This window comes from Schistocerca cancellata, chromosome 4 (assembly GCF_023864275.1).
Source record: "Schistocerca cancellata isolate TAMUIC-IGC-003103 chromosome 4, iqSchCanc2.1, whole genome shotgun sequence".
Lineage (NCBI taxonomy): Eukaryota > Metazoa > Arthropoda > Insecta > Orthoptera > Acrididae > Schistocerca > Schistocerca cancellata.
In genome coordinates this window covers 762,893,118-763,037,296 of record NC_064629.1, presented here as the reverse complement: position 1 = coordinate 763,037,296, position 144,179 = coordinate 762,893,118, and positions in this window count along the sequence as shown.

The following is a 144,179-nucleotide window of genomic DNA, read 5'->3' as shown; positions in this document are numbered from 1 at the left end:
GTCAGTGATAATACATGTTTAGTTCCGAAGATACGCATGAAACAACCTCCGAAATTGTGCTAAACGCATTCTCTGAAAATTATTTCGAGCAGTTAGATAATGAGCCCACGCGAATAGTAGAAGTTTGTGAAAACACACTTGACCTCTCAGCAACAAATAATCCTGAGTTAATAACGAGTATCAGAATGGATACAGGAATTAGTGAACACAGGGCTGTCGTAACGAGACTGAATACTGTAACACCCAAATCCTCCAAAAATGAATGGAAAATATACCTGTTCAAAAAACAGATAAAAGTTCACTTGACGCCTTCCTGAGAGATAATCTCCACTCCTTCCAAATTAATAATAAAAGTGAAGACCAGATGTGACTTGAATTCAGAGAAATAGTATCGGCAGCAATTGAAAGATTTATACCAAGTAAATTAACAAACGACGAATCTGATCGTCCTTGGTACACAAAACTGGTCAGAACACTTTTTCAGAAACAATGAAACAAACATGCCAAATTTAAACACACGCAAATTCCCCAAGATTTGCCATATTTTACAGAAGCTCGAAACGTAGCGCGGACTTCAATGCGAAATGCCTATAACAGTTTCCACAGCGAAACTTTGTCTCGAAACCTGGCAGAAAATCCAAAGAGATTCTGATCGTATGTGAAGTATGTTAGCTGCAAAAAACAATCAATGCCTTCTCTGCACGATAGCAATGGAGCTACCATCGAAGACAGTGCTGACAGAGCATAGTTACTAACCACAGCTTTCCGAAATGCTTTCACAAAAAAACACGAAGTAAGTATTCCAGAATTCGAATCAAGAACAGTTGCCAACACGAGTAACGTAGAAGCATATATCCTCAGAGCAGTGAAGCAACTGAAATCACTTACAAAAGAAAGTCTTCTGGTGCAGACTGTATACCAATTAGGTTCCTTTCAGAGTATGCTTATACATTAGCTCCATAAAAACAACCATCCGCTCGACGAAAGGTCCGTACCCAACGACTCGTAAGTTGCACAGGTCACACCAATATTCAAGAAAGGTAGTAGGAGTAATGCACTTAATTACAGACCCATATCATTAACGTCGACATGCTGCAGGATTCTGGAACATAAATTGTGTTCGAACATTATAAATGACCTCGAAGGAAACGGTCTTTTGACACACAGTCAACATGAGTTTACAAAACATCGTTCTTATGAAACTCAACTAGCTCTTTATTCGCATGAATTGTTGAGTGTTATTGACAAGGAAATTCAGATCGATTCCGTATTTCTGGATTTCCGGAAGGCTTTTGACACATCACCACACAAGCGGTTTCTAGTGAAATTGCGTGCTTATGGAATATCGTCTCAGTTATGTCAGTGGATTTCTGACTTCCCGTCAGAGGGGTCACGGTTCGTAGTAATTGACGGAAAGTCATCGAGTACAACTGAAGTGGTATCTGGCGTTCCCCAAGGTAGTGTTATACGCCGTTTGCTGTTCCTTTTCAATATATGCGATTTGGGAGACAATATGAGCAGCCATCTTAGGTTGTTTGCAAATGACGCTGTCGGTAATCGACTAATACAGTCACTAGAAGATCAAAAAATTTTTGCAAAACGATTTAGGAAATATATGTGAATGCTGCAAAAATTGGCAGTTGACGAAAAGTGTGAGGTCATCCACATGAGTGCTACTAGGAATTCTTTAAACTTCGGTTACACGATTAATCAGTTAAATCTAAAGGCCGTAAATTCAACTAAATACGTAGGAATTAAAATTACGAACAACTTAAATTGCAAAGAACACAGAAATTGTTGTGGGGAAGGCTAACAAAAGACTGCGTTTTATTGGCAGGACACTTAGAAAAAGTAACAGATCTTCTAAGGAGACTGCCTACACTACGCCTGTCCGCCCTCATTAAGAATACTGCTGATCAGTGAGGGATCCTTAACAGATAGGACTGACGGAGGTCCGCAGCTCGTGGTCGTGCGGTAGCGTTCTCGCTTCCCACGCCCGGGTTCCCGGGTTCGATTCCCGGCGGGGTCAGGGATTTTCTCTGCCTCGTGATGACTGGGTGTTGTGTGCTGTCCTTAGGTTAATTAGGTTTAAGTAGTTCTAAGTTCTAGGGGACTGATGACCATAGATGTTAAGTCCCATAGTGCTCAGAGCCATTTGAACCATTTTGACTGACGGGGTATATAGGAAAAGTTCAAAGCAGGGCAGCACGTTTTGTACTATCGCGGAATGTGGGAGAGTGTGTCACTGAAATGATACAGGATTTGGGCTGGACGTCATTAAAAAAAAGGCGTTTTTCATTGCGACGGAATATTTACAGGAAATTGAAATGCCCAACTTTCTCCTCCGAATGGGAAAATATTTTGTTGACACCGACCTACATAGGGAGAAACGATAACCACCATAAAATATGGAAAATCAAAGCTCGTTCGGAAAGATATTGGTGTCCGTTCTTTCAGCGCGCTATACGAGATTGGAATAATAGAGAATTGTGAAGGTGGTTCGATGAACACTCTGACAGGCACTTAAATGTGATTTGCAGAGCATCCATGTAGATGTACATTTAGATGTAAATGTAGAATCCATCTCTTCAGTATAGACAATGCCTAATACAAGTGAAATGACGTAGTTGCTTAGTCGCTGCTATAGAGTTCTTCGAATGGCTACTCATCAACTGGGGTGTGGCCAGGGGGCGCGGCACTTATGTTCCCTTCGGCTAGAGGCCGCTGCTGTGTCGGTGTCGTCCTAGAGAGAGGTCGGTCAGCGTACTAATGGCTGACGTCATCTTCACAGCTCTGTAAGGTTCCTGGCCGACGTGCCCACGCTTGACTTTACGCCGGAAGAGGTATACTCCTCTGTAATCATGACAATGGGGAGATTTAGTCAATAATTAAATAGCTGAAGGCTAAGGACTCTCATGGATATGTTGCACTACCTAGCAGACCTTTAAAATACTGTGCTGCACTTGTTAGCCCTGTGATAAGCCAAATTTGTAATTTATTCTTTAAGGGTGGTCAGTTTCATGAATGATTAAAGTACTCAGTGGTAAAGCCGCTTAATAAAGTATTATAATTGGATCTATCTGTTAAATACTGGACTCACACCCAGATGTAAACGAAGATGCTCCCTGTTCATACCATCATCAATGGAGAAGAATCTAATCATACAGATACCAAAAGGAATAATTAAAAATTGTAAGCGTTGGTCATAGTAACACACCTCGCAAAACATTGCTAAAAGTCTATTGAATAAAGTACTTAGTATAGATAGTTTGGAAGACCGCTCGTGATGGAGATGTATTGTATCCAACGGAAATAAATGGACTACACCTGTCTGAGGAAGTTCATACTTGAAATGGTTTCGTAATGTCATTATTGGAGATAATCTGAATAATACACAGATCGATAGGAATAGTTTAACATTCATAAGTGTTGGTCATGGTATGAAACCTCGCTAATCATTACTAAAGGCCTTTTCTAAAAAGTACAAACTTTAGATAGTTCGGAAGTCCACTCGTGATGAAAATATATTGGATCTAATAGCAATAAATAGACTAGTCTTGTCTGAGGATGTTCATACTCGAAATGGTAACAGTGATTTTGAGGTGGTGCTTTAAGAGCCCTTTTAAACAAAACAGTTGGGAAAAACGTAAGTAAACTGTTTATTATATAAAGAGTTATCCCAGAACTGTTAAAAATTTTACCCTGCTGTGGGACAAAACTTACGGAAAATCGTTTGCAGTTTGGTGTACTACGGCGTACCACTCTTTCCCCAAAGCAAATCGATAGCCACGAATGTCCTTCTTCAGCCTTCCAGAAACATGGAAATCACATGGGGACATATAGGAATCGTATTGAGGATGTGTAAGGACGTCCAGCGAAACTTCTTCGGCTTACTCAAAACCAGCTTAGCAATTTGTGAATGGATATTTTATTGTCAAGATTAATTCGACTACGCTGAAAAAGACTCTCGGTAAGCCCTCCATGCAGCTCTGTACTCTTCCGTTGCGATTTCCATATATGAGGAGCACTGAAGAAAGATATTCGTGGCCGTGGATTTGCACCAGACGTAGAGATAGAGGCCTTGCTGCAGACTGGATTTTGAGACAAATCTGTGCAAATTCTTATTACAAGGTAAGTGATAAATGAGGCAGTTGGAAAGTGGTAGCTTAAAGCCGAGCAGAGACGTGTCGGTTTATTAGCGAAGATAGTGATAAATTTGCAGAAATGAGGTACTTAGTGCCCTGAAAAGGGCTCATCGAACCACCTTCACAATATTTCTTTATTATTCCACTCTCCAAGAGCGCGCGGAATAAACGAACACCTATATCTTTCCGTGCTATCTCTGATTTCCCTTATTTTAGGCCGGCCGGAGAGGCCGAGCGGTTATAGACGCTACAGTCCGGAACCGCGCGACCGCTACGGTCGCAGGTTCGAATCCTGCCTTGGGCATGGATGTGTGTGATGTCCTTAGGTTAGTTAGGTTTAAGTCGTTCTACGTTCTAGGGGACTTATGACCTCAGCAGTTGAGTCCCATAGTGCTCAGAGCCATTTGAACCTTTTGAACCTTATTTTATTATGATGATCGTTTCTCCGTGTGTTGATTTGCGTCAGCAAAATATTTTCGGATGAGAAAGCTGGTGGTTCAAATTTCATGGCAAAATTCTGCTGCAACGAATAACGCCATTTTTTTGTCTCTCTCCCAAATCCCGTATCATGTTCGTGTCCCTATTTCTCGATCACACAGAACGTGCGGCTGTTTTTTTATCTTTCTCCATATACTCCATTAATCCTATCTGGTAAGGATCCCAGACCGCGAAGCAGCATTGAGAGAGAGAACGGCAAATATATTGTAGGCAGGCTCTTTAACAAGTCTGCTACTTTCTTTAAGCGTTCTGCAATAAAACGCAGCCTGTAGTTTGCCTTCTCAAAATTTTCTATATATTCTTTGTAAATTAAATCGTTCGTAATTTTTATTCATAGTTTTTTAAGTGAATTTACGGCGTTCAGATTAGACTGTTTTATCGTGTGACCGAACTTTAACGGATTCCGGTTAGCACTCTTGTGAAGACCCCGCACTTTGCATTATTTCGAGTCAATTTCCAATTTTCGCACCATTCGAATATCTTTTCTACATAGATTTGCAGTTTGCTTTGATCTTCTTCCGAGTTTACTAGATGATAAACGACAGCATCTTCTGAAGCAAACTAAGGCTGCTATTCAGATTATCTCCTAAGTCGTTTATAGAGAGAAGGAACAGCAGGAGCAATACAAGACTACCTAGGGGAACGAGAGAAATCACTTCTGTTTTACTCGATGACGTTATGACTTACCACGATCAGTGATCTGAAAGGGAAACATGAATCCAATCACATAATTGAGACGATATTCCATAAGCACGCAGTTCCACCACTAGCCCCTTTACTGAATTAATTTATTCGTTGCCCATACGACGCATCGTCAACCTATCATCCTGCCGTGGACATCTGATTTACTATGTCCCCTACTAGATTCACCTGCTGCAGAAGATTCATGTCAGGCGAGGGAGCAAATCTCAGGCGAGGGAGCAACGACATTTACCAACTGGCAGCCAATATTTTCGACACATCAGAGGCTGTTTACATTAGAGGAAAACAATAGGTATCAGATTTCATGTAGAGATTAAGAGAATGAAGAATAATGAAACTGAATGAGTTACTTGACAACAAGCAAAAAACACAAATATATTCAAATAATTAACTATGACGCATAATTTTCTTGCACTCAAATGCTTTAACTCACTATTTAAGTGAAAGAATAAATCATGCTTTCTTGAGAGCAAAGTGTAAAATGAAGCGTTACTGTTTCCATCAACTGCCATAATCAGTTTGGAAATTTAAGTTTGCTGTTGAAAATTCAAATTGTGTTATGAGAACTACGCAGTCAAAAACACTTGATAACATTTCATGTCGGAAATTTAATTCCGACTGTCATTTTAATCAGAGTGCTCAATAGTTTTCAATAATTCGTATTAATTTATAAATTCTTAGGTCTCCTTATGGAAAATTAAGCATACTGGGATGACACACGACACCTCAATTTTCGGAACAGAGAAATTATATATATATATATATATATATATATATATATATATATATATATATATATATATATACACTCCTGGAAATTGAAATAAGAACACCGTGAATTCATTGTCCCAGGAAGGGGAAACTTTATTGACACATTCCTGGGGTCAGATACATCACATGATCACACTGGCAGAACCACAGGCAACAGAGCATGCACAATGTCGGCCCTAGTACAGTGTATATCCACCTTTCGCAGCAATGCAGGCTGCTATTCTCCCATGGAGACGATCGTAGAGATGCTGGATGTAGTCCTGTGGAACGGCTTGCCATGCCATTTCCACCTGGCGCCTCAGTTGGACCAGCGTTCGTGCTGGACGTGCAGACCGCGTGAGACGACGCTTCATCCAGTCCCAAACATGCTCAATGGGGGACAGATCCGGAGATCTTGCTGGCCAGGGTAGTTGACTTACACCTTCTAGAGCACGTTGGGTGGCACGGGATGCATGCGGACGTGCATTGTCCTGTTGGAACAGCAAGTTCCCTTGCCGGTCTAGGAATGGTAGAACGATGGGTTCGATGACGTTTTGGATGTACCGTGCACTATTCAGTGTCCCCTCGACGATCACCAGTGGTGTACGGCCAGTGTAGGAGATCGCTCCCCACACCATGATGCCGGGTGTTGGCCCTGTGTGCCTCGGTCGTATGCAGTCCTGATTGTGGCGCTCACCTGCACGGCGCCAAACACGCATACGACCATCATTGGCACCAAGGCAGAAGCGACTCTCATCGCTGAAGACGACACGTCTCCATTCGTCCCTCCATTCACGCCTGTCGCGACACCACTGGAGGCGGGCTGCACGATGTTGGGGCGTGAGCGGAAGACGGCGTAACGGTGTGCGGGACCGTAGCCCAGCTTCATGGAGACGGTTGCGAATGGTCCTCGCCGATACCCCAGGAGCAACAGTGTCCCTAATTTGCTGGGAAGTGGCGGTGCGGTCCCCTACGGCACTGCGTAGGATCCTACGGTCTTGGCGTGCATCCGTGCGTCGCTGCGGTTCGGTCCCAGGTCGACGGGCACGTGCACCTTCCGCCGACCACTGGCGACAACATCGATGTACTGTGGAGACCTCACGCCCCACGTGTTGAGCAATTCGGCGGTACGTCCACCCGGCCTCCCGCATGCCCACTATACGCCCTCGCTCAAAGTCCGTCAACTGCACATACGGTTCACGTCCACGCTGTCGCGGCATGCTACCAGTGTTAAAGACTGCGATGGAGCTCCGTATGCCACGGCAAACTGGCTGACACTGACGGCGGCGGTGCACAAATGCTGCGCAGCTAGCGCCATTCGACGGCCAACACCGCGGTTCCTGGTGTGTCCGCTGTGCCGTGCGTGTGATCATTGCTTGTACAGCCCTCTCGCAGTGTCCGGAGCAAGTATGGTGGGTTTGACACACCGGTGTCAATGTGTTCTTTTTTCCATTTCCAGGAGTATATATATATATATATATATATATATATATATATATATATATATATATATATATATATATATATATATACTAGACTGATTCTACATCTGTACCAGCTTTATGTGATTAAGTTTGTTTGTGCGTGTTTGTAAGGAAGTCATGTATCGTTGTCGACAGCAGAAGTGAGGGCAGCCAAGAGTAGTTTAGGGTGAAAGTATATGTGTAGTGCTGAATTACTTTAGTGAGACAGTGGCAGGTTTTGAGGTAGTATTTCGTGAGTATTCGTTGACAGTAACCGGTATCCTGTGATACTGAAGTGTACTTTAGTATTACTACAGCGATTATTCTAGTATTAATAATTTTATCAGTGTTATTTAGTCCGTCACGTACATTTAATTATGAATGTTTTAAGATATGGGCCACTTTTTGTGTTGAGAGCAGTCTATATTACGTGGTGATGACGTCCATTGTTCGCAGCTTATCGACCAATTAATGCTGTCAGGTATCTGTCACTCCATATATGTCGTTTTGAGTTTGTGATGGAATCCAGAATTTAATGTCCTATCTATCTAACTCATGGTGTGTAGGACACTCACGAGCCTCAGATATCTTAGCCCCCAAAACTATCTCAGGGACACCAACGTCCTCTAAGACACAGGTTTCAAATGTGTGGAAGAACATAATTTTCGGCAGCACCCGCATTTTGCAAAAGCCGTTTTTTTTATACTACGTCTTGTTTCTCTGAATGTTAGATGAGAACGACTGTATCCTCAGGCAAACATTTTTCTAATGAGAAGCAAAATTAGGTTTTCCACTAGCCCCACTTTTTGAAAATTGTTTATTTCTTCAACTTGCTCCAGTTACGATGACTGTTGCTTCGTATCAACTTGCTAGTAGTCTAGAATTGGTAACCAAAATATGTTTTTTGCCCTAGACCATTTAAAGGGTGCTTTTAGCTAATCTACGTATTCCAAACATTGGTCCAGAACGACTACGCCGACAAACAAATAGTTTTGAAGTAGAAATCAAACCATTTTTTTCATCAACTTTCCTTTTCACACTTGCTGTGTGTCGCTGTAGTTCTTCCGAACTTAACATCTTCACATGAAACAGTGTCGAACTAGATACTATTCATGTGGGAACTATAACTATTTTCTCATTAGCCTTACTTTCTAAGAACAAATACAGTTTCTAAGATCATTCTAATTTCCTCTAGTTCTCAACAATATTCTGAACGACAATTTTAAAAATTAATAATAATACTAATAATAATAATATGGAAGCGATGTCAAAGACTGCTTCGCAATTTAGTCTCTCCAATTTAAAATAACAATTTAGCTTTCGTTAGAAAATTTCAGTCTTCCCCTGTGTTGCTGCAAAATAGTATTTTAAAAAACACAACTTATCACTTTCGGAAAGGAAATTTTTGTAAGGAAGTGCTGAGCAGATTTATCTGAGCTTACACGTACGTCTGGCTTGTTCCCTTTAGAATTCCTGAGAATTAGTACCGATTGTCGCTAGTCCAAAATTTCGAAAAGTTCGTTGTGCCTTACAAATGCAGCCATCCTATGCAATCGAACAGCTGACGAGCCGTAGTGATGATCCCGCTGCGCAAGCTATGAAGACAAAGAAGGGGCAGTATCTCTTCAAGATTGTAATACACTTTAATAGAACTTTGATACTTCTGTGTTTTGTTTCAGCCACAGTAACAGTTCGGTACAATGCATACGATTTCCCAAGTTATTAATTATTTCTCGCAGATTTGCAGTACGGTTCACTGGTACCTAATGCCAATAAGTAACATGCAAATTATTGTGCATGTGATTCTACTGGCATGTACCAGACTGCGTTGACTTATAATTTACAAAACTTTTGATAGCTCATGATTTATCCGTCTTTGGGTCTAGTTAATATATGTGTATTCTGAATTTATTAACATAAAAGGCGTGTGGAAATAGACGCTGTACGTTCCATGACTTTAAGTGTAGCAGTATCATCCGATTACAAGGCTCTCTTGTGTCCTTCTGGTAGACCAGAGGTGCCACACTCAGAAATTTACAAGACGATCAGTGCAGTAATCAGAGATTGTGATAATAATGTATTTGGAAACCATAAGACTTATTACATGATTCTGCCGAAAAATAAGTGTAACATGTAGTCCAAAATTCTTGAATTCAGTGACATCAAAATTAACAGTGATACATTCGATGAACTCGAGAGTAGTGTAATTTCGTTTCAACTGACTCTGCCACATAAAACCTGGGTCTTCATGTATCCGGTGGCAGAGTAATCGGAAAAATAGCAATCGAAAAGTGCGTCCAATGTTCCATTGCTAAAAGTCAGGACAGACACCCTGTCTGAGGAACTGTGGAAGCAAGCGTCGATATAATGACATAACTCATTTAACCTCTTCAGTCCCGAAGATAAACAAAGAATGGAAAAATGTTTCAGTTGCTTTTTTTGGTGCATCTGATGTCAAAGTAACACAAAAAAACTAATTTTGAAATTTTATTTTATATAATGTTTGAGTAATTGAATGTACACATGTGTGTACATTGGGTCTCAACAGAGAAAAAAATGCCGATCTCATAGTATTTTCATATTTTTATTACCAATGAAAAATGTCACATTACTTCTCATTTTTATGTACACATTACGTTTTATGAACACATTACTTCTCATGTTTATGGAATTTAGCAAAACAATTGTTTTTTAATACGCACAAATAAACTGTGCACTTTTTACACATTATGCGGGAGCGTGACTTGCACCCTGGTAACCGACACCTTGATGCAAAACTACTCTCAATATATTCAGGAAGGTGGTCAACCCTGTCATATTTGCTTTCTCTAGTTGGCTTTGGTACAATTCGTCTTCGTTTTGTGGGCTGATGCTGCTCATCTTCATCAGAAACTGCTGACATACTCCTTTGTCACACTCGGAGAAATTTCTTTCGACAGTTCCAGTGAGTCTACAATTTTTGAAGACTTTTCCAAGTCGTGGGACAAGTGAATTCTGAAGTTTATGAGATACATCCACTTTTGTTTTGGTATCCCTTCTTTTTGACAACACCTTTTGTACATAATCCATGAATTAATTATGGCTAAATCAGTGAAGTGGTTGAATACTCTGACAGTCCACTTTTTTGTTCTGATGTTTGACCTACAGTATGCCATGTATCTATCACAAAGATCAATGCCACCCATATTGCGATTATAGTTTCGATGATGGCTGGTTGTTTGACACTAACGTTTGCTTTTTCTGTATTACACCATCGTTTGCAGGTACCCTCTGGTAAATCTTACAGACGTTGCTCCAGAACAACAACGCCCTCAGTCAAACATTTTGCAAATGGGAAACAAAAACATATCACCCAGCGAGATCCCACATTTTGAAATGTCGGAATTGTTATGTATACTCTGAGTAGCTATAGTTGCTCTAAACCTTGTTTGAAAATAAGAATACTTCCGGAAAAATAGTGTCTAAATGGGAACCAAAACCAATTTTGAATGGTCCCTCAATTTTTGGGAAAATTCTCAAAAATAATACATGTCTAGATTTGCTTCAATTGCTCTGAACATTAATTTCCGCAAATAAATGATGCTCTGTTTAGAGGAAACAACAGTAAGGGAATTAATGTTGGGGTTGAAAGGAAATAATACTAAAAAACCTACAACCCTGCTTTCCACTATTCCAAAGAGGCAAAGTTCTGAATTAAATCGTAAACGAAAAGTACTTGGGAGATATCATTAACTTTCATTCAACTGACACTGGTTACTCTCTCGCTGACATTGGAAAATTATAAGTGGTAGAGCATGCAGGAAAGACCACTGGCAGGTCGTTAATAAGATTTCCTTCTTTTTAATTTTTCACTGATTTATATGATTTTCAATATACTTATTTCTCGAAATTTCTATGTTTGCTTTAATTTTTATAAGTGAAATATATGTTAAACGAAAAGTGAAACGTTTCCAATTTATGCCTTTTCTCCTTTTAGAGAACTATTCAAATGACTCCAAGAAAAATGTAATGACTGATATGTGTTATTTATATTAACCTACATTTAATTTTCTATAACTATTTACTTACAGCGTCACTGCTAATTTTCTTATTTTTTCTGTTTTTGGTAATGTTTTCTGAAAGACGTATTACTTTCTTACTGTGTCAGTTTTAGTAAACAAGACTTCTCGCATCAAGTTGGTGTTATACTGTATTTGGGTCCTGACGTAAAGACAAACGACCCGGACTGGTTAAGTGGTCTTCAGTAACGCGTGTCGGTTTCACATTGTTATCGCTAGTTTCAAGCTATTCATCACCAAACTTTGTGATGGGCTATTATGTGCTATTGACGTTACAGTACACCTTCCGTATCAATTAAGGATACCTTCCAAAGTGCACGTAGATCCGCTGAAGTTCATAGAGTACCACAAATGCGGGCGGTATTTGACTTTGAACTGTCCATTATAACTGGGACATACTTTCTGCCCCTCTGTAGTATTGATGAGTTTTTCATAATCGTGTTTCCTAACGCTGTCAAGGACTAATGAGACAAGTAGTTTTCCTCAATACTCTCTCTCTCTCTCACACACACACACACACACACACACACACACACACACACATTCCCTCGCTCCCCCTCTTACATCTCAAAATTTTTCTCTCAGGTCCCCACTGCACTCATATTAAAAAAGCCATTCAAAGAAATTACAAATAAATGAATTGGCGCCATTGGTAGTCATCCTTGCTTAACTAGGCTTGAAATGTTAGCCAAGAGTCGTTCTCGTTTAATGTAAACCTATTTACATTATCCCATTTCCAGAGAAAGCTTTACAAGCTTGAAAGCATCTGACGAAGGGGTTTGAACTGTCTTCTGAAACCTATCATAAGTACACGCGGTGGCCAGTAACTGCACAATACTGTCCAATCCAGAAGTATTAGTCACAAAAACTCATCGGTCTTTGCCCATAAATGAGTCAAAAATATTATCATTCAGTACAACACTGGAACCGAACTTTCTAGATTTACAACATGAGGCCATCCGTAATTCAGGACACGGACGTCATAAAGTACGCTTAATGTTTTGGGGGCCATTTTTATTGAGCAGTTGTGTTCAAGTGAGACGTCATGGGAGTATTCTATCGTTGATTCTACTCCATCTTTAGTAACACAGTTTCCTGGGTGTTCTCCTATCACCTTCGATTTCTTCCCTTCAGTGTCCGCTCATTTTATCCACGGATTCTGCAACATCAAACGTTTGACAGTTGTGTACATTCGATAAAACACTGTGTGATGTATCATGCTGTTTATGGTAACCAGTAGCGGACTGGTCAGCGTTTATCGAATCATTTTTGTTCCATTGGAACGTCCTGAGTAAGATTTTAAACGATTGGTTACGAATTTGTCAACTCGCATTGGCCGAATCTTGTTTCATAACAAGTGCTGTTTCAAATAATTAAAGTCCCTCTCTTTTGCGAATGAGGTGGAATTTCAAGTCCCAAATCCTAATATTTGTATCATAACACCTGAATAGAGGGGAAAATATTGCAGGTTTGTTTGATGCTCCGCCCTATAGCTCGTACATAATAAGGATTGATATCATCTCCCGTCTAAGCTAAGTGCCCACATTCAGCTTCTCTTAAGGACACATTAGCTAAAGAAGTTGCCCATGCAACAATTCCGTATTTGTAATCTCCTTTTTCATTGTCATCGAAACACTCGAGTGTTTCAATCCCTTCATCATTTTTCGTGGCACATTCTTCGGTTTCCACCATTATGAAGATGTCCCGTTCTCCTCGCGTTGCCTGGCGCGGTATCGTAAATGCATTCCATGCAAAACAGTGATAGTCGTCTTTGAGCCTACCATACTTTTGGCTGTTAGACACTATGACGGCCGATTCATAGTCACTGAAATCGTAGACCTTAGCCGTTAACAGTATTCAAAATGTGCGCACAAGAGGGCGGAAAGTTTTGAGCTCCTTCCACCTACAAATCATATGAACGTAATGAAACACATTCCGGCGTAGAATACATGATGGCAGTGCATTCGACGAGCCGACCAAGCAACTAAAATTTAGCGATAAATAATCTCCAGATCTCGACGGAGTCCAGACGCCATTAGATTAACACTCATGCCTGATTTGTTGAAATCGCCAACCGCTTGTTTTAGTACGGGAAATTTTCTAATGTGCTTGCTACCCATGCGAATAATTTCATTAAGCGAGTACTGTATGAAATTCGTATTTTGAGACTTGCTCAACATTTGAAAATCCGGCAGTCTGGAAACTGGGGTTTCTGTAACTATTTGATAAAAACACAAGTGCGAATCAGTCTCCCGTTAGTTTCTTCAATTTATTTACTAATAAACCTGTTCCATTTATACAAATGCATTGCGAATATTGCCTGAACACAGCAATTAGTTGTTGCATCCAATAGAGGACGTGAAACGCATCTAGAGCGATAGAATGAACTTCACTGGAATGATATTCATACTTAAGGAGTGAGATTTTCACGCGGATTGCATTCAGTCAATCCAAAAATTGCGTTTTGGCGCTCTTGTTCTGCCTTACGTAGGAATGAGTAATTGCTGAGGTTCGAGGTTTTTCAAATTAGTTTATTTGCCTCGTTTCTGCGCCACATGCGAGATAAGATTTGCAGTCTACCATTCATGTTGAAACGTCAATTCTTCGTTCTCCTCTTAAAAGACTCTTCTTACTATGCATAAAAGAACCATCCACATTATCCAACACACACCCCCATCATGACGTCACGTCCTTGTGCCGGGTTGTTCACTACCATTACTGAAAAATTGCTTCCACATTCTTTGCATCTACCCATTATCGTAAGGGACATTCCAAACTCAGAATCTCTTAACCTCTTCACTCCCGACGTACACATATGTGCACATCAGGTCTTTGTAGTGCCATCCTGCCAAGTGGCGTTTTCCTGAATTGAGACCTGATGTGCACGACTGTAAACATCATGCGGTTTCTGTTTCTGCCACTAGGTCGTGCGCAAGTCAGTTTTGGCGGGTTTTCTTGCATCCTGAAACTTCCGATCTGAAGGATGGCGTCATCTGCGACACGCGAGAAAGGTAAATTCAGCTTCAATAATCCTTTGTAAATTGTATTACTGTTTTTATCGTGTCTTACTCCAAACAAGACATCAAGAAAGTGATATGTGTATGCAATGAAAACGATAGTTTCGTAGTTTTACAAACATCGACTGTTGAATTTGAAGTACACATTTGTGTACATCAGGTCTTAGCTCACAGAATGTAGTGGTACTAGCGCTAAGACTGATCTCATTGTGAAATCGTAATTTAAAACGTAATCTAATTCAAAGTTGAAAGTTTAGCTACTGACACTGCAGGAGAGCAAATGTAGTGTAATGGGTAGCGTGTTGGATTCGGAACGTATAGGTCTTGGGTTCTAGTCTTAGTGAAAACTCAGAAATTTTTAATTTTGTTATTAGGTTCAATTTCATTTCTTTATTCCATTACATCAACAGTTACTTTCGCTTTATTTCATTTTCGCTTCTCAGTTCCAACAGACGATGAAATTATAAAACTGCTCGAGACGAGTGACTTGAGCTCCTTGTCAGACGAAGATGATCCTGTTGATGAACCTCCGACTCCACCTGAACGAATTGGTGTGCTTGAAGTTGAAGGATGCAATGTGGATGTTACTTGTGCAGGATGTGTAATCGACAGTCTTCTGACGACAACTTTGAATAACAGACTGATGGTGATCTGAGAAACCCTTCACAATTTTTCTTCGAGTACTTCGATAAAAATTTCTGGAAAAATGTTGCAGGACAAACTAATTTATATCATTGCCAAAAGAACTCAAACAGTCTGGATACAAATAGTAATGAAATTTTGTCCCTTGTCGGAATTGGGATATTGATGGGTACATTGAAATTGCCCCAGGCAAGACTTTACTGGAATATGCAACTGTATATTCCACTTGTATCATCAACCATGACAAGAGATAGATACTACAAATTACGAAATAATCTACATTTTGTAAATAATTTGGAAGATCATGACGTAAATGACATACTTTGGAAGGTTAGACCTTTAATTGATGCTTTTAGAAATAAATGTATTAGTTTACCCACGTCTCAACACCTTTCTGTGGATGAACAGATGATTCTATTCACGGGGAGGTGTAAGATGCGAACATATGTACCTTCCAAACCTAATCCACTTGGCCTCAAAAATTTTATTTTAGCGTCATCAGATGGACTTGTCCTTGATTTTGCTATATACACTGCCAAAGGAACAATTCTTGACAGCGATCGAAAAGAACATGACCTGGGAGCGGGTATACTCAAACTACTGGCTAGAACTATACCCAATGATTACAATCATGTAATTTATAGTAACAGATTTTTCACCAGTTCAATATTTGTTCAGCTTTTACTAGACAGGAATATATTTCAGACAGGAACTGTGATGGCCAATAGAATAAAAGAAGTAGCTTCTAAGTTCAAGAGAGATCAGGAGCTGCAGCGGGGGTAATGGGATGAGTACGTAAGGGACGACCAGGAAATTTGTGCCCTCAAATGGAAGGACAATAAATCCTTCACTTTGTTATCCTCGTGCATAGGGAGCCTGAATTTAGATTTACAAACATGTGCTCTTGGAGTAATGTACAGCAAGCCCATAGAAACCGAAAGAAGCAAAATAACTTCAAAAACTTTTCAAATTTGGTGCCCTAGGGTACTCAGGAGGGTTTTTATCCTAGGCGAATTTCTTTCCACATCACCCTGATCAGAGGCCGAAGCATTCACAACAACGTACAGGGACTGGAGGCTCTCGCAAACAGATATGGAGTTCACACAATACAATGCAGAGAATTTTAGTTAAAAACCGAAATTGACAGCGGTAGGAGTTTTGTGGTAAATGAAAGTGTATCTCGAAAACATAAGCGTATGGGAAATGGAAGTCGTGTATTTATCGCAAGAGACAACAAACTCGGATCAGCTGAGATAAAAATTGAAGTTGCATGCAAAATTATTTGAGCAAGACTCAGTATCAAGTGTAGGCATAATCTTCGAACTTGAACTACCTATTAACCACCGGACTCACGCTTTCATTTAACCGAAATACTAGAAAACAGACTCATCTCGCTAAAATGTATGTTCCCCATTCATACTGTCATCGTTGGAGAAGATTTGAATCATGTAGATATCGACAGGAATAATTAAACAATTTTATGTGTTGGTAATGGTAAGACACCTAACTAAACATTGGTAAATGGTTCAAATGGCTCTGAGCACTATGGGACTTAACTTTTGAGATCATCAGTCCCCTAGAACTTAGAACTACTTAAACCTAACTAACCTAAGGACATCACACACATCCATGCCCGAGGCAGGATTCGAACCTGCGACCGTAGCGTTCGCGCGGTTCCAGACTGTAGCGCCTAGAACAGATCGGCCACCTCGGCCGGCCCGGTTGCTTTATCTGTTTATAAGTCTCCTAATTTGTTTATTCATTTCGATTTCGTCAGGTTCTTTAGAGTTAGGCTTAATGTTATAAGTTTGCTTAGGTTGGAAATTATGCGCTGGTTTGGAAAGTCTAATAATTTTTCGAAAAAGTAGCTAGTACCTTACAATTTTCCCGCTTGTCACAGCAAAAAAAACCTGCCGTTTTCATTTAAAAAAAAACACTTTTAAGTAGGAAACCGCTTAGTTCTCTTTTGAATGTTTTATAAGAATTTCTTTCATTGTTCTTTGGAAGACTTTTTCGATTTCTAAAAGTCAGATATTTACGTAGTTTCGTTTATTCTGTCGGATTAATTTAGATATTCCTTCTGTTACAGTTAGAAATGTTTTGAGCGTATTGTCAGTTTTGTTACTATTCAAATTTTGGATGTCTCCTTCCTAGATTTGAGTGCTGTTTCACAGTCCGCGTTCCACCAAGAGCGTTTTTGTTTCTTTCGAAATGGAATAAGAATTTATGCTGTTTTAATGAATTTTTCTTTTAGGCTTTGCCAATGGTAGGATTGTATTTTGTCAAGTTCGCTTGTTAGAGTGGGGTTATTTTAGCAGCATCAAATTTTCGGATAACTTTTTTTGAAGAGTTTTAGGTTGAAGTTTTACTTTTATTCACGTGAAATAATTGTTAGAAACAATAATAGCCCCTTTCCTGAGTTGGACATTAAAGTTTTTTTGTGGTTAGGAGATGAAAACGCTGCATGATCGATTTTAAATTCCCCAATACATGTATTCGGTGACCGCCAAGTTCTTCTTAAGAATTGTTCGTTTTAAAATGTGTTGTCATGATATTAAGGCTAAAATTGTAGCTCATCTCAACATGTCTTCGGCCATTTTGATTTGTCCGTTCATGCGCAGGTAATCTAACCACCATTTTCATATATTTTTTCTCTTTACCTACTATAACATTAAAATCACCCATTAAAATTTTAACATGGTTTGAGGAAATATTCGAGTGATGTTTTCGAATATTCTCAAGCTTTATCATTTTCTTCAGATTTCTTACGGTTACCTTCGTTGACTGTCATATGGACAATAATTTATGATATGCGTTATTAATGCATTTAACAGAAATCGTCATTAGTCTATTGTTCATAGGTTTCACCTCCGTTATTGAATTTAAAATATTTTAGGAGACTGCAAAAGCAGCTCCCATATGTGGTGTTCCATAACAATTTTACTTTTAAAAAGACAACAAATGCCGAAATCCATGGAGTTAGTATTCCACTGTTAAATGCAGAGGAGAGAGCAGACAGGTGGAAAGAATACACTGAAAGCCTCTATGAGGGTGAAGATTTGTCTGATGTGATAGAAGAAGAAGCAGGAGTCGATTTAGAAGAGATAGGGGATCCAGTATTAGAATCGGAATTTAAAAGAGCTTTGGAGGACTGACGGTCAAATAAGGCAGAAGGGATAGATAACATTCCATCAGAATTTCTAAAATCATTGGGAGAAATGGCAACAAAACGACTATTCACGTTGGTGTGTAGAATATATGAGTCTGGCGATATACCATCTGACTTTCGGAAAAGCATCATCCACACAATTCCGAAGACGGCAAGAGCTGACAAGTGCGAGGATTATCGCACAATCAGCTTAACAGCTCATGCATCGAAGCTGCTTACAAGAATAATATACAAAAGAATGGAAAAGAAAATTGAGAATGCGCTAGGTGACGATCAGTTTGGCTTTAGGAAAAGTAAAGGGACGAGAGAGGCAATTCTGACGCTACGGCTAATAATGGAAGCAAGGCTAAAGAAAAATCAAGACACTTTAATAGGATTTGTCGATCTGGAAAAAGCGTTCGACAATATAAAATGGTGCAAGCTGTTCGAGATTCTGAAAAAAGGAGGGGTAAGCTATAGGGAGAGACGGGTCATATACAATATGTACAACAACCAAGAGGGAATAATAAGAGTGGACGATCAAGAACGAAGTGCTCATATTAAGAAGGGTGTAAGACAAGGCTGTAGCCTTTCGCCCCTACTCTTCAATCTGTACATCGAGGAAGCAATGATGGAAATAAAAGAAAGGTTCAGGAGTGGAATTAAAATACAAGGTGAAAGGATATCAATGATACGATTCGCTGATGACATTGCTATCCTGAGTGAAAGTGAAGAAGAATTAAATGATCTGCTGAACGGAATGAACAGTCTAATGAGTACACAGTATGGTTTGAGAGTAAATCGGAAAAAGACGAAGGTAATGAGAAGTAGTAGAAATGAGAACAGCGAGAAACTTAACATCAGGATTGATGGTCACGAAGTCAATGAAGTTAAGGAATTCTGCTACCTAGGCAGTAAAATAACCAATGACGGACGGAGCTAGGAGGACATCAAAAGCAGACTCGCTATGGCAAAAAAAGGCATTTCTGGCCAAGAGAAGTCTACTAATATCAAATACCAGCCTAAATTTGAGGAAGAAATTTCTGAGGATGTACGTCTGGAGTACAGCATAGTATGGTAGTGAAACATGGACTGTGGGAAAACCGGAACAGAAGAGCATCGAAGCATTTGAGATGTGGTGCTACAGACGAATGTTGAAAAAGGTGGACTGGTAAGGTAAGGAATGAGGAGGTTCTACGCAGAATCGGAGAGGAAAGGAGTAAGTGGAAAACACTGATAAGGAGAACGGACAGGATGATAGGACATCTGCTAAGACATGAGGGAATGACTTCCATGGTACTAGAGGGAGCGGTAGAGGGCAAAAACTGTAGAGGAAGACAGAGATTGGAATACGTCAAGCAAATAATTGAGGACGTAGGTTGCAAGTGCTACTCTGAGGTGAAGAAGTTAGCACTGGAAAGGAATTCGTGGCGGGCCGCATCAAACCAGTCAGTAGACTGATGACCAAAAAAAAAAAAAAAAAAAAAAAAAAAGTATTGGTCTATCGTGTTGAGATTTTCAAAATGCTCCATGATGATTGTATCTGGAATCAAACGTTGTTGAATAGACTCATTCAGTGACCTCGGAGTGTTACGACGGGAAGGTTTAGATTCAGAATATAAATTTTAGGCCACCACTGGTGAACGGACGCTGACCACTTTGTCGTTTGTTGCAAGACACATGAAAAGTGTATTTGATTTTGTTTTGCTTCGATCCGAGACTGCTTATTCAGCATTCGCAGCTATCTGTCCTATCTGATGGAACGGTCACTATCCGCCACCTTTGACCCGTCCAATACCCTATGCAGGTTCGGCTTCTTCAACTTTTAGTCACAAAGTTACTGAGACGATAGTCTGTAAGGACACCATTTCACCAAACGCCGATTTTGTGAAATAATTTAATTGTTTTCAATAGGGACCATCGTCAACTTGACGTCCTCCCGAGGCCGTCTAATTTATTATGGCTGCTAAGATATTCTGCTGCTGCAGAAGATACATCTGAGGTTAGGGAGCAACTACATTTCCCTACTGGAAGCCTATGTTCGACACATCAGTAGCTATTTACATTCGAGGAAACATTATGTAACAGACTTCACATAGAGATAAATGACAGTGAAGAATAATGAAAGTGAATGAGTTATTTCAGAACAAAATCGAGAAATGTAAATACATACAATTTTTCACAAAGACGCATAATTTTCTCGCAGTAAAATGCTTAATTATACTCTTCAAGTCAAGCAGTGGAATCGTGCTTCCTTGAGAGCAAAATGTGAGATGAAATCGCTACTGTTTCCATCATGTGCCACAGCCAATTTAGAAATTTAAGTTTGTTTCGCAAAATTTGTTTATTTTATCACTTCACATCAAACTGCATTGTCAAAACTGAAATTAGCTACCTTCATTCAATACTCTGCAGCCGTTAACTTTCGATAAATATTTCATGTCGGAAGTTTAATTATGATCGTTATTTTGAATCAGAATGCTGGTTATTTTTCGGTAATTCGTATTAATTTACAAATTCTTAGCTTACATTTTGGAAAATGAAGCAAACTGGGTTGTCACATAGCGCTTAAGTCGCCGAAACAGAGAAATTGTTTATCTGTTTAGATAGCCACATAAATACCACTACGATTCTATAACTGTACCTGCTTTACGTGAATGTGTGTGAATATGTGTGTGTCGAATCAAGTAATATGTCATAGTCCAGAGCAGAAGGGATTCTAGTCACGTGTAAGTTAGGCGAAAGTATTTGTGTAGTACTGGAATATTTTCGCGAAACAGTAGCCGGGTTGGTTCATTGACGGTAGCCTCTATCCAGTAATATGAAAATGCCAGTGTTCCAGTATTAATATTTTTATGAGTGTAATGAATGCCGATAGCATATTAAATTAGTACTATTTTAAGATATGCACCACTTCGTTGTGTCGAGACGATATATGCTCAGTGATGTTAATGATCGTGGATCACATCGTATCGCATTATCTCTGAGTTAAACGCTTTGAATATGTTTCTGCTTTCACACATAGCGATCACTGCTGTGTATTTGTCGTTATCAGTTTGTGACGGGAACTAAACCGGATTCGTAATTACTGTGGGGTGTGAACGAAGTGAAAGGTGAAAAGAAGTACTATTACTTCGCACGGGAATTTGATGGCATAGTATTCTACTACGGTATAGCCAACGGCAGTGTTGTCGACAATCACTTGTCATGTACGCCATACGACAGTGTATCCCCTAAAGTCCATCTCAGCAAGTTCATACAGCGATCTGCAGCACTGATTAAGTCGTAAGCAATAAATACATGTGATAACGGGTAACTTCGCTGAATGCATATGTCGTTTATGGAGCAGTGAGTGTTGTGCGGAGTAGAGGGCGAGACTGAAAAAAAAAACTTGACGAATAGATGCTGCAGAAGCCTTACTCCACGCCCTTGTGTACGGATTTTCGACGAATCTTGCAGTATTCAGCATTCTCCAAAGAACTGATCGCGGACCACTTGTTCTGAGACGAGTGGGTGGGGTCAAGCAAAGACTTCGACGATTATGTGATAAGCTGGGCAGGGCTGAGAGTTCCTAGATTAGCGGTGTAGACAGGACAACAGCGGGGTCTCCGTGAAAAGGGTCAGTGGGGCACTAGAAATTGAGACCAGACCAGCTAGCTGAATGCATGAATCATCTAGGTGAATCTATGGAGTTTACAAACTACAAGGAACGGAAATTTAAGTAAAAATCGAAATTTTCAACTGTGAGTTTGGTGGTAAATGCAAGTATACATCAAAAGAGACTACAAACTGTGATCACCTGAGATACAAATTGATACTGGATGAAATATTCTTTGGGTAAGTGAAAGCATAATCTTATAACTAGATATACCTATTGACAACGGGACTGACGCCCAGATGTAAACAAAAACTTTAAAGACGATCTCATCTCGCTTCAATGTATGTTCCATATTCATACTGTCATCATTGGAGACGATTTTAATCATACGGGTAATGACTGGAGTTATTAAATATTTGTACATATTGGTCATGGTAAGACACCTCGCTAAACATTGCTGAATGCAATATATGTATATTATATATTTGGAAAGCAGTAAATGAGTCAGAACTCTCTGAAAACGTTCTTCCTCATAATGGTACCAGTGACTATGTCGGTTGTGTAAGGGCAGCCCGTGGAGAGAAGATCTTTCGGGAAAACGTAAACTGTTTAATAAGTCAAGAATAATCCCCATATCTATTAAAACATTTATTCTGTTGTGTGACAAGTTTGTCAATGCCTTATTGAAAAATGTTTGTGGTTGCTATGGTGCTATAGTTCTACAAAGATGGGCTCGTCTTGGTCCGAAGCAACCGATGGCCACGAGTTTTTTCTTCAGTCTTCCAAAAGCGTGGTAATCGCATGTGGAGAGTTCACGTTCGTATGGAGGATATGTAAGGGCTTCCAGAGAAACTTCTGCAGCGTATTCAAAACTAGCTTAGCAATATGTGGACAGGCATTTTGTTGCCATGTTTACTTAGACTACGCTGCTGGCGTTTCTTGGTAATCCCTAGCACATCCCACACACAGTCCCTAACTCTTCCCTTGTGTTTTTCATATTTTGGGCGTTCCGGCGAAAGATATTCATGGTCGTCGGTCTGCCCATCTCTGGGTACAAACGTGTTTCCTTAGGCAAATATATGCACATTTTTATTAAGAGGCAAGTAATAAATGAAAAATTCAGTTGAAGATGGGAAGTGACAGATAGTAGGCGGGCAGAGTGTCGTATCGGTTTAATGACGAAGAAAGTTAAATTTTCGGAAATGAGGCGGTATACTGTGTAGCAATAGTTTGAATGTGTAACGTGGAGAAGAGAATGGCCGAACGGTGACAATGGAACCAGGTAAAGCATACAGAGGTGGGTGATTCGAAGGACTCCGTAGCCGCTAATTATATTTGGTGAATGATGCAACAAGTGCTGGTTTCGTCAATCACCAGCTGCATAAATATAATTTTGACTGTATATATGTAGCTGATTTATGCGATGATTGTAGGTTAGGCGAAAGCATTTGCATAGTGCTGAATTACTTTCGTGAAACAGTGGTAGGCTTTTGGTATTACACTCCTGGAAATGGAAAAAAGAACACATTGACACCGGTGTGTCAGACCCACCATACTTGCTCCGGACACTGCGAGAGGGCTGTACAAGCAATGATCACACGCACGGCACAGCGGACACACCAGGAACCGCGGTGTTGGCCGTCGAATGGCGCTAGCTGCGCAGCATTTGTGCACCGCCCGCCGTCTGTGTCAGCCGGTTTGCCGTGGCATACGGAGCTCCATCGCAGTCTTTAACACTGGTAGCATGCCGCGACAGCGTGGACGTGAACCGTATGTGCAGTTGACGGACTTTGAGCGAGGGCGTATAGTGGGCATGCGGGAGGCCGAGTGGACGTACCGCCGAATTGCTCAACACGTGGGGCGTGAGGTCTCCACAGTACATCGATGTTGTCGCCAGTGGTCGGCGGAAGGTGCACGTGCCCGTCGACCTGGGACCGGACCGCAGCGACGCACGGATACACGCCAAGACCGTAGGATCCTACGCAGTGCCGTAGGGGACCGCACCGCCACTTCCCAGCAAATTAGGGACACTGTTGCTCCTGGGGTATCGGCGAGGACCATTCGCAACCATCTCCATGAAGCTGGGCTACGGTCCCGCACACCGTTAGGCCGTCTTCCGCTCACGCCCCAACATCGTGCAGCCCGCCTCCAGTGGTGTCGCGACAGGCGTGAATGGAGGGACGGATGGAGACGTGTCGTCTTCAGCGATGAGAGTCGCTTGTGCCTTGGTGCCAATGATGGTCGTATGCGTGTTTGGCGCCGTGCAGGTGAGCGCCACAATCAGGACTGCATACGACCGAGGCACACAGGGCCAACACCCGGCATCATGGCGTGGGGAGCGATCTCCTACACTGGCCGTACACCACTGGTGATCGTCGAGGGGACACTGAATAGTGCATGGTACATCCAAACCGTCATCGAACCCATCGTTCTACCATTCCTAGACCGGTAAGGGAACTTGCTGTCCAACAGGACAATGCACGTCCGCATTTATCCCGTGCCACCCAACGTGCTCTAGAAGGTGTAAGTCAACTACCCTGGCCAGCAAGATCTCCGGATCTGTCCGCCATTGAGCATGTTTGGGACTGGATGAAGCGTCGTCTCACGCGGTCTGCACGTCCAGCAAGAACGCTGGTTCAACTGAGGCGCCAGGTGGAAATGGCATGGCAAGCCGTTCCACAGGACTACATCCAGCATCTCTACGATCGTCTCCATGGGAGAATAGCAGCCTGCATTGCTGCGAAAGGTGGATATACACTGTACTAGTGCCGACATTGTGCATGCTCTGTTGCCTGTGTCTATGTGCCTGTGGTTCTGTCAGTGTGATCATGTGATGTATCTGACCCCAGGAATGTGTCAATAAAGTTTCCCCTTCCTGGGACAATGAATTCACGGTGTTCTTATTTCAATTTCCAGGAGTGTATTTCGTAATTATTCGGTGACAGTGATATCTTTTCAGTGATACTGAATTGTGCTTCAGTGGTACTACCCCGAATATTCCTGAATTAATAATTTTATCAGCATTATCTAGTCCCTCAGATATATTTCACTATTAATTTATTATGGAGAAGTTTTGTTGTATCGAGAACGGTGTGTACTCAGTGGTGTTGACGTTAATTGGTTCTCCTTATCGACTTATCTCTGCGTTTAGTGCTCTGAACATGTTGCTGTTTTCATACATAGCGATTACTGCTGTCTCCTACGTAAGTCTTTCCGTATTTGTCGTATTGAATCTGTGATGGAATCTACAATCAGAAGTCCTATCCTTCTAGCTTATGGTGCGTGGGAAACGCACGAGCCTCAGCTAAGTTAGCTCCCTTTGCTTCTCAAAGACATCAATGTCCTCAGATAAACAGTTTTCAAATGGAAGGCAAAAACAGATTTTCTCTCAGCAACTACATTTTGCAATATCGGGTGTTTTTATGCTTTCTATGCGTTGCTCTAGCTGTTATGATTGTTCCTTCAGTACAACAATGTCCTCACACAGACAGTTTGATGACGGGAAGCTAAAACAGACTCTCCACAAGCCGAAATATTTCGAAAATTGGTTGTTTATATGGTTCACTCTCGTCACGCTGAATGTTACTCTTGTCAACATGCTAGTAGTTTAGAATTGGTAACCAAGAGAAATTTTTTTTACCATCGATCTCTCTCACTGAAAATCTGATGTTTTAAAGTTTGCTTGTAATTGTTCTACGTATTCCGAACGTTACTACAGAACTACTATGTCGACAAAGAAATAGTAATGAAATAGAAATTAAACTCTTCTTTCATCAGCTGCCCTTTCCACACTTTTGTCTTTATTTTCCTTGCCGTGTGTCTCTGTAGATGTTCTTTACGTATTATCTTCAGATCCACATCGCCGGAAAGGAAATTGTATTAAACTGGGAACTATACGATTTTCTTACTAGCCTCAATTTTTATGAAGAAATATAGTTTCTAAGATTATTCTGGCTTGCTCAATTCCCCAACATTTTTCAAAAATTAATGATAATAATAATAATTTCTATTATATGGAAACGAGGTCAAAGTCTGCTTCGAAATTTGGGCCCACCCCAATTACAAATTACACTTTCACGTTCGTTAGAAAGTTTAAGTCTTCCTCTGTATTGCTCCAAAATAGTAGTTAAAGAATAACAAACGTTGGAAATGAGTTACGGCATTTCTTTCAACTTATTAGTTTCAAAAAGGAAACTCATGCAAAGAAGTGCTCAGCAAATTTATCTGAGTTTATTGGAATGTCTGGTTTGTTCCCTTTGGATTTACTGCGAGTTAGTACTGATTGTAGCTCGTAATAAAGTTTCGAAAACTTCATTGTGGATTATAAGTGCACCGAACCTATGCGATCAAACATCCCATGAGCCCCAATAATCATGACGCCGCACACGCTACGGAGACAAAGAATTGGGAGCGTCTCTTCAAGGTTGAAGTACGCCGTAATAAAACTTGGATAATTCTATGAGTTATGTTAAAGACTTCGGTAAAAAACACTGTTTTCTATGTTATTAAATATTTCTCGCATCTCTTTTTACGTCTTACTCATACTTAACGCCAATCAGTAGCATGAAAATTACCGTGTGTGTGATTGTACTGGTACTTGGAAAGTTGTTTGAGGACAAACAAATTAGAAAATTGTTGATAGACCGTTATTTATGCGTTTTTCAGCAGTAATTGATCTACGTGAATTATTACAATACTAACATAATATGCATGAAGGGAAATTCCGCGTTACGTACGTTCACGACATTAAGGGAAGTGCTGTCATTCGATCACAATGCTGCCGTCGTCTTCACAGCCCTCTCTGATATAAAGTTCCTGGCCAACGTGCCGGCGCTTGACTTTACGCCGCAAGAGATATCCTCCTCTGTGATCTTGACCAGGGGAACATTGAGTCGATAATTAAATAACTGAAGGCTAAGGACCATTATGGATATGTTGGAGTACCTAGCAGACCTTTAAAGTACTGTGGTACACTTGTTAACCCTATAATTAGCCAAATTTGTAATTTTTCCTTTAAGGGTGGTCAGTTTCATGAACGATAAACTTACTGAGTAGTAAAGCCGCTTAATAAAGTCTTATAATTGGAGATATCTGCTAATTACTGGACTCACGCCAATATGTAACCGAAAACTTTAAAGCAAACCTTTCTAGCTAAAATGTATGTTCCCTATTCATAACGTCATCAATGGAGAAGATTCTAATCATACAGATACGGAAAGGAATAATTAAACATTAATAAGTGTTGGTAATAGTAAGACAACTCGCTAAACACTGCTAAAACTCAATTCTAAAAAGTACTTAGTTTAGATGGTTCGGATGACCGCTCGTGATGGATCGATCTAACAGCAATAAATGGACTATACTTGTCTGAGGATGTTCATACTCAAAATGGTTCATTATAGGGGATGATTTGAATCATACAGATATTGATAGGAATAGTTTAATATTCGTGAGTGTTGTTCATGGTATGACACCTTGCTAATCATTGCTAATTGCCATTTCTAAAATGTAACTAATTTAGATAGTTCGGAAGTCCTCTCGTGATGAAAATATATTGGATCTAATGGCTATCAATAGACTAGTCTTGTCTGAGGATGTTCATACTCGAAATGGTAACAGTGATTTTTTGGCGATGGTTTAAGAGCTCTTTTAAACAAAACAGTTGGGGGAAAAGTAAGTTAACTGTTTATTATATCAAGAGGAATCCCATAACTGTTAAAGCATTTACCCTGCTGTGGGACAAGACTGTCAACGTACTTACGGAAAAATATTTGCGGTTACCTTTGGTGCCATTATTGTAACAAGGCGTACTACTCTTCCCCCAAAGCAAATCGATGCCCATGAATTTCTTTCTTCAGTCTTCCAGAAATATGGAAATCACATGGGGAGAGATAGGGATCGTATGGGCGAAATATAAGGGCGTACAGCGAAACTTCTTCGGCGTACTGATAACAAGCTTAGCAATATACGGACGGATATTTTATTGCCAAGATTATTTCGACTACAATGAAGGAGAATCTCGGTAAGCCCTTAAACATCCTGCGTGGAGCGCCGTATTCTCACCTTGCCATTTCCATGATTTCGGAGCACTGAAGGAAGATATTAGTGGCCGTGGATTTGCACCAGACGTAGAGATAGAGGCCTGCGTGCAGATTGGATTTTGAGGCAAATCTGTGCTAATTTTTATTACAAGGTATGTGATAAAGGAAAAGGGCAGTTTAAGCTGGAAAGCGCCAGTTGGAACCGAGCAGAGAGACGTGTAGGTTTATTAGCGAAAACAGTGATAAATTTCCTGAAATGAGGTAGTACTGTGTGTAATAAATAGCTGGAACGTGTAACATGGAGAAGAGAATTGCAGTACGGTGACAATGGAAGCAGTTCAAGCGTGCAGAGAAGGGTGAAACGAAGAAGTTCCCAACTAATCATCATAGCAGCATCGTTGCCGTGAAATAGCAAATGTGAAGAGGAGACAATTTTTAATCAAGATAACCAACACAGAAGAGATGAAAAAAGATAAAGCAGAAGTAAGAGTTAAGATTCCAGAACTGAAGCTTCAGCACATCATCGTCTCGATGATCTTCGGTGTCCTGCGTCGAAGATTCCAGAAATCGACAGTGTGACAAGGGGCCAATGGTCAAAACAGGAGGTTGACTGAACTAAGATTCTTACCAGCGAACTTTGTAAAGCAAGGCGATGCAAAAGAGTAACGGTATGAATTAATAGTATCTTTCCACATCTACATCTACATGAATAATCTGTCCGCTGCTCGTGGTCTAGTGGCTAGCGTTGCTCCTCAGGATCACAGGGTCCCGGGTTCGATTCCCGGCCGGGTTGGGGATTTTATCTGCCCGTGGACTGGGTGTTCGTGTTGTCCTGATCATTTCATCATCATCATTCGTGGCAGTGGCTAGATCGGACTGTGAAAAAATTGTAGTGTGTCAAATTTCAGAATTCGTACGGACGCTGATGACGGCAGTAGTAGCCCTTGGGCGGCCTGAGCGAGGCCTGTCATCGACAGTTCCTGTCTCTCTGTATCTCCTCCACGTCCGAACATCACCCCGTGGTTCACTGCGAGATGCCTGAACACTTCAATTGTTGACAGCCCTTCCTGGCACAAAGTAACAATCAGGACACGATCGAACAGTGGTACTGACTGTGTAGCCATTGTTCAACTACAGACAACACGAGCCGTGTACCTCCTTCCTGGTGGAATGACTGGAACTGATCGGCTGTCGGATCCCTGCGTCTAATAGGCGCTCCTCGTGCATGGTTGTTCACATCTTTGCGCGGGTTTAGTGACATCTCTGAACAGTCAGAGGGACTGTGTCTGTGATACTATATCCACAGGAAACGTCTGTCTTCAGGACTTTTGGGAAGCGGGGTGATGCAATACTTTTCTATGTGTGTATTTAAACGACTTGACTGTGTCAAGCTAGACACTTGTAATACTGTATCTGAACATTACAAGTTTGTTCTTCCTACTCATCCGCATGAATTTAGATTTTTCCACATTTAGAGCTAGCTGCCATTCATCAACTGGAAATTTTGCCTAAGTCGTCTTCTGTCTGCCTACTGTCTCTGAACTTCGACACCTTACCGTAAACCTAAGCATCATCAGCTAACAACCGTAGACTGCTGCCCACCATGTCCGCCAAATTCTTTACGTATATAGAGAACCACAGCGATGATATCACACTTCCCTGGGCCACTCCTGACGATACCCTTTTCTCTGATGATCATTCGTCGTCGAGGACAACATACCGGATTTCCATTATTTAAGAAGTCTTCGAGTCACTCACATGTCTGTGCATTTATTCCATATGTTCGTACCTTCGTGAACAGCTTTCAATATGGCACAGTGTCAAATACTTTTCGAATATGTAGAAATATGGAATCTGTGTGCTGTCCTTCATCCGTAGTTCTCAGGATATCATGTGAGAAAAGGGTAAGCTGAGTTTCATATGAGCGATGCTTTCAAAAACTATACTGCTTCGTGAACATAAGCTTCTTAGACTCAAGTAAGTTTATTATATTCGAACTGAAAATGTGTTCAAGGATCCTGCAGCATACACAAGTTAGGGATCTTGGTCTGTAATTCTGGGGGTCCGTTCATTTACCTTTTTCCATATTGAAGTCACCGGCCCTTTTTTCCAGTCACTTGGGACTTAGTGCTGGGCGAAATATTCCCGATAAGTGCAAGCTAGGTAAGAGGCCACTGTCGTTGGGTACTCTTTATAAAATCGAACTGGGATTCCATCCGGACCTGGTGATTTATTTGTTTTCAGATCTTTAAGTTGCTTCTTTACACCAGGTACGCTCATTTCTATGTCGTCCATATGGGAGTCTGTTCGATGGTCAAATGACGGTATGTTTCTACGGTTCTCCTGAGTGAACGACCCTTGAACATGAAATTTAATGTTTTGGCTTTCATTTTCTTATCTTCATCTGCCAGACCAGACTGGTCACCAAAGGACTGAATGGAAGTCTTAGACCCGCTTAGCGATTGTACATGAGACCAGAATTTTCTCGTGTTCTCTGCCTGATCTTTTGCTAAGGTGTGACGATGGTAGCTGTCGTATGCTTCACGAATAGCTCTTTTCACAGACGCATATCGCTGCTAACCTTAGCTTGTCGTCGTTTGTGCGTCTCCTTTTGAACCTAGAGTTTAACAACCTCTGCTTCCTCAGCATCTTACGAATTTCTTTATTAAACCACGGTGGGTCTTTTCCATCCTTTATCCACTTACTATGCATATAACTCTCCAGACCACGATTTGCAATCCGCTTAAACTTTTGCCATAACACCTCTACATCCAGTTTACTGGTACTAAGTGATGACAATTCACTGCCTAAGAAATATGCTAATAACTGCTTATCTGCTCCACCTAGCAGGAACACTCTCCTAACCTTCTTGACTAATTTATTAACTTTCGCAACCATACTTGCAATTATGACATCATGTTCGCTAATACCCGTTTCCGTACTGACATTGTCGATAAAGTCTGGACTATTTGCAACTACAAGGTCTAAGATATTTTTATATTGTGTGGGCTGCCGAGCTTGCCGGTCAAGACAATTTTCAGAAAAGCAGGAACACTCTCCTAACCTTCTTGACTAATTTATTAACTTTCGCAACCATACTTGCAATTATGACATCATGTTCGCTAATACCCGTTTCCGTACTGACATTATCGATAAAGTCTGGACTATTTGCAACTACAAGGTCTAAGATATTTTTATTTCGTGTGGGCTGCCGAGCTTGCCGCTCAAGACAATTTTCAGAAAACGTGTTCAAATGTGTTTCGCATGACTGTGTGCAACGCCCACAGTGAATCTATAGACATTCCAGTTTATACTCGGCAGGTTAAAGTCGCCTCCAATTAATATTGCATGACCGGAGTATTTACGCGCTATTGACCGTATACTTTCTTTGAATGACTCTAGAACTGCCCCTGCGGAATCGTGTGGCTGGTAAAAACACTCAACAATTAACATAGTTTCTTCTATACTTGTTCGCTGTCACACTCAACTTCGACCTCAGTAGGGACAATATTTTTGTCAATTACAGTGAAAACATGCCCTCCTACGGCCTCTAATCTCTCTTTCCGATATACGTTCCACGACTCGATAAATGTCTCAGAGCTTTACACTTTGGGTTTCAGCCATCTCTTAGTCCAAAGAATAAATTGAGTGAGAGAATTTTCCTGGAGGGCAATAAAATTTGGGACGAATACTTCGACAGTTAACTGATAAAATTGTGACAGTCGAATTGTGTTTATTCTGAATGCCGTTTTACTGCCCTTGCTGTGAAACGACTGGCGAGTGATCATCAGAGCACCTCAAACTACCTTCTATCCTAGTAAATCCTGATGTGCACTCCACAAGTACTTTGCTTCGCGAGTAGCTGCTTCCTTTGTTCAGTTCACGCCTGACCTATTAAGTGGAATCAACAAATCACCACACGATAGCGCAGGTCCAGAAATCTGCAGCCAAGACCGTCACAGCGTCGACGAAGCCTTTAGTTGAGACCATCCATTCGGCTCCAAACCAAAGGACCCCGATCAAATCTTGGAACGATGCTGCAAATTGTGTGCTCTGCTTGCACCCCAAGGGCTAGGCCAGCAGCCTTCACCACCTCCACCAGCCACCCATACGAGCTGAGGATCGCGTCAGAACCCATACGATAGGCGTCGTTGGTGCCGACGTAAGCCACAACTTGCAGACGACTACACCATGCACACTTGATAGCCACCGGCAAGGCCGTCTCCACATCTCGGATAAGGCCCCCCCGGCAGACATACCAAGTGCACTTTGTCTTTCTTTCCAGCCTGAACGCTATCTGCCGAAGAAGCTCCATAACGCGCCTAACATTGGAGCTTCCAGTAACCGGTAAAACCATCCCCCGGTGTTCCTGGCAGGACCCTGCTGAAGGAGCGGCCACCTGTCAACTAACATGGTGAATGGACGTGGCCAGTCGTCCAGTCTCCACATTCCAGAATGAGAGTTTCGCTCTGCAGCGGAGTGTGCGCTGATATGAAACTTCCTGACAGATTAAAACTGTGTGCACCGACCGAGACTCGAACTCGGGACCTTTGCCTTTCGCGGGCAAGTGCCCTACCAAAAAATGGTTCAAATGGATCTGAGCACTATGGGACTCAACTTCTGTGGTTATAAGTCCCCTAGAACTTAGAACTACTTAAACCTAACTAACCTAAGGACATTACACACATCCATGCCCGAGGCAGGATTCGAACCTGCGACCGTAGCGGTCGTGCGGTTCCAGACTGTAGTGCCTTTAACCGCTCGGCCACTCCGACCGGCAACAAGTGCTCTACCATCTGAGCTACCGAACCACGACTCACGCCCGGTTCTCACAGCTTTACTTCTGCCAGTATCTCGTCTCCTACCTTCCAAAGTTTACAGAAGCTCTCCTGCGAAACATGCAGAACTGAGAAAATATGCCAAGCGTTCGATATCTTTTGTTTAGTCCATTCTGTACTTCACAGAGAAAAGTGAATATCGCATTTTTAGTTGTTAACGGACGTCTACAGCTGAACTGTACATTTGATAGCAAATCGTGTGATATAAACTAATCAATTATCCTTATACACAGCCTTTTCAACAACTTTTGCAAACACTGATGGCATAGAAATGGGTCTAAAATTATTTAAATTATCCCTTTCTCCCTTTTTATAAACCGGTTTTAATACTGAGTACTTTAGTCGCTCAGGAAACTGACCATTCCTAAAGGACTAATTACAAATATGGCTAAATACAGGGCTAACATGTGCAGCATAGTACTTTAATATTCTGCTGGACAATCTGTCATAGCCATGAGAGTCCTTAGTCTTCAGTGATTTAATTGTTGATTCAATCTCTCTCTTGTCTGTATCACGGAGGAGTATTGCAGACATCAATCTCGGAAAGGCATTTACCAAGAAAGTTATATGACGTCCTGTAGAAACTGAATTTTTATTTAATTCGCCAGCGTTGCTCAGAAAATGCTTGTTAAATACTGTACATATATGTGATTTATCGGTAACGGAAATATTTTTACTGCGAACTGACTTTATATTATCGACCTTGTGCTGCTGAACAGACACTTCCTTCACAACTAACCATATGGTTTTAAGTTTATCCTGTGAATTAACTATTCTATTTGCATACCACACACTCTTTGCCTTGCTAATAACATGTTTAAGCACCTTACAATACTGTTTGTAATGGGCTACTGTAGCCTGATTGTGACTACTTCTAACATTTTGAAATCATTCCCGCTTTGTTCTACAAGATATCCTTATCCTACAAGTTAGCCACCCGGGCTGCCTATTACTGCTAGTACCCCGTTTAGAACGTCCTAATGCAAAGCAATTCTCAAAGAACATGAGAAATGTGTTAAGGAAAGCATTGTATTCACCATCTATGTTTCGCAACTATAAACATCTTGCCACTCTTGTTCCTTGCCAAGGTTCAAAAAACTCTCTATTGCTGCTGGATTAACTTTCCTACATAGTTTGTAATGAAATATGAGATTGGTTTGAGTAGAAAAGACTTTTAGTGTTAAAATTTGTGCGTCATGGTCTGAAATGCATTTTTCTGCTTTTACTAACAGAATGCCCACCTAGTAATGAAGAATGAATAAAAATAGTGTCTATGGCTGTGCTACTGCACCCTAGTTGAAAAAAACACAAACTACATCAGATCATATGATTTTAGGAGATCTCCAACATCCTTTCTCTTGCACCATCATATTCAAAATTAATATTGAAGTCACCACATATAACTAATTTCTGGTACTTCCTACAAAATGAATTAAGAACCCTCTCTAGCTTGAGCAGAAATGCTCTGAAGTCGGAGTTATGGGACCTATAAAAAACAACAATTAGAAGTTAAGTTTCACCAAATTCAATTGCCCCTGCACAACATTCAAATATCTATTCAGTGCAGTGTCGTGATACATCTATGGACTCAAATGGAATACTGTGTTTTACGTACATAGCCACTCCCCCAAACCGCAAGGAACGTCTTGAGAAAAAACCAGCTAATCTGTATCCTGGAAAAGGAAGCCTCTAAATTGTCAAATTATTTAAGTGGTGCTCTGGTATACCAATAATTTCAGAGTCAACACCTATAAGCAGTTCACTGACTTTATCTGTAAGATATCTTTTAAGAACTCCATTCCTTATTTGTCATCTTGTGTTTGTGATGCATTCAGATCAGGATGGGTGCTGTGGAGTGTGGACCAAGTGAACGGTGAAATGATGTCCCATTACTTCACCGGAATTTGAAGACATAGTTTTTTTACCATGTACGACGAACGACAGTTAAACCACGCATTCCATCTCAAAGTAAAATTCAGCAGGTTCATCCAGCAACTCTGAGACGCTGACGGAATCGTAAGCAAAAACACAAGTTATAGCGGCTTACCTTGCAGATTGAGCTTGTTGTTTATGGAGCAGTGTGTGTTTTGCCGAGTAGAAGGCTAAATTGAAAACGATATTTGATGAACAGGAGCTGCAGAAGTCTTAATCCACGCTCTTACTCACGGAATTTCAGCGAATATTACAAAATGCAGTATTCTCTGCAGAACTGATCACAGAACACTTGTTCTGAGACGCGTGAGCGGAGTGAACTGGATACTTCGAAGATTTTGTGATAAACTAGAAGACGTGGTAGTTCCTAGATTGGCGCTGTAGGTTAGATCCGCTTTACTGTGATCTGCGCCGGCCGGAGTGCCCGTGCGGTTCTAGGCGCTACCGTCTGGAGCCGAGCGACAGCTACGGTCGCAGGTTCGAATCCTTCCTTGGGCATGGATGTGTGTGATGTCCTTAGGTTAGTTAGGTTTAATTAGTTCTAAGTTCTAGGCGACTGATGACCCCAGAAGTTAAGTCGCATAGTGCTCAGAGCCAATTGAACCATTTGAACTGTGATCTGATGCCGAAGCATTCACAACAATGTACAAAGAGTGGTTCAAATGGTTCAAATGGCTCTGAGCAGTATGAGACTTAACATCTCAGGTCATCAGTCCCCTAGAACTTAGAACTATTTAAACCCGACTAACCTAAGGACATCACACACATCCATGCCCGAGGCAGGATTCGAAGCTGCAACCGTAGCTGTCGCGTGGTTCCAGACTGAAGCGCCTAGAACCGCTCAGCCACAGCGGCCGGCTGCAAAGACTGGAAGCACTAGCAAAAATTGGAATTCACACAATACAAGGTAAAGAGAGTTGGTAAATATGGAACCTGAAAAGTGGCGAGAATTTTTGTGGTAAATGGCAGTGTATAACGATGCATAAGCGTACAGGAAATGGAATTAGCATAATTATCGCAAGAGACAACAAACTCGGATCAGCTGAAATACAAATTGAATCTGCATGCCAGGTTATTTGGGTAAGACTCAGACTCAATGGTAGGCATAATCATCGTACAAGTTCTTAAAATTAACCAACGGACTCACGCCCAGATGTAACCGAAAGCTTTAAAGAAAAACTCATCTCTCTAAAATCTATGTTCCCCAGCCGTTGTGTCATCATTGGACATGATTTTGAAATGGCTCTGAGCACTATGGGACTTAACATCTTAGTTCATCAGTCCCCTAGAACTTAGAACTACTTAAACCTAACTAACCTAAAGACATCACACACATCCATGCCCGAGGCAGGATTCGAACCAGCGACCGTAGCAGTCCCGCTGTTCCGGACTGCTCTTCTTACGAAAAATTAATCAAACTGTGATGACACGCCGCATTTAAGTCGTCGAAAACCAGAAATTATTCATCTATATAAATAGCTACATAAAAATCACTACGATTCTACATCTGTACCTGCTTTATGTGATTATGTGTGTATATGTGTGTGTCGTATTAAGTCGTATGTCATACACAAGAGGAGAAGCGAAGCTAAATCCGCATAGGTAGGCGAAAATAAGTAGTACTGAATTATTCTGGTGAAAGAGTGGTTGGTTTTTGGTACTTCTTAGTAAGTATTCGTTGACAGTGATATCTGTTCAGTGCTACTGAAGTGTGTTTCAGTGGTACTACCGTGTATATTCCAGTATTAAAAATTTTATCCGTGTTATTTAGACAGGCAACATATTAAATTATCACTGATTTAAGATATTCACCATTTTAGCTGTGTAGAGAACGGTCTGTACTGAGTGGTGTTGACCTTCATTGCTCAACTCTTATCGGCTTACCTCTGAGTATATTCCTCTGAACATGTTTTTGCTTTCATACACAGCAGCTACTGCTGCCTCCTACGTAGGCCCCTCCGTATTTGTCGTTTTGAGTTTATAATTGAATCAGAACAGCATTTGCGATTGCTGTGGAGTGCGAACCGCGTGAACCTTGAAATGAAGTAATATTATTTCACCGGGAATTTGCTGATATAGTATTCTTCTACGGTTAGTCAACGGCAGTTATTAATAAGAACTTGTCATGTGCGGCGAACGACATCTTACGCACACATTCCATCACAAAGTAAAGTTCAGCAGGTTCATTCAGTGACTTGCTGTCACTGAAGGATCATTAGCAACAAAAACAAGAGATGGTGGTGTACCTCGCCTATCCACATGTCATATATGGAGCAGTGAGTGTTGTGCCGAGTAGAAGACGAAATAGTGGATAAAAGTCTGATGAATAGGAGCTGTAGAAGTGTTAAACCACGTCATTCCTCACGGAATTTCAACGAAGCTTTCAATATATAGTTACAGAGAGCTGGCTAAAGCCGGAATTTATTTCAGCCGAAATTTTTTCAAACGATGTAACAGTGTTCACAAAGGACAGATTAAATACAGTTGGTGATGGAGTATTTATCGCTGTCAGAAGTAATTTTGCTTGTAGCGAAATTGAAATAAATAGTTAGTGTGAAATAGTATTGGTAGAGGTTATACCTGACAATCGGATTAAACTAATAATTGTATCGTTTTACCGACCCCCGACTCAGAAGATATAGTTGCTGAACAGTTCAAAGAAAACTTGAGTCTCATTTCAAGTAAGTACCCCGCTCATACAATTATAGTCGGTGGTGACTTTAATCTACCCTCGAAATGCTGGAAAAGATATACTTTTAAAACCGGCGGCAGGCATAAAACGTCATGCGAAATTATACTGAATGCTTTCTCAGAAAATTATTTTGAACAATTAGCTCATGAGCCCACTCGAAGCGTAAATGATTGCGAAAGCATACTTGGCCTTTTAGCAACCAACAATCCTGGTCAAATAGTGAGTATTGTGAGGAATACAGGGATTAGCGACAACAAAGCATTTGCTGCTAGGCTGAATACCGTAACACCTACAACCACCAAAAAGAAGCGGAAAGTATATCTATTTAAAAAAGCTGATAAAAATGCTCTTAACGCCTTTTTAAGAGACAGTCTTCACTCCATCCGATCTGATCACGTAAGTGTATAAAAGTTGTGGAATGTCTTCAAAGAGATAGTATCGACAGCAATTGAGAGATATGTACCTCATAAATTAATAGGTGATGGTACTGATCCCCCATGGTACACAAAACGGGACAGAGCGCTGTTGCAGAAGCAGCGAAAAAAGCATGCCAAATTTAAAAGAACACAAAATCCCCAAGATTGGCAAAGTTTTACAGAAGTTCGAAATATGGCGCGTACTTCAATGCGAGATGCTTTTAATGATTTCCACAACGAAATTCTGTCTCGAAATCTGGCAGAAACCCCAAAGAGATTCTGGTCATACATAAAGTACAACAGTAGCAAGACGCAAGCAATACCTTCACTGCGCGATAACAACGTCGAAGTCACTGATGACAGTGCCACTAAAGCAGAGTTATTAAACACGGTTTTCCTAAACTCATTCACCAAAGAAGACGAAGTAAATATTCCTGAATTCCAATCAAGAACAACTGTCAAGATGAGAAACATAGAAGTACATATCTTATGAGCAACGAAGCAGCTTAAATCACTTAATAAAGATAATGCCTCCGGTCCAAACCGCATAGCAGTCAGGTTCCTCTCAGAGTATGCTGATAAAATAGCTCCATATTTAGCGATTATATTCAAGCACTCGCTCACAGCAAGATCCGTACCTAAAGACTGGAAAATTGCTCAAGTCACACCAATACCCAAAAAGGGAAGTAGGAATAATCTGCTGAATTACAGGCTCTATATCACTAATGTCGATTTGCAGTAGGGGTTTTGATCATATACTGTATTCGAACATTATGAAGTACCTCCAAGAAAGCGATTTATTGACGCATAGCCAGCACGGTTTCAGAAAATAACGTTCTTGTGAAACACAACTAACTCTTTATACTCATGAAGTATTAAGTGCTATCGACAGGGAATGTCAAATTGATTCCATATTGTTTGATTTCCAGAAGGCTTTTGTCACCGTTCTTCACAAGTGTCTTCTAACCAAACTGCGTGCCTACGGAGTATCGCCTCAGTTGTGTGATTTCCTGTCAGAAAGTTCACGGTTCGTAGTAATAGACAGAAAGTCATCGAATAAATCGGAAATAATAGCAGGCGTTCCCCAAGGAAGTGTTATAGGCCCTCTATTGTTCCTGATCTATATTAACGACATAGGAGACAATCTGAGTAGCCGTCTTAGATTGTTTGCCGATGATGCTGTCATTTACCGTCTTGTAAAGTCATCAGATTATCAAAACAACATCGAAAATTATTTAAATAATATATCTGTATGGTGCGAAAAGTGGCAGTTGATACTGAATAAGGAGAAGTGTGAATTTATTCACATGAGTACTAAAAGAAATCAGCTAAATTTTGATTACGCGGTAAGTCACACATTCTGGAGTATTGCTGATCGATGTGGGATCCGCATCAGGTGCGACTGACAGATGACATCGAAAAAGTACAAAGAAGGGCAGCTCGTTTTGTAATATCGCGAAACAGAGGAGATAGTGTCACAGACATGATACGTGAATTGGAGTGGCAATCATTAAAACAAAGGAGTTTTTCGTTGCGACGGGATAGTCTCATGAAATTTCAATCACCAGTTTTCTGCTTCGATTGCGAAAACATTCTGTTGGCACCCACTTACATAGGGAGGAATGATCATCACGATAAAATAAGAGAAATCAGGGCTCGCACGGAAAAATTTAAGTGCTCGTTTTTCCCTCGTGCGTTCCAGAGTGGAACGGTAGAGAGACAGTTTGAAAGTGGTTCATTGAACTGCCAGGCACTTTATTGTGAATAGCCGAGTAATCACGTAGATGTAGATGTAGATGTGGTATTCTCCGCAGAAATGATCACGGACCCCTTCTTCTGAGAAGAGTGGGCCGCGTGAACCAGGAACTGCAATGACTGTCTGACAAGCTGGACAAAGCGGGGAGTTCGTAGATTAGCGCTGTAATTTCAAAAACTGTGGGATCTCAGTAAATGTCCTAGCGCCGCACTACAATTGGAAGTCCTATCCGTCTCGCTGATTGTGTGTGGGACACTCAGGAGGGTTGAGTAGCGTGTTGGACTTCCAATCCAATTCAGTCTTACCAGTTGCCGAAGCATTCGCGACAACCTACAGGGAATGGCAGCACTCGTTCAAATGGTTCAAATGGCTCTCAGCACTATGGGACTTAACTTCTGAGGTCATCAGTCAACTAGAACTTAGAACTACTTTAACCTAATGAACCTAAGGACATCAAACACATCCATGCCCGAGGCAGGATTCGAACCTGCGATCTTAACCGTCGCGCGGTTTCAGACTGTAGCGCCTAGAACCGCTCGGACACTCCGGCCGGCGTAGCAGTCGTATAAAGGTGTGGAGTTCACAGAATACGAGGTACTGAAATTTAGGTAAAAATCGATGTTGGCAGCAATGGGAATTTTGGAGTAAATAATAGTGTATATCGGAGACATAAGCCTATAGAATCAGATGAAATACATATTGAAGGTGCATGCAAGATTATTTGGGCAAGACTTAGTTTCAGGTGTGGGCATAGTTTTACAAGTGGATCCATCTATTACCTCATTCATACTGTCATCATTAGAGAAGATTTTCATCATAAAGATATCGATAGGAATAATTAAACATTTGTAAGTGTTGGTGTGGTAATACACGTTGTTGAACACTGCCAAGTTACTTTCCTAAAGAGTACGTTGTTCTGTTAGTTCGGAAGCCCACTCGTGATGGAAATATATTGAATCTATTGGGTGTAAGTGGACTAGACCTGTCTGAGGATGTTCATACTCAAAAAGGTATTAGTGACTTTGAGGTGTTTGTATCAGAGGCAGCCCGTGAAAGTAGGACAGTATGGGATACCGTAAGGAAACTGTTCATTATTTCAAAAGTGATTGCTATAACTGTTCAAACACATTGTTGCTGTGAGAAAAATCTGTCAATTCCCTTATGACGAAACGTTTGCGGTGGAATGCGGAATCTGAGCTTCCGTTGTTACCAACAAATTCAGTTTTGCGCAAGGCAAAACAAGAGCGGCAAAATGCAGTTTTTTGGTTGACTGGATGCAATCAGTCAAAATGTGTCATGAAGTATGAACGTTACGCCGGCGAAATTCACTCGATTGGTCTAGATAAGTTTCATGTCCATTATTGGATGCAAGAACAAATTGTTGTCTTCATATATTATTCGCAATACATCTATATAGGCGTAACAGGTTGATTAGTAACAAAATTAAAGAAAATAACGGTAGAACTGAGTTCACACATTTATCTTTATCAGATCCTGACGGAAACCCCAGTTTCCAGACTGCTGGTTTTTCAAATGTTGAGCGAGTCTCTAAACAGTAATTCCATACAATACTAGCTTAATGAAATTATTCGCCTAGGTGGGAAGCACATTACAAAATTTCCAGTACTAAAACAAGTTGTCTGCGATTTCGACAAAGCACTCATGTGTGCTACGCTGTTGGCGTCTGGAGACCGTCGAGATCTGAAAGATTATTTTTCGCTTTGTTTTAGTTGTTTCGTAGGCTCGTCGAATGCACGGCCATAATGTACGCCTGAATGTGTCTCATTAAGTTCATATCATTTGTAGGTGGGAGAAGCTCAAAACTCTCCATCCTCTTGTGCACACAATTTGGGTAATGTAATTGCTTTTCTCACTAAGGTAAGGGGTTCCAGTCAATTTCACGAAACAGTGAAATCTGCCGCATAGTTTTTAACTCGCAAATGTGTTGTGGACACAAAGACAACTTTCCATGTTTGGCTCAGGAAGCATTTAAAATACTGCGCTGCATAACGACAGGAAAAAAGGACATTTCCAGAATAGTTGAAACCGATGACCGACCACGAAAAATAAAAGAGATTGAAACACTTAAGTGTTTCGATGATAACGACGACAGCGATTGCGAATCCGTAATTGTTGCATGGGCGACAACTTGAGTTAATGAGTCCTTAAGAAAGCTGAATGGGGGCACATAGGGTAGCCGGGGGATGATCTCAATCCTTATTATGCACCAGCAATAGGGCGCACCATCAAAGAAATCTTGCATTATTTTTTGCTTCATCCAGGTGATATGATGCACAAATTTAGATTTGGGACTTGAAATGCCGTCTCATCCGCAGTACAGGAGGATTTTAACGATTTAAAACATCGCTTTTTACGAAATGAGATTCGTGCAAAGCTAGTTGACAACTTCGTAACTAATCATTTGAAACAGTTTTCAGGACGTTGGAAGTTATTTTGGACCAAAGGCGTCAACAATGATTCAACAAACACTAACCAGTCCGCTACTGGTTACAATAAATAGTATGCAATGGAATCGTCGGACAGCATTCTATCGAATGTCAGAACTGTCAGACGTTTAATGTTGCAGAATCCGTGGAAAAAGTGAAGGACACTAAAGTGAAGAAATCGGCGGTGATCTCTCAGGAAACAGCGTTATAGGGGGTAGAGTCGACTTATCGGTATGAGACTCGCTCGAGTTAACACTTGAACACAACTGGCACAACAAAAGTGGCGGCAAAGATATCAAGCTTACTTTTTTATATCCACTTCCTGAGTTAGGGATGGTCACATCTTGTAAAACTAGAGAGATCGATATCATTGTTCTACTGAATGATAATATTTCGGAGTCTATTAGGGACAAAGCCCGATGACTTGTTGCGACTAATACTTATGGATTAGAAGTATTGTGCTGTTACTGGCCACCGAATGTACTTACGATAGGTTTCAGAAAACAGTTCAAACCATATCGTTTGATGCTTTCAAGCTGGTAAAGCTTTTTTGTGAAAATCATGAAAACAGGTTTACACTGAACGAGTACGTCTCTTGGCTACCACATCAAGCCTAGTTAAGTAAGGAAATACATCAAGGCTGACTACCACTGACGCCAGTTCAAATATGTGTAACTTGTTCGAATGGATTATTGAGGATTAATGCAGTGGGGATCTGATTGACTATTGTGTCAGATTTAAGAGAGAGAGAGAGAGAGAGAGAGATAGTGTACTACGGGCAAACAACAAGTCTCATTAGACTTGATAAGATTAGCAAGCACGAATAAGAAAAACTGGCAGAACCTATAGATACCAGCAATACTTCAGAGAGGAACAAGTACGTCGCAGTTATAATGGACAGTTCGAAGTAAGCGTCAAATACCACCCGCATCTGTTTGTCGAGTGCATAGGAGACGCTAACGTCACGGTGAGAATCAAAACATTTCCTTATTTTACGACTGTCAGCGTATCTACATACAACATAATGTTGGGTCAGTAGCGCATTAAATCAACATTACTAAATTTGGTGACGAGTGGTTTGAAATTAACGATAAGAGTGTGAAACCGACATTTATAGTTGAAGACCACTTGATCAGTCCGATCATTTGTCTTAACATCACGACGCAAATACAGCATAACACCAACATGATTCGGTAATTCTTGTCTTCGTAAACCCGAAACATTAAGAACGCGATACACCTATCAGAAAACATAATCAATAACTGCAAAAATATGGAGGTTAACAATGACAGTGTAAGTAAATAATAACAGAAACATTAAATGCAGGTTATAATATAGCAACTGAAGTCAGTCATTACATTTATCTTAAACTCATTTGAATTGTTCTTCCAAACGGTAAAAGGCATAAAAGGGAAACGCTTCAACTTTTCCTTTAACATGAAAGATATGGTGATTCTTTTCCAGTGAAACATAAAAAAGTTGAAAATGTCCAGCATTCGAAAAAATATGAAAATATATGTAAAAACATGTGGAATAACTTAAGGAACGAAACAAACAGAAACATAGAACGAAGGAGGGCATAATAATTTCGTAAACACCTCAAGTATACATAATTAATTGCAGCAAGTAAAAAACAAATAAAAAAATTGTTCACTTATAAAAACTGAAACAAACGTAGAAGAAACATAAAAAATTCAAAAATAGGTGTATCAAAAATGACATAAATCTATAAAATATTAAGAACAGGAAAAGATAATAGACAGCCTGCACATGGTCCTTCCTGCACGCGCTTTCACTGACATTTTTCACATGTTGATGAGAGAGTGACCTTTGCCAAGTATGATTTGGTTCAGAAGGTTGGCTTTTTGGAATGATCAAAACCAGGATTGTAGCTTTCTAAACCATTTATTCCTTTTTACTCCTACATTAATTCCATAACTTATGTTGGCTCCCAATTGAGTACCATATATTTGCCGACAACGTTATTTGGAGCAACTAAAGCAAATCTGAACAAGTTTAAGTTTGGGTTATATTTCCAAAAATTGATGGCTGGTGCTAAATATGATTATGATTCCCAGAACAGTATTTGCCCGGAAATGTTGTTCTGAAGCAAGGTTCCGAGCAACTGCAGCAACTCAGGGCATGCACAAGAATTTCTGTTTCAGCCTCCCTTCTGGAAACTGTTTGTCTGACGACATTGTTGTTCTGGAGAAACTTAATTATTATTGATTGCTTGCACTCAGATTTAGAGACGTTTGCTTCTGGAGCGACGTAGATCAAGCCAAGAGAAACCCAAAGAAACAAAAGAAATTCAAAAAAAATTTCAAATTTGTGGCCCAACTTTTCTGAGACACTCAGGAAAGTGTCTCAAGCGTAGGCGACTTTCCATCCACGTCACCCTGATCAGTTGCCGCCCGGAAGATTCGCAACAACGTACAACGATTGGAAGTACTCGTAAAATGATGTATAGTTCACACAATACAAGGTACAGAAATTAAGGTAAATACCGATTCTGATAGCGGTGAGAATTTTTGTGGTAAATAAAAGTGTATATCGAAAGCATAAGCGAATGGGAAATGGAAGTTGTGTATTTATCACAGGAGACAACAAACTTGGATTAGCTGGGATACAAATTGAAGAAGCATGCCATATTATTTGCACAAGGCTCAGTATCAAGTATGGGCGTAGTCTTATAACTGGATCTGTCTATTAACCACCGGACACACGCCCAGTCGTAACCGAAAATCTTAAAGACAAGCTCACCTTGCTAAAATGTAACTTCCTCATTGATACTGTCTTTGCGATTTCCTTATTTCGGTCCTTCAAAGAAAGATATTCGTGGCCGTCGATATACTCCTGACATAGACAAAGCTGACAAATTTCTATTACGGGGCTAATTATAATTATAAAGGCAAAACGCAGTTGCATCTGGGAGTTTCAATTTGAAGACGGGCACAGGGGTGTGCCAGTTTATTAGTGAAGAGAGAGATAATTCTTTCGGAAATAAAGTATCATTCAAGAAAAGAAGTACACAAAGGAGGTAATGGAAGCAGTTTGAGGGTACAGAAATGGTTGAAACGAATTGAAATACCACATTTTTAGAGGGAAAAGGATTTTTAGAAATTCTCCACACAGAACAGAAGACAAAAGAGAAAGCAGATGTGAGAGACAAGTTTCCAGAACTCAAGATTCTGCAGAACATCGTATCCATAATCTTCTACTTCCAGAAATCGACAATGTGAGAATTGCCCAATCGTCATCACAAAGCGGGAATATACGCTTCACCAACAAAGACGGTGTACGAAACAGGTAAAAACGTTATTTTAACTATGGTAACAGAAAGATGACTGAACTATGATTCTTGTCAGCGAAATTCACAAAGAAAATCTATGCACAAGAGCAACAGTGTGAATTAATAGCATTATTCTGAATTAATTTATTCATTTTCCATGCGTGCATCGTCAGTTTAGCGTATTCGTGGCAACCGTTGTTTCGACATATCAGTGGCTATTCACAATCAAGCCAAATATCATGCAGAAGACTTCATGTAGAGGTAAATGAAAATGAGGAATAATGAAACTGATGAGTTATTTCATAACTCAAACTGAATCGGTTTTTCACAAAGACGCATAATATTCTCGCAGCCAAATTATTTATCCCACTATTTATATGAAGCAGTAAAATCATGCTTACTTGAAAGCGAAGTGTAAAATAAACCATTACTGTTGCCATCATCTGCCATAAGCAATTTGTAAATATAAGTTTGTTTTGTAAAATTCGTTTATTGTGTTATTTCACATCACATTGCATTACGAAAACTGAACGTAACTAACATGATTCCATACTCACAGCCATAAACTTTCGATAAGCATTTCATGTAGCAAGTGTCATTCTGATTGTCACTTTAAATCAGACTGCTGACTATGTTTCAATAATTCGTGTTAATGTATAAATTCTTAGCTCTCCTTATGGAAAATGAAGCAAATTATATTGAGACACAACACTTCAGTCGTCGAAACAGGGTAGTTATTTGTCCATCTAAATAACTACATAAATACTACTGGGATACTATGTCTATCTACTTTATGTAATTATGTGTGTATATGCGTGTTTGTTAGATGTCGCAGTCAACAGCAGAAGGGAGACTAGCCACGTGTGGGTTAGTCGACAGTACTAGTACAGTAATGAATTGTTTTGGCGAAACTGTAGCCGGTTTGGTGGTGGCATTTCGTAAGTGTTCATTGAGAGTGACCTGTTACCAATAATATTAAAGTGTGGTTCTTTTTTATTTTATTTTACACATCTCTATCCGTAGGGCCAAACTGACGAGCAAATCTTCTACGTGTTAGAGCATGTCAGTATATTAAATTACAACTTACAAGTAGTAACAGACGAAATAAAAGGTTTATGAACCCAAAAAAAGACGAGCCATAAGTTTGTGTTAACGTAATTTACAATATAGCACACGAATCAACTTAATTTTTCAAGGAACTACTCGACGGAATAGACGGAGTGACCCATGAGGAAGCTCTTCATTTTTTATTTGAAAGCGCGTGCGTTACTTGTATGATTTTTATATTCTTCCGGTAGCTTATTGAAAATGAATACAGCAGTGTACTGCACAAGAGTCAAGGAAGTGTGATCCAAATGCAGATTGCGCTTCTGCCTAGTATTAACTGAGTGTAAGCTGCTGATTCTTGGAAATAAGGTGATATTGTTAACAAGAAACGGCAGTAAAGACTATGTACATTAGGAGCCCAGTATCAGAATACCCAGACTAATGAACAGGGTTTGAAAGGAGGTTCGCGAACGTACACCACTTATTGCCCGAACCGCCCGTTTCTGAGCCAAAATTTTCCTTTGAGAATGGGAAGAGTTCCCACAAAGTATAATACCATACATCATAAGCGAATGCAAATAAGCAAAGTGAACAACATCCTGAACGTGGGCTTTCCGCGATAGTTTACGATCTATCTGAACACCTAGGAATTTGAGCTACTCAGTTTCACTGATCATCCGCCCATTCTGTGAAATTAAAACGTCGGGCTTTGGTGAAGTGTGCGTTAGAAACTGTAACAACTGAGTCTTAATGTTAATTAGCGCCTATTTATTTTCTACCAGCCATGAAGTTATATCATGAACTGCACTATTTGAAACAGAACCAATGTTGCACACAACATACTATACTGCCAAGCTAGTGCCATCAGCAAACGGAAATATTTAAAAATCACCTGCAATACTAAAGGGCATATCAGTTATATAAATAAGGCAGAGGAATGCTCCAGTCCTTATCCATGTGGCACCCCCGATTTGACCGTGTTCTACTCAGAACTCACATCATAGCCGTTCCCAAAACTGTGTATAATGACCGTTTCCTGTCTGTTGTTAAAGTATGAGGTGAACCAATTGTGAGCTACTCTCCGTATTCGATAGTGGTCCAGCTTATGGGGCAATATTTTGTGATAAACACAGTCAAACGCCTTAGATAGATCAAAAAAGACGCCTAGCGTTGGAAACATTCTGTTTAACCCATCTAGTACCTCATACAGAAAAGAGAATATAGCATTTTCAGTTGTTAAACCACTTCTAAAACCGAGCTGTACATTCGATAGCAAATTATGTGAAATAAAGTGATTAATTATCCTTACATTGACAGCGTTTTCAATAACTTTTGCAAACACTGATGCATGGAAATGGGTCTAAAATCGTCTACATTATATCGTTTTCCCCTTTTTACCGAGTGGCTTCAACACTGAGCACTGGTTCTTAAAGGACAAATAACAAATTTGGATAAGTAAAAGGCCAACATTTGTGAGCGCAGTACTTTAATGTTGTGCTAGGTACTCCATCATATCCAAGAGTGCCCTTGGCCTTCAGTAATTTAATTATTGAGTCAATCTCTCCCTTGTCAGTACCACAGCGAAGTATTTCAGACATCAGTCTCGGAAAGGCATTTTCCGAGAGAGTTATATGATTTCCTTAGGGACTGAGATTTTATTTAATTCACTAACAATGCTCAGAAAATGATTGTTAAGGCGTGACAGTTATTGAACTATGTGAAAAGGGACGTAAATTAGTTACAAACTACGGCGTTCACGCACTTTATTCAAAATTTAAACGTTACTACAAATATTCTGATTTTGGTTATTACAGGTTCGACGTCCCTGCCATCATTTGCGATGACGTAGCACAGACATACAGCGAAATTCTGCATGACCCGCTGAAGTGTCGGAAAACCGATGCCATCGATGACCTCCTGTAAGGCTATTTTCATCTCTGCAATGATTTTTGTGTTACTCCTGTACACCTTGTCTTTAATATAGCCGGACAAAAAGGACTCGTATGTGTACTGCTGCGGAGAATATGGCGGCCAATCGAGGCCCACGCCAGTGAAATGTGGGTACCCCAGAACCAGAATGAGGTCCCCAAAGTGCTCCTACAGGACATCAAACACTCTCCTGCTTCGATGGCGTAGAGTTCCGTCTTGCATGAACCACATTTTACAGAAATCGGGGTCACTTTGGATAATGGGGATGAAATGATCTACCAAAACATTCACGTACCATTCAGTAATCACTGTGCCATCAAGGAATATCGCACCGATTATTCCATAACAGGACATTCCTCACCACACGCTCGCCTGTTGGAGATGAAGAGACTTCTGGATCACGAAACGCAGATTCTCAGTCCCCCAAATGCTCCAGTTTTGCTTCTTGACTAACCCATCCAAACGAAAGTGGGATTCGTAACTAAACCAGATCAAACACCGGATACTAATTCCCATCATGCCCCGCAGCCAACGGTACAGTTTGAACATCCTAACGTTAACCGTTCAGAAATTATGATGGTTTTATTTTTTACAGTTCAATAATTGTCACTCTGTAAATACTGCGCATATATCTGACTTATCAGTAACAGAAATGTGATCACTACGAGCTGCCTCTATACAGTTGACTTGTGCTGCTGATCAGACACATCCTTCACGGCTGATTATATGACTTTAATTTTATCCTGTGAATTAGCTTTTCTGTTTGCGTACCACATACTCTTTGCCTTCCAAATAACATTCAGTAGTACTACAGCAAGTATTCCAGTATTAATAATTTGATCAGTGTTATCTAGTCCAACAGCATATTAAATTATTACTGTTTTAAGATACTACTTCAGCTGCGTCGAGAACGGTCTGTACTCTGTGGTGTTGACGTTCATTGCACACATCTTATCGGCTTATCTCTGAGTTCATTGCTCTGAAAATGTTTCGTCCTTCATACATAAACTCATTCGTGCCTCCTGCGTAAGCCATTGCGTATTTATAGTTTTGAGTTTGTGACGGAACCAGAGCAAGACTCGTGATTGCTGTGGAGTGTGAACCAAGAGAACGGAATATCAACGAAGCTTTATCCGCAGAACTGATCGCGAACGCCTTGTTCTGAGACGAGTGTGCCGCATGAACCAGTGACCTCTTTTCCTGCGAAGTGTGAGCGGCGTGAACGAGAGACTCGTGTGACTAGCTGGACAGGGCTGGGTGTTCATAGATTAGCGCTCTAGGTTAGAAAACTGTACTGTCTCCATAAATGTGTCAGTGACGCAGAACAAACCGAGGTGAGAGTCATCTAGCTGATGGTGGGTGGGATGCTCAAGAGGGTTTTTTGGTATAGGCGACTTTCCAACCACTTCGCCCAGGTCAGCTTGTAACCTCCTCCTTCTTAATCCGCCTACTGGAGTGCGATGTAATTGACCGTGATAGCATATGCCTAAAGAAATATTCCAGTGAGTAAGGTTATCGTTCCCGGAGGATAATAACATCGGTTAATTGGAGGAAAGTGCGCACCAGACCCCTCTGAAGGAAGAATCTGTCCTAAACTTAAGCCGAATACTGATGATAATTTTTAAATGAGTGGAACATGATGCAATCGCTCACGAACCGCATAGGGGGAAAAAGCGTCCCACTAATTTTTACTATAAAAATTACAGACAGTCTAAAGAAAGCACTGATTAGCGGGAAAGCGTACAATTAAACGGTCACCAGCCCGATAGGTCTGAAGAATTTTAAGAAAGGCTTCTTAAGAAATGTAATGGCAAAGAAATTTAAGCAATAATTACTCGTGTGCTAACGTAAGGATGCCACGCTTTTCCATAGAACAACAGTTCACGAGAAAATAAATTACCCAGAAAGCACTGAATTTGCAGTTATTCTGAGATACTATATCTTGAAAGGAAAATTAAATGAAGTTACTGGTTGAATATATGATTAGTTTGACTAAATCTATGTTATGTCAAAAAATGACTTTCAGTAACCTCAGTGTAACGTAATGCAAAATTTAGAAGAAGGCAAGCAATTTATCTTTCATTATTGAAGATTAAATTGAATTTATTTACTTCAAGCAAACGAGCAACTGATTTTACTTTTAAAATGACAAGGATAAAATACATACCAAGCCATCAGAAGTCTCCCGCTATGCTAAATACGGAATAAATGAAATGGCGCGCTCGTAATTTGTGCTGTATCCTTAGTTATTAGTTTTGGCAGTGAAATTTTACGTTATTTTAAGTGAATGAAGTTAATAGTCAAAATAACAAATTATTTACGCCTCTGTTACGCAAAACAAGAATGAACAGCTACTGACGCCCAAAATGTAGACTGAAACTGGTCATTAGCGAAGTCACAAAACTGGCAGTAAATAGTTAATACATTTTCATATTCTTATGACAGTCGGTGATTGCATGGAAAGGAAAATGACCCTGTCTGGTAATAATGTCTGAGGACAATGACAACACAGGTGCTCTACAAGTTTTAATAACTGCAAGTTATCATTCAAGTTAGTCATACTTTGTGAAAGAAATGTAACTGATTAAAGCGTCTACGGTACTATATCCGTCATTTAACATTCTTACGATGATGCAGCCGTGCGGACGACGAAGAATGTAGCCGACGACAATGGTGAGCTGCCGCTGTTGCTGCTGCTGTTTGTGAACCCTGAGTCGTCTCCAGAGCCACGGTTAATGACGGGACAGGTAATAGATAGAATTGCCGCTACCCCCGTCTGTACACTCCTACCGTGCTCTTAATACTCTCGGGTTAACGAACCAGACGCGTCTACACTGGCGCGAGAATAGCTGCACACCGTGTCAGCGGGAGCGCCCAACAAACACTTTCACACTATTTCATCACTCAAGCTGCTCTGCCTCCTCCCTGGTCGCAACGCAGCAGAGGGTCACCATACGCGAAGATAAACAACGGCACAGCTATTGCCATTTCGTCGTTGTTAACAATATATTTAAATAAAGTTCCCTTGGCTATTACCCAGCAATTTACAGTATTTCCGTTATAAATACAATCAATCATATACAGGGAGAAATAGATATACTATTACGTCGATTACGTATTAAATATAGTTACTGTAACACAGATTACAGATACAGAACCAGATTTACAGCACAAGTTATAAACGGATATTGAACAGCAAAATGTTGGGATGGTGGAGAAGGTATTTTATCTGCATTTTAGGTGTTACATGTGTCCCACATTCCATGAGTTTTTTCGTGAGGGGAAACAATATAACTGAATGTCCGAACAAACACAAACGGAAATGCAGATGCGCAAATGCATTTAGTTTTGTCTCCATACATTTTTTTAATCACTCATTAAGCTTCTCATTGATTATCATACTAACGTGTGGCCACGTAACAGCATGACAACACGGTGTCATTATAACTCAAATCATCATAGTGTACCATAACATATTTTCAACAATAAAATAACATCTTTCAAGAAACCATTACATTTGAAACGAAATCTGTTGTCCGTTCTGTACACGAAAACGTAAGTAACATTGTTAAAGGTATACAAAAATGAGTAAAAGGATAAGAAGAGAGATGAGAAATCACTAGTTACAATGTTTACTGTAGATAGTATTTCATAAATTTCATAATCGTCAACAAATTGCATTTCTTGTTATGAGAGTTTGTGTGTTTCAAGCAAGCGTCCCGATAAATCTTAAATGTACGCAACAAAGCATTACACTGGCTGCGCTGAAAATAAAAACGCAGCGTTCCACACGCCGATTTACTAAGGACCCCGTAGCGTTATAACAGCCCGCAGCGGCGTATTCCCGACGTGGCATTATTGCGTGTGCCACAGGGGCACAGTTGATCTGTTTGTGCAGGGCGTACCAGAGGCTCCACCTGCTTACATGCTGCTAATACTAACTCCCGAGTAATCTAAAGGAGTCCCTATGTTTCAATCACAGTGGATAACTCAACACTGCCTATATCCATAAGTATACACAAACCTGAAGCTTCTACATTGTCTGACTGCATCAGTATTCACTTACATAAAACATGGTATAAAAATTACAAATGAGACAGAAAACAGAGCGACTTTTTTTATCATTTCAGTTATTTCCAGAACATTTACTCTTTAAGCTAAATTTCTCGTTACACTTTCTGCAAATTCGTTGATGAGTCTGGTCCAAGAAATAAATTTGGAATAAATTTTGGAAATTACACTAACAATTAAGTCTTTACTGGAAGTTCTTTCTCAAATTAATCAGTTCTTCACTGGTACAACTTTAAGTCAACAATTTTACGTACAGCTAAGAACTTGCCAAAAATAGGAAAAGCTAAGCAGTAAGCGTAAGTGTGAGCTATAATGACAATCTTAAATGGTCTATCACAAATGAATTTACATTTAGAAGTCTCACTACCAATCTCGCGTGATTTCGCGTTCGCTTTAACGAGAACGAGGTCACCAATTCCAAATTTAGCAAACCGCACTTCCGCGTCATGACGCCGTATTGGCGCCGCGGCTTTCTTTTTCATTAACTGTCGTAAACGTTCTTTCTTCACCTCGATGTCAGTACTAACTCGCGGAGAGAAATCAATTATCTCTTCCACCAAACTCTTAGGCTTATGGTCTAATAGGATTCCCTCCAGAGTCAAAGTATTCATGATCTTTTCAAAATCGTTTATGTATTTTTCCCGTGCTCTGTGATTGTGTTGACAAAACGTTCGGCAAAGTTGGCCCACCTCACGCGTGTATCGTTACGCTGTATTTATGGATGGGCAATGTGTCGAGATGTGTATCACTTCAACCCCATTGCTTTCCATAAGTTCATTCCATAATTTGGAAGTAAACTGTGTCGCTTTTTCGGACAAAATCGCTTTTGGTCGCTGATATGCACAAAGTAATCGTTTGCATGTTTGCTACAAACGGCTTTAGCTATTGCTTTTCTGATCGGATGTAACTTAATGAACTTCAAAAAAGCTTCCAGCACTACTAATATGTAGGCAAAATTACCTGAGGTTTTCGGCAGGGAACCATATGGATTCGTACACACTATGAAACGTCCCCTTAGAACAATTGTACAAGCCTGTGCTTAACCTGACACACAATATTATTTAGCGCAACGCAATCTGACTTTCAATAACCCCTACAAAACAATGGCCCTGACTAACTTTAACCTATACCTTTTACAAATCACTTACCTCACAAAAATCTTCGCTACTCAAGCTACTGCAAAACAGCGAGCGCCACTACTGCCAGCTAAATAAAAGATTCAAACTACTGAAGGTACTAACTACTGATAGGGATAGTTAGCAAATGAAAGATATTAATAGAGAACAAACAATGTATTTACCTTAATATTCATAATTGACATTCAGTCTTACAGATTATCAAAACTCCGCCATCTCTCTCCCCACGTCCACCACTGCTGGCGGCTCACCTCCAACTGCCCAGCGCTACGCGCTGTTCGCATCCAGCTATAGCAGTTCATGACAACAATGGCAGACAACAATTTAAACTTTTCATATAGAGAGTGCTACGTAACGTTGCCAATAAAAAAACATAAACAGCAAACTTACATAAAGACATAAACAGCCTACTTACATAGCCCCCATGCTCCCCACAAAAAATTTTACAAAATGTTTTTGGCCAGTGGCCAATACAGATTTGAAAAATTTTTTCATAATTACAATAACAAAGATATCAAATGCACACACTTATTGATACAATGTTGGTCAACAGCTAATATTTTTTCACAGTCAATAAAGACAGTCCTGATCATTCATCATAAGAGTAAACCTGCACTTTGTTTGCTCAAAGTCTGAGCAGTAAAATACAATGCACACGGAAGTAGTGGATTTCCATGCAGTCGTGAAGAAGTAGTATTGTCCTTCCAACGGTAAGATAGTGCTGACTCTTGACATGCTGACAGGTAATGGGCCACAACAGAGCAAACCCACAGCAGAGTCATTCGAAGTTTCGACGAATATTGGTAGGTAGGTCATCACAGAGTAGACCCACTGTAGTCCTGGTAGAGATTGTGGTATTGGTGGGCCACCAGAGGAGCAGACCCACTGTTGTCCTTGTAGAAATAATGGTATTGGTGGGTCATCAGAGATGCAGACCCACTGTAGTCCTTGTAGAGATGGCCAGCAGCCATCTGTTGCGACTGTGCAGGTGCACAATCACCATTGAAGAGTCTTGCGGATAATAGAGCAAGTCCATAACCACCACTTGTGCACTCACAAAGTTTTTGGAATTGTCCTTAGAACCAGCAATGCTGTTATCCAGTCCCTTGCTGAATTAGTAACACACGTGCAAACACTATCAGTCCCTACTTCTCACATATTGTCCATATACTATGACCAACAGAAATGTGTGCAGTGAGATGGAAGTTACAAGTTACTTAATTTGATGAACTGTTGTCAATTACAATTTTATAACATAAGAATACAATGACAAAGGTACAAAATACATAATTAAAAACATAACAATACAGATAATATTTGTAGTAATAGGGGCTTTACAAAAGAATAGAAATAAACATATACATCAGTGTTACAGGAATGATGACATGAGTACATACATAAAAGATCAGAATAACTTTTGAAACGTCAACTTCACACATGAGCATTAAAACAAAGCAGAATAAATAAAGTCTAAGCATCTTTACAAAGAAAATAACAGAGTATTAGAAAAATTCTACAACATAGCTCTCATCAGCTAAACACATAAAGACAGGAAAAACACAAATACACAAGGGTACACAAACACATAGCGGAATAACACCAAAAAGAAAGGACAACACACAATTACATATTGGGAAAAAGCAGCAAAGAGGAAAGGACAGGGTTTGTTTTACTGCAGTATTTTGCTTGGAGATCTCCCTTCATTCCATAGATCGTTCGTCTTATTTCAACCTTTGCTTCCACCAAAAAATCCTATCTAAGCATGCTTTCTGTATTTATATGTTCACACATTGCTTACCTCATCATTTATTTCCAAGAAAATCCTACCTATACCTCGTTCCTGTATTCTATTCATATTTCTTTCAAAATAATTATTTCTGATTGTACAATACTCATTGGGGCCCAAATCTTTCTTCGCAATGCATTCTTTACCTATTCTCCATAGTCAGTTTCTTATATAGTCTACCCCCTCTTAAGCTAACTTAAATCTACTGAGTTCAGATATATATACCAAGGGACGAGGCAATGCAGCAAAAAAAAATAATTAACACAAACATCAATGACAAAAAATAGAAATGACAAAGCAAGCAGCATAAATTAGCAAAGCAAGTGCAATATTACAACTAATATAAGGCAATGCAGGAAACAAGAAAAACTAGCTTAGAAGAGTAACACAAAGTCAAATTCAGTAACACTATGCCTGGCAAACAGCAGCAACTTATACCTAAACATGACATAGCTCAAGCAGAAAAAATATTACAGTAAAAACAACAATGCAGACAAGGGAAAAGCATATTCACATCTTAATGTCTATGTAATTAAAGTGGTGCACCATAACAACTTATTGTAAAAAAAATATTACCATGTACTTGAAAAGAAAATTATGTGTTACTGTTATTAGTTCCTTCTTATTGTTCTTTCCTTTCCAAGTGCTCCTTTTTTAAAGAATGTGGATCATAAAATAATTATTTAATAGATCTGTTGACAGAAAGAGTTCACATTAGCAAATGCATTTCATTTTATAAAAGCAATGCTGCAACACAGCTGGAAACCAGATATCAAATGAAATAAGCAATTACGCAAACCAAAGCATAAAAATATCATTCAATAGTCATGTGGCATTTCGTTTCATAAGTTAATGGCTCTCAACTCTCGTAGAAAGACACTTGTCATGATCAGGTGAGCAGATGTACGAATATTTCCCATCAATTCATAAGCATTTCAATAATTAGCACAAAGTGCGAGTAATCATATGTTTTTAAGTAACGAGGGTGTCGCATTAGCGATGAAAGGCACATCCTAATGGCTTATTCTCCAGGTGTTTGACACAGCTGTGTGCCCACAACGCATTACAAAAATCATATGTTTTCAAGTAACGAGCGTGTCGCATTAGCGATGCCCTCTACAAAGGTATGTCAACAGCGAGTTTAATGGCCTCTCTTTGTCCTTTTCTTCCACCTGTGCCTCTGGCACACCCTAATGGCTTTCTTTTCTACCTGAGCGTCTGAAAAGGCTTGTTCTCCAGGTGTCTGACACACCTGGGTGCCCACGTCACATTATGTGCAGGTGGTCACTTAACTTTCTTACGGAAATATTTACGACAGTAGTTTCCGCTACAGTGACAGTCTCATATAAAAACATTTCACAGGTCAAGAATTTTATTGACATAAACATACCTCAACAGCATAATACACATCGTCGTCGTAAAAATAACATCATAACACCTCAGTCAAATGTCAAAAACGTCGTAGCTTCTTCCAATGATTTCAAAACCTAAAGAAAATTCTCTGCTCATTTCGGTAGTGTCATCTACCTCAAACGTACTTTAAAAATCATGATCTCATACCAAATACATCATTCAAAGCTCTCATAGTATCACAATGGTACCAAAAAAAATATGAACAGTTCACAAAGTACAGACAAAGTACAATTTCTTAAGTGTGAAGTAATCCAACTCTGTAATTGCGTAAACATGTGTCACTGACGTAGTAAAAGGATGTTTGTTTCTCTGTTAAATGATCAGATAGCTGTGTAATTTATGTGTTAGAGAAATATGGTACCGATGTGTTAAATTGTATAAGCAAATACCATATTAGCTAGGGCTCCTTGTGCTTGCCAAACACATGGTACACAAAGTAGGCGTGTACCCCCCTGAGGTTTATTGTAATTATACCCTCAGGTGTTACAGATTACAGCAATGGAATGAAATGTATCACGAAAAACTTTCTTTGTAATTCAAAACTCTTTAAAAATAAATGTTTTAAGTACAAAATTAATCACTCAAATACGTGTCCTGTAGCGCTAAATATGCGTCTTGCTGTAAGATAATCTCTGGGAAGTGTCGTAGTTATTGTCCTCCGAAAGCTAAGTTCTGCAGAAGTCAATGTACTTACCTCATGATACACAAAAGTGAAATGCTTTGCGTATAGATTTCTTAGTTATTACGCTTATTGCCGTGATGAGGAAAGTACTGTGCTGTAACGTATTGTTGTCCTACGGAAAAGGCTGTCTCCTTGTAGCAATAGCACAAAAGTCACCACTAAAACATGTCTCACTTTATAGAAGAATTCAGAAAAAACTGTGCAGATATAAAACAGATACACCGCAAAAGCGACATTGTAAATTGTCACTCATTAGTAACATCGTGATATAATCGTGTAGCTGTCACATAAACTAACCACTGTGTCATCTGGCATTTCACATAAAGCACCTCAAATCCAGAATCCACTCGTAAGCAAACCAAAATGTTGCGTGTTAACAGTTTCTCAGTGTGACAAATTGTACAAGTAGCGTGAAGTGAAAATTGCAAAGACTAAGTTAAAAAGCAGATTATCTGTCAATAAATGGTTTTACATGAGAAATGTGGTGTAAACCTTTACTCTTCCTAGTACGCAGAGTTTCAACTTGAATGCAATTATCATGCGGTATTCGTCCGTAAAGAATACGGGAATTTTGCTCAAGGTTAGCGTCAATGTTATTTTTCTCGGAGCCAGCCGGCGCACGCGGCAGCCTGCGGTGCAAGTCATTGTCTGTTTCTTTGTTGGCGCGCGCCGTTACTGGGATTAGGAGGCCGAACTTCTACAAATTCGCCTTGCCGAGAGGGCCCAGCTCTGTTAGAAACCCGCCAGTTCTGATGCAATTCAGGTCTGTCGTTGCGATCATATCGTCTGTCGTCATGTCGGTAGTTTCCATAGTTTCTTTCTTGTCGGTCACATGGTGGAGAATTTCTCCTTGAATCGTAACTACGCGCTGGACCGTTGCGTCTAAAGTTATTCTGTCTCCCTTGATAATAGTTATTTTGGGTCCCATATTGTCTGTTTCTCTGATTGTCTCTGTGATAGTCATTACCGCGGAAAGGTGATCTTTCCTTGTAACTATTACTCTGCCAGTGGTTATCATATGGGTGGTGTCTGTTTTGGTCACGATTTACGTTATAAGAATAGGTTTGTCGTGGCCATTTATTGTTTCTGTCGTCACGGAATTGTGACGGATGTGACCTGTAGTGATTGTTTTCCTGTCTTCGCATCCCGCGACTGTCTGTGTCAATTTCCAGTTCTTGTAACAATCCCTGAAAAGCTTCAATGTCGTCTTTGCAACGTCCTGCCAAAATGATATGTCGTAAATGTTCAGGCAGTTTGATTAAGCAAATGCGGATGAGTTCTGAGGGGCTGTATGGGTTTGATAGGTACTGATTCTTGTGCAACATGTCTTCAAAATATTTGACAAGACTGGAAAATTCAGATTGTTCAAAGTGTTTCATCATCATGATGCTATGTTTTACGCGGTCTTGTGTGGCTTGAGACCAATATGCTGAGAGGAAGGCATGATAAAAATCTCCTTCACTGTGACAATCGTGAATGACCGATCGCATTCTTACAGCTGGTTCATTCTCCAAATAGCCACACATAAATTCTAATCTGTGTTCTAATGACCAGTTGGGAGGAAAACAATGAGAGAATTGATGGAGCCATGCTTGTGGATGAATGTCGTTGCCAGAATTCTTAAATGTTTTGAATTTACGTGTAGTAATGAACAGCTTATAATCAAAATCATCGTGTCGGCGAGTAGCATATCGGTCATTGTTACGTCGTGTCGGCGGTTCCATCTCAAAATTCGGTGCACCTTGCCAATTTCTTTCATAATTACCGAAATGCTCTGTGTTATTATTTTGTGGCTTTTCCGTATTTATATGTCCCTCTTCCCTTATTGGGGCGCGAGTGTCCTCTGAAATACGTAATTCTTGTATTACCTGTGTCAGCTGATCTTGTACTTCCCGCATTTCTCTTTTGTATTGCGTATTAATTTGATTCTGATTTTGTTTGAATTTTCTTATTTGTTCATACTCTTCTGTGTCCGTGAAGGCTACGGGTCTTGTGTCATTCAGATCATCATCTACCTTTGTAGATAAGTTAGTGACCTGATCCGAAAGTTCAGCTACTTTCTCCGATAGTGAACACATTTCCTCAGTGTGTTTTTCTGAACCAAGTTTCAGAGTGTCCATTTGTGTTGAAATCGAATCTACTGTGTTCTTTAAGTTGTCCTGAGTTTTTGCCAGTTGCGTAACCGAATCGGTAGATGCAACTGAGTCAATTTTAGCCCACAAGGTCTCATGATTTTCATGAACAATGGTTTGCAGCTCTTTTATGGCTGCTTCGTGATTCTGTAATGCATTTTCATGCCGCGAAAAAATAGGCTGAAAATGCTCACAAATTTGTGTTTTTACGTCATTACAGACTTTTTGACATTTCGATTCAATGTTATGTAATTCAGTAGTTAAATCTTCACGTGTTTGTTCAAGTGTGGTGTCTAACTTCCGAAGATTTTGTTCCATTGTGTCTAACTTTTGCTGTGTTTGTCTCTGGTGTTGTTCCATTGTGTCTAACTTTTGAAGATTTTGTTCCACTGTGTCTAATTTTTTAAGATTTTGTTCCATTGTGTCTAACTTTTGAAGATTTTGTTCCACTGTGTCTAATTTTTTAAGATTTTGTTCCATTGTGTCTAACTTTTGAAGATTTTGTCCCATCTGTCTCTGATTTTGTTCCATTTGTTGCATTAATTGCAATAATAATGTATTAGTGTCTGGAATCTGTTTCTCTATGCTTTTTAGCAGTGCATTTTGACCGGCAACATTCACATTTTGACAAGCAGAAAATGTGTCTTGACTCATTTGAGAAAAAGGTGAGGACCCAAAACCTGAATCTACAGTATTTGCAAAATTGTGTCCTATCATTTCGGATTCCTGAGGCGAGCTGTTGCCGACCGATCGATCGATAATGCTTCCCTGTTCACTACCTGTTTGACTGTCTACGCCATTGTTTGACGCCCGCTCCATTTCCCTATGCACAGTTACCAAATTACTACTTTGAACATTAGTTAACTCATTACACAGTGGCGCTAACACATTGCTTTCGTCTTCACTGTCGTTTCTTAGTTTACTTTGGAGCCGAGTGTTACGTTTTTCACACGCCATTATTGAGACAATATTTCACACGATAACACACGAAAACACAATTTGAAGAGCAAAAATAAGAGAACACATTAACATAGCACTGAAAATAATATGTAGTTAATTACAAGCGCAGCTGCGAAATACTTGTTGCAAATCTACATGCATGCCACAACTGTTTTACTTTACAACAATGAAAGACTGCAACTACAAAGGAGATTCTCTCTACAATTACGCGCTAGCAATAAACAAAAGCTACACTAAATACACAAACTACAAGAAAAAAATCAGAAGATTCCAGGTTCGAATCCTGGCAGGGTCGCCATATGAAACGTCCCCTTAGAACAATTGTACAAGCCTGTGCTTAACCTGACACACAATATTATTTAGCGCAACGCAATCTGACTTTCAATAACCCCTACAAAACAATGGCCCTGACTAACTTTAACCTATACCTTTTACAAATCACTTACCTCACAAAAATCTTCGCTACTCAAGCTACTGCAAAACAGCGAGCGCCACTACTGCCAGCTAAATAAAAGATTCAAACTACTGAAGGTACTAACTACTGATAGGGATAGTTAGCAAATGAAAGATATTAATAGAGAACAAACAATGTATTTACCTTAATATTCATAATTGACATTCAGTCTTACAGATTATCAAAACTCCGCCATCTCTCTCCCCACGTCCACCACTGCTGGCGGCTCACCTCCAACTGCCCAGCGCTACGCGCTGTTCGCATCCAGCTATAGCAGTTCATGACAACAATGGCAGACAACAATTTAAACTTTTCATATAGAGAGTGCTACGTAACGTTGCCAATAAAAAAACATAAACAGCAAACTTACATAAAGACATAAACAGCCTACTTACAACTAGCTCAGGTACATCGTCAGGTCTCATGCTCTGCAAAGGGCAACGATTTGTGCATTTGGTCACTTTCACCCTCTAACACTTATCACAAGTCTGTATCCTATCTGTTATTCTCTTTAAGACGCTGTTCAGCCATTCTCTCTGTACATTTCTTTGGTGCGCAATGATCATAGCCTAAATGATAAGAACCTACTACTTCGCTGATGTACTTGGTGGACCAACACACGTGCTAAGTGATTTTTCTCCGTTTTCATTCTTTTCGTCATACAAGGTCTTCACAAAAAACTCACACTAATTTCGGTCTTATCTTTTGAAATGCCCATCATTGTTTTTTTGTTGCAGTTAATTACTGCGTGGAGTTTCAATAACCAGTCTAAATCTATTACTGTCTCGCTGCTCAAATCTGGCACGACAATAAATTAATGTTCAAATTGTTCCCCTTGAATTTCGAAACAGGCAATTATTTGACGGGGCATAGGTTTGCTACTCTTTCCGGTAGCACCGATTATTTTAACTCCCATTACAGGCATTACCACTGCTCCGGGTCTTTCCCTTAACAATCGAAATTTTTCCGGGAATAGCGCTTAGCTCTGCCCCGGTATCTATGAAAACGTGCATTTGTAGGCCGCGTATATCGACGGGCAGTATTATTTGTTTACTCCTATATGTATCTAGTTCTTGGTTTTCCCATAAAAAGTCTTCATCCATATCAAGGTCATTCCAGCGGTTTGTCTGGTGATTTTATTAATTTTCTGTTTTTGGATATTCTTAATATCTATCTGCCTGTCCTGCGGTTGTTGAAATCGTTTTGACCCCAACATTGAAACTTTTTTATCATTTTCTTTGAGTAACGAACCTTGTATCACCAACAATTCGCTGTCAAGTCACACAACTTTCCTTCGGAAAGATGACCATCTCCTGTCTGACAGTATGACGTCAGTAATAACCTTATAGTTGTCGTTATCTATGTGACCGTCATTTTGGCGTTCCCAGTCATCATCAGCAAACTCGTCCTGCCCCTCTTCAGAAATTTCGCCTCGTTTTTCTTTAGTATCAGCGTCGTTAGTATTGGCTAATTCAATTATTACAACATTTGAACAAGCCTGCCTCTTCGGTACAGACATTTCCATTTCTTCATAAACGCTAATTTCATGCGGTTTGAGAAACGTCAAATATTGTCTGCTCTTCCCAGTAGCACACCTCCCATACAATCCTCTGTAATTCTTCAGTTCGTCGTATATCCGACGGAACTGACCTACCCACACCTCCCCACGTTCCGCGTTGCCCTGCTCGATAGCGGAAATTTTATCCAATATCGTCTTTTTTAATTCCTCCAGCGAATCACACTGTACTGGAATCGGCCAGGCTTGGTGGCCGAGCGGTTCTAGGCGCTACAGTCTGGAACCGCGCGACCGCTACGGTGGCAGGTTCGAGTCCTGCCTCTGGCATACATCTGTGTGATGTCCTTCGGTTAGTTAAGTTTAAGTAGTTCTACGTACTAGGAGACTGATGACCTCAAAAGTTAGGTCCCATAGTGATCAGAGCCATTTGAACCATTTTGTACTGGAGACTGAGGCACCATTGTTGTCTTAACAGTGGCCGCCAATTCCTCTCGACCGATACTCTACGTTCACCGTCATTACAGACAGCGATCGCTCTGTCGATTTCCTTTTCATCTTCAATTACTGTTATTGCGGGTGCGTTACTCGCTCTGTCTTCTTGCACATTCTCCCATCGCCGATTTATCCATCCGGATCGATCACAGTGACGTTGCCCAAGCTTTCTTCTGGGCCGTCTAGGTCTTCCCACGCCCGATGGGCTCCAAACAGGCGCGGTTAATGTTTCCCTGATAAAGAACCAGAGGCCCGTTTCTACCCCGGTGTCGCAATTGCTCCTGCATGCAACCAATCTGCTGAGAACCACATACCACATTGACATGATACTAGCCTCTGCCATTTCTACTACTGTTGTTCCTACGATGACTGTTGCATGCCGGCTGGGATGGCCGAGCAGTTCTAGGCGCTACAGTCTGGTACCGCGCGACCGCTACGGTCGCAGATTCGAATCCTGCCTCGGGCATGGATGTGAGTGGTGTCCTTAGGTTAGTTAGATTTAAGTAGTTCTAAGTTCTAGGAGACTGATGACCTCAGAAGTTAAATCCCATAGTGATAACAGCCATTTTTAAGTGTTGCTCATGGTAAGACACTTCGCTAAACATTGCTAAATGCCTTTTCTAAAAATAGTCTCCTTTAAGAAGTTCGGAAGTCCTCTCGTGACGAAACTATATTGTATTTAAAGGCAATCAATGGACTAGTGTTACCTGAGGATGCTCATACTCGAAATGGTAACACTGACTTTGAGGCAGTGGTATAAGAGACAGACCTTGAAAAAAAAAATAGTTGGGGAAAACGTAAGTAAACTGTTTGTTATACCAAGAGTAATCCCATAACTATTAAAACATTTACATTGCTGTGGGACAAAACTGTCAAAGCCGTTACGGAAAAATGTTTCCGGTTATCTTTGGCGCCATGACTGTACAAAGGCGTACTACTCTTCCAGCAAAGCAAATCGATCGCCACGAGCGTCTTTCTTCAGTACTCCAAAAACATGGAAATCAAATGGAGAGGGATAAGGATCGTAAGGAGTGTGTATAAGTACGTCCAGCGAAACTCCTTCAGTATACTCAAAACAAGCTTAGCAATATGTGGACGGATATTTTATTGCCAAGATTATTTCGACTAGGCTGAAGAAGACTCTCGGTAAGCCCTCCATGCAGCTTCGTACTCTCCCGTTGCGATTTCCATATTTTTGGAGTTCTGTAGAAAGGTATTCGTCGCTGTGGATTTGCACCAGACGTCGAGACACAGGCCACCTGCAGACTGGATTTTGAGGTAAATCTGTGCAAATTTTTATTACGAGGTAAGTGATAAATGAAAAAGGTAGTTGATGCCGGGAAGTGGGAGTTTATAGCCGGGCAGACGGTCGTGTCGATTTATTAGCGAAGACAGTGATAATTTAGCAGAAATGAGGCAGTATTGTGTGTAATAAAGAGTTGGAATGAGTAACGTGTAGAAGAAAATTGCAGTATGGAGACAATGAAAGCAGTTTAAGCGTACAGCGACGGGTGAAACGAAGAAGTTTCCAACATATTTTCATACCAATGCCGTTGCAGTCAAACAGCAAATTTTTAGAGGAGACACGATTTTTTCAAAATTATCAGCAGAGCAGACAAGACAAAAGAGAAAACAAAAGTAAGAGGCAAGATTCAAAGAGTGAAGATTCAGCAGACACATTGTCTCAATAGTCTTATGTTTCCTGCCTCTAAAATTCCAGAAATCGTCAGTGTAAGAGGGGACCAATCGTCATCACCAAACGAGAATATACGCTGCACCATCAGACACGGTGTGCGTAACAGATAAACCACGTTATGTTAACTATGGAAACAGTAGGTTGACGGAACTACAATTCTTATCAGCGAACTTTGCAGAGCAAGAGCGACTCAGAAGAGTAACGGCATGAATCAATAGTATTTTTCCTCCTCTACATCTACATCAATACTTTGGAAATCACACTTAAGTGCCTGGCAGAGGTCTCACCGAACCACCTTCACAATAATTCTCTATTATTCCACTCTCGAACAGCGAGCGGAATGAACGAACACCTATATCTCTTCGTGCAAACTCTGATTTCCCTTATTTTATTGTTATGATCACTTCTCCTTATGTTGTTTGAGTCAGCAAAATATTTTCACATTCGAAGGAGAAAGTTGGTGACTGAAATTTTTTTGAGAAGATTCCACCGCAACGAGAAACGCCTTTGTTTTTATTGTCTCCATCCCAAAGCCGGCCGATGTGGGCGAGCGGTTCTAGGCACTTCAGTCTGGAACCGCGCGACCGCTACTGTCGCAAGTTCGATTCCTGCCTCGGGCATGGATGTGTGTGATGTCCTTAGGTTAGTTGGGTTTAAGTAGTTCTAAGTTCTAGGGGACTGATGACCTTAGATGTTAAGTCCCATAGTGCTCAGAGCCATTTGAACCATTTTTTCCGTCCCAAATCCTGTATCATGCCAGTGGCAACCTCTCCTTATTTCTCGATAATACAAAACGTCCTGCTCTTCTTTGATCATTATAGATGTACCCCATTAATCCTATCTGGTAAGGATCCCAGATCGCACAGTAGTACTAAGAACGAGGATGGACAAATGCCTCGCTCAGTGACAGCTGGGTTAGAGTCGCCATGTCAAGGATTGCGCGGCCCCGCCTGCCGGAGGTTCGAGTCCTCCCTCGGGCATGGGTGTGTATATTGTTCAAAGCATAAGTTACACTCCTGGAAATTGAAATAAGAACACCGTGAATTCATTGTCCCAGGAAGGGGAAACCTTATTGACACATTCCTGGGGTCAGATACATCACATGATCACATTGACAGAACCACAGGCACATAGACACAGGCAACAGAGCATGCACAATGTCGGTACTAGTACAGTGTATATCCACCTTTCGCAGCAATGCAGGCTGCTATTCTCCCATGGAGACGATCGTAGAGATGCTGGATGTAGTCCTGTGGAACGGCTTGCCATGCCATTTCCACCTGGCGGCTCAGTTGGACCAGCGTTCGTGCTGGACGTGCAGACCGCGTGAGACGACGCTTCATCCAGTCCCAAACATGCTCAATGGGGGACAGATCCGGAGATCTTGCTGGCCAGGGTAGTTGACTTACACCTTCTAGAGCACGTTGGGTGGCACGGGATACATGCGGACGTGCATTGTCCTGTTGGATCAGCAAGTTCCCTTGCCGGTCTAGGAATGGTAGAACGATGGGTTCGATGTCGGTTTGGATGTACCGTGCACTATTCAGTGTCCCCTCGACGATCACCAGTGGTGTACGGCCAGTGTAGGAGATCGCTCCCCACACCATGATGTGGTGTTGGCCCTGTGTGCCTCGGTCGTATGCAGTCCTGATTGTGGCGCTCACCTGCACGGCGTCAAACACGCATACGACCATCATTGGCACCAAGGCAGAAGCGACTCTCATCGCTGAAGACGACACGTCTCCATTCGTCCCTCCATTCACGCCTGTCGCGACACCACTGGAGGCGGGCTGCACGATGTTGGGGCGTGAGCGGAAGACGGCCTAACGGTGTGCGGGACCGTAGCCCAGCTTCATGGAGACGGTTGCGAATGGTCCTCGCCGATACCCCAGGAGCAACAGTGTCCCTAAATTGCTGGGAAGTGGCGGTGCGGTCCCCTACGGCACTGCGTAGGATCCTACGGTCTTGGCGTGCATCCGTGCGTCGCTGCGGTCCGGTCCCAGGTCGACGGGCACGTGCACCTTCCGCCGACCACTGGCGACAACATCGATGTACTGTGGAGACCTCACGCCCCACGTGTTGAGCAATTCGGCGGTACGTCCACCCTGCCTCCCGCATGCCCACTATATGCCCTCGCTCAAAGTCCGTCAACTGCACATACGGTTCACGTCCACGCTGTCGCGGCATGCTACCAGTGTTAAAGACTGCGATGGAACTCCGTATGCCACGGCAAACTGGCTGACACTGACGGCGGCGGTGCACAAATGCTGCGCAGCTAGCGCCATTCGACGGCTAACACCGCGGTTCCTGGTGTGTCCGCTGTGCCGTGCATGTGATCATTGCTTGTACAGCCCTCTCGCAGTGTCCGGAGCAAGTATGGTGGGTCTGACACACCGGTGTAAATGTGTTCATTTTTCCATTTCCAGGAGTATACTTTAATTAATGTGTAAGTCTAGGGACTGATGACCTAAGCAGTTTGGACCCTTAGGAATTCCCTTACATTTGAACATTTTTGGATTTATAGCACTCGTGATATTACCCAACAGTTTAATTATTTAGGGTCAACTGCCAACTCTCGCACTATTCAGATATCTTTTCTAGATCGTTTTGCAAATTGTATTGATCTTCTCATATTTCCTAGATGATAAACGGCAGCATCTTCTGAAGCAAACCAAGACTGCCGTTCAGATTGTCTTCTAAATCATTTACACTGATAAGGTACAGCAGAGGCAATACAAAAACACCTCGGGGAACGACAGAAATCACTTATGTTTCACTCGATTACTTTGTCACTTACCACGATCAGTGACCCGACAGGAGACCACGAATCCTGTCTCATTAGTGAGATGATATTCCTTAAGCACGCAATTCCTCCACAAGCCGCTTTTCTGAATTAATTTATTCGTTTCCCATACGACGCATTGTCAACTTACAGTTCACCCGTGGACACATGATTTAGTATGCTTACTGCGATGATCAGCTGCTGCAGTAGATACATCTCAGTTGAGGGAGCAACAACATTTCCCTACTGGGAGCCATTATGTTCGACACTTCTTTTGCTATTTAGATTCGAGGAGAAATTATTTAGTAGTCTTCACGTAGAGATCAATGACGATGAAGAACAGTGAAACGGAATAAGATAACAAAGACGCACAATTTTCTGGCACTCAAGAATCTGTATCCCACTATTTACGTGAAACAGTGAAATCATACTAACTTTAGAGTAGAGAGTAAAATGCTTTAGTACTGTTTCCAGCAGCTGTCATAAGCCATTTGGAAATTTTAGTTTGCCTTGAAATAATCGTTTATTTTATCTTTCACATCATATTGTATTATCTAAAGTGAACTTAACTAAAGTGATTCCATACTCTGCAGCCATAAACTTTCGGTAATCAATTCATGTCGCAAGTTTCATTCTGATTGTCATTTTAAATCAGATTGTACATTTATCAAGTAGGTGGTGTTAATTTTTCAAATTCTTAGCACACCCTATGAAAAGTGAAGCAAACTGTATTGACACACATAAATTCAGTAGTCGTAACAGAGAAATTTTGAATGTATCTAAATACAATTGTGACCAACATTAAAGCAACGAACTGAATTTCTGCAAGTTGGTGCTTATTTTTCCCCGAAACAGGAAAAGAAAGTAAAAACAATGTAAAGAACATAGAACGTCAACAACTGCAACATGCACAAAGTATACGATATTGTTCTTCGTTTTTTCCTACTCAAAAGATTATTACACATATTCGGAGAACTGGTTAATGTGCTCACTATGGGGTGCGACCACCTCTGGCAACAATACAGGCCTGCCAACGACAGAGCATGATGTGAATAACGTCATCAGTGTCATTATGAGACAATAACGACCATTTTTCCTGCATGCTGTTGTGATGCAAACTGTCTCTCAATGCATCCCAGATATGCTCTATGGGACTGAAATAGAGAGTGGGAGGGGCCACACTATGCGTTCTTCCGTTTCCAAGAAAACATAAATACTCGTGCCCTTTGAGGTTGAGCATTATCGTTCATCCGTACGAAGTCTGGATGCACTGTACCTCGCAACAACCGCACATGAGGTACTAAGACCTCGGCACTTAAACCTTCTTGATTCACCCACGTAAGCTCATTAAGAGATGTTCGAGTGATGAACATAATTCTTGCTGACATCATTAGCAATCCTCCTCGATATCGATCTCTTCCCACAATGTTCGGATCTCGAAATTATGTTCCACATTCGCTTCAGATGCGAATCCGTCGCGACCATTCTCCAGGGCAAATCGGATTCGTCTGTGAAAAGAACATTGGCCCAATGTTCCACATTCCAGGTGGCATGTTGACGACTCTGATCTAGACGTTCCCTTCTCTGAAGACGCGTCAGAGGCACGTATACAACATGTCTCTGACAATAAAGGCTACTCTGTCCATGAACCAAGGAACTTGCCGTTGGTGGGGATGCTTGCGCGCCTCAGTGATACAGATAGCCGTACCGTAGGTGCAAACACAACGGATGGGTATCTGTTGAGAGGCCAAACAAACGTGTAGTTCCGGAAGAGGGACAGCAGCCTTTGTAATAGTTGCAGGGGCAACAGTCTGGATGATTGACTGATCTGGCCTAACCAAAACGGCCTTCCTTTGCTGGTACTGCGAACGGCTGAAAGCAAGGGAAAACTACAGCCTTAGTTATTCCCAAGGGCATACAGCTTTACAGTATGGTTAAATGATGATGGCGTCCTCTTGGGTAAAGTATTCCGGAGGTCAAATGGTCCCCCATTTGGACCTCCGGGCGGGGACTATTCAGGAAGACGTCCTTATAAGGGGAAAGAAAACTGGCGTTCTACGGATCGGATCGTGGAATATCAGACCCCTTAATCGGGCACGTAGGTTAGAAAATTTAAAAAGGGAAATAGATAGGTTAAAGTTGGATATGGTGGGAATTAGTGAAGTTCGGGGACAGGAGGAACAAGACTTCTGGTCAGGTGAATACAGGGTTATAAATACAAAATCAAATAGGGGTAATGCAGGAGTAGGCTTAATAATGAATAAAAAAATAGGAATGCGCGTAAGTTATTACAAGCAGCATAGTAAACGCATTATTGTGGCCAAGATAGATGCGAAGCCCAATCCCATCACGGTAGTACAAGTTTATATGACATCTAGCACAGCAGATGACGAATAGATTGATGAAATGTATGATGAGATAAGAGAAATTATTCAGATAGTGAAGGGAGACGAAAATTTAATAGTCATGGGTGACTGGAATTCGGTAGTAGGAAAAAGAAAAGAAGGACACGTAGTAGGTGAATATGGAATGGGGGTAAGGAATGAAAGAGGAAGCCGCCTGGTAGACTTTTGCACAGAGCATAACTTAATCATAGCTAACACTTGGTTCAAGAACCAGAATAGAAGGTTGTATACATGGAAGAGGCCTGGAGAAACTGGAAGTTTTCAGATAGATTATATAATGGTAAGAGAGAGATTTAGGAACCAGGTTTTAAATTGTAAGACATTTCCAGGGGCAGATGTGGACTCCGACCACAACCTATTAGTCATGAACTGCAGATTAAAACTGAAGAAACTGCAAAAATGTGGGAATTTAAGGGGATGGGATCTGGATAAACTGACAGAACCAGAGGTTGTAGAGAGTTTCAGAGAGAGCATTAGGGAACGATGGACAAGTATGGGGGCAAGAAATACAATAGAAGAAGAATGAGTAACTTTGAGAGATGAAGTAGAGAAGGCAGCAGAGGATCAAGTAGGTAAATAGACTAGGGCTAGTAGAAATCCTTGGGTAAGAGAGGATACATTGAATTTAATCGATGAAAGAAGATAATATAAAAATGCAGTAAATGAAGCAGGCAAAAAGGAATACAAACGTCTCAAAAATGAAATCCACAGGAAGTGCAAAATGGCTAAGCAGGGATGGCTAGATGACAAATGTAAGGCTGTAGAAGCATATATCATTAGGGGGAAGATAGATACTGCCTACCGTAAAATTAAAGAGACCTTTGGAGAATAGAAAACCACTTGTATGAATATCAAGAGCTCAGATGGAAAAATATTTCTAAGCAAAGAAGGAAAAGCCGAAAGATTGAGTCTATGCAAGGGCGATGAACTTGAGGACAACATTATAGAAATGGGAGAGAATGTAGATGAAGATGAAATGGGAAATATGATTCTGAGTGAAGATTTTGGCAGAGCACTGAAAGACATAAGTCAAAACAAGGCCCGGGGAGTAGACAACATTCCATTAGAACTACTGATAGCCTTAGGAGAGCCAGCCATGACAAAACTCTACCATCTGGTGAGCAAGATGTATGAGATAGGCGAAATACCCTCAGACTTCAGGAAGAATATAATTATTCCAATCACAAAGAATGAAGGTGTTGACAGATGTGAAAATTACCGAACTATCAGTTTAATAAGACACGGCTGCAAAATACTAACAGGAATTATTTACAGACGAATGGCAAAACTGGTAGAAGCCGACCTCGGGGAAGACCAGTTTGGATTCCGTAGAAATGTTGGAACACGTGAAGTAATACTCACCCTACAACTTATCTTAGAAAATAGAATAAGGAGCGGCAAACGTACGTCTGTAAATCTTTTGATAATGTTGGCAGAAGTAGTCTCTTTAAAATTCTGAAGGTGGCAGCGGTAAAATACAGGGAGCGAAAGGCTACTTACTATTTGTACAGACACCAGATGGCAGTTATAAGTCGTGCGACCGCTACGGTCGCAGGTTCGATTCCTGCCCCGGGCATGGATGTGTGTGATGTCCTTAGGTTAGTTAGGTTTAAGTAGTTCTAAGTTCTAGGGGACTGATGACCTCAGATGTTAAGTCCCATAGTGCTCACAGCCATTTGAACCATTTGAGCAATTATAAGAGTAGAGGGACATCAGAGGGAAGTAGTGGTTGGGAAGGGAGTGAGGCAGGGTTGTAGCCTCTCCCCGATATTATTCAATCTGTATACTGAGCAGCAAAGGAAACATAAGAAAAATTCGGAGTAGGAATTAAAATCCATGGAGAAGAAATAAAAACTTTGATGTTCGCCGATGACATTGTAATTCTGTCAGAGACAGCAAAGGACCTGGAAGAGCAATTAAAGGGAATGGACAGTGTCTTGAAAGGAGGATATAAAATGAACATCAACAAAAGCAAAACGAGGATAATGGAATGTTGTCGAGTTAACTCGGGTGATGCTGAGAGAATTAGATTAGGAAATGAGAAACTTAAAGTAATAAATGAGTTTTGATATTTGGGGAGCAAAATAACTAATGATGATCGAAGTAGAGAGGATATAAAATGTAGACTGGCAATGGCAAGGAAAGCGTTTCTGAAGAAAATAAATTTGTTAACATCGGGTATAGATTTAAGTGTCAGGAAGTCCGTTCTGAAAGTATTTGTACGGCGTGTCGACATGTATGGAAGTGAAACATGGACGATAAATAGTTTGGACAAGAAGAGAATAGAAGCTTTCGAAATGTGGTGCTACAGAAGAATGCTTAAGATTAGATGGGTAGATCACATAACTAATGAGAAGGTATTGAACAGAATTAAGGGGAAGAGAAATTTGTATTTCAACTTGACTAGAAGATGGGATCGGTTGGTAGGACATGTTCTGAGGCGTCAAGGGATCACCAATTTAGTACTGGAGGCTAAAAATTGTTAGAGGGAGCCCAAGAGGTGAATACACTTAGCAGATTCAATAGAGAGAGATTCTTCGATAATTATTAACATAAGTTCTATTCCCTTTTTTATGCAATGGATGAATAACGGCAGTTATCCAGTCCTCAGTTATTTTCTCAGTTTCCCAGGAATGTCCTATTAGTTGAGTGATCTATTTTATAGTTTTAGGGCCAGCTAGTTTCAGTAGTTCTGCAATTATACCGTCTTCTTCGGACCCTTTATTGTTTTTAAGTCTCTCAATTTTATTAGTTATTTCCATTTCGTCAAGCACTTTTAGAGTTAGGTTTGATGTTATTAGTTGGCTGTGGTTGGAATTTGTCCGCTGGTTCTGGACTGTTTATTAGTTTTTCAAAATTAGTAGCAAGTACCTTACAATTATCCAGCTTGTTGAAAATCAAACTGCCATTTTCATTTTTGAAGCAAAGACTTTGACGTAGGTAACAGGTTATTTTTGTTTTTAATGTTTTATAAAAGTTTGTTTTAGTGTTCTTTTGGAAGACTCTTTCATTTTTCTAAAAGTTACACCATTTTCGTAGTTTCTTTCATTCTGTCGGATTAATTAAGATATTTCTTTTGTTGCAGTTAGAAAGGTGTTTAACGTATTTTTAGTTTTGTTACTATTCTAATTTCTGGATGCCTCACGCCTAGACGTAACTGTTGTTTCACAATCCGTATTCCACCAAGGGTGTTTTTGTTTATTTCGAAGCGGAATTAAATTTTTTGCTGTTTTGATGAACTTTTCTTTTAGGCTTTGCCAATTGTTGGATTGTTTCTGTCACTTGTTAGAGTTGTGGTTATTTTAGCAGCTTTCAATTTAGGGATAGTGTCTCTTTGGAAGGAATTTTTAGGTTGAAGTATTACTTTGATTTGCGTTAAATAATGGTCAGAATCAATATTAGTTCCTTTTCTAACTCGGCGATTTAAAATTTCTTTGTGGTTAGGATACGAAAATGCTACATGATCGATTTGAAATTTCCCAATAAATGTAATGGGTGCACGCCAAGTTATTTGTTTAGAAGGGTTCTTACGTAAATGTGTTGACATGTTTTAAAATTAAAGTCTTTGTACGTTTCAACAAGTCTCTGGCCAGTTTGGTTTGTCCATTTATGCGCAAGAAATTCCATCCATTTTGTTCTTGTATTTTTTTCCTTACTTAATTGAACATTAAAATCACCCATTACAATTTTAACTTGGTTAGAGGGAATATTCAAGGGAATGCTTTCTAACGGTCATCAAACTTCATGAAGGTTTGAAGGAATGTTCGAGGTGATGTTTTCTAACTGTTATCAAGCTTCATTAACTTCAATTTTTGTACTGATATCATCATTGACTGGCATTTGGGCGTTAATTTGTGTGTATGCTTTATTTGTGCATTTAATAGAATTTGTTGTACGTCTATTATTAATGGGTTTTACCTTTGTTCTTAAATTTAAAATATTTTTGGAGACATTAGAATCGACTCCCGTGTGTGGTCTATTATTAAGTATTCTTTTATCAGTTTTACCTTTAAAAAGACAATAACTGCCGAAAATCATGAAGTTATAGTCCATCACTCGTGTAATGACAAAACTTTCATCTTGTGTTCTTTTGATGTATCTCGCAATTGATGAAGTACACTTGATTGCAGAGATATTTGTATGTAAAGCGTTGCAAAAAACGTAGTTGTTACGCTGACCACTTTTCCGCTTGCTACAAGGCAGATGCAAAGTGAATTTGAATTTGTTTTGTTTTGGTCCGGGACTGTTTATTCAGTTTGCGCAGGTGTCCGCCATATCTGATGGAACGTTCAGTATCCGCCACCTGTGACCCGTCCAATAACCTAAGCACGTTCGGCTTCTTAGACTTTTAGTTACAAAGTTACTGAGACGATAATCCACAAGCACGCAACTTCCCCAAAAGCCTATTTTGTGAATTAATCGCTAACTTGTCGTCCTCCCGAGGACACCTGATTTATTATGCCTCCTAAGATATTCAGCTGCTACAGAAGATACATCTAAGGTGAGGGAGCAACTACATTTCCCTACTGGAAGCCATTACTTCTGCGCATCAGTAGCTATTTACATTCGAGGAAACATTATTTAGCTGACTTCACGTAGAGATAAATGACACTGGCGAATAATGAAAGTGAGTAAGTTATTTGAGAACAAAAACAATAAATGGGAATAGATTCGATTTCTCATAAGGATGCATAATTTTGTCGCAGGCGAATGCTTTATTATACTAGTTAAGTCAAGCAGTGGAATGATACTGCCTTGAGAGCAAAATGTAAAATGGAATCGTTACTATTACCATCAACTGCCACAATCAATTTGGAAATTTAAGTTTGTTTTGCAGACTTCGTCTATTTCATCACTTCACTTCAAATTCCATTATCAAAAGTGATACTAACTACCTTGATTCAAAACTCTGCGGCCATAAACTCTCGATAAATATTTCATGTCGGAGGTTTAATTATGATCGACATTTAAATTCAGATTGCTTGTTATTTCTCGGTTATTCGTATTAATTGATAATTTCTTAGTTACCTTATGGAAAATGAATCAAACTGTGGTGATACAATGCACTTCGTTCGAGGAAACAGAGAATTTATTTATTTATCTAGATAGTCACATAAATTATACTACGATTCTCCATCTGTACCTGCTCTATGTGATTACCTGTATACATGCGAGTGTCGAATCAAGTCATATGTCATAAGAGTAGATGGGAGGCTAGCCACGTTTAGGTTAGGCGAAAGTATTTGTGTAATACTGTGTTATTTTCGTGAAATTGTAGCTGGTTTGTTGGTTTGTATTCCGTGAACTTTCACTGAAATTGACCTCTATTTGGTAATATTAAAGTGTGCTTCAGTAGTACTACAGCGAGTATTCCGGTATTAATAATTTATCAGTGTTATGTATTTCAACAGAACGGTACATTATTAAGTTTTAAATTATGCACCACTGTTGTATCGAGAACGGTCTGTACGCAGTGGTGCTGACTTTCATTGCTCACACCTTTTCAGATAATATTCTGAGTTTATTCCTCTGAATATGTTCATGCCTTCGTACAAAGCAGTTACTGCTGATTTCTACATAACTTATTCCGTATTCTTCTTTTGAGTTTGTGATGGAATCTGAACATGATTCGCGTTTGGTGTGGAGTGTGCACAAAGTGAACTGTGAAATGAAGTCCAATTACTTCACACGGGAATTTAGTGGCATACTAAACTACTACAGTTTAGCTAACGGTTGTTATCGACAAGCGTATGTCATGTGCAACGAACGTCATTTTAATCGCAGATTCCATCTCACATTAATGTTCAGCAGGTTCATAAAGCGACCAACACTGATGGAATCCTAAGCAACAGACACAAGAGACAGCGGATTACCGCGCAGAACGCACACGTCGTTTATGGAGTAGTGAGTGTTGTGCCGAGTAAAAGATGAAATTGAAAAAGAATCATGAATATTACAATAGCTGCAGAAGTCTTAATCCACGCCCCTGTTCATGGAATTTCAACGAAGCTTACAGTGTGCAACATTCTCCACAGAACTGATCTCAGACCCCCTGTTCTGAATCGAGTAGGCGGCGTCAACAAGAGCCTTCGAAGATTGTGTGAAAAGCTGGACAGGGATGGGAGTTCCTAGATTGGCGATGTAGGTTCCAAAACTGTAGGGCCTCCGTAAACTGGTCAGTTGCGTCCTACAAACCGAGATCAGAGTCATGTAGCTGATGGTGTGTAGAATACTCACAATGGTTCTTTAGCCTAGGCGACTTCATACCCATTTCACCCTGATCAGCTGCCGAGGCATTCACAACAGCGTACAGTGACTGGAAGCGCTCCCAAAAAGATGTGGAGTTCACACAGTACAATGCAGAGAATCGTAGCTAAACCCGAAACCACGGCAGTTAATTTTCGTGGTAAATGGAAGTGAATATCGAAAGAATATGTGTGTAGGAAATAGAAGAAGTGCACTTATCGCAAAATACGACAGACTCGGATCAGCTGAGATAGAAATTGAAACTGCAAGCCAGATTACATATGTAAGACTCATAATCAAGTGTGGCCGTAATCTTATACCTGGATCCATCTGTTAGCCATCGGTCTCACGCCCAGCTTTAACCGAAATCTTTAAATAAAAGCTCATCTTGCTAAAATGTGTGGTGCCCATTCATATTGCTACCACTGAAGTTTTAAACATATTGATATCGATGTTAATAAGTGAACACTTGTATGTGTTGGCCATGGGATGACACGTCACTAAACATTGCTAAATGCCTTTTTCAAAAGTACCTACTTTAGATAGTTTGGAAGACCACTCGCGATGGAAATATTATGAATCTAAAGGAAATAAATTGACCAGATCTGTTTGAGGATGTTCTTACTCAGAATGGTATCAGTGATGCAGCCCGTGAAAATAAGGCAGTTGGGGCAAACGTAAGAATTTCAAGAGTGATCTCTATAACTGCTAAAACATATATCTTCCTGTGAGACGGGTCTGTCATGCGCTTATCGAAAAATGTTTGAGGCTGCCTATGGTACAACGACAGGCGTCCAGCTCTTCCAGCGAAACAAATCGATGGCCATTAATGTCTTTCTTAAGTCCTCCAAAAACGTCGGAATCTCATGGGGAGAGATCGGAATTGTATGGAGGCCGCGTAAGGGCTTCCAGCGAAGCCTTTGCAGCGTACTCAAAATAAAATTAGCTACAGAACTGTGTGTAGTAAATAGCTGGAAAGTATCATGTGGAGAAGAGAATTGCAGTGCGGTGACAACTGAATCAGTCTGAGCACGTAAAGTCAGGTGAACGAAGAAGTTTCCAGATAACTATCACAGCAGAATCGTTCCGGTGAAACAGCAAATTTTAAGTGGAGACATATTTTTCGAAATTATCATCACAGAAGAGAAGACAAAAGAGAAAGCATACTTAAAATACAAGATTAAAGATCTGAAAATTCAGGAGAACATTGTCCCGATGATCTTCTGTTTCCTACGTCGGAGATTCCAGAAAACCATCGCCATCATAAAACAAGAATATACGCTGCACCAACGGAGACGGTGTACGAAATATATAAACACGTTATTTTAACTATAGAAGTAGGAGGTTGACTGAATTGCAATTATTTGCAACTTACTTTACAAAGCAAGACGAGGCACAAGAGCAGCAGTGTAGATTAATACCATTTTTCTGAATTAATTTAATCGTTTTCGATACGACCCATCGTCAACGTATGTCCTGCTGTGGACATCTTATTTACTACAGCTCCTGCTACGTTCTGCTGCTGCCGAAGATTCATCTCAAGCAAGGAAGCAATTACATTTCCCAACTGGCAGCCATTATTTTCGGCACATCTGTGGCTGTTTACATTCGACGAAAACATTAGGTATCAGACTTTATGTAGAGATTAAGGTCAATGAAAAATAATGGATCTTAATGAGTTACTTCACAACAAGAGCAAGAAACACAAATATATTCGATTATTCACTATAACGCACTATTTTCTCTCAGTCAAATGCTGTAACTCACTATTTAACTGAAGGAAGAAAGTCATGCTTTCTTGAGAGAAAAGTGTAAATGAATCGTTACTGTTTCCATCAACTGCCATAAGCAATTTGGAAATTTAAGTTGGTATTGCAAAATTCAAATTGTATTATGAGAGATATGCAGCCATAAACATTCGATAAACGATTTCATGTAAATTCTGATGGTTATTTTAAATCAGATTGCTCAATATTTTTCAATAATTCTTACTAATTTATAAATTCTTAGATCTCCTTATGAATGATTAAGTATACTTGGTTTACACCCAACTCTTCAATCTTCGAAACAGAGAAAGTATTTATACATCTAAACAGCTACATAAACACCACAATGACTCTACATGTGTACCTGCCTTATGTAATTATGTTTGTGTGTGCGTGTTTATATAAGGAAGTTATGTGTCGTAGTCGAGAGCAGAAGTGGGGCAAGCCACGTGTAGGTTAGGTTGAAAGTATTTGTGCAACGCTGAATTACTTCGGGGAAACAAAGGCAGATCTCGAGGTAGCATTTTGTGAGTATTCGTTGACTGTGACCTGTATCCAGTGATACTGAAGTGTGTTTCAGCATATTCAGGGGCGGTGACGTTCATTGCTCGCACCTTATCGACCAGTTAGGGCTGTCTCGTACGTAAGTCATTCCGCGTAAGTCGTTTTGAGTTTGTGGTGGAATCCACAATCTAAAGTCCTATCCATCTAACTGATGGTGTGTAGGATACTTACGAGCCTCTGCTAGCGTAGCTCCTAACGTTTCTCTGGGACAAAAACGTCGTCAAATTCACAGGTTACAGGTGGGAGGTAAGAATGTTCTTTTCGCTAGCACCTACATTTTGCAAAATCGGGTTTTTCTTTATGCTAGCTCTGAGTTGCTCCTTTGGCTCTCAGTGTTAGCTGAGAACGACAATGTCCTCAGGCAAACATTTTTCTAACGAGAAGCAAATACATATTTTCCACCAGCCCCTACTTTTTGAAAACCGGCTATTTCTTCGAGTTCCTCCAATTACGATGAATGTTGATTGTTGTTAACTTGCTAGTAATCTAGAATTGGTAGCCAAAAGAAATTTTTTGCCCTAGACCTTTTAAAGTGAACTTTTAGCTTCTTCAAGTATTCCGAACATTCACCAGAACGTCCATGCCGACAAAGAAATAGTACCGAAATAGAAATCAAACCATTTTTTTTATCAGCTTTCCTTTTCACACTTGCTGTTTGCCGCGTGTAGTTGTACCCAACATAATATCTTCATATCATAAGTGTCGAAGTAAATATAATTCAACTGGGAACTGTGACTATTTTCTTTTTAGCCTCACTTTCTATGAGCAAATGCAGTTTCTGAGTTTGTTCTAACTTGCTCTAGTTCTCAAAACTCCCAAGAACTAGAACGACAATTTTAAAAAAAATTATTAAAAACAATATTAATATGGGAGCGAGGTCAAAGTTTCCTTTGTAATTTGTTCTCTCCTCCAAATTAAAATAATAGTTTTGCGTAGGTTAGAAAGTTTCAGTCTTCCTCTGTCTTGCAGAAAAATAGTATTTTATAGCATCACAAACGTTGGAAAAGGGTGACGACACTTCTTTCAACTTATCACTTTCTTAAAAGAAATTCTTGTAAGTAAGTGATGAGCAGATTTATCTGAGCTTACAAGTATGTCTAGTTTGCTCTTTCTAGATATCCTGCAAATTAGTACGGATTGCAGTTTGTCCCCAGGTTTCGAAAAGTTCCTTGTACCCATCCTATGCAATCGAACAACTGACACTGCAATGACGATGACACTGCGCAAGCTAGGAAGACCAAGACAGGGCAGTGTCTCTTCAAAATTTTAAAAATTCTTAATAGAAGTTTGATACTTCCAAGACTTATTTCAGCCACAGCGAGAGTTCCGTACAAAGCACACAATCTTCCAAGTTGCTAATTATTTCTCGCAGATTTTCAGAATGGCTTGGTGGTACCTGATGACAATAGGTATCATGCAAATTATTGTGCGTGTGATTGTACTGGCATGTAGAAGGCTGTGTGTTGACGTATAGTTTAGAAAACTTTTGATAGACCATGATTTATGCGTCTTTAAATCGTAATTAATTTATGTGTATTATTAATATATTAACATAATAGGCGTTTAGGAAAATGGTTCTGTTCGCTCCAAGATTTTAGGGGTAGTACTATCATGTGATTACAAGGTTGTCTTGCGTCCATCAGGCAGACCAGTGGTGCCAAGCTCAGATATTTACATGAATATTACTCCAGTAATCAGCAATTCTGATGACAATATATTCAGAAGCACTATAACTTATTGCACCACTCTACCGAAAAATAAGTATAATCCGTAGTCCTCAATTCTTGATTCCACGATATCAAAATTAAAGGTGATACATTCGATGAATTCGAGCCTAATGAAATTTCAGAAAACTGCAAACCAAAATGTCAGATTTAGGTTCAACTGACTCCGCCACATAAAACCTGGTCATCACATGTAAAGGCAGCGTATTGGGAAAAAGTGCAATCTGAAAGTGCGTCCAATGTTCTATTGCTAAAGTCTGGACAGATACTCTGTATAACAAACTGTGGGAGCAAACGTCGATACCATGACCTATCTCGTTTAAGAGATTCGGAGTTTGGAAGGTACCTTAAGATCACGGGTAGATACAAAGACTGTTGAAGCAATTTTTCAGGAATTGCTGTGAACAATTCGGCAAAAGGACGTGACGACATAATGGAGGGGGTGTTGGATAATCTGGATGGTTCTTTTATATACAGTAAGAAGAGTCATCTTAAAGGAGAACGAAGAATCGAGTTTTCAACAAGAATGGCAGACCGCAATATCTTATCTCGCATCTGGCGCAGAAACGAGACAAATACACTAGACTCTCGCTAATCCCGCCCTCTGTAGTCTGGTCTGTCAGTAATTCGGCGCACATCCAGTAACACGAACAAAATGAATTATCGTGCACAACAATGCTTAGTTAAACAATGTTTTATATACTATTTTTGAAATTGTAGCTTTCTTTAGAATTCGGAATCGTGTCCTCTAAGAGGTAACACGTTATGCTACCCGAACCTCGAATTGTTAGATAGTTCAATCACGGTTCTTCGCAGAAAGCCACTGCTGCTGAGTTCAATGTTGGACGAGCAAATATTTATCACATCAAAATGAAAGAAGATGTTAGTCGACAGTACTCAACACAAATGGAGAGTGAGTTGGGAAAGCGGAACGTTATGCGAAAGAATGAGAATGAAGAACTGGACGTAGCTAGAATGAGATTTTCACTCTGCAGCGGAGTGTGCGCTGATATGAAACTTTCTGGCAGATTAAAACTGTGTGCCGGACCGAGACTCGAACGCGGGACCTTTGCCTTTCGCGGGCAAGTGCTCTACCTACTGAGCTACCGAAGCACCACTCACGCCCGGTCCTCACAGTTTTACTGGCAGAAGTAAAACTGTGAAAACGGGGCGTGAGTCGTGCTTGGGTAGCTCAGTTGGTAGAGCACTTGCCCGCGAATGGATGTAACTGTTTATAGATGGTTCATACAGCAACGTAATAAAGGAATTCCAGTGAATGGCCTGATTATAAAGGAAAAAGCAGTTGCACTTAACAAACAACTTGGCGGTATTAACTTGTTCGCAGCAAGCAAAGGTTGGCTATGAAAATGGGAAAACGACATGGCATTCTTCAGCTGAAAGTCACCAAGGAAAGTAGCTCAGCTAGCGATAAGGATGCTAATGAGTTTGTAAGCAAAATACCGAAGATGATAGAGGAAGAAGATTTAACCGTAGATGCCTTGTATAAAGCTGATGAAACAGTTCTCTTATACAAGATGCTTCCTTCAAAAACATTAGCTGCCAAGAACGAGAAGGAAACTCGTGGTTACATGCAACAGAAGCAGCGTATAACATTAATGGCGTGCTGTAATGCAAATGGGAGTGATAAACTACTGCTTATGCTGATTGGAAAATCGCAACATCCACGTAGTTTTGAACACATTGACATAAATACTCTACCAGTACTGTATTGCGCTCACAAGAAAGAGTGAATGGACAGATAAATACTCACTCGGTGATTCCAAGAAACGTTTGTAAAGGGCAGTGAGAAAAGAGCTAAAGAGGAAAACGCTTCCACTGGAAGCTATCCTTATAACTGACAATGCTCTCTGTCGTTCTTTATATGTTTCTCTAAAGTCCCATGATAAACAAGCACTCTTTCTTCCACCCAATGTGACAGTCCTAATTCACCCCATGGACCATGGAATTTTGGAATCAATTAAAAGTCATTATCGACATTCACTTGTCGTCTCCTTGCTGAACTAAAGTGAAAACGACTCTGTTGAAACCATGCTGAGGGCGTGGGAAACAATTAATGTACATGATGTTGTTTTTCAAGCAGCCGAAGCATGGGATAAAGTGGACAGCGCTACCACAATGAAGAGCTGGAGAAAATTGTGGCTATCCATTGATGCCGAGTTGGATCCAGTAGTGCGTCAGAGCGATGAGCCAGTCAATAAGGAATTATCAATTACTTTGCACACTGACGTGTTCCACAACCTTCCAGGAGGAGAAGAAATTGATACAGAAGATGTTACTAAGTGGCTGAAAGAGGAAGACTGTGATACGAATCAAACATGAACACATGAAGAAATAATCAAAATCGTGCAAGAAAATTATGATGGAAGTGATGAGGAAGAGGACACAGGAGGAGAGAACATGAAGATTTCTCACGCTGCTGGTGCTGAAGCTGCCGAGGTCTTCCTGGAGTACATAATGTAACAACCAGATACATGCAGTACCGATGTAATGCTGTCAAAGCGGTTGCGTGATTACAGAAGCCACCGTCGCGTATCATCACTGCTACAGTAAAAAATTTGAGACATGTTTCGTAGTGAGTGATACGATTTTGTAGTTATGTACAGTATGCACTCAAGGACTAAGTTTTCTTTGAAAATTAATGTATTTTTTATTGAATAAAGTATATCCTCATTGCTTCTAAATTGTATCTTTCGGTATAATGAAGTACAGTACACTATATCCCCTTTGTTTTCAAAATAAATGAATCAAATAAAATTAAACCACTCAATAATAAGCAACTTCCTCTAATCCGGCACCCATTTGTGCCAGGAATGGCCGGATTAGCGGGAGTCTAGTTTAATCTAATGAATCTCAGCTACCTCAATCCTCTGCAATTGCCAACAATTTCACTTCAACGGAAGGCAAAACAACAGCGTCAAAACGCAATTTTTGGTTCGACTGAGTTCAATGTGAGTGAAAATCTCACTCTCAAAGTAAGAACGTAAAGCCTGTGTAATTCATTCCAATGGTCCACATCCGTTTCACGTCCATTATTGGACGCAAGAATAAATTGCTGTGTTCACGCAACATTCGCAATGCATTTGTATAGATGCAACGGGTTGATTAGTAAATAAACTGAATAAACTAACGGGAGACTGATTAGATCATCTATCTTCATCAAATCGTCGAAGAAACCCCAGTATTCAGACTGCCAGTTTTTCAGAAGTTCAGCTAGTCTCAAAACACGAATTAAATACAATACTCGCTTAGTGAAATTATTCGCGTGGGTAAGAAGCACATTAGAAAATTTCCAGTACTAAAGCTGTTGGCGATTTCGAAAAAAAGCAGTTATGAGTGTGATTCTAATGGCGGCTGGAGACCGTAGAGATTTGATAGATTATTTATCTCTGTGTTTTAGGTGTTTGGTCGGCTCGTCCAATGCACTGTCATCATGTGTTCTACGCCTGAATGTGTCTCATTACATTCAAATGACTGGTAGGCGGAAGGAGCTCAAAACTCTCCATAATCTTGTGCGCCCATTTTGGATAATGTTAACGGCATTTCCCACTACGGTCAACGATTTAAGTGACTTTCAAGAAATAGTAGATTTGGCCGTCGCAGTGTCTAACAGCCAAAAGTATGGTGGGCAAAATGATGACTATCACTGTTTCGCTGAGAAAGCATTTAAAATACTGTGCCGTATAAAGTGAAGAGAACCGAACATCTCCAGAATGGTGGAAACCGAAGAAAGTGCCGTGAAAAATGATAGATTGAAACACTTGGGTGATTCGATGGCAACAAAAAAAGCGATTGCAAATCCGGAATCGTTGCATGGGCAGCTTCTTTACTTATTGAGTCCTTAAGAGAAACTGAGTGTGGGCACTTAGCATAGACGTGGGATGATATCAATCCTTATTATGTACAAGCTATAGGGCGATGCATCAAAACAAATCTGCTATATTTTCCCCTGTATTCAGGTGTTATGATACACATATTTGGATTTGGGACTTGAAGTGCTACCTCATCCGCAGTAGCAGAGGAATTCAACGATTTGATACATCGCTTCTTATGAAATAAGATTCGGCCAACGAGAGTAGACAAATTCGTAACAAATCATTTCAAATCTTTTTCAGGGCGTTCCATCCTAGCTTGGGCTAAAGGAGTAAAAAATGATTCAGTAAACGCTGACCAGTCCTCTACTGCTTATCATAAACAACATGAAATGGAAACGTCACACAGTGTTTTATCGAATATACAGCTATGTCAAATGTTGATGTTGCAGACTCCATGGAAAAAATGAGCGGAGACTGAAGTGAAGAAATCGGAGGTGATTCTGTGTTACTAAAGATGGAGTATAATCATCGATAGGATACTCGCATGAGTTCACACTTGAAAACAACTGGCCCAATAAAAATGTTCCCCCAAAAATCAAGCGTACTTAATTACATCCCTGTCCTCAGTTACGGGTGGCTTCATATTGTAAATGTAGAAAGGTCGGTACCAGTGCTCTACTTAATGATAATATTTTGGACTGTATTATGGAGAAAGACCGATGAATTGTTGCAACTAATACTTGTGGACTGACAGTACCGTGACGTTACAGGCCACCGAATGTGCTTATGATTGGTTTGAGAAGACAGTTAAAACAACATCGTCAGATGGTTTCAAGTTTTTAAAGCTTTTTCTAGAAATGGGATCATGTTAAAAGTTTACACTGAACGAGCACGACTCATGGCTAGCCTTTGAAGCCTAGTTAAGCAAGGAAATACATCGAGGGTGACTACCAATGACGTCAACTCAATAATTCGTAATTTGTTCGAATTGATTTTTATAGATCAGTGCAATGGGGAAGAGAGAGAAAAATGTGTCACGTGTAAGAAGAACTGAGAGAGAGAGAGAGAGAGAGAGAGAGAGAGAGAGAGAGACAGAGAGTTATGGGCAAACAACTTGTCGCATTAGTCATTGATACGATTAGCTAACATGAATATGAAAAACTAGCAGAATCTGTCGAGCTCAGCAGTACTACAGAGAGGCAAAAAGTATGCCCCAGTTATAATGGAAATTCAGAAGTAAGCGTCAAATGCCGCCTGAATTTGTATGCTGAGTGCATAGGGGACACTAACGTCACAGTAAGTATCAATACATTTCTGTACACTATGACTCTCAGTGGATCTGCGTGCGCCTTCGTAGGTATCATTAATTGTTATGGAGGATGTACTGTAAGATCAATAGCGCATTGTAGCACCATCACTAAATTTGCTGATGAATGTCTTGTAAATTAACGATAACAATGTGAAACCCACACGCATTATTGACGACCACTTAGTCAATCTTTTGTCTTCACGATATGACGCAAATACAGCCTAACACCAACTTGATGGGGAAAGTCTTGTTTTACTAAAACTGACACATTAAGATAGCGATAAGGCTTTCAGAAAACATTACAAATAACAGAAAAATTGACATATTATCATTGACGATGTAAGTAAATAATTATAGAAATATTAAATGTAGGTTCAAAGAAATAACTGATATTCAATCATTACATCTGTCTTAGACTTATTTGAATAGTTCTAGTAAAGGATAAAAAGCATAAACTGGAAGCGCTTCACCTTTCGTTTAACAATAAAGATCATTCAATTCCAGTGTAATATATATCCCTAGAGATATAAAGAATGTAAATATGTTCAACATGTGCAAAAATGTAAAAATCATAGGGCAGGAAAGAAATAGAAATTTGCTATGAATGATGGGATAATAATTTCGTGGAGTTCACAACTTAAAATGTAGAGAAATTTAGCTAAGAACCGAAATTGACAGCGGTAGGAACTTTAGCGGTAAATGAATGAGTATATCGAAAGCATAAGCGTATGGGAAATGGAAGTAGTGTATTTATCGCAAGAGACAACAAACTCGGACAAGCTGAGATACAAATTGAAGCTGCATGCAAAATTATTTGGGCAAGACTCAGTATAAAGTGTGGACACAAGCCGGCCAGGGTGGCCGAGCGGTTCTAGGCGTTACAGTCCGGAACCGCGCGACCGCTACGGTCACTGATTCGAATCCAGCCTCGGGCAGGACGTGTGTGACGTCCTTAGGTTAGTTATGTGTAAGTAGTTCTAAGTTGTAGGGGACTGGTGACCTAAGAAGTTAAGTCCCATAGTGCTCAGAGCCATTTGAACCATTTTGTGGACATAAACTTACAATTCGATGTACCTATTAACCACCCGACTCACCCCCAGATTTGACCGAAATACTTAAAGACAAACTCATTTCACTGAAATTTACGTTCCCTATTGATACTGTCGTCCTTAGAGAATATTTGAATCATGCACATATCGACAGGTATAATGAAACCTTTGTAAGTATTGGTCATGATAAGACACCTAACTAAACATTGGCAATTGCCTTTTGTAAAAAGTAGCTTGCTTAGATGGTTTGGAAGCACGCTCGTGGCGGAAATCTATCGGATTTAGTGGTAATAAATGATATAGACCTGTGTCAAGACATTCATACTCAAAATGGTATTTGTGACTTGGAGGCGGTTTTTTAAGATGCAGCCCGTGAAAACTAGAACAAGGCGCTTGAGGAAAATGTAAGTAATTTGATTAGTATTTCAAGAGTAATGGTTCATATAGCTCTGAGCACTATGGAACTTAACTGCTGAGGTCATCAGTCCCCTAGAACTACTTAAACCTAACTGACCTAAGGACATCACACACATCCATGCCCGAGGCAGGATTCGAACCTGTGACCGTAGCGGTCGCGTGGTTCCAAACTGCTCTTCGTGCGAAGCAAATAGGTGACCATGAATGTATTCCTTTAGTACTCCAAATATACATGAATCACATGGGCAGTGATTGGGATCGTATGGAGTTTGTGTAAGTGCTTCCAGGGAAAGTTGTCCAGCATACTCCTAAATGGCTGCCAGTATATGGGCGGGCATTTTGTTCCAACCTTATTTCGACTGCGCTGAATAAGTTTCTTGGTAAGCCCTTCCACATCCTCCATACAGCACCGAACTCTCCCCTTGCTTGAGCACTTGAGAATGTTATTTATGGGTGCCGATTCGCTTCGGATGCAGAGATACAGGGCTGGGTACAAACGCGATTCCTGTACAAATTATTAATACGAGGATAGCTATAAAGGAAAAACGCATCTGAATCTGTTAAGTTTCAATTTAATGACGGACAAAGGGGCATTTCGGTTTATAAATGAAGTTTGCGCAAATGATGTAGTATCCTGTGTAGGAAAAGTCACAACGTGTTTCTCGGGGTAGGGAGTTACATTAGGGACACAATGGAAGCAGTCTGAGCGCGCAGAGGTGAGTGAAGCGAAGTAGCTTCCATCTAATTATCATAGCAGCATCGTTGCAGTGAATTGGCAAACCTTATGAGGACACGCGATTTTTAACTAAATTATCAACAGAGAAGGGAAGACAAAAGAGAAAGCAGACGTAAGAGACAGGATTCAGTGACAGAAGGTTCAACAGAACATGGTCTCAATAAACTCCTGTTTCCTGCATCGCACACTCCAGAATCTGACAGTGTGAAAAGTAAACCAATGGTCTTCAAAAATGTGCCGCCGTGCCGAGAGGACGCACAGCAGCGCCGCCAGCAGCAGCAGCAGCTGTCTGATAAACAGAGAAGCAATTTAGTCTTTTTTTCTCGTACTTCCGTAAAGAAGTGAATTATACGTGTGTATTTTACTGTGAAGGCTAGTGGTTACAAAGTTAATCCTAGTCTTTGTTTTCGCGTCAGTACTGGGAGTATCCTTGTGTAGGGCGGCTTCCTAATGTAAATTTTCCCGTCGTCAGAAACCACGTCACGCCACTAAGTTTTAATTTTGTGCTAGTAGACAGTATACAGTTTATATCAGTACATTCCACTTATAGACCTATGTCGATGACGTCAATCCGTTGTAGAAGTATGGAACACGTTTTATGCTCAATAATTGTGACGTTTTATGGAAAGTAATCATGTATTCTATAAACATCAACATGGTTTTCACAAACAGAGATCCTGCGGTATTCAATTCGCTGTGTTCCCCCGTGAGTGGACAATGACGCTCAGGTTGACACCGTGTTCCTTGATTTCAGTAAGGCATTTGATGCCGTCCCGCATTGCCGTTTAATGAAAAAAAAAGAGCTTACGGAGTATCGGTGCAGACTTGCGATTGTATTTAGGACTTTCCTGCAGATAGAACTCAACACGTCGCTGTTAACGGGGAAAAAACGACAGACGTAAGGGTAATATCCGGAGTATCACAGGGAAGTGTGATAGTACCGTTGCTGTTTACAATACATAGAAATGATCTAGTAGAGAGAGTCGGATGCTCTTTAAGGCTATTCGCACATGATGCAGTTGTCTATAACAAAGTAGCAATTCCAAAAGATGGTAAGGATTTGCAGAACGACCTGCGGAGAATTTATGAATGGTGCAGGCACGGCAGTTGACCCTGAACGTAAATAAATGTACCATCTAGCGCATAGACAGAAAAAGAAATCCACCACTGTACAACTAGACTTTTGATGACAAACTGCAGGAGACAGCGTCTGATGTAAAATATCCAGGCGTAACTATCCGGAGCGACCTTAAGACGAATGACCACATAAAAGAGATACAGGGATAAACAGATATTGGGAAAAACAGATATCACACTCAGATTCACGGGAAGAATCTTAAGGAAATGTAACTCATCCATGAAAGAAGTGACTTATAAGTCGCTTTTTCGCCCGATTCTTAAGTATTGTCCATCTATCTGGGATCCCTATCAAGTAGGACTGGTAGAGGATATAGAGATGGTTCAATGAAGACCTGCGCGTTTCGTCACGTGATCGTTTAGCTGGCGAGGGAGGGTTACGGAGATGCTAAACAAACTCCACTGGCAGACCTTACAAGAGAGGGGTTGTGCATCACGGAGAGATTTCTTACTGAACTTTCGGGAGAGCACTTTTCGGGAGGAGTCGGTGAAAATATTACTTCTTCCCACATACATCTTGATTATTGAGCACGAGGAGAAAATTCGGGAAATTAGAACCCATTCAGAGGCTTAATGACAATCATTCGCCTCCGCACTATTTGCTAGTGGAACAGGAATGGAGGGATCAGATAGTGGTACCGAAAGTACCCTCCTCCACACTTCATTAGGTGGCTTGCGGAGTATGATGTAGATGTAGAATATACGATGCTCCAACAGCGACAGTGTACGATACAGGTAAATTCGTTATTTTAACTACGGTAGCTCGAGTTTGACTGAAGTACAAATCTGATCAGTGAAATTTGCAAAGCAAGACAATGCACAAGAGAAACAGTGTGAATTAATAGCATTTTTCTAAATTTATCTATACGTTTTCGATGCGAACCATTGTCAGCTTATCGTCCTCCCGTGGTCATCTGATTTACTATATCTCCTGCGATGTTCAGCTGATGAAAAATGTACATCGCAAGTGCAGGAGCAATTACATTTCCTTGCTGGAAATTTTCCTAGTTTCCCAGAAATGTCTTACTAGTTGAGTACTCTCTTTTTTACAGGTACGTCCAGCTACTTGTAGTAGTACTGCTATGATACTGTCTTCAAAAAATGGTTCAAATGCCTCTGAGCACTATGGGACTTAACATCTGAGGTCATCAGTCCCCTAGAACTTAGAACTACTTGAACCTAACTAACCTAAGGACATCACACAAATCCATGCCCATAGCGGTCGCGTTGTTCCGGACTGAAGCGCCTAGAAACGCTCGGGCACCGCGGCCGGCGATACCATCATCTCCGAATGAATTATTATTTTTAAGACTCTTAATTTGTTTAGTTAAATTTGTTTAGTTATTTCTATTGCGTCAGGTGCTTTAGAGTTGCGATTGGTGTTATTAGTTTGATGTGGTTGGAATTTTTTCGCTGCTTCTGGACAGTTTAATAGTTTTCCAACATAAGTAGCAAGTACCTTACAATTTTCCTCGTTATTTAGAGCCAAACTGCCAATTTCATCTCTGAAGCAAGGACTTTGAGATTGGTAACCGGGTACTTTTATTTCGAACGTTATATAAAAGTTTCTTGTATTGTCTTTTGCAAGACTTTTTCCATATCTTGAAGTTGAATATTTTCGTAGATTTGTTTAGTCGTTCGGATTAATTTAAATTATTCGTTTCTTACACTTAGAAAGACTTTTTACGTATTTTCAATTTCGTTACTAATCCAGTTCTTGAATGTTTCCTGTCTAGACTTAATTGCCGTTTCATGGTACTTGTTCCAGCAAGAGTACTTTTCTTCGATGCGAAATTAAATTTTGTGCTGTTTTGATGATCTTTCCTTCTAGGATTTGCCAATTGTTGGATTGTTTTTTGTCAAGTTCGCTGGTTAGAGTTGGTGTTAGTTTAGCAGTATCAATTTTTGGGATAGCTTCTTATGAAGAGTCATAGTTTGAAGGTTTACTTTTATTCGCGTTAAATAATGGTTAGAACCAATATTAGCCGCTTATCTAATTTGGACATTTAAGATTTCTTTGTAGTTAGGGTATGAAAACGATGCATGATCTATATTAAATTCCCCAATAAATGTATTGGGTGCCCGTCAAGTTTATGTTAGGAATTGTTCTTTTTAAGATGTGTTGACGTGATGTTAAGGTTAAATTTTTGCGCGTCTCAACAAGTCTTCGGTCAATTTGGTTTGCCCATTTATGTGCAGGTAATAGATCCATTGTTTTCTTATATTATTTTCTCTTTACCTAATTGAGCATTAATATCCCACAGTAAAATTTAGCATGTTTTGAGGGAATATTCGAGGTGATGCTTTCTAACGGTTCTCAAGCTTCATTAATTTCTTCAGGTCTTTTACGGTTGTCGTCATTGACTGGGATATGGGCATTAATTAAAGTGGATGCTTTATTTGCCCATTTCACAGAGATTGTCATTAGTCTGTTATTCATGGGATTCACTTCTGTTATTGAATTTAAAACGTCTATGGAGATTGCAAACGCAACTCCCAGATGTTGTCTCTTATTAAGTACTCTTAACAGTTTTACTTTTAAAAAGAAAAAATACCGAAATTTATCTAGCTATTGTCCGACAGTCGTGTTTCTTGAAGTGCCAAAATTTTTATCTTCTGTTCTTTTAATGTATATCCCAGTTTATAAGGTGTGTTAAGTGTTGCAAAAAACGTATTTGTTTTTGTTTTATGTTGCTCAGAGGACTCCGACTGCCTCTGCTGAAGCGCATTGCATTTTAACCTGGCCCCTCCAGAATCCGATAGACGAGTAGCGGCAGTAATACTGGCGGTAGGTTGTCCACCGGGGGTACAATTATGATTATCAAAATGCTCAGTGGTGTTTGTACCTGCAATAAGGTGGGAAAGAGTAGACTCATTGAGTGAACTAATAGGGTTACGACTGGAAGGGTTAGTTACAGAATATATATTTCAGCCTTACCACTGGTGAACAGACGCTAAACACTTTGCCGCTTGCTACAAAACAAATGCAAAATGGATGTGAATTTTTTTTCCTTTGTTCCGGGACAGCTTATTCAGCTCTCCACCATTTCTGATGGAACGATGACTATCCGCCATACCTGACCCGTCCAGTACCTTAGGGAAGTACGGCTTCTTAGACTTTTAGTTACAAAGTTACTGAGACTACAATCCATAACCACGCAATTTCACTAAAATCTGATTTTCTGATCTATTTACGAACCATAGTCAGCTTGTCGTTCACCAGATTACATCTGATTTAATATCGATCCTAATATACACTCCTGGAAATGGAAAAAAAGAACACATTGACATCGGTGTGTCAGACCCACCATACTTGCTCCGGACACTGCGAGAGGGCTGTACAAGCAATGATCACACGCACGGCACAGCGGACACACCAGGAACCGCGGTGTTGGCCGTCGAATGGCGCTAGCTGCGCAGCATTTGTGCACCGCCGCCGTCAGTGTCAGCCAGTTTGCCGTGGCATACGGAGTTCCATCGCAGTCTTTAACACTGGTAGCATGCCGCGACAGCGTGGACGTGAACCGTATGTGCAGTTGACGGACTTTGAGCGAGGGCGTATAGTGGGCATGCGGGAGGCCGGGTGGACGTACCGCCGAATTGCTCAACACGTGGGGCGTGAGGTCTTCACAGTACATCGCTGTTGTCGCCAGTGGTCGGCGGAAGGTGCACGTGCCCGTCGACCGGGGACCGGACCGCAGCGACGCACGGATGAACGCCAAGACCGTAGGATCCTACGCAGTGCCGTAGGGGACCGCACCGCCACTTCCCAGCAAATTAGGGACACTGTTGCTCCTGGGGTATCGGCGAGGACCATTCGCAACCGTCTCCATGAAGCTGGGCTACGGTCCCGCACACCGTTAGGCCGTCTTCCGCTCACGCCCCAACATCGTGCAGCCCGCCTCCAGTGGTGTCGCGACAGGCGTGAATGGAGGGACGAATGGAGACGTGTCGTCTTCAGCGATGAGAGTCGCTTCTGCCTTGGTGCCAATGATGGTCGTATGCGTGTTTGGCGCCGTGCAGGTGAGCGCCACAATCAGGGCTGCATACGACCGAGGCACACAGGGCCAACACCCGGCATCATGGTGTGGGGAGCGATCTCCTACACTGGCCGTACACCACTGGTGATCGTCGAGGGGACACTGAATAGTGCACGGTACATCCAAACCGTCATCGAACCCATCGTTCTACCATTCCTAGACCGGCAAGGGAACTTGCTGTTCCAACAGGACAATGCACGTCCGCATGTATCCCGTGCCACCCAACGTGCTCTAGAAGGTGTAAGTCAACTACCCTGGCCAGCAAGATCTCCGGATCTGTCCCCCATTGAGCATGTTTGGGACTGGATGAAGCGTCGTCTCACGCGGTCTGCACGTCCAGCACGAACGCTGGTCCAACTGAGGCGCCAGGTGGAAATGGCATGGCAAGCCATTCCACAGGACTACTTCCAGCATCTCTACGATCGTCTTCATGGGAGAATAGCAGCCTGCATTGCTGCGAAAGATGGATATACACTGTACTAGTGCCGACATTGTGCATGCTCTGTTGCCTGTGTCTATGTGCCTGTGGTTCTGTCAGTGTGATCATGTGATGTATCTGACCCCAGGAATGTGTCAATAAAGTTTCCCCTTCCCGGGACAATGAATTCACGGTGTTCTTATTTCAATTTCCGGGAGTGTATTTACCTGCTACAGAAGATACAGCTAAATTGAGGGAGGAACGACATTTCCCTGCTGGAGGCCATTACCTTCGACACATCAGTAGCTATTTACATTCGAGGAAACATTATGTAGCAGATTGCTCGTAGTGCAAAATGACAATGAATAATAATGAAGCTGAATAAGTTATTTCAGAACAAAAGCAATAAATGAAAATACATTCGATTTTTCACTAAGACGCATAATTTTCTCGCAGTCGAATGCTTTGTTATACTATTTAACTGAAGCAGTGGAATCTTCCTTCGTCGAGAGCAAATGTAAAATGAAATCGCTACTGTTTCCATCATGTGGAACAAGCAATTTGGAAATTTAACTTTTTTGCAAAATTCGTTTAAATTATCACTTCAAACCAAATTGCCTTATCAAAAATAAAATTAATTACCTTGATTCAGTACTCTGCCGCCATAAAATCTAGATAAATATTTCTTGTCGGCAGTTTCATTATGAACGTCATTTTAAATCAGATTGCTTGTTATATTTTGATAATTAGTATTAATTTATAAATTCTTACCTTACCTCATGGAAAATGAAGCCAACTCTGTTGACACATAGCACTTTAATCGTCGAAAGAGAGAATTTATTTAACTATCTAGATAGCCACATAAATACTACTACGATTCTAGATCTGTACGTGCTTTATGTGATTACGTGTGCATATGCGTGTGTCGAATCAAGTCATATGTCATAGTCAAGATCAGAAGGGAGGCTAGCCACTTATATGTTAGGCGTAAATATTTGTGTGCTACTATTTTATTTTAGAGAAAGATTAGCCGGGTTGGTGGATGAATTCCATAAGTGATTATTGACGGTGCAGCCTATGGACTAATATTAAATTGTGCTACATTAGTACTACTGCCGGGATGCAAGCATTAATATTTTTATAATTGCAATGTAATATACTAGATGAGTTTTGCTGTTTGGTGACCAAAATAACTGATGATGGTCGAAGTAGAGGGGATATAAAATTTAGACTGGCTTTGGCTAGGAAAGTTTTCTGAAGAAGAGAAATTTGTTAACATCGAATACAGATTTAAGTATCAGGAAGTTTTTTCTGAAAGTATTCGTACACAGTGTGGCCATCTTTGGAAGTGAAACATGGACGATAAACAGTTTAGACAAAACGAGAATAGAAGCTTTCAAATGTGGTGCTACAGAAGAACGCTGAAGATTAGATTGGTAGATCACGTAAGTAATGAGGGGATACTGAATAAATTGGGGAGCAGAGAAATTTGTGGCACAACCTGACTAAAAGTAGGGATCGGTTGATAGGACACGTTCTGAGGCAGCAAAGGATCACCAACTAAGTATTGGAGGGAAGCGTGGAGGGTAAAAACCGTAGAGGGAGTTCAAGAGATGAATACACTAAGCAGATTCAGAAGGATGTTGGTTAAAGTAAAAATGGAAGGTGTAGTTAATGAGAGCTGCATCAAGCCAGTCTCTGGACTGAAGACCACAACAACAATGTATGGCGACATCATTTTAAATTATTACTGTTTTAATATAAGCACCATCTTTGTTGGATCTTGACGGTCTATGCTCAATTCTGTTGATGTTCATTGATCACATCCTATCGGATTATCTCTGTGTAGATGTCTTTGAATATGTGTCTGCTTTCACATTGCAGTTACTTCTGCGTCCTGCGTTACCCATTCTTCACTTGTTGTTCTGAGTTTGTGACGGATTCCCGATTGCTGTGGAATGTGAAACAAGTGAAAGGTGTAATTAAGTCCTATTACTACGCAAGGGAATTTGATGACATAGTATTCTACTACGATTTAGCAAACGGCAGTGTTATCAGTAAGCACTTGTCAAGTACGCCATACGACATTTTAACCCCGCATTCCATCTCAAAGTAAAGTTCAGCAATTCATCCAGCGGTTTGCATTCACTTATATTGTCATAACCAACAAACACAGGTGATAATGGTTTAACTCGCAGAATGCATATATCGTTTATGGAGCAGTGAGAGTTGACCCGAGTAGGAAGCGAGATTGAAAAAAAAAAAAAAAAAAAGAAATTTAATGAATAAGAGCTGCAGAAGTCTTAATCTACGATCTTCTTCACGGATTTTCGACGAAGCTTACAATATGCAGCATTCTCCAGAGAACTTATGGCGGGCTGCTTGTTCTGAGACGATTGGGCAGCATGAAACAGAGACTTCGACGATTGTGTGATAAGCTGGGCAGGGTTGGGAATTCTTTGATTACCGGTGTAGGTACGACAACGGTAGGGACTCCGTGAAAGGGTCAGTGGCGCACTACAAACCGAGATCAGAGCCATCAGTTGAGATGCAAACTGATGCTGGATGAAAGATTATTTGGGCAATATTGAGTATCAAATGTGAGCATCCTCTTATAGCAGGATCTATGTATTAACCACCGGACTCACCACCAGATGTTACCGGAAAGTTTAAAGAGAAATTCATGTGGCTTAAATGTATGTTCCCCACGCACAGTGTCATCAGTGGAGAAGATTTTAATCATACGGCTACCGACAGGAGTTTTTAAACATTTGTAGGTGTTGGTAATGGTAAGACAACTCGCTAAACATTGCTGAATGCCTCTTCTTTACAGTATCTATTTTAGATATTTGGAAAGCTCATTCCTGATGGAAATATATTGGATCTAATAGCAGTAAATGGATCAGACCTATCTGAAAATGTTCATACTTTAAATGGTAACAGGGCGTATAAGGTGGTTGTATAAGAGTAGCCCGTGATGAGAAGACCTTTCAGGAAAACGTAAACTGTTTATTATTTCAAGAGTAATCGTCATAACTGTGAAAACATTTATCTTGTTGTGAGACAACACTGTCAATGCATTGTAGAAAAATGTTTGCGGTTGCCTATGGTACTATAATTGTACCAAGTATGCTCGTCTTCGTCCGAGGCAAATCGATGGCTGCGAGTGTTTTCTTCAGTCTTTCAAAAGCATGGTAATCACATGTGGGGAGATCGGAATCGTATGGAGGACGTTTAAGGGCTTCCAGTGAAACTTGTGCATCGTAGTCAAAACAAGCTTAGCAATATGTGGACGAGCATTTTATTGCCAAGTTTATTAAGACTTTTGCAGAAGTCCTTGGTAATCCTTTGCACTTCCTCCACACAGTCCATAGCTCTTCCCTTCTTATTTCCATATTTTGGGAGTCCTGTAAAAGATATTCATGGTCGTAGATCTGCGCAGGTCTGGGCACAAATGTTTTTCCCTACGCAGATGTCTGCACATTTTTATTACGAGGCAAGTAATAAATGAAAAAATCAGTTGACGATTGGAAATGGCAGATTGTAGTCGAGCAGGGTTCGTATTGGTTTAATGATGAAGAAAGTGTTAATTTTTCGGAATTGAGACAGTATACTGAGCAGTGATGAATACAGACACTTCTCCGCGGAGGGGATATATAGCTTGACGAGGGGAATGGGGGTTGAGGGAAGCACAAAGATATAGGCTTAAAATTTAAGTGATAGTTTCTAAAGACGTAGCAAAGCTATTAATATTTACAATTTTTCATGAATAACTAATATATAATTAAATAATAACTAGCTTAAGTACTGAGCTGTTGGGCTAAGCTTAAGTTAATTATATTAAATAATAAAATAATTTTATTGCACAAAAATACTCACATTTACATCAAACTAATACGTCGAGTCTTTTTTACAGAATATCTCTTGATGACGTCATCAATAAAACTTTCTGCTGGCTCGCTGTCCCCTTCAGTTGAAATCCTTAGACAAGCTTTGAACTTTTCCTGACCCATCGTATTCCTTGATTTTGTCATCACCCTGTTCATTGTACTAAATGACCTTTTCACACTGCAAGTCTAAACGGGAGTGCATAGTTCACTCCCGTGTCCGTAATGCTTCGCAGTGTCCGTAGTGCTTCGCAGCCGCTGTCGGCTATCAGTTTGAAAGAAGCAACATCAGAAGACGTATCGTCTAATTTATTACTAATAACGTACCTAAAAGAATGCATGTCTGCAATAACAGCGTCGACGTTTATAAGTCCCAAAATCAAGCACAGTTCTTTACAATCATTATCAATAAAATATAGAAATTTTTTAAAACTTTCAAAATATGCACTTAGTTCTATCACTTTTATTGCCTCTTCATCAAACTGTTGCTCAACCTCATCAACCATACTTTTAACAAACTTCCTTGCGCTTTTCATAGCTTTAATCTGCTCCTCCACGATCGTGAACGTCTGTTGCGTTCTCCTGCAGTTTTTTTTAATTTTATTAAGAGTTTCAGTTTGTGCACTATGTCCATCGCTGTCACAAAGACAGTCGATGTGTCTTAAATGCTCCAGACTTCCAGAAACAAGTAGAGGGATTTGCGTAATTTTAAGTGATTGTCTCTGCAAAACTTTACATAAGATTGAGACTTCATTTAGCGTATCGTCTAAAATCACTAAACCTCCAATGAAATTGGAATTCATCATTTCTAACAAGATTCCTGCTGCTAAACTTGTTAAATCCGCGCCGTCCTTGTGTATATGTTCACGTGCCATTATAACGGACTTGTAGGTTAGGAAAATAGCATGAACTGTGCGATAGGTACTTAACCATCGGATGTCAACAGCTTCGGGTATTTTTAAAACAGGTTGCTCTAAAGCACACTGAATTTCATGCAAACATTTTCTCGTTTGGAAGAACCATGTAAAAGTTTGTAAATGTCTTTACCAACATGTAATGTGCGTTTTATAATGGGGTGGTTATTCCTAGAGTTGGTGGCAGCAATTGACAAAACATGTGCCCTACAGTGAATGTATGGCAGCTTATGGCCCTTCCTCTCTGACAACCGAGCGCGGACTCCTGAGACAGAACCACTAAAATTAACAGCACCGTCGAAAGAACCAGATAATAATCTGTCGCAATAAAGTTTCTTTTCTTTAGTTCTGTATCAGTTGCTGTAAATATGGATTCAGCTGTAGTGCTTTTCAACTCAACGAGACATAAAAACGTTTCCTTCACTTCAAACGACGGAAAATGTGCAACGTATCGAACTACTAAAGACAGGTCACTTTGGTTGGAAACATTTGTACATTCGTCTGCCATTAATGAAAAATATTTGTCAGGAAGAAGTGTTTCATCTTGAAAATCTAAAGACTCTTCCAAGCCGACTGTGGTGGCCATGCGGTTCTAGGCGCTTCAGTCCGGAACCGGGCGACTGCTACGGCCGCAGGTCCGAATCGTGCCTCGGGCATGGATGTGTGTGATGTCCTTTGGTTAGTTAGGTTTAAGTAGTTCTAAGTTCTAGGGGACTGATGACCACAGATGTTAAGTCCCGTAGTGCTCAGAGCCATTTGATCCATTTGACTCTCCCAAAGAAGTCAACAATTCTGACGCAGTATCCTTACTAATATATGTGGCCCTTTCGCTCTGAAATTTTAACCACTTCTCAAGATTAATGTTGCTTTTCAGTACTACCTTCCGAATTAGAGGTTCATATTTTGTTGTGTAGGCTATTTCTTCCTTACTAAGGAAATACAGCCTTCGAATTTACGATGACAATGCTTGGCGGTTTAGGGGTTTTTCATTTACATTTTTTTTAAATATCTGCGTATGAATTGGAGGGTTTAATGCCAGTAATCTACATTTTTCTAGTGCCTGGAGATACTGGAAGTGTTCAGATAGATTATATAACGGTAAGAGAGAGATTTAGGAACCAAGTTTTAAATTGTAAGACATTTCCTGGTGCGGGTATGGACTCCGACCACAATCTATTAGTCATGAACTGCAGATTAAAACTGAAGAAACTGCAAAAAATTGGGAATTTAAGGCCGGCCGGTGTGGCCGTGCGGTTAAAGGCGCTTCAGTCTGGAACCGCGTGACCGATACGGTCGCAGGTTCGAATCCTGCCTCGGGCATGGATGTGTGTGATGTCCTTAGGTTAGTTAGGTTTAATTAGTTCTAAGTTCTAGACGACTGATGACATGAGAAGTTGAGTCGCATAGTGCTCACAGCCATTTGAACCATTTTTGGGAATTTAAGGAGATGGGATCTGGATAAACTGACAGAACCAGAGGTTGTAGAGAGTTTCAGAGAGAGCATTAGGGAATGATGGACAAGTATGGGGGCAAGAAATACAGTAGAAGAAGAATGAGTAACTTTGAGAGATGAAATAGTGAAGGCAGCAGAGGATTAAGTAGGTAAAAAGACTAGGGCTAGTAGAAATCCTTGGGTAAGAGAGGATACATTGAATTTAATCGATGAAAGGAGAAAATATAAAAATGCAGTAAATGAAACAGGAAAAAAGGAATACAAACGTCTTAAAACAGAGCTCCACAGGAAGTGCAAAATGGCTAAGCATGCATGGCTAGAGGACAAATGTAAGGTTGTAGAAGCATATATCATTAGGGGTAAGATAGATACTGCCTACAGTAAAATTAAAGAGACCTTTGGAGAAAAGAGAACCACTTGTATGAATATCAAGAGCTCAGATGGAAACATATTTTTAAGCAAAGAAGGAAAAGCCGAAAGATTGAGTCTATACAAGGGCGATGAACTTGAGGACAACATTATAGAAATGGGAGAGAATGTAGACGAAGATGGAATGGGAAATATGATTCTGAGTGAAGATTTTGGCAGAGCACTGAAAGACATAAGTCGAAACAAGGCCCCAGGAGTAGACAACATTCCATTAGAACTACTGATAGCCTTGAGAGAGCCAGCCATGACAAAACTCTACCATCTGTTGAGCAAGACGTATGAGATAGGCGAAATACCCTCAGACTTCAGGAAAAATATAATAATTCCAATCACAAAGAAAGCAAGTGTTGACAGATGTGAAAATTACCGAACTATCAGTTTAATAAGACACGGCTGCAAAATACTAACAGGAATTATTTACAGACGAATGGAAAAACTGGTAGAAGCCGTCCTCGGGGAAGATCAGTTAGGATTCGGTATGACAATGTTGGCAGAAGTAGTCTCTTTCCAATTCTGAAGGTGGCAGCGATAAAATACAGGGAGCGAAAGGTTATTTACAATTTGTACAGAAACCAGGTGGCAGTTAAAAGTCGCGCGACCGCCACGGTCGCAGGTTCGAATCCTGCCTCGGGCATAGATGTGTGTGATGTCCTTAGGTTAGTTAGGTTTAAGTAGTTCTAATTTCTAGGGGACTGATGACCTCAGATGTTAAGTCCCATAGTGCTTACAGCCATTTGAACCATTTGAGCAGTTATAAGAGTAGAGGGACATCAGAGGGAAGCAGTGGTTGGGACGGGAGTGAGACAGGGTTGTAGCCTCTCCCCGATATTATTCAATCTGTATATTGAGCAAGCAGTAAAGGAAACAAAAGAAAAATTCGGAGTAGGAATTAAAATCCCTGGAGGAGAAATAAAAACTTTGACGTTCGCCGATGACATTGTAATTCTGTCAGAGACAGCAAAAGATCTGGAAGAGCAGTTGAACGGAATGGACAGTGTCTTCAAAGGAGGATATAAGATGAACATCAACAAAAGCAAAACGAATATAATGGAATGTAGTCGAGTTAACTCGGGTGATGCCGAGGGAATTAGATTAGGAAACGGGAAACTTAAAGTAATAAATCAGTTTTGATATTTGGGGAGCAAAATAACTAATGATGGTCGAAGTAGAGAGGATATAAAATTTAGACTGGCAATGGCAAGGAAAGCGTTTCCGAAGAAGAGAAATTTGTGAACATCGGGTATAGATTTAAGTGTCAGGAAGTCCTTTCTAAAAGTATGTGTACGGCGTGTAGACATGTATGGAAGTGAAACATGGTCGATAAATAGTTAGGACAAGAAGACAATAGAAGCTCTCGAAATGTGGTGCTACAGAAGAATGCTGAAGATTAGATGGGTAGATGATGATGATGATGATGATGAGCGTTTGGCGTCATTGGCCGGGAGGCCCCTCGCGGGGCAGGTCCGGCCGCCTTGGCGCAGGTCTTATTACATTCGGCGCCACATTGGGCGACCTGCACGCCGGATGGGGATGAAATGATGATGAACACAACACAACACCCAGTCCCTGAGCGGAGAAAATCTCCGACCCAGCCGGGAATCGAACCCGGGCCCGGAGGACGGCAATCCGTCACGCTGACCACTCAGCTACTGGGGCGGACAGATGGGTAGATCACATAACTAATGAAGAGGTATTGAAGAGAATTGGGGAGAAGAGAAATTTGCGGCACAACTTGACTAGAAGATGGGATCGGTTGGTAGGACATGCTCTGAGGCGTCAAGGGATCACCAATTTAGTACTGGAGGGCAAAGTGGAGGCTAAAAATTGTTAGAGGGAGACCAAGAGATGAATACACTAAGCAGATTCAGCAGGATGTAGGTTGCAGTAGGTACTGGGAGATGAAGAAGCTTGCAGAGGATAGAGTAGCATGGAGTGCTGAATCAAACCAGTCTCTGGACTGGAGACCACAACAAGAGCTGTCGAAGCCTTCTCTACACCGTTTGCCTCGATACAACACGTCCAGTGGATGCTGCGAGGGCAGATGCCAGTTACTGCGCAGCACTAAGGCTGTACCGTAGTGCCCTTACAGTCAAGTAATGGTTCTGTCTTTCTGATGTCACACATGGCCGGCTCTGCCCTGATCTTCATGATATAGCTTCGGTCTCTGCAATCTATCGCCACATTCGAGAAACAACAGAACGGTATACGTTAACTCATCGGGCCACACGAGTTGGCGACTGTCCTGTTTCCCTTCTTTCTATGATCCTCCACTGTAGAGAGTGTGGTACGCGACTTCTCTGTTCCACACTGGACCGTCTGTGACCGTGTATACAGCAATTGTGGATGTAGGACTACCCGGTAAACACTACTCACTTGATAGGTGCCCTGGCATTTTCGCTGGCGTGGTTTTCCGTTGACCGAAATCCAATCTTCCGAGCAGAATACGATTATACGGACATCAGTTGCCAGTTTGTTTGATTATATCCTGAACTAGACGCAAATAGCGGTCTGTTACTTTAATTTTTGATACCATTGTAGTTACATGTTTACTACCACGATTCTGTATTTGTATCTGCTTTGTGTGATTATGTGTGTATATGCGTCTGTAGAATCAAGTCATATGTCATAGACAGAAGCAGAAGGGAGGCTAGACGAGTGCGGGTTAGGGGAAAGTATTTATGTAGTACTGAATTATTTTGTGTAAGAGACAAGATTCAAGAACTGCAGATTCAGCAGATCATCATCCCGATGATGTTCTGTGTCCTGCTTCGAAGGTTCCAGAAGTCCACAGTGTGACAAGGGGCCAATCTTCATCACAAAACGAGAATATACCCCGTACCAACAACAACTGTGTACGAAACAGATAAAGACCTTATATTAACAATGTAACCCGGCGGTTGACTGGAGTACAATTCTTTTAGCGAACTTTACAAAGCAAGCCGATGCACAAGAGCTAAAGTGTGAGCCAATACCATTTTTCTAGATCTGCATCTTTATGGATACTCTGCAAATCACACTTAAGTGCCTGGAAGACGGTTCATCGAAGATCCTTCAAAATAATTCTCTATTATTCCACTCCCGTACAGCGCGCGAAAAAACGAGTACTTAGTTCTGATTTCCCTAATTTTATTATGTTGACCGTTTCTCCCTATGTTGGTCGGCGTCAAAACAATATCTTCACACTGGGGGAGAAAGTTGTAGATTGAAATTTCGTGATAGTATTCCCTTTTAACGAAAAACGCCTTTGTTTTAATGGTGTCAATTCGATATCCTGGATCATCTCTGTGACACTCTCTCCCCTATTTCTCGATAATGCAGATCACGCTTCTATTGTTTAAACTTTCTCGATGCACTCCATTGATCCTATCTCCTAAGGATCCCACACCACGCAGCAGAACCCCAAAAGCGGACGGCCAACCGTAGTGTGGGCAGTATCTATAGTAGTTCCGTTAAATTTTCTAAGCGTTCTGCCAATAAAACGCAGTCATTGGATTGCCTTAGCCACAACATTTTCTGTGTGTTCTTCTCAATTGAAATTGTTCGTAATTGTAGTTCCTAGGTCACATAATGTTATTAGTAATATTCACGTACGGGCCCAATAGGGTCATGCGAGATGCAATCAATGTATGTCGCATTTCATGGCTGACTTCCTTTGTGTTCAAGTTAGTTTGATCCTTTCAGAATGAAGTCTTTCTTTCATCAGACCCCTGTGTACCGGGCCGTTTTCTAATTTCCCTCTGATCAATATTCTAATCAAATATCGTTTGTCTGAATGTTTTCTATCCACAACGTCCGCCTGAGTTATACCGGCTACTTTAAGATACTCCTTAACCACAGCGATGCATTTAATTGGCTCAGTTTTTGCCTTACTCCTGTTTTCGTAGAATTTTGCTATTTATTTTGTCCACCTAGTGGGTGCCACTCTTTTCATGTGGCCAAAAAATATAAGTCTTCCTTTTCTCATGTCACCATGTATGTCTCTGTATGCTTCTATTTCCTTCTCAGCCTATAAGTTTCTCCATCAGTAATGTTGGGGGCCTCATATTTTCCTAATAATCTCTCATTCTTTCTTTTGAATTTCTTCAATATCTATCTTTCTATTTAAAATTAAAGTTTATGCTCAATAAAGACATTGAGGTCTGATTACAGTGCTGTAATACCTAAGTGAACTGAATTTAGAAAGTGACATTTTATTATAAATATTTTGTGTTAAGCTGAAAGCAGTGTCATTTTTAGTTTCCCCAAATGTTTTAAACTGAGAGACCCTTTTAACTTTTCCATATTTCGTGTTTAAAAACTTTGGTGCTTGTTTGTTGCATTTCATATATCCCGTTTTTCGAATGTTTGTTTTCGCAACTTCTCTAAGTATTTAAATTTGTTTTTGGGCTGTGGTAATATCCCTAGTTTTAAAATGTCCATACCATCAGCAAAGGCGAAGCAATCTTGCAAGTATTACAACTACCTAAACTGATTGTATGATCTGTATTTTGACTCGTCTTTTGCTCCCGCCATTCTGTAATTACCTTTTCCAACACTCTCTGTCCTACGCTATTCTTTTTCTCCCACGAATTAAACTTTAGATCTAGTGTCGGTTAACGTTTACTTCATCAGTGTTCGAATTTTATTATCTACCCCATGTTCCTTCAAAATTTGTAAAAGAGATTCACGATTAATTGGGTCTTAGGCCTTTTTGAAACCAACGCATGTACACACAGTATTGTTAGTAGAAATAATTTGGTGAATAAGGATTAGTTTTAATGAAGAATTTGTTCCGGACAGGATCTGTTTTGTCTAAAGCCTGCTTGGTATTTACCAATTTTAGATCGTAACGTTTCTTGGGCTCGATCACCTAAACACTGCGAGAGAATTTTGCATGTAACCGGAAGAAGAGAGATTCTTCAATAATTATTAACATAAGTTCTATTCCCTTTTTTATGCAATTATCCTGCTTGTTGAAAATCATACTGCCATTTTTATTTTTGAAGCAAAGACTTTGACGTAGGTAACAGTTTATTTTTGTTTTGAATGTTTTATTAAAGTTTGTTTTAGTGTTCTTTTGGAAGACTCTTTCATTTTTCTAAAAGTTAGACAATTTTCGTAGTTTCTTTCATTCTGTCGGATTAATTAAGATATTTCTTTTGTTGCAGTTAGAAAGGTGTTTAACGTATTTTTAGTTTTGTTACTATTCTAATTTCTGAATGCCTCACGCCTAGACGTAACTGTTGTTTCACAATCCGTATTCCACCAAGGAAGTTTTTGTATATTTCGAAGCGGAATTGAACTTTTTGCTGTTTGATGAACTTTTCTTTTAGGCTTTGCCAATTGTTGGATTGTTTCCGTCACTTGTTAGAGTTGGGGTTACTTTAGCAGCTTTAAATTTAGGGATAGTGTTCCCTTGGAAGGAATTTTTAGGTTGAAGTTTTACTTTGATTCGCGTGAAATAATGGTCCGAATCAATATTAGTTCCTTTCCTAACTCGTGCGATTTAAAATTTCTTTGTGGTTAGGGTACGAAAATGCTACATGATCGATATGAAATTTCCCAATAAATGTAATGGGTGCACGCCAAGTTATTTGTTTAGAAGGGTTCTTACGTAAATGTGTGGACATGTTTTAAAATTAAAGTCTTTGTACGTTTCAACAAGTCTCTGGCCAGTTTGGTTTGTCTATTTATGCGCAAGAATTTCCATCCATTTTGTTCTTGTATTTTTTTCTCTTTACTTAATTGAACAATAAAATCGCCCATTAAAATTTTAACTTGGTTAGAGGGAATATTCATGGGGATGCTTTCTAACGGTTATCAAACTTCATGAAAGTTTGAAGGAATGTTCGAGGTGATGTTTTCTAACTGTTATCAAGCTTCATTAACTTAAATTTTTGTACTGTTATCATCATTGACTGGCATATGGGCATTAATTTGTGTGTATGCTTTATTTATGCATTTAATAGAATTTGTTGTACGTCTATTATTAATGGGTTTTAACTTTGCTCTTAAATTTAAAGAATTTTGGAGACATTAGAATCCACTCCCGTGTGTGGTCTATTATTAAGTATTCTTTTATCAGTTTTACCTTTAAAAAGACAATAACTGCCGAAATTCATGAAGTTATAGTCCATCACTCGTGAAATGACAAAATTTTAATCTTGTGTTCTTTTGATGTATCACGCAATTTATGAAGTACACTTGATTGCAGATGTGTTTGTATGTAAAGCGTTGCAAAAAACGCAGTTGTTACGCTGACCACTTTTCCGCTTGCTACAAGGCAGATGCAAAGTGAATTTGAATTTGTTTTGTTTTGGTCCGGGACTGATTATTCAGTTTGCGCAGGTGTCCGCCATATCTGATGGAACGTTCAGTATCCGCCACCTGTGACCCGTCCAATAACCTAAGCACGTTCGGCTTCTTAGACTTTTAGTTACAAAGTTACTGAGACGATAATCCACAAACACGCAACTTCCCCAAAAGCCTATTTTGTGAATTAATTTACCCGATTTAGATGCGAACCATCGCTAACTTGTCGTCCTCCCGAGGACACATGATTTATTATGCCTCCTAAGATATTCAGCTGCTACAGAAGATACATCTAAGGTGAGGGAGCAACTACATTTCCCTACTGGAAGCCATTACTTCTGCGCATCAGTAGCTATTTACATTCGAGGAAACATTATTTAGCTGACTTCACGTAGAGATAAATGACACTGGCGAATAATGAAAGTGAGTAAGTTATTTGAGAACAAAAACAATAAATGGGAATAGATTCGATTTCTCATAAGGATGCATAATTTTGTCGCAGGCGAATGCTTTATTATAATAGTTAAGTCAAGCAGATGAATGATACTTCCCTGAAAGAAAAATGTAAAATGAAATCGTTACTATTACCATCAACTGCCACAATCAATTTGGAAATTTAAGTTTGTTTTGCAAAATTCGTTCATTTCATCACTTCACATCAATTTCCATTATCAAAAGTGATACTAACTACCCTGATTCAATACTCTGCGTCCATAAACTCTCGATAAATATTTCATGTCGGAGGTTTAATTATGATCGACATTTAAAATCAGATTGCTTGTTATTTTTCGGTAATTCGAATTAATTGATAATTTCTTAGTTACCTTATGGAAAATGAATCAAACTGTGGTGTTACAATGCACTTCATTCGTCGAGAGAGATAATAAATTTATCTATCTAGATGGTCACATAAATACTAATACGATTCTACATCTGTAACTACTTTATGTGATTGTGTGTATACATGCGTGTGTCGAGTCAAGTCATATGTCATAAGAGTAGAAGGGAGGCTAGCCACGTTTAGGTTAGGCGAAAGTATTAGTGTAATACTGAGTTATTTTCGTGAAATTGTAGCTGGTTTGGTGGTTGCATTCCGTGAACTTTCACTGAAGGTGACCTCTATTTGGTAATATTAAAGTGTGCTTCAGTAGTACTACAGCGAGTATTCCGGTTTTAATAATTTCATCAGTGTTATGCATTTCAACAGAATGGTACATTATTAAGTTTTAAATTATGCACCACTGTTGTATCGAGAACGGTCTGTACGCAGTGGTGCTGACATTCATTGCTCACACCTTTTCGGATAATAATCTGAGTTTATTCCTCTGAATATGTTCATGCCTTCGTACAAAGCAGTTACTGCTGATTCCTACATAAGCCATTCCGTATTCTTCTTTTGAGTTTGTGATGGAATCAGAATATGATTCGTGTTTGGTGTGGAGTGTGCACAAAGTGAACTGTGATATGAAGTCCAATTACTTCACACGGGAATTTAGTGGTATACTATGCTACTACAGTTTAGCTAACGGTTGTTATCGACAAGCGCATGTCATGTGCAAAGAACGTCATTTTAATCGCAGATTCCATCTCACATTAATGTTCAGCAGGTTCATAGAGCGACCAACACTGATGGAATCCTAAGCAACAGACACAAGAGACAGTGGATTACCGCGCAGAACGCACACGTCGTTTATGGAGTAGTGAGTGTTGTGCCGAGTAAAATATGAAATTGAAAAAGAATCATGAATATTACAATAGCTGTAGAAGTCTTTGAAGTGTTGGCAGAAGTGCCAACACCTTGTAGTTAGAGGAGGCCGAAATACACGCGATAAGCTCACGCAGACTGGCGTGAGGTCTGGAGCATTACAAGGTTATTAATATAGCAAATAAAGTACGTCGTTGAAGTAATACTTAACTTTATTCCATAATTGGAGAACATAGGTCTTGATTATACATAAGTGCAATCCCGTAATGGCGCCTTGCTAGGTCGTAGCAACAGACGTAGCTGAAGGCTAATCTAACTATCGTCTCGACCTTTATTTAAACAACTGAAATAAATCTAAACCAAACAAGTTCTCTGCAGAAGAAGAACGAAGTATGTAAAATGACACAAGGTTTGTTCGTCTCTTGTATGTTGCAAGAAGGCTGCACTGTCCTAACACAGGGATATGCTGTCCTGAATAACTAGTGAGCTTAACATTGGCAGCACGCAACGGACGTTTGCCCAGTTGATTGTACGTGTCGTGATTGATCAGAGAAACTGCAGCTTCGGTATCGAGCTGGAATTGTATCACGTTTCCGTCAAAGTCCAAATTTACAAAAAGTTTATTGTCCTGCTGACGACAAGAGCGACTGTCTCGTGCTTCTCTCTCTAACAGTGACTGTGTTCGTCCCACAAAAAGTGTGCGTCGACATCGACGGAAATCCCGTCAAGTCGCAAGTGCTTCTGTCCCAGAAACAGTTCACGTTGCACGAAACAACTTGCTCGTCAGCACTGTACTTGTTTCGGAATCGATGCTGCGATTACGAATATGTGCTCTTCTTCAATGGCGTGTGCCGAACAACAATCCGCACCACCGCGGAAATTCTTTGCATGGCCGAAAGCCACTTCCCCTTGGCAACGCTTACACATCGATTTTGCTGGTCCCTTCTGGAATGCTCGATGATTGGTTGTGGTCGATTCTTTCAGTAATTTTCCTTTTGTTGTCAGGATGTCTTCTACGACGTCTTCTGCCACCATCAAAGCGTTATCCGCTATCTTTTGCATTGAAGGTCTTCCACAGACTATTGTTTCCGACAATCGCCCACAATTCATGTCCGCCGAATTTCAGTCATTCTGCAAGGCCAATGGTATTCAACATCTGACGTCCGCGCCGTTTTCGCCGCCGTCAAACGGTGCCGCTGAACGTTTGGTCCGGACTTTCAAGTCACAAATGTTGAAGTTGAAAGTGTCGCATTCTCGGGAGGACGCATTATTGCTCTTTTTGTCTTCGTATCGCTCTCAGCCTCGAGATGGTAGCACGCCGGCTGAGCTGCTCCATGGTCGTCCTTATCGAACTTTGATGTCTTTGCTACATCCGCCGCATAAGGTTCCTGTACAGCGGCAGCCACCTGATTTTGCTCCAGGCGACGTTGTATACTATCGCAACTTTCGAGGTTCACGGCGTTGGCTCGCAGGGCGCATTCTTCGCTGCCTCGGCCGCGCAATGTATCTGGTTTTGGGGGCCTCTGGTGAGGTGCGTCGGCATCTCAATCAGCTGCGCCTCTGTCGTCGCCTGGGTTCTGCCGCTCCCCGTCTGCTTTCAGCAACGGTGCCGTCCGGTCAGCGCCCTGGGGACCCATCTACTGCCTCGCCTGATCCCCAGGTGTTACCGACGCTGCCTTCCATTTTGCCCCATAGCGATGCGCCGCCGCCGCCGCCGCCGCCTGTTCTCCCGCCGGCGTAGCCCGCAGTGGACGCGTCGCTACAACCGCCGGGCGCCTCCCTGGGTCACGCGCAGCCGATCGCTTCCCGTGACCAGTTGTCCTCCGCCATTGAACTCTTGCCCGCTCCGGACCATCTGTCGACTTCGCCAGTCGGGTGCTCCGACCCGATGGAGGTCGAGCCTTCGGCCCCTCCTGACTCTCTACAGGCGCATATACCGCATGTTGGCGTCCACCCTGGACTAGGTTTTAAGGCGTTTCCTAGCTCCCCTCGGACCGAATGGCCGGGTGCGGGTGGCACAGCCTCGCCTGTTGTTAGGCTCCCCACCTCGTCGCATACGTCAACATGGGGTCCTCCCCACGGCGGGCGGAAGCCTTATAACACAACCGTTCGCCGATTTCCGGGGGAGGAATGTGGTGTCACGGCCAGACACCACACTTGCTAGGTGGTAGCTTTTAAATCGGCCGCGGTCCGCTAGTATACGACGGACCCGCGTTTCGGCACTGTCAGTGATGGCAGACCGAGCGCCGCCACACGGCAGGTCTAGCGAGACGTACTAGCACTCGCCCCATTTGTATAGCCGACTTAGCAAGCTATGGTTCACTGACAAATACGCTCTCATTTGCCGAGACGATAGTTAGCATAGCCTTCAGCTACGTCTGTTGCTACGACTTAGCAAGGCGCCATTACGGGATTGCACTTATGTATAATCAAGACCTATGTTCTCCAATTATGGAATAAAGTTAAGTATTACTTCAACGATGTACTTAATTTGCTACATTAATAACCTTGTAATGTTCCAGACCTCACGCCAGTCTGAGTGAGCTTATCGCGTGCATTTCGGCCTCCTCTAACTACAAGGTTTTGGCACTTCTGCCAACACTTCAGTCTTAATCCACGCCCTTGTTCATGGAATTTCAACGAAGCTTACAGCGTGCAACATTCTCCACAGAACTGATCTCAGACCCCCTGTTCTGAATCGAGTAGGCGGCGTCAACAAGAGCCTTCGAAGATTGTGTGAAAAGCTGGACAGGGATGGGAGTTCCTAGATTGGCGATGTAGGTTCCAAAACTGTAGGGCCTCCGTAAACTGGTCAGTTGCGTCCTACAAACCGAGATCAGAGTCATATAGCTGATGGCGTGTAGAATACTCACAAGGTTTTTTAGCCTAGGCGACTTCACACCCATTTCACCCTGATCAGCTGCCGAGGTATTCACAAAAGCGTACAGTGACTGGAAGCGCTCCCAAAAAGATGTGGAGTTCACACAGTACAATGCAGAGAATCTTAGCTAAACCCGAAATCACGGCAGTTAATTTTCGTGGTAAATGGAAGTGAATATCGAAAGAATATGTGTGTAGGAAATAGAAGAAGTGCACTTATCGCAAAAGACGACAGACTCGGATCAGCTGAGATAGAAATTGAAACTGCAGGCCAGATTACATGGGAAACACTCATAATCAAGTGTGGCCGTAATCTTATACCTGGATCCATCTGTTAACCATCGGTCTCACGCCCAGCATTAACCGAAATCTTTAAATAAAAGCTCATCTTGCTAAAATGTGTGGTGCCCATTCATATTGCTACCACTGAAGTTTTAAACGTATTGATATCGATGTTAATAAGTGAACACTGGTATGTGTTGGCCATGGGATGACACGTCACTAAACATTGCTAAATGCCGTTTTCAAAATCACCTACTTTAGATAGTTTGGAAGACCACTTGCGATGGAAATATTAAGAATCTATTAAGAATGCATGTTCCTCAGTCTCACTGTCTTGATTATAGAAGATTTTAATCGTAAAGATATGGATAGGAATTATTAAACATTTGTGAGAGTTGGTCACGGTAAGACACCACGCTCAAAATTGTTAAACACATTTCCTAAAAGGTACACAGTATAGATAGTTGCAGGCCGGGGTTAGTTAGGTTTAAGTAGTTCTAAGTTCTAGGGGACTGATGACCTCAGCAGTTAAGTCCCATAGTGCTCAGAGCCATTTGAACCATCTTGTAGATAGTTCGGAAGCCTACTCGTGAGGAAGATATATTGGATGTAATGGTAGTAAATCAATATACTGACTGAGGATGTTCGTACTCAAAATGGTATCAGTGACTTTGAGGCGGATGTCAGAGAGAATGCTGAGGAAACTGTTTGTAATCTCTTTTTTATTTCAAGAGTTTTTACTATAACTGTTAAAACATGTATCCTGCTGTAAGATGAGACTGTCAACGCCATTATGGAAATATGATTGGGGTACCTATAGTATCATTAGTGTAGAAAGGCGTACTCCTCACTGTGAAAAGCAAAAAATGGTTCATGGCTCTGAGCACTATGCGACTTAACTTCTGAGGTAATCAGTCGCCTAGAACTTAGAACTAATTAAACCTAACTAACCTAAGGACATCACACACATCCATGCCCGAGGCAGGATTCGTACCCGCGACCGTAGCAGTCCCGCGGTTCCGGACTGAGCGCCTAGAACCGCTAGACCACCGCGGCCGGCTGTGAAATGCAAATTAGTCCCACAAAATTCTTTCTTCAGTCCTCCAAAAACATGGAAATCACACAGGGAGGGATCTGGATCGTATGGAGAGTGTGTAAGGACTTCGAGCAAAACTTCTGCAGAGTATTAAAAATAGCTTAGCACTATGCGCACGGGCAATTAGTTGCGAGAGTTCTTTAGACTAAACCGAAGAAGTTCTTTCTAAACCCTTACACATCCTCCATAAAGACCCGAAATCTCCCCACCCGATTAACATATTTTTGGACCCCTGAAGGAAGATATGCGTGGCCGTAGTTTTGCTCCTGACGTATGGATGCAGTCCTGGGTGAAGTCGTGATTAGTTAGGCATATCTGCACAAATTTTTATTACAAGGCAAGTGGAAAATGAGAATGGCAGTTGAGGCAGTGCAATGGCAATTGAAAGATGGCAGATGGACGTGTCAGTTCGTTAGGGAACAAAGTGGTTATTTGCAGAAATGAGATAATATTCTATGAAGTAAATAATTATATTTAGTAACATGGAGAAGAGATCTGCAGTACTTGTGTTTGTTGCCTATAAATGGGTGTCTGCATGCAAGTCGCTGGATGAACCTGCTGAACTTTACTTTCAAATGGAATGCGGTAATAAAAGGTCGTTCGTCGTACATGAAAAGTGCTTGTCGATTAGTGTCGTTAGCTTCACCTTTGGAGAATAATACGTCACTAAATTGCCGTGTGAAATAGTAGGACTACATTTGACAGTGCACTTGGTTCACACCTCACATTCACGAATCCTTTTTCTAATTCCATCACAAACTCAAAACGACAAATAATGGAATTGCTTACGTAGGAGGCAGCAGTAATTACTATGTACGAAAGCAGAATCATGTTCAGAGAACTGAAGTCACGGACAAACCGACAAGACGTGAACAATGAACTTCAACACCACTGAGAACAGACAGTTCCCAACACAACAAAAGTGGTGCTCATCTTAATACCTTACAATTGTAAGGTATTACTGGAACACTGGCTGTAGTACTTCTGAAGCCCACTTAAATATCACTGGATATAGGACACTGTCAATGAACTCTAATAAAATGCCTCCAACAACCACGCTAGTGTTTCGCCAGAACAATTCGTTAGCAAACAAACAGTTTGGCCTTACCTAGACGTGGCTAACTTTCCTGCTGCTCTTGACTATGGCATGTGACTTGATAACGCAACAATTTATACACATAATCATAGAAAGCAGGTACAGATACAGAATCGTATTAGTACTTAGGTAGCTATTTAGATAGATAAATAACATCTCTGTTTCGACGACTGAAGTACTCTGCGTCAACATTATTCGCTTCATTTTCCATAAGGAAAGTTAAGAATTGATAAATTAATACGAATTGTTGAAAAACATAGAACAATATAATTTCAAATTACGATCAGAACGATAGTTGCGACATGAAAAATTTATCGAAAATTTAAGACTGCAGAAAGTGGAACCATGTTAGTTAAGTTCACTTTTGATAATACAATTTGATGTGAAGTGATTAAATAAACGAATTTTATGACATCATATTTAAAGTTCCAAATTACTTATGCCAAGGGAAAGAAACAGTAAAGATTCATTTTACATTTTGCTCTCAGGTAAGCACGATTTCACTTCTTAATTTAAGTAGTGAGATAAAGCATCTGACAGCGAGAATATCAAGCGTCAGAGTGAAAAATCGAATATATTTCAGTTTATTGTTATTGTTCTGAAATGATTTATTCAGTTTCATTATTCTTCATTGTTATTTAGTTCTACGTGAAGTCTGTTTGGCTCGAAAGTAATTAGCCACTGATGTGTCGAAGAGAATCACGTGCAGCAGCGGAATAACGCAGGTACCATAGTAAATCAGATGTCCACGGGAGGACGATAAGCTGAAGATAGTTGGCATCGAAAACGAGCAAATTAATTCAGAGAAATGCCATTAATTGATACTGTTGCTGTTGTGCATCGTCTTGAGCTGTAAAGATCGCTGATAAGAATTGTAGTCTAGTCGACCTAATGCTTCCTTCGTTAAAATAACGAGTATATCTTTTCGGTACACTTTTCCGGTTGCTGTAGTGTGCATACTCGTTTTGTGAGATCGATTCGTCCCTTCTCATACTATAGATGTCCGGAAGCTTCGACGCAAGAAACAAAGAATTATGGAGCCAATGTTCTGCTGCATCTTCAGTGCTGAAACGTATCTCTTACGTCTGCTTTCTATTTATGTGTTTTATTTGCTTCCGATAGCTTCGAAGAAATTGCGTCTTCCCTGAATATTTGCTGTTTCACTGCAACGATGCTGCTACAATAATCAGCTGGAAACTTCTTTGGTTCACCCGTCTCGGCAGGCGCAGTGCTTCCATGGTCACCGTCCTGCAGTTTTCTTCTCCACGCTACACATTCCATTTATATACTACACAGAATACTACCTCATATCTGTAAAATTATTATTCATTCACTGATACACAGACACGTCCTTAAACTGCCACTTTGGTGCTTTTATTACCTTTCTCAGTTATCGCTTGACTCGTAACAAAAATTTATGCAGATGTACCTAAGGAATCGCGATCCTATCTAGGTGTGTATATGTACGTCTCGGGCACATCTTCGGCCACGAATATCTTTTTTCAGAGCCCAGAAAATATGGAAATCGGAAGGCCAGAAGTTAGGGCAGTAACGAGTATGTGTAATGTCTTACCAAGAAACTTGACCAGTGTACTCGAAATAACCATCCCAAAGTTATGCTCATCTTCATATTGTTAAGCTTGTTCTGAATATCCTGCAGATGTTCCGCAAGAAGCCCTTAGATATTCGCCATTCGATCCCGATCTCTCCCAACTTGATTTCCGTGTTTTTGAAGTACTGAAGTAAGACATTCGCGGCCATCGATTTGCCTCTGACGTAGAGGAGCAGTCCTTGGTATAACGTGTTCCCACTGGCTCTCACTTATATAACCGCCTCAAGGTCAGTGATACGACTCTGTGTATAAATATCTTCATACAGGTCTAGTCAGTTTATTGCCGTTAGATCGAATAAATCTCCATCACGAGTGGGGATCCGAACTGACTAGGTACTTTTAGAAAAGACCTTTAGCAATGTTCAGCAATGTGCCTTACCATGACTAACACTTATAAATGTTTAATTATTCCTAACGATACAGCTATGATTAAAATCTTCTCCAAACAGGGCAGTATAAATGGGGAACATACACTTTACCGAGATGAGTTTGGCTTTAAAATTTTCGGTTACATCTGGGCGTGTGTCAGGTGGGCAGTAAATATATCCAGTTATAAGACTTTGCCGATATTGATACCGAGTCTTGCCTAAATTTTTGGGCATGCCGCTTCAATTTGTATCTCAACGAGATCTGAGTTTGTTGGCTCTTGCGATAAATACACTACTTCCACTTACCACACGTTTATTCTTTCGATTTACACTTACATTTACAACAAAAATTATCACCGCTGTCAATTTCTATTTTTACCTACATTTCTGTACCGTGTATCGCGTGTACTCAACACCTTTTCACGAATTCTGCCCATCCTTGTACGATGTAGTGAATGCTTCGGTAACTGATGAGGGTGAAGTTGATGGAATTTCGCCTAGGCTAAAAAAGCCTCATGAGTATCCGACACACCATCAGCTAGATACATCTGATCTCGGTTTGTAGTGCGCCACTGAGCCATTTACCGAGGCCGCACAGCGCTAATCTATTAAGCCCCAGCTCCGTCCAGGTTGTAACACAATCTTCAAAGTCTCTGGTTCACACCTCCCACTCGTCGCACAACAAGGGGTCTTCGATCAGATCTGCGGAGAAAGCTGCATATTGCAAATTTCGTTGAACCTCCGTGAGCAAGGGCGTGGATTTTAACTTCTGCAGCGCCTGTTCATCAAATTCATTTTCTCCAATTTCGCGTCTCTCATCAACTCGGTACAACACTCACTGGTTCATAAGCTACTTCCGAATTTTGCTAGCATTACCGCTTTCACTTGTGTTTTTTGCTTATGATTCAGTCAGTGTCGGCAAGTTGCCATAGTAACCTGATGAATTTTACTTTCAGCTGGAATGCGGGATTAAAATGTCGTCTGTTCTACGTAACAAGTGCTTATCAATAACTGCCGTTGGCTAAACCGTGGGAGGATACTATGTCATCAAATTCTCGTGTCGAGTTGTAGGACATCATTTCACCCTTTACTTGGTTCACATTCCACAGCTCTCACTAATCATATTCTGAATCCACCACAAACTCAAAACGACAAATACGGAATTTCTTACGTAGGAGGCAGACGTAATTGGTATGTATTAAAGCAGAAACATGTTCAGAAGAATAAACTCAGAGACAAGCTGACAAGGTGTCAACAGTAAATGTGAACACTAATGAGTACAGACATTTCTCAGCACAATAAAAATGGTGCACACCTTACTATATTACAAGTGTTATAGATTAACATTCTGTCGGAACACATAACATGGATTAAAATATTAATACAAGAACACTCGCTCTAGTACTATTGAAGCACACTTTAATATTTCTCAGTACAGATAACTGTCAATCAACAATCACGAAATGCCATCAACAAACCTGCTACTGTATCCCCAAAATTATTTATTACTACACAAATACTTTCGGCTAACCAACACGTCCGCAGCCCCTCCCAACCGCCCCCCCCCCCCCCCCAATGAACTATAAACCTTGCAGCTGGTAGGAGGACGTGAGTGCCTTAGTGATACATAGCCGTACCACAGGTGTAATGGTTCCCCAAGAGGGGCACCAGCATTTTCTGTAGTTGCATTGGCAACAGTCTCGATACAGTAAGCAGATTCAGAAAATAGAAGGTAAAAGCAATAACTCGGAGATGAAGAGGATTGTGCAGGGTGGAGTAGCATGAAGAGTTACATCAAACCAGTCTTTGCACTGAAGACCAGAACAACAACCTACACGTGGGTAGCACCGCTTCTTCTCTCGGCTATGGCATATGTCTTGATTCCACACACGGATATGCACACATATGCCCATAAAGTAAGTACGGATTTGTAGAATCGTTTTATTATTTATCTAGGTATTTAGAAGGATAAATAATTTAACTCTTTCGACGAGTGAAGTGATTTGTGTAAACACAGTTTGCTTCATTTCTTATAAGGATAGTTACGAATGTATGAATTAAAGCGAATTACCGAAAATTATTGGACATGCTGTATTAAAAGATCAGTGAGACTCAATCCTGAGACTTCAAATGTTTATCGAAACAATATGGCTGTAGAGTATGGAATCATGTTAGTTAAGTTCAGTTTTGATAATACAATTAGCTGAGAAGTGATAAAATAAGCAGAATTTAGGACACGTTAATATCGGATTTGCTTATGGCAGCTGATGAAATAAGTATTGGTTTATTTACATTTTGGTTTCACGGAATCAGGAGTTCATTGCTTTATTGAAATAATAGTGACTACGTATAAATTACGGGTCTTAGTGAAAAGTCGAATATTTTTTTTTTTGTGTTTATTGCCCTTGTCCTGAGGTAACTTAGCTTCGTTATTCTTCATTGTCATTTATCTCTACGTGTAGTATGCTACATATTGTTTAGCTTGAATGTAAATAGCCACTGACGTGGCGAAAATAATGGCTGTCAGTAGGGAAATGTAGTAGCTCCCTCACCTGAGACGTATCTCCTGCAGCAGCTGGATATCGCAGGAGCCAAAGTAAATAGTATGTCCATGGGAGGAGGATATATTGACGATGGGTCATATCGAAAACGAATAAATTAATTCACAAAAATGCTATTAATTCACACTGTTGCTCCAGTGAATCGTCTTGGTTCGGAAAGTTCATTGATAACAATTGTACTTCAGTCACCTCCTGTTTCGATACTTAAAATAACGAGTTCATCTATTTCGTACACAGTCCACGTTGGTGCATCGTATATTCTCGTTTTGTGAGGTCAGGAAGTCCCTTCTCTCACTTTCGATGTCTGGAGTCTTCGACGCAGTAAACACAAGATTATCGAGACGACGTTCTGCTGAACCTTCAGTTTCAATTTTACGTCTTATGTCTCTTTATCTATTGTCCTCTCTTCTCTGTTGACAATTTCGAAGAAATCGTGTCTTCTCTGAAAATTTGCTTTTCCACTGAAACGGTGGTGCTATGATAAATAACTGGAAACTTCATCGTCTCACACGTTTCTACAGCCTGAAGCTTCTTCCATTCTCATGGTACTGCAATTCTCTTCTCCACGTAACACGTTCCCACTATTACTGAATACAATACTACCTCATTTCCTTAAATTATTACTTTCTTCACAAATAAACCGACACGTCCTTCTGCTCGTCCTCAAACTGCCATATTTCCGCTTCAACTAGTTTATTCATTTATAATTTGGCTCGTAATGCAAATCTGCCCAGATTTGCCTAAGTAATCACTTTTGTACCAGGCCTGTATCTATTCCTACATAGCAAAATGATGACCACGAATATCTTTCCTCGCGTACCCGAACGTATGGAAACCGCTGAGTTCCAGACTGCCTGGAGGATATGTAAGGGCAGACCACGAAACTTCTGCAGCGTAGTCTAAATAACCATGGCCACAAAATGCCCGTCCAAATATTTCTAAGCTTGTTTTGAGTTCGCTGCACAATTTTCGTTGCAAGTCCTTGCTCAACCTCCAAAAGAACTCGATCTCTCCCCATGTGATTTACTTGTTTTGGCAGATTGAAGGAGGACTTTGGTGGCCATCGATTTGCTTTGTGCGAAGAGGAGCACGTCTTGGGACAGTCACGATGCAATAGGCAACGGCAAACATTGTTCCATACTGGCTATGACAGTCTTGTCTCACAGCAGCATAATTGATGTAACTGTTATGGAATTTCCTCTTGAAATATTAAACAGTATGCTCGGTCTAATGGGCTGCCTCTTATACAACCGCAATAAAATCACTGATAACATTTCAGTTTGAACGTCCTCTGACAGATCTAGTCCATTACCTGCCATCATATTGAATATATTTACATTACGAGTTGGCTCCGGAACTATCTAAGGTAGGTACCTTTGAGAAAAGGTATACAGAAATGTTCAGCAAGAGTGTCTTACTGTGACCAACACTTATGAAAGTACAAATATTTCTAACGATACCTGCATGCATATGGTGTGACTGAGTACATGCGGTTTAGCGAGATGAGTTTTCTTTGAAGTTTTCGTTTACCTCTGGGCGTGGGTTCGGTGGTCAGTGACTAGATACAGTTATAAGATTATGCTCAGACTTCATTCTGTGTTTTGCCCGAATAATCTGGCATGTAGCTTCAGTTCTTATGTAAATGATACCAAGTTTTTTCTCAGTCGCGATAAATACTCTACTTCCATTTCACGGACGAATATGCTTTCAATATTCACTTTCATTTGCCACAAAAACTGTCAGCCCAGTCAGTTTCGATTGGTACCTAAATTTCAGTATATTGTATCGTGTGAACACCACATTTTATTACGAGTGCTTCCAGTCATTGTACGTTGCATCGGCAGCGGGTCAGGGTGAAGCGGATGGAATGTAGGCAAGGCTAAGAAACTCTCCTGAGTGCGTCAGGAAAGTTAAGCCTCAAATGTAAAAGATTTTTGAAGTTCTCATATTGCTTTAAAATTCTGTTGTCTTGCTCTACGTTACTCCAGAAGAACACGTCTATAAATTTGAAAGCAAGCAAACAAATATAAGAACGCTGCTCCAAAATGATAATGTCCGCAGATAAACAGTTTCCAAATGGGAAGCAAAAACAGGTTATCTCACGTGCCACCACTTTAGAAAAAATCGGAATTTTTAGTGCCTGCACTTATTTGAAGTAATTGCTCTGAACGTTGCTTCAGAGCAACAGTATTTCCGGACAAACAGTGCTGAAATTGGAACCAAACCCATATCTTGAGCCAGCCCTCAATTTTTGGAAAAATAGCCAAAAGTGAAACACGTTGAGATTAGCTTCAGTTGCTCTTTCACTGACGTGGGTAATTTTTCAGCGTAAGAGCATGCAGGTAGGACCATGTGCATGCAATCAGTTATCTTTCCTTTTTTTAATTTTTTTCCTATGTGTTTGGCTTGATCTTATTAATAACGTATCCTCTCCTTCACTGTATAGACTATTTGGTTTGTTTCTATAAGTTTTTTACATTTTTTTCACATTTTGACCATTTTTATCATTTGTATGCTTATAATGATACATATCTCACTGGAATCATCATATGTTTAATGACAAACGAGAAGTGAAGCGTCTCCCGTTGATGCCTTTTATCCCTTTGAAGAAGTACGCAAAAGTGTTTAAGGCAAATTATACGACTCACTTTAGTTGCTGTACTACAACCTGCCATTAATGTTACTATAAACATTTACCTACGCCGTCATTGCTAATTTCTTTATTTTTTCGGTTTTTGGTAGTGTTTTTTTGAAAGCCGTATCGTGTTCTTAATGCGTCAGTTTTAGTAAAACAAGAATCTCTGCGTCATGTTGGTGTAATACTGTATTTACGTCCTGTCGTAAAGACAAAAGACTGGATTGAGCAAGTGATCTTCATTTATACGTGTTGATTTCACAGTGTTAAATTCAAACAATTCTCCACCAACTTTTATAATGGTTATATAACGCGCTATTTACCTTACATTACCGCCTGAACAATAATTAACAATACCTACCAAAGTGTACGTAGATACACTGAGAGTCATACTGTACGGAAAAGATTTGACGCTCACTGTAACGTTAGTATCTCCTATGTTCTCGTCAAACATGTGCGGGCGGTATTTGACGCTCATGTCGTCTTATCCATTACAAATGGGACGTAGTATTGCCTCTTTGTAGTATTGCTGTGCTGCTAGTTTATCATATTCACATTTGCAAATCGTATCAAAGTCTAATGTTACTAGTAGGTTGCCTTAATATTTTCTCTCTCTCTTACATCTGACACATTTTCCTCTCAGACCCCCAGTTCACTCATCTTTAAAATCCCAGTCGAACAAATATCTGAATTGGCGTCATTGGTATTTACCCTCAATAGATTTCCTTGTTTAACTAAGCTTGAAATGCTAGCTAAGAGTCGTGCTCGTTCAATGTAAATCTGTTTGCATGATGCCATTTGCACAAATGGCTATACAAGATTCATTGCATCTGACGGTGTGGTTTGAACTGTGTTCTGTAAGCAATCATAAGTATATGTGGTGGCCTGTAACTGCACAATACTGTCAAATCCAGAAGTATTAGTCGCAGCAATTCATCGGCATTGTAACTAATCGACCCCAAAATATAAGCATTCAGTAGAACATTGGTACCGAACCTTCTAGATTTACAAGATGTGGCCATCTGTAACTCAGAACGAGGATGCAATTAAGTACTCTTCGTTTTTTGGGGGCCATTTTTATTGAGCCACTTGTGTTCAAGTGTTAACTCGTGGGAGTTATCTATCGATGAATCTACTCCATCTTTAGTATAACGGTTTCCAGGGTGTTCTGTTATCACCTCCGACTTTTTCAGTACAGTGTCTGCTCATTTTTTCTACTGGTTCTGCAACATTAACAGTTCGATAGGTATGTACATTCAATAAAACTCTATGTGACGTTTACACTTCATGTAGTTTATATTAACCAGTAGCGAACTGGTCAGTGTTCGTTGAATCATTGTAGACTTCTTTGGACCAAGCTGGCTTGGGATGTCCTGAAAGAGATATCAAATGAAGAGTTACGAAGTTGTCACCTGCCTTTGGGCAAGTCTCATTTAGTAACAAACGACGTGTCAGATTGATAAATTCCCCCTCTACTGCGGACGAGACGGCATTTGTAATCCCAAATTAAAATATGGGTATCCTAATAGCTGAATAAAGGGGAAAAAATATACGATTGCCATGATGCTTCGCCCTGCAGCTGGCCGTAATAAAGATAGATATCATGCCCCGTGAATGCTAAGTACCTACATTCGGCTTCTCTTAAGGATTAATTAACTAACGTAGTAGCCCATTGAACAATTCTGGATTCGCAATCGTTGTAGTCGTTATCATCAAAATACTCTGTTGTTTAAATTTCTTCATTTTTCATGTTTCTTTTCTTTGTTTCCCACTATTCTGGAGATGGCCAGTTCTCCTCTCGTTACGTCGCGCAGAATGCTTTCTCAGCCAGTAGGGATAGTCGTCTTTGTGAATACCATACACTTTGGCTGTTAGAAACTATGACGGAATATTTCACTGTTTCTTGAAAATCATATCAAAGTAATGAATCGTCCAAACAATTAAAACACAGAGATAAATAATGAGCGGTTCTAGGCGCTTCAGTCTGGAGCCGCGCGACCGCTACGGTCGCAGGTCCGAATCCTGCCTCGGGCATAGATGTGGGTGATGTCCTTAGGTTAGTTAGGTTTAAGTAGCTCGAAGTTCCAGTGGACTGATGACCTCAGATGTTAAGTCCAATAGTGCTCAGAGCCATTTGAACCATTTTTTTGAGATAAATAAACTTTCAGATCTCGACTGTCTCCAAACGCCATTAGAATAGCAGCCAATAGTGCTTTGTCGAAATTGCAGACAGAGCGTTTTCTATTGGAAATTTTGTATTGTGCTTGGTAAGCAAATGAATACTTTCATTAAGCCAGTATTGAATGGAATCTGTGTTTTGGGACTCGCTCAACATCTGAAAGACGCGCAGTCTGGAAACCGGGGTTTCTGTGACGATTTGATAAAGATAGATGTGCGAACTGAGTTCTCCCGTCAGTTTCTTCAATCTTTTTACTAGTGAACCTGTTCAATCTATACAGGTGTATTGTGAATACTTTACGAACTCAGCAAATTGTTCTTGCATACAATAATGGACGTCCTATGGATGTTGACCGATCGAGTGTATTTCACCGTTGTACGTCCGGACGTCACGACCGCGAGATTTTCAATCACATCGCATCCTGTCAATCCAAAAATTACAGTTTGGAGCCCTTGTTTTGTCATACTTGAAACTCAATTTGTTGGTAATTGCGGAAGCTCAGTGTCTCCAAATTTCGTTAGTTGCTTTTCCTCGATTCTGGGCCAGATGCCAGATAAGATATTGCGGGCTACCATTTCTGCTGGAACATGAGTTCTTCCTTTTCCTTTTAGGTGACGCTTCTTACTATATACAAAAGATCAGTCGAAACAACAATTCCCGATAAACTGTTTCGACATTTTTCACATCTACCTTCGATTCAAAGGTACAGTCCAAACTCCGACTGCGATAGTTCATGGCGTCGACTTTTTCTCCCACAGTTTCTCATGCAGGGTATCTGTCCAGACGTTTAGCAACAGTGCATTCGATTTTAATGTTGACGACGTGGAATTCAAGCACTTCCGACTCGGTATTATAATGATTTTTTGCTGAAGCATGTAAATATTTTTAGGGCTTATAAATACATTCTCATCAGAATTGCTGTTTACAGCACTGATATTCAGGTAAATACATGAGCTTGGCACCTGTTGTCTACCTGATCGAAGCACGAGAGTCTAGTAATTGGATGATAGTACTACCCTTGATGTCACCGAACACTTGTTATGGCAGACATTAATCATAGAAGTATCAAAGTTCTATTGCGACGTATTTCAATTTGCAGGAGACATTCCCGTCTCTTTCTCTTCGTAGCCTGCAGAGCTTGTGAAATGATAGATTGAATAGGGTGGGTGCAGACACAAGGAACATTGCGAAATGTTGGAAGAACCGCTATCAGTGCTAACTAGCAGGAAATCCTAAGGGAACAAACTAGACATACCTGTAAAATTAGAAACGTATGCTCAGCACTTCCTTACAGGAATTTCATTTTCTAAAGTGACTTGTGGAAAGAATTGTCGTCACTCATCTGCAGCGTTTGTGATGCTTTAAAATACTATTTTGGCAGAATACAGAGGATGACGGAAACTTTCAAACGATCCCAAAAATGTTATTATCTACAGGGGAGCAAACGTCAACACCGAATCCATATTATTAGTATTGTTATTAAGTATTCAAAAATGTCGCTCTGGAGACTTGAGAACTAGAGTAAGTCAGAACAAATTTAGAAACTAGAATTCTGCATAAAAAGATAGGCCAATAAGAAAATTGGTATGATTTCCACTTCAATACTGTTTACTTGTGGCAGTGCCTGACCAGAGGATACTATGTTCAGAACAACTACAGAAAGACACAGAAAGGGAAAACGGACAAAAGTGTAATACGGGCAGCTGATAAAAATGTGGTTTAATTTCTATTTGAGTACTATTTCTTTGTCGGGATAGTACTTTTCGAGCAATGTTCGGATTGCGTTGAGTAACTAAAGGCACACTTTACAGACACCAGCTTTTCAAAAAAAGAGGACTAGGACAAAAAAATTTTCTTGGTTACCAACTCTAGACTACTAGCGAACTGACTCGAAGTAACAGTCAGCGTACAAAGAACCAATTTTCAATTAGTGTGTTCTGGTGAATGTTGTTCTGAAGTAAGATTCAGAGCAACTGGAGCAACTAAGAGGAGCATAAAAACACGATTTTAACAAGTGGGGAATGGTGGCGGAAGATATGTTTTCGCTTCACATTTGAAACCTTTTTATGTGAGGACATTGTTTTCTGGATAAACGTTGGGGTCTAAACTAACGGAGGCTCGTGAGCATCCCACTGACCATCAGCTAGATGGATGGGACTCCTGATTATAGACTCCTCCACAAACTGAAAACAACGAAATACAGAATGTCTTACGTAGGAGACAACAATGATTTCTATGTATGATAACATCGACATCTTCACAGAACTAAACGCAGAGATAAGTCGATAAGATGTCGATATGATGTGATCAATGAACCTCAACACCACTGGGTATAGAGCACTCTCGACACAACAAAAGTGGTCCAAATCTTAAAATAGTAATTATTAAATACACCTGCCCGGCTAAATAACATTGATAAAATTATTAATGTTGGAATACTCCCTCTAGTAATACTGAGGCACACACACACACACAAACGCTAATAATCACATAAAACAGATAATGATATAGAATCGTAATAATATTTATGTAGCTGGTGAATGACGCATGCCGGCCGTTATGGCCGAGCGGTTCTAGGACCTGCAGTCCGGAACCGCCCTGCTGCTACGGTCGCAGATTCGAATCCTGCCTCGGGCATGGAGGTGTGTGATGTCCTTAGGTTAGTTAGGTTTAAGAAGTTATGAGTCTATGGGACTGATGAACTCAGATGTTTTGTCCCATAGTGCTCAGAGCCATTTTGAATGACGCAAATAGCACTCGTTGCGTCATACAACAACTTTAATCAACGGACGCGAAGTTCACTGATCCCAACGTGGACAAAATGGCTTTTATGCAGGTATTTAGGTAAATCTCTACGACTTGTCCAGTTCTGTCGTGCGTTCTCGTAAAATAATTACGAAGTTAGCATGTCTCTTGAAAAACTTTGTATTTCTCTGCAAGGCTTCTGATATGATAAGTAGCTGGAAATGTCTTCGTTTTAACCGTCTCTGCTCTCTCAAACTACTTCTTTTGTCTCCGGAATATAATACTCTTCATCACGTTACACATTCAAACTGTTTCTACACAGAATATTTTCCCAAGTCCGCAAAATTACCATTTACATCATCAACAAAATGAAACGCCCCATGCCCGTCTACGATACATCACTTCCTAGTTTCAGCTTCTTTCTTCATTTATCACTAGCCTCATAATCAAAAACTGCATACATCTGCCTAAGGAACATGATTGTACACAGACCTGTGTCTCTTCTTACGGAGAAGATCGGCGTTGATGAACATCCATCTTCAGGATTCAGAAAATATGGAAACCACTAGGGGAGATGTCTTGTCTGTATGGCGGATGTGCGAGGGCTTACCAAATCACTTCTGCAGCGTACACGAAATAACCATGGCAACAAAATGCCTGTCCACATTATGCTAGGCTTGTTACAAATACACTGCAGAAGTTTCTCTGGAAGCTATTACACATCCTCAATTCGATCATGATATCTCCGCACGTGATTTCCATGTTTTAGGAGGACTGAAGAAAGAGATTACTGGTGATAGCTTTCATTGGGGCGAAGATGAGCACAACTTGGTACATTCATGATACCACAGACAACCGCAGACATTTATCCATAAGGTCAGTGACAGACTTGTCCAGCAGTAGGACAAATGTTTTCACAGTTATGGCGATTACTCTCGATATAATAAAGAGTTTACTTACGTTTTCCCCAAGTATCTCGCTTTCACTACTGCCTCATATACAAACGGCAAGTTATCAGTGATACCATTCTGAGTATAAACATCCTCAGAGAAGTCTGGTGCATTTATTGCCATTAGATCTAGTATATTCCCATCTCTAATGGCATTGCGAACCATCTAAGGTAGGTACTTTTTAGAAAAGGCATTGAGCAATGATAAACGAGGTGTTTTACCATGACCAACACTAAGAAATGTATAATTATTCCTATCCATATCTGTATCGTTACAAGCTTTTCTATTGACGACAGTCTGAATGGGAAAAAAATTAAGCGAGATGCATTTGAGTTTGAACTTATCAGTCACATCTGGGAGTTAGTCCTGTGGTTAATAGGTAGATCGAGTTATAAGAATATACCCAAAATTGATTCTGAGTCGTGAGGAAATAATTTGGGCTACAGCTCCAGTTTATCTCAGCTGATCCGAGTTTGTTGTCCCTTGCGATAAATACAGCACTTCTATTTCCCATACGCTTATGCTTTCGATATACGCTTGCATTTGCCACAATAAATCTTACCTTTGTCATCTTTGATTTTTACATAAATTTCATAACCATCTATAGTGTGGACTCCACACCATTTTACGAGTGCTATCAACCCTTGTAGGTAGAAATAAGACTCGAGTCTCGTTCCGGCACACACTTTTAATCTGCCAGTACGTTTCAACTCTTGTAGGTTGTTGCGAATGATTCGCCAGCTCATCAGGGTGAGGTGGACGCAAAGTTCCCTAAGCACAATACCCTCGTGAGTATCCCACACGCCATCTGCAGGTGGATAGTATCTCTGATAGTATTGCGCCACTTAGACATTTACTGACCTACGGTTTTCGAAACTACAGAACAAAGCTAGGAACTCCCAGCCCGGTCCAGGTTGTGAAACAATCATCGTACTCTCTTGTTCACGTCACCCACTGGTCTCAGAGCAAGAGGTCCCCTATCGGTTTTGCGGAGAATGTAGTACATTGTAAGTTTTGTTGAAATTCTGTGAGGAAGGGCGTGGCATAAGACTTCTGGAACACTTACTTATCAGATAATTTATTTCAGTTTCGCCTTCTACTCGGCACAACATTCACTGCTCGATAAACGAAATGCTCATTTTTCGAGGTAACCCGCTATCACTTGTGTTGGTCTCTTATCATTCCGTCATTGTCTGGTAGTCACTGGATGAATTTGCTGACCTTCACTTTGAGTTGGAATGTAGGGTTCAAATGTCGTTCATCGTACATGACTGTGCTTGTCGATAACCCACTGCTGTTAGCTAAACCGTAGGGGAATACTATGTCATCAAATTCCCGTGTGAAATAATAGGTTTTCATTTCTCCGTTCTCTTGGTTCACACTTCACTGCAATCACGAATCGTGTTCCAATTTCATTACAAACACAAATCGGGAAAAAGGGAATGGCTTACAAGAGAAACAGCAGAAACGTGTTAAAGGAATGAACTCAAAGACATCCTACAGTATTCGACCCTACAGCGCTAATCTAGGCACTCCAAGCCCTGTCGAGCTATTCATAAACTCATCGATGTCTCTGGTTCACGCCGCCCACTCGTCTCTGAACAAGAAGTCCGCGATCATATCTGCGCAGAATTATGCATATTGTGAACTTCGATTGGATTCCGTTAACAAGGGCATGGATTAAGGCTTCTGATGCTATTCATCAAATACAATTTTCAATTTAGATCTCCACTCGGTATAACCTTTACTGGTCTATTAACAAGCGCGTTCTACGAGGTAAACCGAAATCACACGTGATCGTTGCTTATGATTCCGTAAGTGTCCGCAAGTCGCTGGATGAGCCGCTGAACGTTACTTTCAGATTTTATGTGGGTTTGAAATGTTGTTCGTCGTTCATGAGAAGTGCTTGTCGATAAATGTCGCTCGCTAAACTGCAGGAGAATTCTATGTCATGAAATTCCCGTGCGAAATAATGGGACACCATTTCACCGTTCACTTGGTTCACACTCCCCACCAATCAAAAATTGTGTTGTGATTCCATCATAGCTCAAAACGACAAATACGGAATGGTTTACTCAGGAGGCTGCAGTAACTGCAATGTATAAAGACAGAATGATGTTCAGAGGAATAAATTCAAAGATGATCCGATGAAATGTGAGCACTGAACGTCTACATCGCCGTTCTCGGCACATCTAAAGCGTCGCATATCTTAAAACAGTGACAATTTAATATGCCGCGTGAATACATAACACTGATAAAATTATTAACACTGGAATACTCACTGTAGTTCTACTGATGCACACTTCAATATTACTAACATACACGTCGTTAGTTCAAAATGGCTCTGAGCACAATGGGACTTAACTTCTGAGGTCATCAGTCCCCGAGAACTTAGAACTACTTAAACTTATTAGTCAATAATGGAGATTGCTTACGAATAACTCATGTTACCCATCCTTATATATTGTACAAGTATATGTGACACATACTAGCCGGGTACACTGAACATCTCCAGAGAAGGGCAGCATAAATTGTCACAGGATTGTTTGACACGCTTGACAGTGGCACTGAGATGTTGAAAAAGCTGAACGGGCAGATTCTTAAAGAAAAACGGAAACTATCCTGAGAAATTTTCTAAACAAGTTTCCACAACCGTTTTTAAATGGTGACTGTAGGAAAATGTTAGAACCGCCTACCCATCGCTCTCTTAGGGTACTTGAGGACTAATCTCGGTTAATTACAGCGTACACAAAGGCATGTAAACAATTATTTTTCTCTCACTCCATAAGTGAATGGCAAGGGAAAATGTCTAAATAGCTGCTACAATGGGACGTACCCTCTCTCATGCACTTTATAATGGTTTGCACGTTATAGACTTATATGCAGACGTAGATGGATGCTACTACGACGCCTTAGAATGAAATTCAGAAATCATGTCTGTACCTGCAATCTTCGCTATGGCACATAACATCCCAAAGCGTGCAGGACGGTGGTCCCTGATGCTCGCACAGAATTGTTAGCATACTAGGGTATTTCTAACGATTTAGCTAACATACTATGACCTTTCTAACCTTTTTTACGTACTTAATAAACATACATAATATTTTACGATTGAAGGGGTTTATGCCTTTGCTCCAGAACGTATGCCTGATTGCTCTATTACATACAGTTCTTAGCGATCCTAATGGTTGGATGTGTTTTTAATACAACATAAAAAAAGATCTATCCAGCCTGTAAAGTAACAGCAGTGTATTGTGATTATTGTCGCATGTTGTTGCCATCATCATTTAATATCGAATGTTTTTTATACATTGTTTTTGAAGCCAAGGGTTACCTATTGTAACTATGTAATATGTATTAAATAATTTGTTTTGTTGAAACTATGTTGTACATCAAATTATCTTCGTTATTAATATTTGTAAATAACTATCTTCGTGAGGGGATGATGCAATGTATTTGTGAACGTAGTATTCAACCAACGACGTAGGATAAGTGGATAGAGTCAGTGGTCATCGTTCGTAGCTAAACAATGGTGCAACGCAGTTGGCACCCAATATGCTCAACAATCACCTGATTTTTTGCAGTAAAGTAATGAACAATAGTGTATGCAGGCGATAGTTTGATGCATTTACAGTAGGAAGTCATCCCAGTTTTGTATCTGCCTCTGACGAGAGATCTCAGACTCAAATCTATGTCGTAATTGCTAACACTACACGTTCAGGTAGTAGCATGGTCAAAGAATGCAATATGATGAGCAGCAGCTAAATGGTTAATATGAGACGTTAATATACCATAATATATTTTTATTGCAATTTGCTTTCATGTCTCTGCTTCAGTAAAAAGAATAGAACATTTTTCTATTCTTCCTAGATATGTGAAGGGATTATGTTAATTAGATACGTTAAAGTGATTTATAGTTACATGAGTCTCTATTACCTGAAAGCTTATAATTTCCTTCCTTCCATGTCATTTTACAAAGTCGTCTAAATCAAAGAATAATTATAGACATTATAAATGTTTGTGGAATAGTGGTAATGTGACGTAATTGAGCTATAAATTACATACATTCCACACAGCTAAAAAAGATTATTCAGTTTTTATTGTTAACCAAATTATATTGATTCTGAAAAATAACCAAAAGTGTCACAGCTCAGATGTAAATAAATGCGTAATTCATTTACTGGACTGGTTGCCCTGCAATGTTTCATTGTTAATTTGACGTAATATAACATTTATCGTAATAAATCGGCATTTTCTATTTAGTTAGTGTAGATTATATTATATCATACCGTTTTACATTTAGTTCGCCTGTCAACAGGAGTGTGTATTTATCGTATAATAACACTTCTGTTGAATTTGTTAGCGACTATATCCTCAACAATCTTTTAGGAATCAGTAATTTTAATCACAGCTTTTCCTGTTACATTGATAGAAATCTCATTTGGATAACTAGCTGCTTCATTTGCTAAAGGGAATTAAGAATTCTTTTAGCTTAACAGATCCAGACATCAAAATAATATTAGCAACCAGAACGCAGCCACACTTTGAATGCTCTTGTCTAACACGGAATAAATTAGTTGATGCTTGTAAGCAGATGTAAATTGTCCTGACTACTGTGCAATGGTAGGCCTAGGCACCCTGGAAAGGGTAGACAGAGACGAGGGAGAACTCAAGGTGTTATACCGATCTCTCTAATAGCAACATCGAGGTCCTGTAAGTACTTGAAATGAAACTGAGCCACAGAGACTGACGTCACCAGCCTGCTATACCCTGTCTCAAGACGTAAATATGAAAGGCTAGGGGACTAGTAGATTATAAGTAGAGAAGGTTAATATGATACCAGCAAACTGCAGGAGAATCAATCATATAGAGTAAGGATTCAGAATTAATACCGCTTATTAAAAGTAATAATGACTGGACAGTATCAGCAACATAAATTTGGTTGAAACCGGAGGAAAACAGCAACTTAATCCTGAATACAGATTACAATGTTCATCATAAGGATAGGACAGAGGATAAAGGGACCGTCTATATTTTGTTGTACACAGTTCGGTAATATCTGGCGAAGTTGTTACTAATGCCGAATGTGTATCATTCTCCAACGTCCATGAAATTTACGATCAAAGGGGGGTTACGATGGTAATCGGATGCTTTTATAAACATCTACGTCAGGAAATGTACAGGTTGAGCGAATTGCAGATTTTCGTGAATGAGATTCCTAATCAAGCTACAGTGAGAGGGGGTGACGACGACTTGCGAGGAATATTGTTAGAGCATCATGTGATAAAAACAAGTGCCACTTGCCGATAGAATTTTGTTTCGTGGTGCTGTTATCACTGTGCCACCGTCAGTTTGTCTTTGACATGTATGCAATTATCATATCTTCAGTTCGTCAGTACAGCTCGATGTATCTGGTATGTGTTCTGTATTTCTTAACTGTCGATATCTGCGTGATGCGCCACGGCAGCGCTTCTGCTTTTACTAAGCCACTATATGTCTTCTGTTTTACAGATGTCCGGCTGTGTGTTATATAGAAATGCTTAATATTAAAGTCATTCATTTACCAGCTAATAACGTTTTATTAATGACCTGTTCGGCATTTGTACAGTTCTGTTCCAAATATTCTGAACGTATTTCCCGAAAAGTACATACAGCAGTCAGTTAGAGAACCAACTCGCCTTAGCTTTCCAAGCAACAAAACGACCTCAATGGCCTCAGTTGGTGTTTGTGCAGTACAGGAAGGGATCAGGCTAAATCTGTTTGTTGATAATAAATTAATTACGTTAATTCACATCACTAGAGTTCCATTTGTTAATAACAAAGTAAGTTTACATGATCTTCCTAATTCCAGGCAGTAGCAGAGGCCACATCCGGACAGATATTTATTACTCTCGTTTTTCACTTTTTTACGTATTTGTTCATGTTTTGCGTATATGTTTATATATACTATAATTTGCATACTTTACAATTTTTCGTGTCTTTCCAAAATTTTGTGTCCCACTGCTCCCGAAGTCACGTCAACATCGCGTCGCATGAGCGTTATAATGCTGCTCTCAGCCAAACACAAAAATCAGTGTGTGCCCAAAAGTATCGGAATATTATGTATCACTGCTAATCCAACATGAGATTACTGGATTGTGTGTGTGGCGTCATAGTGCATGAATTACAAAGGAACACATACCCCCATTGGTAGAAATAATGAAGTCTGGACGTATTAATAACATCATAGCAAAAACCTTTAGCTCTGTTATTTTACTGATTTCCAACCAAACATAGCATATATATCAGATATACCACACCCAAGAGATATAGCCTTGCCACACCACCTCTACATTACTCATTTTGTAATGTAACAATTCATGTTATAGAAATGGCATGTTGTTAATAATAATTATATAATAAAAATAATAATGTAACAGCAAAATTTTGTTGCTTCCACTCAAAGACACTGTGTGTATAAGAAATAGCACAGCGTTACAAAATGCCCACCTTAAGAGGTGACCAGTATCTACAGCAGAAGGTATCACGCCTTTAGGTGAGGCAACATCTCTAAGGTCTGTGTGTGGTACAGCTGCGACATCGAACACCATGTTAGCAATGGCCGAGAAATTTTAATATCATTTTAGGTGCAATCGTATCCGACCTGGCTGCTGTTGGAAACAGTACTATTACGAAGACGGGCAGAGCGATCAAGCACACGGCAAGCAGATATCGAAAATATACGGACTGTATTGCAAATAGGCACCAGGCCTCAACATTGTTTCGTTCTCTCTGGACGACGGGGAATGATGTTTTCAAAACTAGCGTCTATGTGTGACGACGTCTGACTTGGTCAGCAATAAATTATTACGTTATTCCGAGAGCGTATTTGACGTGTACTAGTAAATCACTACAGCGCATATCGGGTGGTAAGCATAATGTAGAGCTTCCATCAAACGAAAGGGGAAGACGAATTTTAAACCATAGTAGAGGACAAATCGGGACGGAAATGAGATTTAGAAAAATGTCTGAGATAAAAGTTGTAGGTGGCAAAGTGGGTCACGAATTGCTGCTACTGGACGTTAGCTTCAACGTGATTTTCATGGTGTTTTGGAATTTAAGCATGATTTCTTTTTAAATGGGGAACCTAATAATTGATTAAAGATTTGAAAGGAACGGCAAATTTAACGTATAAAATTACGCATTACTCATGATCATGGCTAGTGCAGTGAAGGTCAAATAAGCAAATTTCGTTTTACTTCAAGACAGTTGGGATAAAGCCTAGCCATGCTGGATGATTGTTGGCTGTCTATTCAGGCGAGGCACCCTTGAAAACCAGTAGTTTCAGCACTTCCACGACTGTATAGTGGACCAGTGGATCGATAACGAGCATATACCAAGATATATGTGGAACTGCAATGGAAGACACCATTGGGCACACTACGTCCTTGGAGGAGAAATACATTTATATTGAAAATTGATCGCCGGCCGGAGTGGCCGAGCTGTTCTAGGTGGTACAGCCTGGAGCCGCGCGACCGCTACGGTCGCAGGTTCGAATCCTGCCTCGTGCATGGATGTGTGTGATATCCTTAAGTTAGTTAGGTTTAAGTAGTTCTACTTTCCAGGGGACTGATGACCTCATATGTTAAGTCCCATAGTGCTCAGAGCCATTTGAACCAATTTTCAACTACCGTCACAACAATTCTCTGTAATTTCACTCTCGAAGATCTCACGGAAAAACGAACTGTAATATCGTTCCGAGTGAGCTCTGATTTCCAATATTTCATTACGATGATTGTTTCCCAATATGTATGTCAGCGTCATCAAAATGTTTTCTCACTCAGAGGAGAACGTTGGTGAATGATTTTTCGTAAGGATAATCCGTTGCTACAAATAAACGCCTGTGTTTTAACGGTGTCCATCCTAAATCCGGTATCATCTCTGTGACACTGGCTCCCCTATTCCTCAATAATACTAAAGATGCTGCTCATCTTTTAACTTTCTCGATGCACTCCGTTAACTCTGTCTGGTAAGAATATCAGACAGCGGTGGAAAGTAGAACTACATAAACCCAACTAACCTAAGGACATCACACACATCCACGCCCCAGGCAGCGTTCAAACGTGCGACCGTAGCGGTCCCGCGGTTCCAGACTCAAGCGCCTAGAACCGCTCGCCCACCCGGCCGTCGTCTCACAACAAGGGGTCTTCGATCAGTTCTGCGGAGAAAGCTGCATGTTGCAAGTTTCGTTGAATCTCCTTGAGCAAGGGAGTGGATTTTAACTTCTGCAGCGCCTGTTCATCAAATTCTCATTTTCCAATTTCGCCTCTCTCGTCAACTCGGTTAAACACTCACTCGTTCATACGTTACTTGCGAATATTGCTAATATTGCCGCTTTCACTTGTGTTTGTTGCTTATGGTTCAGTCAGTGTCTGAAAGTTGCCGAAGTAAGCTGGTGAATTTTACTTTCAGCTGGAATGTGGGATTAAAATGTTGTCTGTCGTAAGTGACAAGTGCTTATCGATAACTGCCGTTGGCTAAACCGTGGGAGGATACTATGTCATCAAATTCACGTGTCAAGTTATAGGACATCATTTCACCCTTTACTTGGTTCACACTCCACAGCTCTCACTAATCATATTCTGATTCCACAACAAACTCAAAACGACAAATACGGAATTTCTTACGTAGGAGGCAGAAGTAATTGGTATGTATTAAAGTAGAAACATGTTCAGAAGACTAAACTCAGAGACAAGCTGACAATGTGATAGTAAATGTGAACACTAATGAGTACAGACATTTCTCAACACAATAAAAGTGGTGCACACCTTAATATCTTACAAGAGTTATAAATTGATACACTGTCGGAACACATAACATGGAATAAAATATTAATACAAAAACACTCTCTCTAGTACTGCTGAAGCACACTTTAATATTACTCAGTACAGATAACTGTCAATCAACAATCACGAAATGCCATCACCAAACCTGCTAATGTATCCCCAAAATTATTTATTACTACACCAATACTTAAGCCTAACCTACAAGTCCGCACCCACCTCCCCCCCCCCCCCCCCAATGAACCATAAACCTTGCTGCTGGTGGGAAGACGTGAGTGCTCAGTGACACACAGCCGTACCACAGGTGTAATGGTTCCTCAAGAGGGGCACCAGCCTTTTCTGTAGTTGCATTGGCAACAGTCTCGATGACTCACTGATCTGGCCTTTTAAGACCATTCCTGAGGGCTCGCCGCTCTACTGTATGGTTAAATGATGATGGCACGCTCTTGGGATAAACATTCCGGAGTTGTCAGGGAGCCCATTCGGAAATTATTTATGTGGAGTGCAGCCATGTAGGGAATTGAATCTTGCACGATAAACAGTGTACACAAGAATCGAATAGAAGCTTTAGACACGTCGTGGAATAGAAGAAAGCCGAATATGCGGTGGGTAGATCACGTACCTAATGAGTGGGTACTGAACAGAATTGGGTAGAAGAGAAATTTGTGATACAACCTGGCTAAAAGAAAAGATTCGTTAGTAAGACACACTCTGAGGCATCAAGGAGCCACCAATTTAGTAATGGAGGGGAGCGTAGGTGGTAGGGGTATTGTGCAGGATGGAGTGGTATGGAGAGTTGCATCAAACCAGTCTTTGGACTGAAGACCAGAACAACAACCTACACGTGGGTAGCCCCGCTTCTTCTCTTGACTATGGCATATGTCTTGATTCCACACACGGATATGCACACATAAGCACAAAAATTAAGTACAGATATAGTAGAATCGTAATATTATTTATGTAGGTATTTAGAAGGATAAATAATTTCTCTGTTTCGACGAATGAAGTGCGTTCTCTGTTTCGACGAATGAAGTGCCGTGCGTCAACATAGTTTCCTTCAGTTTTTATAAGGACAGTTAAGAATGTATGAATTAATACGAATTACCGAAAATTATTGAACATGCTGAATTAAAAGATCAGTGAGACTCAAACCTGAGACTTGAAATGTTTATCGAAACAATATGGCTGTAGAGTATGGAATCATGTTATTTAAGTTCAGTTTTGACAATACAATTAGCTGAGAAGTGATAAAATAAGCAGAATTTAGGACACGTTAATATCGGATTTGCTTATGGCAGCTGATGAAATAAGTATTGGTTTATTTACATTTTGGTTTCACGGAATCAGGAGTTCATTGCTTTATTGAAATAATAGTGACTACGTATAAATTACGGGTCTTAGTGAAAAGTCGAATATATTTTGTGTTTATTGCCCTTGTCCTGAGGTAACTCAGTCAGTTTCGTTATTCTTCATTGTCATTTATCTCTACGTGTAGTCTGCTACATATTGGTAAAGCTCAAATGTAAATAGCCACTGATGTGTCGAAAATAATGGCTGTCAGTGGGGAAATGTAGTAGCTCCCTCACCTTAGATGTATCTCCTGCAGCAACTGGATATCGCAGGAGTGATAATAAATCGTATGTCCACGGGAGGACGATAATTTGACGATGGGTCCTATTAAAAATAACTAAATTAATTCACAAAGATTCTATTAATTCAAACTGTAGCTCCTGTGAATTGTCTTGCTTCGGGAAGTTCGCTGATGACAATTGTACTTCAGTCACCTCCTGTTCCTATACTTAAAATAACGAGTTCACCTATTTCGTACGGAGTCCCCGTTGGTGCATCGTATATTCTAGTTTTGTGAGGTCGGGAAGTCCCTTCTCACACTTTCGATGTATGGATTCTTCGACGCAGGAAACACAAGATTATCGAGACGACGTTCTGCTGAACCTTCAGTTTCAATTTTACGTCCTATGTCTGTTTATCTTTTGTACTCTCTTCTCTGTTGACAGTTTCGAAGAAATCTTGTCTCCTCTGAAAATTTGCTTTTTCACTAAAACGGTGGTGGTATGATAAATAACTGTAAATGTCTTCGTCTCACACGTTTCTACACCCTCAAGCCTCGTCCATTCTCATGGTACTGCAATTCTCTTCTCCACGTAACACGTTCCCACTAATACTGAGCACAGTACTACCTCATTCCTTTAAATTATTACTTTCTTCACAAATATACCGACACGTCCATCTGCCCGTCTTCAAACTGCCACATTCCCGCTTCAACTGATTTATTCATTTATAACTTGGCTCGTAATGAAAATCTGCGCAGATTTGCCTAAAGAATCACTTTTGTACCAAGACTATATCTATTCCTACGGAGCAAAATGATGACCACGAATATCTTTCTTCAGGTACCCATAACTTCAGGATATGTAAGGGCAGACCACGAAACATCTGCAGTTTCGTTGCTAGTCCTTGCACAACCTCCAAAAGATCTCGATCTCTCCCCATGTGATTTCCTTGTTTTAGGAGGACATTGGTGGCGATCGATTTGCTTTGAACGAAGAGGAGCACGTCTTGGTTCAATCACGATCCAATAGGCAACCGCAAACTTTGTTCCATAATGGCAATGAGAGTTTTGTCTCACAGCAGCAGGAATGATGTGTGGGGTGCGTAGTGTTAGACGTTCGGTAGACACACCATCAAATTATTTGACTTGTCGCTCTAACGAAGTAGGCGAGTGTCAGCAATATGTCTCGTGGTCTTATCGTGGCGTGCTTGGCGTGTTTATCTTTCGCCGTTAGGTCAGACGATAGAAATGCCACTTGCACGCTTAGGGTTGCAGATTGACGGTGACCAACTTTAATCTGAACGTTAATAACTTTCACACACATTTATTAAAATAATATAAAGCATAGAAATAACTTAACTTGGTTCAAAAATGGTTCAAATGGCTCTTAGCACTATGGGACTCAACATCTTAGGTCATAAGTCCCCTAGAACTTAGAACTACTTAGACCTAACTTGCCTAAGGACATCACACACACCCATGCCCGAGGCAGGATTCGAACCTGCGACCGTAGCAGTCCCGCGGTTCCGGACTGACTTAACTTGGTTCTGAATGCTATTTACAATTGACAATCTGAAGTTCCTTTGGTCTTGGTACGTGAATCTTATTCTCACATATCTCTGATACTTGACAAAGAGTCTATACATTTCTCTTCATGGCTATGTTCAGGAATATGGTAATATTATTAGGTGCAGACTGAAACTTGACTACAGACTAATGCAGACTGACTAATAGGAGGTCTGTACACTCGTTATAATACCTCACGCGTTCATGTATCATTATGCGAGTGTGATCCGCGAGGAGAAAAGGTTCTACGTTAGCAGCAATCTCATTGGCTGCGTTACATATTAATACGCGAATCGGCGGAAGCAGAATTTGGTCCGTCTCTAAGACAGCGCCAACTTGTAGTTCGGAGACGGACGAGCGCTGCGCCTGCACTGTTGCGCCTAGCGGGGCGCGCTCTAGTGGGAAAGTTGTGTACGCGCTGACTACGCGGAACTATGTACACAACATCCCTCCCTTCCGGGGGAAGAAAAAAAGCTTTTGAAGTTTGCTTGAAAAGCCTTTTTTTCTGGGTCCCTGCTTTCCGGCGTGCGTATGTCTGTGGGTGTCACATGTTGCTACCCATGGCATTCGTTCGCGGTCCGCTAGGAAAACCCATTCAAAACCTACGGAACAGGGAACTGGAGAAGCAAAAATTTTATTACATAATTGCATGTCAACATCAGTACATTGGTCATAGCTTAAATCTAATTCTTCTTCGACGTCCATCTTCTCTGGGGATGTCGGCTGTGGACGGCTGGTGTAGTCGGCTGCCCCTGAAGGTGCCGCGTCGGCGTCGGCCGCGGTGTCTGTGTTGGCTGCGGCGAAGGCGGCGGCGGCTGCCGGTGACGGCGTCTGGAATCCTGCAAGCTGCTCAGGGTTGTCATCTGCTTCTGAGTCTGCAAAATGACACAGCCTAGGCGTTTTGCCTATATGTGACTGCTGTCTTTGCTGCCGTAATTGATTAGTAGGGCGAATAACTCTCCCGCTTTGCGTTCTTATTCTATACATGACATATCCAATGCATTCTACAATGATTCCTTGTGTCCAAGTTCGCTTTCCTCGACTATAGACAGTTACGAGGACTTTGTCGTTTACGTGGAATCGTCGTCCTTTCGACGTTCGTTGATCGTTTTGTGGATGCATTGTGGGTTTTAGGATAGACATCAAAGTCCTGTGTTGTCACCCATGCAGTTTTTCTGCTGGTGACTGTGCCTCGTGCGGTGTAGCTCTGTATTGTGACAGAAAAATTAATAAGGAATTCTCTTTGTTGTACTGTTGCACCAACTTCGTCATGTGTGCCTTGAACGTTCGTACGAATCGTTCGGCGAGTCCATTAGCATCAGGGTGAAATAGTGCCGTCCTGTAATGTGCAATTCCGTTCATCTGACAGAATGACTGGAATTCTTGCGACGTAAATTGTGTGCCGTTATCGGTCACTATTGTTTGAGGCAATCCTTCAATGGAAAAGACCTTTGACAACGCTTGAACTGTTGTCGCTGAAGAATTTGTACGCATTTGTAGTACAGAACGGAATTTTAAAAATGCATCAATGACAATTAACCAAAAAGTTCCAAGAAAAGGGCCTGCATAGTCAATATGCAATCGTGACGAAGGTCCTGTTGCCTGTGGCCACGGAAAATATTGTCTTGGCGGAGTTGATTGATGCGTCTGACATAATTTACAGTTATAAAGCATTGTTTCAATATTTTTATCAATGTTCTTCCAGTAGCAATGTTCTCTGGCCATGCGTTTCGTGCGTACTGTGCCTCAATGACGTTGATGTAACATTTTTAACACTTTATTCCTGAGATCTTTGGGAATAACTACTCTTGTTTTTCCAGTTTCACTGTGAGCTAATATGACACCTTTGCGCACTGTGAGAGCATGTGTCATGTTCCAATAAGATTTCACTTCTGGCTGAGCTAACATGTTCTTATCGGTTGGCCATTCCGTAAGAATATACTGCTTTATCTTTGATAACACTGGATCTTTGGGCAACTTAGCTATTAAGGTGGCATTGACGGGGAAATTTTCCACAACGTCCTCACTGATTACGTCTATCTGAAAACAGACGTCCTCTGATTTGTCAAAATGTTCATCTTGACCCGCCGGTAGACGTGAAAATACATCGGCGTTGGCATGTTGTGCCGTCGATCTATTTTGATCTCGTAGTTGTAATTAGACAGCAATGCCCAACGTCGTAAATGCTGTGCTGTCTTAGTGAATACACTATTATGTGGTCCGAATATTGTCACCAATGGCTTATGGTCTGTGAGCAGAATAAATTTTCTTCCGTATATGTAGCCATGAAACCTCCTCACTGCAAAGAAAATTGCTAGTGCTTCTTGATCTACTTGCCTATAGTTTCGTTGACTTGAGTTTAATGTTTCCAACGCGTATGCAATCGGTCGTTCAATTCCTTGATGTCTATGGGACATGACTGCACCGATCCCGTAATGTGACGAGTCCGCCGCAATAGTCATATGTCGTAAGACATTTTGCGTCTACTAAACTTTGTTTCAGTTTGTGGAATGCGTGCCGGCATTCTTTGGACCAATTCCGCGCGACTCCTCTGCGAAGCAATCTGTGCAACGGTTCGGAAATTTCAGCTGCTTTCGGTATGAATTTCCGGTAATAACTAATTTGGCCTAATAAAGCTCTTAGTTGCTGTAAGTCTTTCGGAGGTAACAGTTATGGCATGTCCTCTTCAAATATGGAACAGTTTACTTACGTTTTTAGACTGTCTCGGTTTAATGGCCTGCCTTTATACAACCGCAATAAAATCACTGATAACATTTTGACTATGAACGTCCTCAAACAGGTCTAGTTTGATTTTGAAGTTCTCATATTGCTTGAAAATTCTTTTGTCTTGCTCTACGTTACTCCAGAAGAACACGCCTATAAATTTGAAAGCAAGCAAACAAATGTAAGAACGCTGCTCCAGAATAATAATGTCCACAGATAAACAGTTTCCAAATGGGAAGCAAAAACAGGTTATCTCACGTGGCACCACTTTTAAAAAATCGGAATTTTAATGCCTGCACTTATTTGCAGTAACTGCTCTGAACCTTGCTTCAGAACAACAATATTTCCGGACAAACAGTGCTGAAATTGGAATCAAAACCATATCTTGAGCCAGCATTCAATTTTAGGAAAAATAACCAAAAATGACACGCGTTCAGATTAGCTTTAGTTGCTCTGAATAAGACTGCTGGCAAATAAATGATACTGAACTAAGAGGTAAAAAAGTAGAGCATTTAATTTAGCAGTTAAAAGGAAAAGGTACTTTAGAAAATTAAATCCTGGTTTAGATTATTCCAAATAGGCAACTATCTGAATCATATCGTATACGAAAAGTAAGTGGGAGATATCATGTGCTTTCGTTCAATTTACATAGGTTACTCTTTCACTGACATGGGTAAATTATCAACGTAAGAACTTGCAGGATGGACCACGTGCAGGTAATCAGTTATACTTCTAGCTTTTTAAATTTTTTCATATTTGTTTGGCTTGATCTTATTAATAACGTATCCTCTCCTTCACTGTATAGTCTATTTGGATCGTTTCTTTAAGTTTCTTACATTTTTCCACATTTTGACCAGTTTCATCATTTGTATGCTTATAACGATACATATCTCACTGGGATGATCATATGTTTAATGTCAAAGGAGAAGTGAAGCGATTCCCGTTTATGCCTTTTATCCCTTTGAAGAACTACACAAATGTGTTTAAGGCAAATTAAACGACTCACTTCAGCTGCTGTACTACAGCCCACAATTAAAGATACTAAAATCTTTTACTGACATCGTCATTGCTAATTTCTTTTTTTTTTTTTTTTTGTTATTGGGAATGTTTTCTGAAAGCCGTATCGATTTCTTAATGCGTCAGTTTTAGTAAAACAAGAATCGCTTCGTCATGTTGGTGTAATACTATACTTACGTCCTGACGTAAAGACAAAAGACTGGATTGAGCAATTGATTTTCATTTATACGTGTTGATTTGGCAGTGTTAAATTCAAAAAATTCCCCACCAAATTCTATAATGGTGATATAACACGCTATTTACCTTACATTACTGTCTGAACATTAATTAATTATACGTACCAAAGTGTACGTAGATACGCTGAGAATCATACTGTACGGAAAAGATTTGACGCTCACTGTAACGTTAGTATCTCCTATGTTCTCGTCAAACTTGTACGGGCGGTATTTGATGCTCATTTCGTCTTATCCACTACAAATGGGACGTAGTATTGCCTCTCTGTAGTATTGCTGTGCTGCTAGTTTATCATATTCGCGTTTGGAAATCGTATCAAAATCTAATGTTACTAGTAGGTAGCCTTAGTACTTTCTCTCTCTCTTACATCTGACACATTATTCTCTTAGACACCCACTGCACTCATCTTTAAAAAAACCAATCGAAAGAATTACAAATATCTGAATTGACGTCATTGGTAGGTATCCTCGATATATTTCCTTGTTTAACTAGGCTTGAAATGCTAGCTAAGAGTCGTGCTCGTTCAATATAAATCTGTCATGATCCCATTTGCACAAAAGGCTATACAAGATTCATTGCATTTAAAGGTGTGGTTTGAACTGTCTTCTGAAAGCAACAATAAGTACATGTGGTGGCCTGTACCTGCAAAATACTGTCAAATCCAGAATAATTAGTCGCAACAATTCATCGGTAGTAGTCCCTAATCGACTCCAAAACATAATCATTCAGTAGAAGACTGGTACCGAACTTTCTAGTTTTGCAAGATGTGGTCATCTGCAACTCCGAACGAGGATGCAATTAAGTACTCTTCGTTTTTGGGGGCCATTTTTATTGAGCCACTTGTGTTAAAGTGTTAACTCCTGGGATTTATCTATCCATGAATGTACTCCGTCTTTAGTAGAACAGTTTCCAGTGTGTTCCGTTACCACCTCCGATATTTTCAGTTCAATGTCTGCTCATTTTTTCTACTGGTTCTGCAACGTTAACAGTTCCATATGTCTGCAAATTCAATAAAATTCCTTGTGACGTTTGCACTTCATGTAGTTTATATTAACTAGTAGCGGACTGGTCAGTGTTCGTTGAATCATTGTAGACTTCTTTGGCCCAAGCTGGCTTGGGATGTCCTGAAAGAGATATCAAATGAAGAGTTACGAAGCTGTGACCTCGCTTTGGGAACGTCTCATTTAGTAAGAAACGATGTTTCAAATCGTTAAATTCCCCCTCTACTGCGGACGAGATGGCATTTGTAGTCCCAAATGAAAATATTGGTATCCTAATAGCTGAATAAAGGGAAATACTTCAAGATTGCCATGATGCATCTCCCTACAGCTGGTCCGTAATCGAGACAGATATCATGCCGCGCCTATGCTAAGTATCTACATTCAGCTTCTCTTAAGGACTGATTAACTAACGTACTAGCCCACATAAAAATTCCGGATTCGCAATGGTTTCTGTCATTATCATCAAAATACACAGTTGTTAAATTTTTTCATTGTCATGGTTTTTTTCTTTGGTTTCCACTATTCTAGGGATGGCCAGTTCTTCTCTCGTTACGTGGCGCAGAATCTTGAATGCTTTCTCAGCCAATAGGGATAGTCGTCTTTGTGAATACCATACATTTTGGCTGTTAGAAACTATGAAGGAAGATTTCACTGTCCGCAGCTCATGGTCGTGCGGTAGCGTTCTCGCTTCCCGCGCCAGGGTTCCCGGGTTCGATTCCTGGCGGCGTCAGGGATTTTCTCTGCCTTGTGATGACTGGGTGTTGTGTGATGTCCTTAGGTTAGTTAGGTTTAAGTAGTTCTAAGTTCTAGGGGACTGATGTCCATAGCTGTTAAGTCCCATAGTGCTCAGAGGCATTTTTGAAGATTTCACTATTTCTTGACAATCATATGAACGTAATGAGACACATTCAGTCGTAGAAAAGATGGTGGAAGTGCAGTGGTAGAACCTCGGGCATGGATGTGTGTGATGTCCTTAGGTTGGTTAGG